We start from the raw sequence: 115,306 nt of genomic DNA on the forward strand, positions 1-115,306 counted from the left end.
CGCAAATCATTACGAAAGGTTAATTTTCTTTAATGCTTCTTTTACTCACAATTTTGTGAGTATTCTCTCCTTTCTTTTGAGGAATCTTGAAAGGGAAGGTCGTTAGGTATCTTTGTTGCTTTCCTTTATTGTATTAATGTCCCTTCCTAGTTTGTGGGAGTGATATCTTTCTCTTCTATTGAGGGATCCGTGAAAGGGAATAATGATAGGTACCCTAGATGCTATATTTCTTATATTAATGTTTCCCTGAGTTTGGAAGTAATGCTTTATCTCCTTGCAAAGATTTTAGAATTTGACTCTCTAGGTCACCCACGGGGATTTATGAGAGCCAAATTTGGGGTATGATTTTGGTCAAATTAATAAAATTGAAGGTACCCGTAGGATCCTTTGTTTCCAATTAGATTTTCCCAAAGTTTTGTTTCATTATAAACTCGAGTTGGTGGCAAATTAGTGACCATCACTAGTGAGGTTGAGAACTACCCTTTTAACCAAGTTTTCGATTTGGGTTTTCATGGGAAGATTTTAGGATATCCTTTGAAATCCAAATTGGCTCTAATTTGTGATAATTATTTCTTTTGCATGAATAGGTTAATATATCTTTAGTCACTAATTTGTGAGAAGGAATTATTGATCATTGGAGGAAGAATAAAGTAAAAGGTGAGGATATACTTAACTTTATATTACATGTGTAATGATGTCAGTTACTTTCATTATTGATATATTGTATTGCTTTAGTATATCTTGTGGTTATTTTATGTCTTTTATTAAATATGAATTGCTATAATTTATGTTTATTATTACTCGATGTTGCTCCTTGCTTTGAAATCAATTATTGTTGTTATGAAATGGAATGTGATTGTATGAGAGGAGAAATATTATACTCTACCTGTATTTTCTACTAGGGTGGGGCACCCAGCCCTAGTGAATTATATGATTGCACATGTAGTTGGGAATGGGGAATGCCCTTGGGCACGCATAGGATACCAAAGGAGGCGGATGGGACGCATCCATGGTGCCGGCTCTCCCGATACTAATTTACAATTTAGGGCATGTCTAGAAGTGTTTGGTTAGGTGACCTCATGAGTACACACCCTTCGGCGGGGGTATGAAGCGGAACCGTGATGTTAGTGGTGGGTCCGTATGTCAAGCGGGCCCACTACACATAGAGAGGTAGGGTGCATATAATAGATAAGGGCTCATGGACACTCAAGACCGGTGAAATGACCCGTGAGAGGACAGGAGATCATCCGCCAATAGTGGATGACCACGGGTAATGAATGGGGTCCAACAGATGCCCCATTGAGGATTCCATTCAAGGTGGGAAGGATGAACCAACGAGCACTAGGCGGAGGGGAAATATCCGGACCATATGTAGTACGAGACTATATGACTTGCAGGGCCTAAGATTATGCGACACGCGGGATCTTATACCAAGGTGATGTGAGAGAGTGGTGACCTAACCCCAACCAGGCGACAAGACTTACACAACAACCGCGGAGAACCCAACAGACGGCTGAGGCCGTGAGGGAAGAGTGATGAGACCGCCCAAAGAAGACTGGTGTATGACTTAATGCGTGTCTACCACAGAGACTCATGATAGAGTTAGGAGCATAATCATTCACATATCATATCATTGTCATTAATTACATTATTGATATTCATGTATAGTGTGGTGTGGAATCTTGAGAATGAATGTGTGATATGATGTTGAGTTGACTCACGAGCGTTGAACCATTCCTATATGTCTTCTATAGATTATCTGCAGGTTATGAGGACTTCTTCCAAATGGAGGATGCTACGATGTCTCTTGAAGGAGTGACCGAAGAAGAAGTGGCGCATGGAGCTTCATGCAGTATCAAGACGTTCTTTTGGATTGGATTCCATTAGAGAACAAGTTTAGTTTATTTTTCCGCGCGAATAAAACTACCTCTTTTCTTTTCAAAACTCGATGTTATACCTTTTATTTTGAAGTAATGGATGACTGTAACCATTATTTCTATTTTGATAATTTATTACTTGAACTTGATTTATTCTTGTCCATTTAATTATGCTATATCATGTTTTGTATGGATTTATCACTGAACCTAGATCTTGGGTGTATCACCCCGGGGGGGGGGGGGGGGGGGGGGGGGGGGGGGGGGGGGGGGGGGGGGGAAAAAAAAAAAAAAAAATTTTAAAAAAAAAAAAAAAAAAAAAAAGGGGGGGGGGCCAATATCATAATTAATTACTAAAATTGATGCTATCGTTATCTAAGGAATTAAGAAATTTATTTTTAAATACTTATTGCTAGTCGTGACTCGTGATCGATTAAAATTCAAATGAGTAACTGCTCTAGGTGACCAATGAATCATTTAGAAATAGTGAAAGGGACATTCATAGTTGTAAGGTTGATAAATGTATGACTTTCAGTAAAGTTGTGATTATCCTTTTTGTCGTTTTGGATTGCAAAAAGTATATATTCTAACCATTGCGTTCAAATTTCATGAGTGAACCACGATTGAAGGTTGTAAACTGATCAGAGACAAATTCACAAAAGAGAAGAGTAAATGCCGACTGATTCTAGTGATCGAGAGCAGTTACCTTTGAACATCAAGTCAGTTTCTAGAATAACACCATTATGGAGAAGGATTTTTAATGACTGAGTTGAAAATTTTAATATGTAGAGTGGAACAAATGAGTATTACCGTTAATTGTGGTAGGTGAGGGGTATTTAGGATGAAAATTGACTCTGCAAGCTCGTAGGATAGTCTAGTTGGAGCAGAGGAGATCTGACCACCGTTTTGGTTAGTAAGTGGATGATACGAGTATGACATGGGCGACTAACATGCTAAGGCTTGATACGCACAACTAACAATGGCGGGTGTGCTGGTCGAGAAAGATGCTGTCGTAGGTCAATGTATCTCTTATTAGGTGCAGTATTGTAGTTATTGGGATGTGAATTGAAAATCCCTTGACTACTCATCTCCCCGTGGACTAGGGTCAACCCCCTAACCCTTGTGATCTTCAGGCATCCTCCCTGAGGCCAGGGGTTGGACCCCTTGCCTTGATGATCTTCTCCTCCTCTTTTGGAGGTGTGAGGTCAATCTCTTCGCCTCGACGATGATAGTCCCAAGGTCGAATCCCTAGGTTTCCTAAGGTCTAAAGGGCTGATATCAACTCGATTTCTTTATAGATGTGTGACTTGTAAATGGACATCAACCCTTTGATGCGATGTTAGAACACATGTCACACATTCACAACGAAATGAATGGTCTATTTTCTTGTTAGAAATGGAATGGATAAAATTTTAAAGATCTGAAGTCAAGTTTTACATGCTTGGTGAACTTGACTTCAGCTTGATTCCTTTTACTTGGTCTAACCGGTGCCAAGTGGCCCAACCAGTGGTTAGCAAGCGGACCAATGGAGTTGTTGTAAAATGGCACAAAACTGCCGTATACCATTCATATGAAACAATGAGAACCATGCAAGCCTGGTTACTTTGCCTTGCCCATAATAAAAAGAAACATAATTCTTATAATGCGCCACTACAGGAAGTAAGTGTCTGTCAGCTCTTTAACCAAACGCATCGCTGTTAACAAAGTGGAACCCCGAGCCCATCTCTTCCCTTTTTACTCCTCACTCCTCACTCCTCACTCCTCACTCCTCACTCCTCAATCAACAAAAACTAAATTCTCTCTTTGTCCTCAGATCGATAGATTCCCATCCACGAATTCTCGGCTACCGCTTTATTATTTCCTCCCTTGAGCTTTAATATTTTGATTGATTAATTAATTAGTTAATACTCAATTTGGTGCGGCGCTTAGGAAAGCTGACTCGAGATTATTTATAGATAATGAATGATGATTATAGAATTCTGTAACCCTAATTAGTAATTAGTGTTGCACACGTATCTACCGCATCTACATGCGTGCGTATGTGCCATTTCAGTCAAGAATCAAGACTCGACTCGACACTCATTTATTGTAAAATTTATAAAACAAAAACTATGTCAGAAGTCAGAACAAAGACGTTTTGGTTGCCCATGATCTGAGAAATGATAGGATGCTTCGAGAAGTATGTTAACTTTCTACGCCGTTTAACTATCTTCGACGCGTGTCATTTTTGTTTTTCCTATTATGGCTGCTTTCTAAAGCTATTCTCTTTTCTACCCAAAAAAATAAAAAAAAAAAAAAAAATACTAATCTTTTTGTTTTTTTTATCTTCTGAGGTTCTGCCACGCGTAACCCTCTGGAACTTTGTCGGCTACTTTCTAATTCGATGGGTGTGCTTTTCTGACTGTCTCTGAGACGCAGACACGTGCGCTGAATGTTAATCTGTCAGGTATGATGTAAGCCCATCCAAAACGTGGGCCATGAGCCCAATGTAATAGATAAAGCCTTAGTTGGACCACGCGGCCCCAAACTGACCCGACCAAAATTATTTATTTCTAGCGGTCAACTAACATGTCAACCGTTTGGTCCAAAGGGTGATCTCGTCATTTCACACTCAAAAACCCTGGCCTTTCTAGTTGCTAACTTTCTTTCTATAATAAGATATTCATACCTTGCGTGTTGTTCCGTTTTCGAAAATTAAAATTTAAAATCACTAGTTTCTATCAACAAAAAAAAAAAAATTAAAAATCACTACATGAGATGACAGAATGGCGGGGTCCACTGTCTGTGATTGATTGGTTTAGATTAGTCAACTAATTTCGATGCAACGAACCACGATTTCTCGATGATGATTTGATATATGTATACGAGATATCGAGAAGAAGATATGAGATGAGAATGAGATGATGCGATATATCGAAATAGTTATCACAGTGGACGAGGCATCTTTCGACTATGTTTTCCTGGCGTAATGTTGTCAGTTGTCATAGTTGACAGTCTTTTCGGGAGTAATGGTCTTTCTTTCTAAATGGGAAAGTAAAGGTACACGCTATTTAAGACGTTACCTTCTCGGTTCGAGCAAAACTTTACGTGTACATCACCTTCCCACGATCGTCGGATCGGTATATACATATGGATGATCACGTAACCTGGGTGGGGTCTACCTAAGTAAGTCCTGTTCAGTAAGCCGTGCCAGCGAGAGTGCCAGTGCCAGCCGGTCCAGGTACTGACTGTACGAATGTTAGTATCTGGGCCGGTTCCAGAGCTGGACCACGTTACTACTGTACTAGGATCGTTAAGTTAGGTGTGGGCCCTACTAGAAAAACAAAAACAAAAACAAAAAAAAGAAGAAAAAAAAAAGACCATGTACGACAGACGCTAGGGCTAGGTCAGGTTGTTTCCAGAACTCGTACCACTTTTCGATTTTTCTAACAACCCTGTGATTGGTTCCGGACCGAAAACGTGGATCCCACGTCCTTTGTGGGCCACTTTTTAACCCATTAAAGCCCAGGTAGCATATGCCATTACTCACTAGGGCCCATCCCATACTTGATTCTTTCTCTTCCCCCTACTGCCCTCAGTGGTCCATATCACATCACGTACTTTAAAAGCAGGGCCCACCCGAATCCTTGTTCATCTTGACGTCATTTGTTCATTAGAAACAAAAATTAAGTTTTAATTCATGAAAATATAAGAAGGAAACCCCATTAAGTTATGGGGTCAAATGGGAAAGGTGGTCCACAAATTAAATTCTTTTTTTCTTCCCTTGATAGTATATATAATCAATCATGAGTATTTATTATTACTTCACTTATTGGAATGACTTTTACCATTTTCATCTTTTACTCAAATATAGACAACCCATTACATATTTAATACACTAATATAAGTGGGGAATCTCTAATGTCACACTAATGACGATATAGAAATAAAATCATCCACTTGACTTATGTAATCAAATAAAACTGAAAAATAATGATAAAAACATCTACACTCTATATTGGTTGTGTGAATATTTTCACCTACCAAGGTAGATATAATGATGTTAGGTTTGGGGTGTGGTCCATGTAACCAATGTAGGTTTGATGGACATACTTTTTGTCACATGCTAGATTATCATGTACATACAAGTGCCAAATAATGTGCTTTGCTATTACTAGAAAGAAGAAAAAAAACAATATTCTATCAAACTAGATTTCATGGCCTATGTGAGAATATTTGATTCTCATGTATAATTAATGATCACTCTCGTCTGATGCTTTAAAGATTTGGTTTATATCTTTTTAGACTTTTTTTTCTAATGTTGTCAAGATATTTCAACAGCCTTTGAATTTTAACATTCTGCATAAAGTTTTTATGGATGTTAGCAAACCTAAATGGCATATATCAAATCATCATCTTTCGCATGAAATAATAATAAAGAAGTTGATCGTTTTGAGAAAAGTTGACAATATCAGGATGATTTACCAAAAATGTTTTTTACTGTTTTTGATGAACCATTTTACCAAACATGAGCACCTCCAACTTCAAACGCACGTACATATTATAATTTTTAGACTTTTCTATGCACTTCGCATCTTACCATATGAAAATGATATCAAGTCTTGACATCTCTTCTTATATTTGTCATGAGATAAAGAAGCTGTTATCACCCTGTTACAAATACGTGGACATTGAAAATTCAAATAGTGAACTTCAACAATTCCACAAATTAAATTTCTAATTTAAATTTAAACTGCTATTATGGATTTAGTAAAGATGCTTTCTCACTTAGGGTTTAGGGGTATAAAGAGGGTGGGTGGTGCTTTTATTAAAAAGACATTGAGATTGTGTCTCTCTCTTTTTTTTAAAATAAAAATAAAAATTGACGTGCATGTGAGATGTGACGATGTGGAAGTTTATAATAGATAGGGACATTTTTATTTATTTTTAGTAAGAAAAAGATAGAGACGTTACCCAACGCTAGTCTATGGAAAGAAAGGAATATAAAAATTGACATTAATTAATTATTTAATAATTTACGCCAAATTTGTTGGAGACATGTGACCCGAATCCACTAAGTGTTTTGATTTAGAAAAATACAATCAACAGTTTTGGTTTTTTTGGGAGTAAAAATAATTTTTGGAAGTAAAAACATTATTTGTAGGTATTTAGTAAATTTTTTATGTTTACAATATCAAATTCCATAAATATACATTTATAAGCTCTTTCATTTGAATTTAAGTGGCATCTAATTTTTGCTTTGAACCCTACAATTTTTTGCTATCATCATGTATCTTCAAATGTGAACTTTTATATTTATTTATTTTTAATTCCTGTTCAGATCTGTAATTTTAGAAAATATACATTTTTTTGGCTGGAGAAGGATTTTTCAATAATAGATGGTGAACAGATAAATTTTTCGGAAGGGGGTGGTGGTTTCTAGTGAAGGTGGGGAAGTTTATGGCAAAGTGTAGGTAAAAGATGTGTGAAGAGAGAATCCATTCACCCACCTTAAAGGGATGTGGATGAGAGAGTTTAAAAATGATATTTATGTCATTTGACTTTAATAAGGATAATATGGACATTTCGCACACGAGTTACAAAATCTTGGATGAAATACTAGGAGTGTGCAACTTGTAATAACTAAAACGTGCAATCTATAATTTATGGCATTAAAGCGTGCAACCTATAATTTAAGCCCCATTAAAGTGTGTAATCAAGAGTTTAAGCCCCATTAAAGCATACAATCTGTAATTTTCTCTGTTTTTTGAAAGTAGAAATTTTCATAAATCTCAACCTGTGTATCAAAAATGACTTGAAGCAAAACAGTTTTATCAAAAGATTTTCGACTAATTCTTTTGTTTATTGAAGTAAGAAACACCAGAAACTGTTTTTAGATAAAACTATCGAACGGGTTTGCTCTAGCGAATCACGAACCGGTTCGTTGAGTTGTTCCATCTTAATCCAACGATCTGGTCAATCTTTGACCAGATGGGTTGCGAAGACGGACTATTGGATAATCTGACAAATAATTGTGGGCCCTAGACTCTAATTGTTGGTCTTGGACTGAAGTAACCTTACTGGCCCACCTATGAGGCTGATGCCATCAGCAAAGCCCATGATAGGCCATTTCAACGGTCGACGTCACTGTTCATGCTTTGATGCTTTCTCTTTCTTTCCTGAAGCCTCAAGCCTCACAAATTTTAGTATTTGACAAAATTGACAACTGCATCCTCTCTTTGCGTATGCATGTGCGTGTGCATATACTCATATGTCCTCAGAAAAAAAAAGCCCATGAAAGGGCATTCACGTCATTTCAAAAGGATTTTTTTCAGATACCCTTGATGGGATTTTATGCCTTCGATAGTTTGATTGGATATTCACAATCACAACATTATGATTCACTTCATAGATTTTTTTCCCCTTTTTATATGAATGGTTTACATAATTTTTTGGACTAAGTTATGCCAGTCATCGTGACTGGGTCCCACAAGCTCTTTGAGATGAGAAGGGGGAGAGAAAGTGTAGAAGGAACGAAAGATCAACCAAGACTTTCTAGGACTTTAGGCCTCTAACAAAAGATTGTCTCTTCGTGTGCTAAAAATGCATCTAAAATGATTCACGTTTAATTAGTTTCGTTTTCAGACTTTTTTTAAGGTCTTCATAGTGACACATATCACAGGGCAAATTCACTAATTGAAGCCAAGAAAAACCACTAAAAATGAGATAGAATTGGATTTAGCCAGAAATATCAGTTCCAAAAGTCTAATACAGATAAACATGTCATGTTTCTTTCAAATCAGAAAAAAACCAAGGAACTCAGGAATCAGAAACAAATTTTAGGTACCCACTATCTCTTATTGAAAGTGGAAGTCTTGTATCTCCTAATTTTAATGATCTGATAACTTGAAATATCTAAGGAAGAATTTTTTTTTTCTTTTTTCTTTTTCATCCAAACGAACGAGCCCAGATCCTGTCTCTTTCAAAATCTGAATGAAAAATCATTTTCAGGGTCATTGGCATTCTGTGTTTTTTCTTCTTTAAATATATGGGTTTTTCTTTTAAAATCATTAAATATGTTCCATTGCTATTTTGACACGTAATTAAGATGCTTAGAATAGTAATATCTTAGAAAGCGAGAAAGGATTGGAGGAATCTAAGAACCATATATGTGATTGGGTTCAGTGACGTGTGGAAGAACAGATGAGATGAGAAAAGATGGTTCATGATAATCTCGTCACCACCACAATTATAGATTTGATATGAATTTCTCAATTCTCACACAAAAACAAGTCAGAATATATCGTGAAGGATAAGGTTTGATTGATAATTTGATGGGGACAGAAGTTATCTTACAGGTACAGGGTGTTGGGAGAGTTTGTGTGGTTTGTGGGAGTTTGAGATATATCTCTAAGAAAGAGAAAGCCTTTCCCCACTTACTTGCTTTCTAAGGAAAAAAAAAAAAAAGAAAGAATAGAAACATGGATATTATTTATTTATACTCTCTCCCTGTCTTTGTCTCTGTGTTACTGTATTTGTGTGGAAGAGAGAATAAATTTAGTGTGAAGCATGTTGGACCTTTCTCGCACTAGAATGATCTCAACTGTTCATATCAATTTGATCCTACCCATGAACTAGAGAGAGAAAAGGAATCTATATGCTCTGTTTTGTTTTCATTTTGATCTTTACCCTATATGTTCAGTAGCACAAGAAAAAAATGTAGGGTGAAGGAAAATTTGAAAATCTGTTCCAATTGTTATGACCTTTAAATGTTGAGGTTGGCTGAGATATGGCAATTTGATTTTTCTAATTTCTTTGGAAATATTCTTTTAAATAGTCTTCCAGCTTCAATCAAGTTATCTTTCAAAAAGTTCAACTTGAGAAAAGAAAATTGATACTCAAAAGTCTAAGCTCACCTCTGTAATGAACAGTGCCCAAATGTCATATTCAAAAGTCAATTCTTTGTACCAACCATGCTTCCTAACTAAGAATTTCAGACATGCATTTCCATTAATTCTACGAGGACTGAATGATCAAGCAACAGTCTTTAACAGTCTTTCTTCTTTATATTTTTGTAGATATTTTTTAATTTAATTTGAAGATTTATAGAATTTTGCACGTAAAGTAAAATAAAAAATATAATAAATAAATTAAAATACTTTGAAATTAGTAACATAGTATTATAGTTTATATTTAGTCATTGATAATTAATTTTTTTTTTTTTAGGTTAATTTCACTTTCAATCAAATAGGAGGGGGGGGACGAACGCAACAAGCGACGACGAACGGCAAAAGAGAAGGCCGAACGCGAAACGGAACGAAAACGACCGAAAAAACCGATTATTGGTGGAGAATTGTCCTTTTTTTACATGTTTTATTATAAATTTCAATTTCCGATTAACCGCCCGAACCGAACGGACGAACCGATAACATTTAAGAAAAAGAAAACCCCGGAAAACCGGAAATCCGCCGAGCAGAAGACCGGTGGGGCGGACGGACCGGAGAAAACGGACGGCAACGACGGCGGGAGGCGGATTTCGGTTATCCATTCAGGTCAGCCATAAGACGAATTAAAAGGTAAAATCTGGCTGACAAACATGCATCAAGCCCAAGCCCAGGCCCAAGCCCAACCTCATATAGGCTCACAGAGTAAGTGGTAGGTCTTGGGGTAAGTCTGGATGAGTTGGGCAATTCAAAATTCAAAAATGGTATGGCCCCGTATGGGAGAAAAAAGTTGCCCAAAAAAAATAATGTTGTATAGGGATTACATATTTTTCATGAACTTTTTAGTTTCTTTTTTTTTTTAATTATCTAATTTATTTTTTAAAAATTGAACATAAAACCAATTAGTAAGCCAATCAAGGAAAACAAATGCTTGCTTTATATATATGAAATTTTTTCATTTTGTCAATAAGACATTCAGATACAAATATTAATGCGATAATTAATACATATATTTACTGAACCGTTCAAGACTCTTCAGGTCTTGCAATATTCTACTATCCATTAGCCTCTTCTTATCCTCCTTCACTCTTCATGTAAAGAATAAACAATTCGGAAGGTAAACTGAACCAAATCCAAACATTTGATGTATAATAGTCTTACCATTAGTATCAATAGGATCATTTTTATTCTTCTTTTCCATAAAGAAAACCCATTCCACAGAAAATCACCCCAAGCTTCTTTCATAAACTTTTGGAGGAATTCTACCCAAAAAAAAAAAAAAAAAAATTTGGAGGAATTCTTCCTCTTTCCCCTCCAAAAAAACAAGAAAAAAGAAAAAGAAGAAGAAGAAGATCCATATTTTAGTAAAAAGTTTCGTTTTACTTTTGTAATGGTTACCATCAAGTACTTTTCATTGCAACATGCAGAGGGTAAAGGGGAAACAAAGATCTTTCAGCAAGTCATTCACTGGAGTGAATATAGACAATGGAACCTAATTTTAGACGCAACTCCAGTGGGAGCAAATAACTTAAATAACTCAGCAGTTTACACCCCCCCCCCCCCCCCCCCCCCCCAACAACAACAAAAAAAAAAGGAGAAAAAAGTAGCAACCCCAACTGTACCTAAGAATAACTCAATTTTGTGGGTCAACTTTTGCCGCAGCAGAAGCATAACTTACACTGCTGTCTCCCTGGTTTTTGCATTGGCTGGATTGTTCATATCTCAGGAAGTTTATCTTCATCTTTGTTGAACAGTTCTTTAACATCTGATGATTTACCAGTAAGAATCAGAATTAGAAGAGCAAGAAAACACTTCAAAAAAAGAGAAGCATAATTGGCTGGAAGAAGAGAATAAACGGGGCACTTACATGAAGGAACACACTAATAGGGTGGCGACCGCAAATGGTGTTGTTGAACTCTGACAGATACCGTTTGAATGCACCTGGGTTTCCAGTTTCAATAATGTCCATCCCCATCTTGTCTAGAGCTTCAATGGACTTATAGATTGGCCCATGTTTACCGTCATGATATGTGTAACGGAACCTGGCAGAGAATGAAACCAAGTTCCATATAGCATTTCTGAAATTAACTTTACTCTACCTAATATAGAAATCATACATGCCATCAATCAAATAGCGAAAGGGCTCTCAAGATCTGTTTGTTCATTCACTTCTAATTAATATTTATGAACCATAACTGCAGTTAAGCATCACTGTCATTATACTGATAGCCATTAAAATCAAACTGCTTGGGCACCTTCACAGCCACTCAAGGTCTATTATTTGGCATGGGAATAAAAATGCAAGTAAAAAAAATTTCCCAACCTTCCACTCAAATTGTGTCAACATACCAATGCAATACCAAATCTGTGTTTATGGTTATATTATTTAGCCATATATCAAATTTCAGAGAACCTAATTTAGCCAAAATGACCTCATTCCCATATATTCCACACACGTGCTTATGGCACTCAAGACTGTTATGGTGCATTCCCTCTAAAAAGTCCCGCATTATCAGACCTCTGTTTGTCTGATGAGGTAACTACGACTAAGCTGAAAGTTGACATGTGACAGGAGGGGAACTTGCAGTATCAACTGCCAAGGAAATTTAAGCCCCCTCTCCTGGCCATGGGGAATATTTTTGGGCTGCTCAGGTAGCCTATCAAAAAAGGAACTGTTTTGGAAATTGCCCCTTATTATTCTTTATTACTTCATAGAAGCCATCATACAAAAAACTGTGCAGCAAGGAAATCATTTAACTGAGCATAAGATGAGCCAGTTTGTGATGCATACCGGGATCCCCAGTGGCAAAAGTCTGAGGAAACAGAAAAGAAATTTTTTGGGTCATCGATGTATTTGGCTAGCAACTGTCCGTACATAGCTTCGTTTTCTGAATCAAGTGCCCCAACCAAAATGGGTACAATTTTGACATCATACCTGCATGGAAGCATCCGGTCAGTCTTTGGGATGAATAAGTTGGGAAAGAAAAGATTGATCTACAATAAGATTACCCATGAAATACTCTGGCAAGATATGGCAAATGCATCTCCATGCTATGTTCTGCTTCATCTACACGAAGACTCATGATTTCAAATTTCCCCGTGGCCTGTAGCTCTTTGTTGACTGTCAACCATAAAAAATATTAGTTTCATTTCACTCAAGAACCAGTAAGAGGAAACTGAAGAAAAAAGGTATAACCCAAAATAATTAGAATATACAGAATGACTGAATGGAAGATCAAACCAAATCAGATACTTTATCCTTTTCTAATGATTACTTTCTCCTCACACATGCAAGCAAGCATCACACATGCAAGCAAGCATACATCATATTATTCACAATGAAAAGCACGCTACATTGACAGCACGCTTTTGTCAAAGAGACGACCCCCAGCCCATACACCCACAAAACAGACAAAAGAAAAAAGGAATTTTAGTCACAAGAAGTGCATGTGTATGTGTAAATCCACTGGAAAGCCGAAAATCTTTCTAGGAGACAAGTATATTTTGACTGGCAGAAAAACCCATGTATTTCAACTGTGCTCAACAATTTTGGACCAAAATTCTTTTCCTTACAAAATATAGAAAATGACAAAATGTTGCAACTCGATAGAGTTCTTACTTGTAAGAAAGAAGAATGAAATACGTCTTTCTTTTCTCGACAAACTTATAAGGTAAAACTCCTCAAAATAAACAACAGATACCGCCTTATTCAGAGTGAAATATTAATGTAGGCTACCCCAGATAAGTGGCATAAAAGGCTCTTTAAGGGCTGTGCTACACTACAAGGGGAGAAATGTGAAGTAAAAGACAATTACTATGCCCTTACTTGTAGTGAACTCAGTTATTGAATTTAAAAATGATGACCAAAACACATAAGAAATGTAAAAGAGGAAAACAGTCCAATGATCCGCAACAAGTACACCAGTATGGCAGTTGTTATTGATAGAGAAATTTGCAATACCTTCCAAATCAATTGGCAGGTCACCAACAGGAGTCTTGTAAACTGTGGCTCTTGAAAGAGCACATCTTGGAGTGTAATGATGGTGAGATGGCCCAAGAAGGAACACCCGAGAGCTGAAGGAGGATTTTCACAACATATTAGCAATAAAAAACAGAGAAAACAGCATTTCCATCTTCGTTGCATGCATCGGATATCATGGAACAGCACACAAGATGGTTAAACAAATAGAGCTTCACTCTATTGGACCTGCATACTATTTAAATCAATGAGACTGTTAGATCAGAAGCAAGATTTCAATCAGAGCTGTCAAGCCTCTCTTAGGCCCTTCAAGATGAGCAAAGCCTGCTCTCATTATTAGACCTGCATACTCTTTAAATCAATGAGACTGTTAGATCAGAAGCAAGATTTCAATCAGAGCTTTCAAGCCTCTCTTAGGCCCTTCAAGATGAGCAAAGCCTACTCTCATTATTTAAAATCTGTCAAGCATCTTGGTTGCTAAGGCCATGCCTAGGTGATTGGACAGGGATTGACCTAAGCATGGTTCAAAATTCTGGTGGACCTGACTGAGATCTTGCAAAACTTTTCAATCTTGAGAACCTCCAAAGTGAAACAAGGGTGAACTCCCTAGGCATACAAGACATTATGAGATTTGGTTTTCATCAACAGTGCTATAAATTGCAATCCAGTTCACATGGTTCATTTCACCCATTTCATGAATTTCAACAGGAAGAGAAAAAACCCCAGATAACCTTGTTTCATTATTTTTGTTTTTACATATCACCTGTGTTTCTTATGGAACAAGGCATTGGGATTGGGACTACTACTGCACATGCATTGACAATTTGCCTGTTTTAAGAAAGATTTTGATGTAGATAAAGCATAAACTTGGTTTCTTTGTAATAGACAACTTTAATTGGCCTAAACTATGGTAGAACTGTAGAAGGTAGGGACACGGGATTTACTGTCTCATTTTACTTCAGGTTGTTTAAGTCAATATTTCATTGTCTTCTTGTAGGAACAGAACTCTTTCACTTCAGACTGGATAAAATTTTTAATCATATGAGACAGTCACTTATGGAAACCCAATTCTAGGGTCAGGATTTCTTTGACGATTCCCACAAATTAAGGGTTTGCACAGGATAGTCTTCTTTAACCAGCAAATTAATTACCAGATCTAGGTGGGATGGATAATATTGTAAAATCAAGATGGGGATCTAAATATACCAGTTATGGGTAGGATGTGGGTTTAACAAAACTAGATGGGATTGAAGGGGAAAAGGTTTGAGACTTAATAAATTCTTTATGGGCTGTACTTGGGTGTCATAGAGAGGGCTGAGAGTTTTTTTTTTTTTTTTTGGGGGGGGGGGGGGGATGTTGAAGGGTAGGGGAGGGCCTAAGGGGAGTCGTAAGGGCTAGGGGAAGGGATTAGGGCGTCATGAGGGCTTGGGGGAGCTGCTGCCAAAGTGCGGCAGCAAGGGTGGGGGTGGGGTCTAGAGTTGCCCAGGCAGGGGAGGGGCTGGGAAAGAGGTGGGATGGGTTTGAGAGGTGAGGGAAGGGGGTGGGGTACTTACCTGGAGACTGCTGTAAGTTCTTGAAGGAGATGATGGAGACCAGAAGAATGAGTGCTAGATAGAAGAACCAGACAAGGAACCGTAATCCTCAATTCAGATTTAATTTTCATTCAATAACCAGACTTAAGAATTACAAAGAAAGAATAGCTATTTTTAGCCTACCAAAAGACTTTGATCCTAATTGGGTTTCTTTTATAGATTAGGATCCCCTTAGAATTAATCTCAACCATTCAACTAATTAATTAAAGATCTAATGGAATCTCCTTGGAAATAGATTCCACCTAAGACTCAAATACTAAAGGGACTCTTCTTGTAAATAAAGACTACTAAGAGTCTATCTTTAAAGACGAATCCCGGAAGACTCAAGAACTTATCTTTAACTCAAACTAGCCCCCTGACTGACCAAGACTCTTCTGAAAATTTTTCAAAAAAAAAGTTCCAAAATTAGAAACAGCAAATAATTAGGGCTGGATTGACCAAAATTCCCCTCCAAGAGGATTCAGCCAGCCCTAGGTGCGCCATTTTGGAGTGGCCATGGAGTCCACCTCAGGGTTTCGGCCACGGGCAGAATTTTGGTTCACATCAGTCACTCTAACTAATTAGATAGGATAGAATCTCAGTCATTTGGGACACGTGAGGCAACTATTCCTGATGTAGGACAAAACATGAGAAAAATAACAATAAGTCTTATTCAGGTAACCATTCACATGGAAAGTGCCATAGCCCTTATTTTGCCTTGTGTGAATGATACTAGAAGATCTTCTGGAAGCCAAGAGCATATCATGTGTAGATTTTATAGAAGGGTCAATTATGTCTGTCTGGCTGTGGAGGGAGAATTAGGAGTTCAACATCTATTTTAGTGTCCTTCCTTGTTTTGGAACCATACAGTCCCTGCTCCATTCGATCCAAGTTTGACACCAAACCTGGATTACATGGGCATCTGATTTCTGTTTGCTGCTACAGGTTCTAATCACTATTCAAACATCAAATCAGTTCACAGTTTTTGCAGTAGATATATGTTGAACATATTGGTTTTGGTTAATGTTTGGAACCGTGTTCCTAGAATCGTACCCACTTGGTAGGATTAGCCTATATCTTCATATCTATCCATCACCTTTGCACCAAGCTCTGGGAAACCATTCTTCTCAAATTAATTGACATTCAACCAGATATTGACCATGTTTAAATCTTTGATTTGCTGTTGCTAAAATTCATAGATCTGGTTCCAAAACTTGCCACTATGATCCTAGTTGCAATTGATTCTCAAAAAAAAAAAAAAAAAAAAAAAAGAAAGAAAGAAAGAAAGAAAGAAAACAAAGAAAAGAAAAGAAAGGAAAAGGAAAGAAACCACCACACTAGTTCTGGAACCTACAACTCCATCAGATTTGTACAAAATTTCAATTTGGTGGAAAATTTCGACCAAATCAGATGATTTCTTGTGGAACAATCGTGCGTTCTAGTAGTAAACCATGTGCAGATTTGACCATATTATAGAAAGTAGAATGAAGACAAACACACTCGGGATGGGGGGTGTTTTAAAAATCCAAAGGTTTAAAGATGCCAGTGAATGCTCAATTAGGGTTTCCTTGAAGTTTTGGGCCAAATATGGCTTTCCATTTACTAATTTTTGAAAAGTACATGTAGGAGTATGCTTTTATGATGCAACTTATTATATCTTTTAGAGATCAAAATTGGAAAAACATCATAACAAAAGGGTCAAAATCTGAAATATGAGTAATGAATATAATAATCCATTAGATCATTGGAAGAAAATGAAATATGTCCTCCATCATTTATTGCTTATTTTGATGACTTTTATTGGTTGCTTCATTGGTTAAAGCTTTGCGTCCTCTCTCTCATTCACTCCTTGTGTAGAGGATTGAAGATTGTCTAGATCAAACCCCAACTGTCTGACAGTCCTGAAGGGGCAAACATTGAGGGCAGAACCATTGCCATCAAAGACTTGTGGAATATTTTATATTCCAACTATATATACTAACATTCTAAAACAACTTGCTCATTATATTTGTAAAAAGAGAGTACTAGTAAATAGTAATGCAGAACTTGTTTTGTTTGAATTCATTAGTTTAACTAACTTGTGAACCAGTCAGCGGTTCAGGTCATGGAGTAGTCCTTAGCCGTTTATGTTCTCTTATTTTATAAATATATTGTCATAATAGTTGACTGGAATGGATTTGGGACTTCATAACTACCATCCTTAATCTAAGTTTTCTTAATTCAATTTCATGGTCAGATTAGGACACCCAAAGAGGAAGTCAACTCAATAGTCTGCTTTTAGTTTAGAACTTCTGTCCTTTTTCATATTCAATTTTGAGCCGACTTGAGTCTCCATTTTTAAGTCTACACAAAAGAGAAGGTTACATAATGAGGTAGGTTGTTATTCGGTTGTTGAGTGACAATAGTGTTCCACCCCCATCCCCCTACCCCCACAACCCCCCCCCCCCCAAAACAAAAAAAAAAAAAGGAGGAAGAGAGAGAGAGAGAGAGAGAGAGAGAGAGAGAGAGAGAACAGCAGGATGATGGGAAAAAAATAAAGGATAAGTTTTTTGAGTTAATAACGGATTGCCAACTCAGTCCATCGACTGGTTGTTTAAAGTTGAGTTTTATTTTGTTTTAAACTATTTTCCGCATTATAATGTGATAGTGAAGACTAATGGTGATGAAGATACAATGCTTTGGACCAATCCCAAACCATTCGGTTATGATGGACAAAAACCGGTCCAGATTGAGTGTATTTTTAAATCTTATGCCATTTGAGGAAATAGTTAATGTCTTTGAGTTTATTTTGTTCTCCTTATTTTAGAAGTTGGCTATGTAGGATATCTGGTTTCCTAGGGGTTCCTAGTTTTTTTTTTAATCAGTTTCCTAGTTAAGAGACTGAATCTTATTTTTAGAAAGCCCTTCTTTCTCTTTAAATATGATGTAGTTCCCCGTTGGTTTGGACAGATTGAATAAAATGGAATAGTAGAATAAGGTCTGCCACTTTAGTTATGTGTGTGCACTCCTCTACCCCCACCCCTTCTTCCCTTCTTCTTATGTGCACGTCTTCCGCACTGCTGTTCTTATGGTTTCTGTTGTAGTCACACAATTGTGGTGAAGTTCTAACTATATGAACAATCCAAGTCTTCACAAAACTATCTAAAACCTCGTGATCATACAAGACCACTAATTGAAGATATGATGCCAGATTTTTTAATCAGGTAAATTGCTATATCTGTCAATTGAGAAGACATCATGCAGCTTAACAACAATCAATTGTAAATTGCTATATCCATGAATTGAGAAGATATCATGTGGCTTAGCAACAATCAATTGTAAAAGGTAAAGCTTCCTTTGTCTAGAAGAGCATGATACAAGAAAGTCTCCACATGAGAAGAATGCTATGCACCTCAAACATAGGACTCCCAAAGAAACCAAGTCAACAAATAAAAAAATATAAAATAATTCCAACATTATCTCAAAAAATCAAAGTCTAAATATCCCATGAACTATAGGCTGAACCCCATCAAAAACAATCAAATACCCATGAATTCCTGCCACATACACTGAAGTACGCCCTGTTATGCATTCTTATTGCTAAGATCTAGTCTTGGTGACAATGAGACCAGAGAATGGTGAGGCAAGAAATTAGGTTATCTAGGAATAAAGGATTGAGGATAAATATTCAAACAACATTTGAGTTCATTCAGTTCAAGTCATATAATACATAAAGAGTTAAAAGGGGGAAAAAACCAAACTTTAAAAAGCAAAGTCAATGTATGGTGCATCTGAAAGACTCAAAAAGGAAAAACAAAACGTACATGTTTGATGGATCTATGTTGCCAAATGCAAAGGCTGCAGCCCGACCTGAATATGAATAGCCAGCATGGCTGTTGTTTAAAGTGGCACCAAAAGAGCAATCAATCAAAATACTTGAAGTTGGTCATGGAAATTATTCTAAAATTTAATGGTGTAAAATGGGTTGACATAAACTTACGGGGCAATTACACCTCTTACATCTGGAGATTTAGTCAGACCAGTTGCTCTCAGCCAACCATCAAGCTCTTCCCCCAGTTTCATTGCTGATACAAAAGGAAAAATGAGTCAGTAGTAATAACACATAATGAAGTGAAGCCCAAGGAACATGGAATTCTTTACCCTGGTTGTTTTAATTCCTATTATTATATGTTTTCAGGATGTTGCTTAGTCTGCTTGGATGAATTCTCCATTCTAAAGCTTCCTTGTTGAAATACGATGTAGAATACCCCAAGAATTTTAAGACATGTGAACCACTTCAGTAAAAGCAACAGTATACTTCAGAGAATCCCTATAACATGTTAAGCATTGACACTACCTCCCTCACCTCACAAACGCCCCCCCCCCCTCCAAAAAAAAAGGGAAGAAGAAAAAGATGTACTTCAGCTCAAAATCTAGCATCAAGACATTCTACATTATCACTTTTTTTTTTTTTGGGGGGGGGGGAGGGGAAGAAAAAGGCACCAGTCCAAGTGTCAAGTAATCCATGCCTTTCACCTATCTGGTGATTGAATCTAGCATCACATACTCAATGCCATTCATCCAGTTGAAATCCCAGCCCCGCACCATGGGTGGTATTAGCAACGGAAAATGGTTCCTGGTGGATATTTTGTATAGCAATTCGCTACACTGCTAAATTTGGAGAGGTTCCTGTACATCTACATTATCTTTCTGTTAGTTCCATTATGTCGATGCAATACATCTATTCCTGTGGAAGGGCAACATGGATGACTGATGCCCTTAAAACACTTTAGCAATTTCAACTTCCAGTTGTATTTGATGGTGTAATCCTTGTCTCCATCTTGTCTTCATCTTGTTACTTGATTGGAACACTAGTTCTCTTTAACAAGTGCCAGAGGAATAACTAATCTCCAAAAGTAAGCAAGAAATAGGCCTAACTATTTAAGCATTATGATGGTCAGAGCCATCAGAAATGGAGGCATGGTCTGCAAATGAAACAGTATGATATCAATTCCCACTTGTTTCTAGCAGTTTCCACCACAGCTAATCTCTTGAGTTAAATTCTGATACCAGTATAGCATTCACAATCTTAGGGGGTCAGTCAATCAAAGGCAGAAACCACGAGGTACACAGAGAATATTGACAATAACCAAAAGTTATTCTATCCTCTTATATGCACTCTTGTGCGCATCACAAAAACAATCTCATAAGACTCAGTCTATTTTCGGAGCTGAAAAACTCTAGCAAACTCCGAACCAATGAGGCTCCATATATTTATAGGCAAAGGCAAAGAAGGAAGTGCAATTAATTTTTTCAGAATGCAAAATGGAATCTTTAGTTATCGCGATAATATTACAAAAAGTAATTCCAAAAACAGAATCTAAAATTTTCTTTCGAATTTCTAGTCATATTGATTAGGAAAGTTTTTGACGTATCTTTGTTTTAGTTTCATTGCGCTTCTAGACAGTTAAAGCCTCAAAGTTCAAGAAAATTTACACCACATGGAAAATAAAAGAAAACACACGGATCGCAGTTATGTAATCCAAAATTCGCACAAACCCAAGTTACAGAATCCAAGACAATCGTCAACCCCAATATTGTATAGCTTCAAAAATGGCAAAATGCTGAAAACTAAACTCAACTTACCACAGCAAAACAGCTTCAAAAAACTCAAAAGCGAAAATTTTCTCACCTTTGTCCTAAACTTCTACCCATAATTTTCAACTCGGAAAACTTCCCTTGTCAAAACGTAATTACCACTCCTAAATACCTCCCGATAATCGTAACTATACACAAAAGTAAATATCAATATTATTTTCCCACCAAGAAGTCAAACAAAGTTTGCAGAAAAACACAAAAGGGAAGACAGCAAGCAATAGTTTTTACGATCAGACTCTAAACAAACAATGGAAACAAAATCTAAACGAACGCGAAACTATAGATTAAATTTGCAAGCAGATTAAGAAAAGAAGTGAATTTGAAGAACAGAGAAGAATGAAAACAAAATTAAAAGAACTTACGGTCATCAGTGTACCATGATCCAGCGTGAGATGCTCTCCGGATTTTATCCATGTCAATTAGAAACCAGGTCACAACGATTAAAAAAAAAAAAAACTTGCAACACTGAATAACAACACCCCCGTATTTCCTGAACGGAACTGAAGAACTCCCGCAAGAACTCAACTTTAGAGTCGAACTCGAAACTCTAAACTGAAGCAAAGCAGAGAGATGAATGAATGGGGCCCTCTTTGCTTTTATTGCGAGTTTTGGGCTCCACATGTTTTAGTGGGATGTAAGTTTGGGTTTATTGGACCAAACCAGTTCTGGTCTATTCTGAGTAAGAAAATGGTCTGACCGGCTGGGTTTTTCTTTTTGGTAAAACCTTTAAAGTTGTGTAGAGTTAGAAACTTAGAATTGGCAGTGCAAGCCCTTGAGTCATGGCTGGGACCGGGTTGGTTTAGGGTTAAGGTTAGTCCGGCCTTATGTATTTGTACTATTCCAATCTTACGGCCGATGTAATCCAAGCCCGCCCGGCCTCTTCCTTGGCCGTGCAAAACATGTCTTCGCAGGGGGACAGGGTTGTGGGAGGGATAGGAAGAAGATAGGTGAAGGAAGAATACCCTCGCCCCCTAAAGGTGTTTAAATAATTTTACTGCTTTAGGTAATTTTAAATTTTAAATTATAAATTATTTAAATAAGGATAAGAAAATTTAGATAATTTTACTAATCATTTAATAACAAAACTTAACTGTAAATAACTTGTAATTTTTCAAGTAAATGCCATATAATTTTCATTATAATAATGGGTTGTCTCTAGTTCAAGAATTATGGGTACATATAAAAAACTCAAAAAAAAATTTTATTTTCCACTTTCACTAAGATGGGCATAGTCTGCCGTAGAGGACCACTTGGAAGAAGGGACTCAATCAAGAATCCCAATGTATCTCTTAAGAAGTTTTGTAACTCTTGAAGGGGGGGATTTGCAATAACAACTGTGGATTTTAAGCTGCTTCGAATTAAAGGGCAAACCAAGGTATTTGAGGGGAAGGGACCCAATTGAGAGTCCCAATGTATCTCCCCCTCGTAGTTTTATTTGCTACAGCCGCTATTGGCTGCTGCCGACAGTGCTGTTCGCGCCACGTAAGCAAAATATCATCCAACGGTTGAGAATCAAATGGCGAGAGTATTTGTAAAAACAACTGTGAATTTTTGCTGATTATCAAAAAGCTCTGATTGGGAAGAAAAATCAGTAAAGAGGTCCCTAAGGACCATAACATTATTTTTTGAAGCTTCCCCAAAAATGAAAGATTGTTGACAAAAGAAACCAAAGCGATACCGGACTCCTCACAGAAAGAATGATAAGCAAACCAACATTCCATGGCAGCAGTCGAAAGTGTATCCGTGAAGCACCATAACACCAAGTTGAAGAGGATGGGATAGGGGACATCCCTGCCGCAACCTACGGTTGGCATAAAAATAAATAAGAGAATTAATGAACACCTTCAATAGAGACCACAAAGGAAGATCTAATAAAACACAATGAGCGTTCCTCTGAATAAAGGTCAGATGAAAGGTTCAGTCGAAGGAGAAGTTGGAAGAGAAAACTCCACTAGACTAAATCATAGGCCTTCCTGATGTCCACCTTGGCAGCAAAGCTAGCCATCCCTTGATTGAGATGATACCCATGCATTAGTTATTGACATAAGAGGAGGTTCTTTGAAATATTTCTCCCCTCAACAAGAGCTGTTTGATTGGGATCAATTTCTTTTTTTTTTTTTTTTGGAGAAATGGAGCTTTGATTAAATAAAGGGAAAAAAAGAAAGAAAATTACATTCTGAAGAATTTCTTACCATTAGCATCATCCCGAACAAAAGCAGAAAGAGCTAACGGAAGAGCATTTTCATCCATTGTAAAAGGCCGAATTAGACGATCTCTATCCAGATCAGAGAGAGACCTACCAATGGATGGTTCAAGATGCATGTAGATCAGTTGAGAGGTTCCCATGAACTGCTCTTCAAAAAAACCACGCCGCTTCTGATCTAATAATGTTTGGATCAGAAACCCAGGATCAAAGTTGTGTTAGAATTGAAAATGCAAGCCCTTGATTCAAGGCTGGGTTGGCTTAAGAAATAAATTTTTATACCACTTTACCTCAATAATTTTTACTGAGACACTGTAAAATGTAAATATGATATCAATATCACTTGCTAAGGATAAAAGAATTATTAAGTTAAGATCTGTTCCTATTCAATTATCCCCTATTCTTAATTCTTTTCCACACACAAAGGTTTCTCTCCATTTACTTTATTTTTCTTTTATTCAACATTTTAAAGCGCATTATTATTCTTTTTGGCTGGTGGTCTTCTCTTCTCCTCCTCCCATTGTCCTCTCTTGGGTTCAAGACCATTCAAAGCTAATAAAGTTAAATCTGATAAGATCAAGGTCAATTAAGGTGGACTTAAGTTGGGTAGAGACCAACAAGCTTGAATGTGCATTGGGATTTTCAAACCCTAAGTTTGGGATAAGGCAAACGGACGCTAAATTAAATGGTGCATATATTGTGCTTGAGTGTGAGAAAAACTAAGGGTGCAAGTTTGGCCCTGACGGCCCTAACCTATCCTAAGCCCGCCCTAAGCCAAAACAGGGCTTAGACTCAAGATTTTAGCCCTGAGGACAGGTTAGATCCAAAATATTCTGGCACTGACTAGGGCCAAGGGCAAGTTTGGAACTATTCTTTGACCCGCTAGGCTTGTCTCGATCTAATTTTTTATTTTTGGTAAGAGATAAAATATCTAAATAGAGTTATAGAGGAAAAAAAATCAAGATCCATGTAATCGATATAATTTATTAAGAAAACGCATGATTGGATTGATTTACATTTTCAAAGTATTTGAACAATATGACTAACTCCAATAAATTCAACTATATTAGATTGTTTACATATAAAAATCCCTATTTGGTTTCAACCCATAAAAGCAACCATAAGCATCGCCATGAATTAGAAAAATTACATCATTTACATATGAATAGCAATGAAGATTAACATTTGAAGAAAGAAAAAAATTTCAATCTTATTATAAATGAAAGGAGAGCCAAGCAAATGAGACATAATTTTGTGAAAAAAAATAAAAACACAAAACTATTGCCGTAAGTCCCTCATTCTCATTCATAACCAATTCTCTTACCATCTTTATTGCATCTTTATTGGAGACCTAAATAGTTTCAAATTGTATAATTAATTAGTTTTCAGATTGATCAAATTAAATTGCTGTAACGAATGGATACTGGATAACTACATCATTGACAATACTTGCCTCAAGAACAACATAGTGTTAAATGTAGTTTCCTCTTAGAGGGAGCTTTGTCATTCACAAAAATCGAACCCATGACCTTTTCACTGAGAAGTATGGATCTTACCACTATATCAACCTTGCATTGACTTGAATAGAGATTAACGGAAGCGTGGACAGCTGTTTCAAAAAAATTTAAATTAACTTACCCGAACCTAGTGTTGAGCCTGAAGAAAGAAATTCTTAACTAGTAAGACAATGAAGAAGACAAAGAGTTTCAAGACATTGCAAATCTAATGATGTATAGAAAATAAGGTATCATTTTTTCTTGATATGACAGATGTCCAAATACTCATATATTCGTTAGAAATAAATAAATAAATAAATAAATATAAGAAATACAAAACATTAACATTTTATACAGTATCTAATTTATGAAATCTAAAACCACACAAATATGCAAACCTTAATGATTGCAATGTAAGGCTTCTGATCTACATTCTCTTTTTTTTTTTGGTAGAAAGATCTACATTCTCAAGTGTCAAAAATATTGGATCTTTCCTAAATGATCACAACAACCAAATAGATTATTTAATGAAAAGTTGACAAAACTAGCTAAACAAAATATAATTTATTATAAATAAATTAAATTAAATAGATGACAAAAAAAAATTTTATTTCAAAATTTCCTTCTTCGCCATCTTTTAATACTTTTTTTTTTCTTTCTTTTTCGGTTACAATCTTTTAATACTTCTATATTTGTTAAAATGATAGCCCGAAAACAAAGAATAACTTTACAAAAAAAAAAAAAAAACTAATGTATCCGTCAATAATATTTTATCTTAAATACATAAAATCCGGGATTTCTCTTAGCCGTGGCATAATTTTAATTATGTTTGGTGTGGATGAATGGTCCCCAAACTTGCGCTGTTTTGGGTGCAATTGTCTCCGGATTCCCCCCCCCAAAAAAACACCGCACCATCCCTTTTACGACGGATATTCTGATTCATGAATCCGAGATTTGATTAGGGGATTTATTTCAATGGTTTTATGGCTAAAAAAAATTAATGTATAAAGTATTATTGACGGATACATTAGTTTCCCTAATTGTTCTCTTCTTCTACTCTCTTTCTTCTAATTCTTTTAATTAATTTCTTCATATACTGCTATTATTTTTCAAATATTCTAATAGAGAAAAAAGAAAACAAAATCGTTGACGGAAATATAGAATTTAAGAAAAGATTTTATTTTTATTTTTTAGGGGAATTAGTAGCTGAAATGTCAAAAATATCCAATAAAAAAAGATTAAAAAAAAAAAGTTAAGACAATAGAAATTTAAAGGTATTTCAATGAGGAAGAAGGATAGAAAAAGATTTGCTACAAAAAATGAGTACATGTTTTTAATATTATAATAATAATAATAATAATAATAATAATAATAATAATAATAATAATAATAATATTATTATTATTATTATTATTATATGAAATTTTGTATTGGAGGACTTGGATAATTATTCAAGTTATTAAAAATAAATAATCTAATTTAGTTCATATTGCTATGAAATTAGAAATAAAAATTTACTTAATATTTTCTTTTTAAAATTAGTTTGATTTCAATTGCCTCCAGTATATCAAACTTATTCTTCAAAAAAATTTAAACTCAAAATCATTGTATTAAAATGTAATTAAATGCATAGAAGAATGAGATACAATAACCACAAACATTTCAATTATCTGTGCGATTGTATGATTATTTATTATCTTCAATCATGTATAACGCATTGCTAAATAAAAAAGGAAAATTTTAAGAGAGGTTCCAAGACAAATGACAAAAATTACATACATGCAAAAAATATATCAAATTGGCATAACTCCCTAAAATGTCACTTAAATTTTCACAACAGTACACTTTTTTTAGTAAATTCCGTTAAGCCATTGTCAAATAATTTTATAGTTTTCATATTACTCTCATTCTCTTATAACTTTACAATGTTGTCTTTAAAAAAATTGAATATTAAATTTCATCTTATTTTTTTCTCCATGAATTCCTGATCTTCTTCCTCAATTTGTAATTTTATACTATAAGGTATAGAATAATATAACTATCTACAAAAAAAAAAGAATAATATAACTAAGGGTATATTTTTCATTTCTTATAACTAATTAAGATTTATGATGGAAAAGGGGGTAATTGCCAATTTGAATGGCTTTGGGGTATCTACGCTTTTTGCCAACGATCTTGGGGCATCCCTAAAAAGTTTTCAACAAAAGACATGCATAATGTATGAACAAAATAGTTCTAAATCACCAAGAAGAAATAAAAAAGAAATGAAATACTCTTAAAATGCCTCCATGATTTGTATTTTAATAAACATTACAATTTCAAACATGTCTTTGTGTTCACCTAATTTACATGTGTTCAGTACTTTACATTATATAGTTCGAAATATTATTTGCTTTCATAATACATCCAAGAACCTTATAACTAATGATCACCTACAAGGATTACTTGGAATGTATTATTTGGTTGATGTACTTTATGTGACAATGTGCGCATAATTCCTTAAATATTTCATTATCAAATGGTTTGCCATGATTTGTGAGTAGAACTTTAGGCAAACCAAATCTAATTATCACATTGTTTTGAAATAAATTTTCCATATGATTAGTTGTTATGGTCGCTAAAGTCTTTGCTTCTATCCACTTGGCAAAATAATAATTACTCTCACAACAAATTTCCTCCCTCCTGAAGCTACTATAAATAGTCCAAAGATATCCATTTCCCACATAGCAAAAGGTATTGGGCTGAGAATAAAAGTTAATTGATCAGCAGGCTGTCTTTGGTTGGAGCGTGAATCTGACATTAATGACATTGTTTTACATACTCCATTGCATCATGTTGCATTCGTGGCCAATAAAATCGTTGCTTTATAATTTATAAGCTATAGCTCTTCCTCCTATATGACTCCCACAAATTCATTTGTGAACCTCTGTCAATGCATATTGAACAGTGGACCAATATTGTGGTGAAACTGTGCTTCTTGGCTCCTTGGTTCGTTCATTGATTCAATCTTGGTTCTTGAGACCAAAGCAAAGGTGAAAGTGAACGGCCTTTGAGGATGGGAAGCCACCTCCAATGATTAAATTAGTACAAGTAGGGGAACCAGATACTCCACCTTAAATGTTCAAAGGAATGGTGAAGAGAATGTTATTCAAGAGTAAATGCATGAGAGTAATAGCTTGAGAACTCAAGTTATCTTGGCCTCTACTTGTGTGTCCTTCGGTTATTCATGCAGTTGGACTGTACCTAAGAAAGTGGCTGATTTATCGTGGCCCTACGATCAGGATGGCCTTAGTGAACGGCGGAGATGGTCTCTTGACAAGGCTTGCACAATCAGATGATATGCATGGTTCCCAAGACAGCTGGAAATCTCTTGGGCAAATCAAGAGATTAACGTTAAACTGATCTTGATGTGACCCCATCCCACAGTTGGGGGGACAAAACGGTTGTATGCAGTACTCGAGGCAGACTTGGAGAGAATGAGAAGCTTCTGGCCTATCCAAGCGCATTTAATGAAACTCAGTGCATTCAATGCTGAATTAAATGTTAGGGTTGGACATATGGGCAAGGATGCGCCAAATCTTCCGTCAACGCTATTCTACCGAAAAGCCATATGATGATACTATGCGCCATTGCGATGTGTGATTCCTGACTTCTCGGCTGACATCTGCTTGGAGAAGCATCATGACAAAGACCCATCAGTAGGTCTTCCTTGGACCAAGCTCAAACCATTGACTCAATTCAAGTGGTCGGTTCCAGTTTAGGGATTTGGACCGTAATGTCTATAAGAACTAGTACTGACTGTTATTTTGTAAATAATCCATTTTTTAGAACAACAAATTTTACTGATCTTCATCTGCAATGGGAATGGAGAAGCTTGAGCATTCGTTAGACACATGGGTTCATTCTTTAGTTTTGTAAACTTTGTTATCACACATGGGTTTATGTTTCTTCTATCTCGGTGTTTGGTAAGAAATGGCAATCAAATTCTCCACGGGTTCTTTCTTTCAATCATTTTGTTCTTTTACGTTCAGTCTTTTATCTAGGTGTCTGGTAGTATTCCATTTTTAGTGCACTCGCCTGATTAGATGCGCCGAGCTCATATCTGGGTTGGTTTTGATTTGGTTTAACCGGTTTTGGATCGATTTCTTGGCTGAAAATGTTAAATTTGAATGTCGAGTTGAATTTTGGATTGGTTTTGGTATCTTGAAAAGATACAGTTGGTTTGGTTACGGATGTAAATAATGGGAAAATCGTGTTTGTAACTTTGTACATGAATTACAAATTTTATTTCATTTTTTTAAACAAGCTTGAGATATGGTTCAATAAGTAAGCTTACGTTTTCGGGGGCGTGAGTTTGGGTTTAGTGAATCGACCAAACCAGCTCTGTCACTCTGAGTATGAAAATGGCCCGAACCAGCTGGTTTTTTTTCAACCCCGAAGTTGTGTTAGAATTGAAAATACAAACCCTTGATTCAAGGCTCGGTTGGATTAAGGGCAATTTTCACATAAGAAGAGTCTAAGGGGCAATTTTCCTACCCAGACTTACCTTAACAAATTTTGTTGAGAAGTTGTTTTGATGCCTTTGACTTAGACTACAACAATGATCCACTGACCATTGCGCTAAGGGTTGCTCCGACATTAAACGTAAAATAGTAACCAGAGCACAATATTAGTACTTAATGGAAAGATCGGTTACAAAACTGAAATTGAATAAGCAAAAACTTAAAAAGTACATAAAAAAAAATTGTCTCAATCTCTCTCTCTATATAAAACTCACAAAAGATTACAAAGGAGCACATTGGTGTGTTACAATAAATCACAGATCCGTATATGGTTACAAGAATAAATTACAAATGCAATCTTCTACCTAAATGGGTGAAAATCTAAAGGAAACTCGGAGCAGATGCAGAAACCAACAAAAAGAAGTTTCTTTCTGCTTCCTCATATGGTCCACGCCAGACAAATATCTCACTCCCCAGATTAAAACTTATTTGACAGATAATTGGCTTCTCGGGCTTAAAAGCCTTAAATACAAAAAAGCATTCCAAAAACTACAACCTTCTTCTCTTGCTTGTTTCTAATGACACATCAAGAATGGACCTACGTAGCATAAGCATAACATACCTGAATGGAAAACAACAAAAACGCATATCCTTAGAAGCAGACTTTGATTAAAGTCAACATTGAAGTTAACTCCAGATACAGCAAAAAAAATAACTAGAATCACTGACAACAATCACCCAGAAAAAGAATATACTGTTCTTAGGAAAAAAAAAAATCAATTCCTGCAGCTTTAATAAAAAACTGTTGGGTACCAAATGCATAGTGATATCTGTTGGGAAAAATACAGAAAGACAGTTCATTCTTTTCCCGCCTGTGTAAAAGATCGACAGAGAAAAAGTACAAAAAAGGTATTCGTGAATAGACTACTCATTATTATCACAAAATGGATCCCAGGGTTGTTTTCCATAAAACTATGATTTTAATAAATGAACTTGAAGTTGAACACATGTGATAGACTACAACTGAGAGAGGGACCTATGTCTTCCCACATGTTTCATCTTTGACTAGTAGCAACATTCACCTTTTTCCACAGTGCTTTGGTGTTTGAGCCCACTTAGTATCTCTAATCAGTCTAAACTGAAATCCTCCTCAATAAATCCAAGAGTTCACGTTGCTTTGGCAGTCAATCCCTCTTGGGAAGAAAGAAAGGTTGATGTGGCATTAAGTTTCCTGGTTGGTATATATTTGAAACATTTGGGACGAATGGAAATAACAGAATGTATAGATGATTGCATACATCTATTCAAGGAGATTCAGCCCTGTGACAACCGTAGGTGGACTCTCATGCTGGAACATTGTTTCTGGTAAGAAAGATGCTGAGTTGGTGACAGTCACTTTGTTCAGTTTAAGTATGATATAATCAGTTCCAGTATGAACTGAATTCATCATTAAACAAAAACAAAAACAAAAAAAGGGGTGAAATATAAGGAAGTCTTAAGATGTTTGTCTCTATTGTATAATGAATTAGTTTAGTCAGTAGTGGTTCTTAAGTTAGTCTACTCTGCGCATTTTAATCCCTATCCTACTGGTACTTTTGACTCTTGGTAGAATTCTTAAGATGAATCTACTTAAGTCTCTGGTTTTGTCACAGTCCTCTCATGTTTCTCATGTTTGAGTGTGTAAGTTACTTGCAAGAAATATTTTCTTTTCAACTTTTCTATTACTGGAAAACTAATATAATGAAGAATATGATAAAAAGCAAAGAGCACCAGAATGGACTACAGAAAACAAAAACTAAACTCAAGCCCGAAGGCCCAAAGGCTGAATGTAAACTATTTTCTTTTTATTTTTTCTGTTTCTTTTTCATGAGAGCAGGAGCTCGACTAAAAAAATCATCTGAGGGGGTTGACCTTTTGTTGTTCAAGAGCATTTCCAGTGATCCCAGAGAGGAGGGGAAGGGGTCTATGTGTCAGAAGGGCCCCTGGGCTCCCAAGATATTGCAGAAAAGGAACTAAGGCAAGGCAAGGCACAAGGGGAGGGGAAGGGTCAAGCCTAGGAGAGGAGACTAGGCCAGAGATTAAGAGGGATCCACCAATTTCCATCATTAGTGCTTCACAGAAAGGACAAAGAATTATATCGTCCACGAAGTTTCTTAATTTCTAGGCTAAAGCAGAAAGTTTAAGAAACTTCAAGGCCAAATAAGCATTTACAAAATGATTCATAGAAGATACACATATCTTATTTAGCATTCATTTTGAGGCTGTGAAAGTTACCATCTTCTCAATCAAATATGGACCGAAATCTGATCAAAGCAGTTATATTATGTTTTAAAGCAATATACATTACCGATATCCCTAGAGAAATTAAAATGAAGATGAAGGTACGCACTGATCCTTTTAGGAACCAACAGTTCTTGTAAACAGAAGGAGGAGTTAAACAAACCTATCAGCATGGCATGCTCTTGATGACTCTGTCACTTGTGTTAAATCAAAGAAGAAGAAAGACGAGTGGTAAATGTCATTTTAATCAACGTAGTTGGTTTCTAGTATCTATTTTCATTAACTATCTTGGAGGAGTTAAGGAATATTAGTAACTTTGAGTTCTGCTCTTTTGGTTCTGTAAACAAATAGACATTTCATCAATCAAATAACTGAATGGGCCACAACAAATGTGCCATCCATCAGAACTAAATCAACCATGGTATTCTGGTTGACAATGCATGTTTAAAAGGTCCAGAAAAAAACTTTTAGGTTATGGGGTCTCAACTGCATCCACTCTATAACAGACATACATTGACCAATTACTATCCAATTTCATTGCAGACTCTGGAATTTGAACCCAATATAGGAAATATATTCAGGTCAGAGTTTTCATTTACCCATGGCAAATGATATCCCATTCATCATGGGCAGAGAGGGTTCCAGAAGGGTATTTTGGAAAGATACTGAAACCCTAATAGGAGTTTGTGAACTTCATGATATAGTTGAACAGTTATCTATGGGTGGACGACAACTTTCTGCTACAACATATAATCTAAATTATTTTACTTTTCAGTTGCATCACTAATACGTAATAGTTAGGTGAGAGAGAAGGCTGAAGGAGAAAGGTACCATCTATGATAGAACAAGTGGAAAGACATTCATCACTAACTGTTCTTGGATAATTGGGTTATCTTTGGACTTTGGTTAGGTCCTTGTTTCTGCTAATAGTACTGGTTGAATAAAGGTCGACTACCCATACTCCACAAAGGATTTGAACCACATATGCTGTGCCTTGATATTGGTAGCATAAGTGTCAACCATCCAAATTCCTCAAAGGATTGAAATCAGATGGGCTGCACATTCATGTGACCATAGAGATGAAGCTTTATGTGCTTTCTAGATACCAATGATAAGCTTAAAGTCAGAAGCAGTAGGAAGGAGGTGGCACCAGGGAATCAACACTTCCAGTGCCATGGTTCAGTCTCTGGGTTTTTCTTGTAAAGATGCAGAGACCAAATTTTGCAAGTATTCATTAGATCTATAAGTTGTAATGTTGCAGAAATTGTCTTTCATGCTTCATTAGAGTTCTTGGTGGTGCACCTAAAACCTTGTAGTATTTAAAGAGTAAGAAATCAGAGAATCTAAAGAAATAAAAATGCATAACAAAAACAAAATCAGTATTATTAAAAAAGAAATGTCAACTGTTCTTTGTGGTGGCAGAATAATGCATCCAAATGTCCAGCAATACTTCAAACAGGAAACCTTAGGTTACTAGATCTGTACTGATAATCCAATAAATTAAAAGTTATTGCTGGTTTAAGTCACCTCAAATTTTAGTGCATTCTTTTCTAATCCATTTTATTAGCCAGTAATATTTTTTGACGTAATTGTTTTCATTTATCTTTATATTGGGATTATGATCACAGAATCTACATTACCAATTACAGTTATCCACAAGCTAAATCCCAACTGGTTGTACTGATCCTTTTGAATACCAAAACTGTTGGAATACATAATCCTCATCCTTCCCCTAACAAACTTCAGATGAAAACAAGTACAAATAAAAATTTTGAAATCGTCACAAGTTGTCAGCAACAATGTCACAAATTTTAAGATTGTGGTACTCAGACAACATAAAGCCTTCTACTAAAAAATAAATTTATTGAAATTGACCAATCTAGAGTGCAGAGATTACCTATTTCATTCACTTTGCATCCATATGACAATGAAGCAGCAAAACTGAATCCACACTGCACTAAAGAATGCTGGCTCAGATCTGATCCAGCTAACATAAAGAATTCAGACATGCTCCAAAACATGATGAAGTTTTGGAACTCGTCTTCTAAATAATGGTTCCAGCCTGAATGATGGAACACCTCTCTGCCACCTTTTGGCATCATACATCTCATTCCATGCCTGCACTATCTCATCAATTTTGAAACCCAATCCTGCAATTATTGTCCAGACAGTTCAAATCAGTTATAGAAGGAAGAGAGAGAGAGACAATCAGATCTGGAATAATTTTCATCAGTTGGCAGTCATATTTACCTTCTAGCAAAGTTTCATTGGAGCAATGGTTCTTTATCATTATGGTAATGTCAGTTGGAGAAGCTCCAGCAAGTTCAAATTTTTCAAGAGCAACCTCTAGACATCCCACCCAGACGGGCAGGTCTAATTTAAATTCCACAATAGACCTTTCATACAACATAGTGCCCCATAAAATATTTATTTGAGATCTCATATTTGCAGCTTTCTCTGCAGCTTCCTCCGCTGATACATCTGCATATAGCCCATCGAACCCCATTTTTTGCAACTGTACTCCAACCTTATCTGGTTCACAAAGTTCAATAAGGCGCTTCTTCTCCATTTCTTCCCACATCTGCATTCCCTTCTCCATGTTGTCTTCAGCACGGTCAAAAAGCTCTAGAACCTCTGCAGATGGCCCCGACTCCAAATCAACTTTTCTCCCTATAGCATAATACCAAGAAAGTTTTGCTTGCTCATACTGCTGCTGCGCAAGGGCAAGAAGGCCTTCATAGAAGTCAGGTTTTACTTGTAGGGCCTCTTCATATCTCTTTCCTGCTTTCACATATTCTTTTTGTGCCCATTCATATGCTGCCGTAACCCGTTCAAGTATGGATTCTCTTGAAGCATCTTCAGCAAAGAAAACCCTTTTCCTTGCCTTGGACATGTGAACGTTTCCCCAGTTGAACAGGGCAAGCGCTGCCATTTCTTGAAACTTCTCTGCTGCAATATCAAAAAGGCCTTGAGCTTCTTCACTCGCAATGGTGTCCTCCATAGCTTCTGAGTAAAGCTTCATCCCAAGTTCGTGAAGATCTAAATATGCATCCGAATCGAACCCAACATGGTTTTTGAACAAACGAGCAAATTGGACGATCCATTCATCGATACAAGTTGACCCAGTTTCCATTTCTCCATTCCCATTCTCAGAAGTTCTATTTCGGTACTTCATGGGCTTTTCCTCCTCTTTACCATTTTCCACTACCTCAAATAAGGGCTCCTGCTCGGGATTAATCTCTACAATGTACAATCTCAGAGAATCCTGTGAATCAGCTGATGCTTCAGCCCATCTCAGCTCTTCAGTCTTTGTGATTGTAACTAAGTCACCTTCTTGATCTCTATATTTGATGAGAACTCCCTTTGAGCTTGGGAAACGATCTCGAATTGTTTCTCTTAGCTGCATAATGTTACATTGAACTGGTAGACGGGCCCACCTTATATCCTCCCCGAACACCAATTTCACCGTTCTTGTGGCTTCTTCCTTGATAGTACTAATATTTTCTTCCACAACCAACTTATCTTCAGCTTTCTTTATATCTTCAGTGTTCTTCTCCTCAGCGTTATCATCAGTTCTCTTCTCCACGGTGTTATCATCCGTTCTCTTCTCGTTTTTGTGGCTCTTTTTCTTCTTCTTCTCTTTAACTACTTTGCATCGAGGTGAAGCTAAAGGAGGTTCAAAATATTCTGGAGCCAAAATGATCTCTTTATCATCCACCTGGACACCCTTCTCCTCAATTGCCCTCTTCAACCCTTCTTCAAGCTCTAACGCCGTGAGATTTTTTGGCTCTGAACTAAGAACCATATTAACATCCCTCAGGGCCAATTCAAGTCGATTGATAGCCTCATAGCACCTCGCTCTCTTCAGGAGAGCTTTACTGTATTTGGGAGCCACTTCAAGAGCCAAATTGCATTCTCTGATGGCGCTGGGGTAATCAGCCAGACCCATCTGCATGTAGCAAGCGGCCATGTTACTGTGGATGTGGGGTACATCTATGTGGTTTCTGGGCAGCAATTTGAGGGCTTTCTCATACTTTAAGATTGCTCCTTCATAATCCCTCTTCTGAAATAGCTTGCTCCCTTCCTCCTTCAGCTCCTGAGACATGGTGATGAAGACAAGCGTGTCCTCGTCGTAGGCTTTCGTGCCATGTTCTCCCGGTTTAGTCTTTGTATTTACAGCCCCAGATTTCCCTTGTGCCTGTGTCGTCTTCTTGCCCGCTGTAGCCTTCCCCATCGTTAATCTGGAAATGGGAACACTAGTTTTCTTCCAATCAAAGACCTTGTAATACAATCAGGCCCGCACAGAACCAAAGAAGATCGGTCACTACTCAATGGAGAGTCGCGGCCGAGCTTCTCCACAATACTACCAATTTCAGAACCACAAAATCCCCAGTAACTCTCCCAGCCCAATTCTCAACAATTACACTGAAGAGAAAAGAAATTCAGAGACTACAAATTCCAAATGAAAAACAAAAATACCTATTCGAGAAGAAAATATGTGCTTTCGCTTCCGAAACAAAATATAATACTTCAATTCTATTGGCAGTACGCACAAAACGTGATCAGATAACTTATCTTCAAGGCTAATTCTCCTTTGGCAACAAGCGAATTGCATAAAGCCCAGGTGAGACAACCTTCACGAAACGTTATTCTCATCAGCAATGACAGCTTTATTCACGGAATAGAACAGAAACCTCAGCTTAGCGAAAACGCCACCAACAAAGCTGCAAAATCTAGTCCTTCAAAATTAATTTCTTAATTTATTGTAAGAAAATCTCGGCCGGGCCCCTCCGTTTCCGTGAACTCGAAGTAACTTGTGGGAACGTTTCAGAAAGTTTTTTAGGGGAGAAAAAAAAAAGAGAGGAGTAACGATGTGCAGTTACGACTTCTTATGATTGTCTTTTTTTTTGTTTTTTCACCTCTGCAATGGCCATTGGGGTAAATGTGATCAGATCGAAAATGCTCCTCTCTCACGCCGTACTCTTCCGAGAGACGGCGAGAGAGAGAGACTCAATTTGGGTTTCTGCTCTGGTTCTGCCTTTTCTACTTACTCCCAGACATCTGGAGCTACTTGTTAAACGCACCAACTCACACGGGGTCGATTTTTGTCTGAAAGCGTTCTCTCATCTTTGCCACGTAAGCATATGTCTTATCTTATTAACTGCCGTAACGGAAGTTACGGAACCCAATACCAACTGTGGACATACTTGAATGACAAAATTACCCTCAGCTTCATATAAATGGTAAACCCAAATCTTGGAACTTCGGCAGTGGGCCCACTTATGTCAGGAATATTCTTTTTAAACGGGGCGTGATCGATTTAATGTTATCGTGATCATGGGATCCAGATACCTTTTATGAGGAGGTGAGTTTTTGTTGTTGCTTTATTCTCTACGAAATGGCCTACGAACGAACGACGTGGGCCCACCAACTTAGTAAGATACGTTTACGTAATTTCGAAGTATTTAAATTTTAAAGTCCCTAACCTGAATGGTTTTTATGGAAAACAGAAACGTAGTTGAAACGTCATCACCATCTGTCATTCCGCTGATTTGGACCGGTTGGTTAGTTGGTAAGCCGGTGAACGTATTAGCAAAATAAATAAATAAATAAGAGGACGGCTGGCCGGCTGACAGCGAGATTTGTATGTCACATGACTCACATGTCATGTGTTAGAACGATTCTGAATTCACATATCAGTTTAACTTTAACCCAGGAACCAACAATAACAATTTATGGGTAATTTTCATCTGGACCCCTGAGGTTTGGTCCATGTCACTTTTAGTCCAGTTTAAGTTTACTTTTGCATATGGCTCCCCTGTGATTTTAAGAAATGATTAAATAAGGACAACCTTAACAGAAAACGTTAGTTTAATAAATTTTGTGACCAAAATACCCTTGTGTCCTTTGAATTTTTTATTTATTATTATTTTAGTTTTAATCTACTAAAATAGATACTAAATTAAATAATAAATAAATAATAAATCAAAAGCTTACGAAAACAACATAGTTTGAAAACAAAACAAATAGTTGCTCTGCAAGTTCAAAATGGAAGGAAGAAGACGAACAGTCTACTTCAAATCCATCATTTGAGCCGATTATTCCTCTCCGTATCTCCTTCTCCAATTTCAGTTTTTTGCACCCTGTTTTCGTCTTGCAACTAAGAATTTATGGACGGCGACACCAGCAAGGACTGAAACAACGGCAGGGATAGCACCGAGCTACTTGGTTTTGTGATCTGATTCTCCACTTCGCTTAGGGCTTTAAGCTTCACCTCACCACCACTCGATTTCAGGCAACTGAAGGAAGGATCAGCCCAAGCTTCCACGTTAATAAACTATGATTCTCTTCCATAGATCCACCTGAAGCCGATGAAGAAGAAAATACATAACCCTGTAAATCCCCAACACAGAGATGTTTGCAGACACATAGAGAGATGAAGCTTCAATCTGGGTTTTTGCTCTTAGAGTTTCTCTCAGATGCAGCTGGAGAACGTCAGCAGAAATTCTTGCATTTTTTGGCTCCCAATCGATTCTACGGTGGATGGAAGCAGCAGCAGCAACTCGGCTCTCGTGCCTGCTTTGACTGGTGCTGGTTTGGCTATTCTGATTATCTCATGTTTATTGGGTTTATATGTCTGGTGGCATTGGTTTAGGAAAGGTAAGCCTGTTGGGTGTGATGTGGAGAAGCTGGGAGCGAAACCAAGATTGCATCGCAATAATTTCTCTGTTTGGTTAAAGATCACTGATCTTGAGAAGGCAACTAATTATTTTTCAGAGAAGAATTTGATTGGGGAATCTGGATGTGGAGTTGTGTATAGAGGGACCTTATCAGATGGTACTCCTATTGCTGTGAAGAAAATCACAGAATCAGATTTTCAAGGGGATGCAGAGTTCTGTAATGAAGTTGAGCTCATCAGTAATCTGAAGCACATGAATCTAGTCCCCTCAGAGGCTGTTGTGTAACAGAAGAGGAAGATGGTTATGAAAGAAGCCGACAGAGGTACTTGGTTTATGAGTTCATGCCAAATGGGAACCTTGAAGATGTTACATTCTATCAATGAGCTATCAACTAATGTTATTTATAACTACTATGCATTTGTGGGTCAAAGTTGCTTTGGAGCTTAAAGGACTGGATCCGGAAGGGTTGTCCATCTACAAGTGGTTGGAGTGAAGATGAATTTGCATATAGGAGTTGCCATGGAGAATTTAGGAGTGTTGTAGTTGCTGAATTTAAATGTTTCAAAAGTTTTTTTTTTCTTCTTCTTTTTCTTCTGTTTTGTGCTTTTATTGTTTTCCTTTTCCAAAGTGTTTTTGTTTTAGTGTTGGCACAATGTGGTTGGTTTGTAATATCATGAATTGCATTAGGCATTAAGTTGGTAAACCAAGGAGAGTTGCTGATAGAGAATCATACATCAAACCAATGTTGATGGACTTCTTCCTTTTGTTGTGTTCATTCCCATGAATTTAGAAATCCTATTTCAATTTGGTTCCTTTATTATTCCAGTTTCCTGACTAGTTTAACATAGCTAATCAATTCAATGTTGGTTTATCCTTTACTTTTTCATCTTAAGTTAGTTTTTGTCATCTTAAGTTAGTTTTTGTGAAGTTGAGTTAATATTATGATTTGTTAGTCCTTTTATGAAGAACAGAGAAGGGTAGTAAAGAATTATCCACCTTCAAGTTGGTTTCAGTTTTATCTGTTTCTTCTCTGTTTGTTAGGTTTTTCACCTCATCTTGTGTTAGAATATTAAGCTTCTTTCAATCAGTGTTCACTGCTGCAAATCAGAGGTAAAAAATGCTTCAGTATAATGATATTTTTAAAAGATAAAATTTAAAATATATACCCCAGTTCAAGGAAGTGTTACTTGGTTTATGTTAACACTATAATCTGTACTTGCTGTTTTGTTCTATTCTGGGCTGAACTAATCTAATCTAAGGTCTAATTGTAAGTGATTCTAAGGAGAAGATAACCTTGCTGTAATTGGGTTCCTAACAGAGTATCATAATGTAAATCTGAAATTATGAGCATTTATAGTTTACCTATGAAGCAAGAGCTGAAAAGAATCCCTTTGAAAATTATGAAGCACCTCTAGGTGTTGGTTTATTTCCTTCACTGTTCCTGTTTCAGTCCTTTGTGATGTAAAATCTAAATTCATAATTGAATCAGAAGAATCTTGGTGGATTTAAACCACCATCCTCTTGAAACATACTTAAGTTCCAAGTGCTCTATCAATTGAGCTAAAGATTCATTGCTTTAGACTTAACCCGCCATTAATTTGTTAAGAAATAGATCAAGAGGAGCCACAATTTCTTTTCTGCTGCAAAATTTCAGCATGATCAAGAGGTCCATCAATGCAACGTGATGAGTGACCAAGAGGCAATGGCCTGTCCGGAATCGAAGGTACCTCGATGTCTCCTTCCAACATCCTTAATGCATCCAAGATTTTAGGCCTTAGAGCCACCATGACATGAGCACACAGAATCCCAATTATAACAAATATTTCCATGGTTTCCTTTGGGATGCTGTTTGCATCATCCACATCTTTCAGTAGTGAAGCATCCAATGTTCTTTAATCTGTCCTGATTTCACTAGTGTCCATGCCCAGTCTATGATCAAGAATGACCTTGGTGAGTCTGAGGATGACAAATCTAGTGCTTTCCTGCCACACATTATCTCCAAAAAACCACACCAAAGCTATAAACATCACTCTCTCTGTCAACTGCCCATAAGAGCAACCCGGCGCCAAGTAGCCATGTGTGCCAGCAACCCTGGTGGTGAGGTGAGACGCCCTTCACTGCTGCTGGCCAGCCCAAAATCTGCAACTCTTCCCTCATGCTTCATCTAATAGTATATTAGTAGGCTGAATGTCTCTGTGATAAATTGCAGGTTTCACTCCATAGTGAAGATAAGCAAGCCCCTTAGCCACATCCAAGATTATATTCCTCCTCTGAGGCCAACTAGAGGTTGTTGGTTCATCATTTTACCGAACAGATGATCTTCAAGGTTCCCATTTGGCATGAATACATAAACCAAGTACCTCTGCGGCCTCTTTCATAATCATCTTCCTCTTCTGTTACACAGCAACCTCTGAGGGGACTAGATTCATGTGCTTCAAATTACTAATGAGCTCAACTTCATACAGAACTCTGCATCCCCTTGAAAATCTGATTCTGTGATTTTCTTCACAGCAACAGGAGTACCATCTGATAAGGTCCCTCTAACACAACCCACATCCACCTTCCCCAATCAAACTCTCTGAAAAATAATTAGTGCCTTCTCAAGATCAGTGATCTTAACCAAACAGAGAAATTATGCGATGCAATCTTGGTTTCGCTCCCAGCTCCCACATCACACCCAACAGGCACCCCAAACCAATGCCACCAGACATATAAACCCAATAAACATGAGATAATCAGAATAGCCAAACCAGCACCAGTCAAAGCAGGCACGAGAGCCGAGTTGCTGCTGCTACTTCCATCCACCGTAGAATCGATTGGGAGCCAAAAAATGCAAGAATTTCTGTTGACGTTCTCCAGCTACATCTGAGAGAAACTCTAAGAGCAAAAACCCAGATTGAAGCTTCATCTCTCTATGTGTCTGCAAACCTCTCTGTGTTGGAGATTTACAGGGTTATGTATTTTCTTCATCGGCTCAGGTGGATCTGTGGAAGAGAATCATAGTTTATTAACGTGGAAGCTTGGGCTGATCCTTCCTTCAGTTGCCTGAAATCGAGTGGTGGTGAGGTGAAGCTTAAAGCCCTAAGCGAAGTGGAGAATCAGATCACAGAACCAAGAAGCTCGGTGCTATCCCTGTCATTGTTTCAGTCCTTGCTGGTGTCGCCGTCCATAAATTCTTAGTTGCAAGACGAAAACAGGGTGCAAAAAACTGAAATTGGAGAAGGAGATACGGAGAGGAATAATCGGCTCAAGTGATGGATTTGAAGCAACTGTTCGTCTTCTTCCTTCCAATTGTGAACTTGCAGAGCAACTATTTGTTTTGTTTTCAAACTCTGTTGTTTTTGCGTTGGAATAGTTTCGTAAGCTTTTGATTTATTGATTATTTATTATTTAATTTAGTATCTATTTTAGTAGATTAAAACTAAAATAATTTTTTAAAAAATCCAAAGGACACAAGGGCATTTTCGTCACAAAATTTATTAAACTAACAGTTTCTGTTAAGGTTGTCCTTATTTAATCATTTCTTAAAACCACAGGGGAGCCATATGCAAAAGTAAACTTAAACTGGACTAAAAGTGACATGGACCAAACCTCAGGGGGTTCAGATGAAAATTACCCATATATTAACAATAAAAAGTGAAGTGGAACATTCCACCGTGATCTAAAAAGGAGAGAAGCGAAAGGGCTCGTTGACTAAAAAGTCAGTAAAAACAATGGTGTATCTAAAAATAAAATTAAAGTGCACAAAAGTGAAATCATTAATAAGTTTATAAATTTTAAAAACAAAACTATGACTGTCCATTCAAGAGATAAGTTAAGACCCTAGAGAACAAGGATCACGGGTAAACCATCCAAATAAATTTGGATGTTTGAGAAACCCAAAGATTAGTTGAAAATGTAGTCCATTTTTAATAAAGCACTATAAGCATAACAGAGCTTCCAAAACCATTCTTGCATTGGGCAACAATAAAACCTTCTTAGGTATCCCAAAGAATGCATCAGAGACCTCTATTGTGAGTGTTGCAATCCCATGCTCCATCGACATAAAGTTGAACATAATCCCCTTCCTCCAAAGGAACGAATATATTAAGATTGTGAAAGATTATTACATGTAATTCAAGAGGTTATAAGTGGTGTTATAAATATCTGCACAAAGAGAAGCAAAAATGGTTAATGGTGTAAAGAACCAAAACATCAATACCACCAAATAAAGCTTTATTTATAATATACCATATGCACCAATATAAAGCACTCCAAATTTGATTTATTCTATTTAGTCATCACATTCCTTAAATTTTACTTGAATAAAATCCCACACAATGATAAAAATGTGAGCCACAAAATTATGCCGTATCAAGCCTTAAAGACGAAAGTTCCCAACATATTTTTGCATGTGAGCAAAAAGAAACTAAAACATGACAAACTATTTATGTACAAACACTATAAATTATGCAAATTAAGAAAAGAGATATTTGTCTGGCAAAAAGAGAGCTACCTACTGCAATTCTTTCATGATAAGTTCTCCAAATAAAATTCTTTATTTTTTAAAGGGTGGGGATATGCCAAATTTTATTCTAACAAGTAGAAGAAGAAGATGAGGATGCAATATTACCTTGATGATTACCTTGCTATTAAGGGCCAAGGGGAGAACAACATGCTCGCTTAATATTTTCCCCATAACACAATAGAGGTGGGGGTCACGTAAAAGTCACCTTTGTTTGCTTATGATTTATTTTATTAATATTTATAGGTGATATCATCGTAGGGTTGGTCAATCGGGAATGATCAACACTTTTTTAGTGAAGAGGCCATGGATTTGACTCACGATGATGGTATGTCTAGTGTGACTAATGTCTCTATCCCCTCTATAAATAAGCGCCCTTATACTAAATATATTTATAAATAGACTCTACCACTATTTTGAGATGGGGAAGCATCACAAACTACATTGTTTTTCCTTAACACAAAGGTGATTAGACTCGTGCTAAACTTGGTGATGGGAAAGAGTTAGAAGAGCACATCATTCTTCTATAACATGGAGGTGATTCGGACTCGTATTGAACTTGTTTCTTATTATCCCAGTGAACACCTATAGTCGAAGACTTGCCAAGCAAACCCTCCCCAATGGGTTTGCAAGAAACTGCATTTCTAAATGGGAGAGAATTTTATAATTTATAGCAAACTTACTTATCTTTCAAATTTACAATATTTTGTCTCAAATAAACTAGAAAACTTTACAAAAAAGTTTTTGTTGGGTAGAAAGTTAGAAACATTAAAAGATAACATATTTCTCCATCCGTTTACGAAAAAAAAAATAATAATAAAACATATTCCTCCATCCAACCATTTTGGTGCGTGAAATGAATCGTTAAAATAATAATAATGCTTATACATGACATCCTTTCATCCACATGAAGATGAATTTTTCAACTTAACCATCGAAGGGTTGCTTACTTAGTCATGATTAGCACCTCTTAGCGAAGAGGTTGTGAGTTCGATGCTCCTTATGGTATAAGTAATATAGTCCCTATGTAAAGCTAACTAACTTATGAAAAAAAAAATTCAACTCACATAATTGATTCTTAACATATGAATATACGACCATTCTTAAAGCAAGAGTTTTATTTTTTTAGCAAATTGCATCGGCACCCCAAAATGGAGGCCTTAAAGCACTTACACCCCACTTTATGTTTAAAAAGCACATAGACCCAAAAATTGATTTTTTTATTAGATACATTTGTCCAATTTATCACTAAAAATTGTCAAATACTGTTTATTATAGGAATATTTTTAAAAATAAACGATAATTTAACTATTTTCAGTGATAAATTTGACAAATATATCCAATAAAAATTCAATTTTAGGGTCCCTATGCTTTTTAAACATAAAGTGAGATGTCGTGCTTTAAAGCCTCCACCTTTGGGGTGCCACTGCAATTTGCTCTTTTTTTTTTTAATAAAAAAAAGAATAAGGCATTGCTTTGAGATTGAGCAAATCTGTAATTCAATTGAGTCAAAAGACTCAAAATCCTCCACTCATACATAGAGGAAAATTTTCAATCTATATAGATGTAAGCTTGACACTCTATCCAATCTAAACAAAAGATTTTATTTTTAAGAAAATTCCAAGAATGTAGGGATTTGAATATTTTATCTTCTTTCTTAGATTTTGTGTTTTAGAAAATCTCGACTCATTGGAGTAATGAGGTTAAGTGATGATGTATCATTTATTAAACTTTCAGAGTTTCCAATCTAATGTATTTTTAAAATTTTCAAAATGCCATCCATTACCCTCAAAGTTTCTAAAGCGCCATTAGGCTTTCATAAAAAAGACTTAAAAGAGAAAGATGATGGTAGTGTGAAGAACAAACATGGTGTGTTTTTAATTTTTTTCTCTCTTACTAGAAAATTTAACAAGATTAAATATGCTTTTAAATTTTTTTAAAATTAACTATATTAGGCACAAAAAGACATGTAGTGTAATAAATTCCAAGAAATATAAGCATAATAGTATACAAATCTAAAATGTATATAATGTAATTTGCTTGATGGTGATAGATTTAAACTTACAAACTAAATCAAATTTTTTTTTTTAAAATGTCAACATAGGATTGCTCGGTTAGTAAGACAAACACCTCTTCCTCTTAGTGAAGAGGTCTTGAATTCGACGCTTGTTGACAGCATAACCCTATCTCTTATATATAAAAATCTCTCATGTACAAAAAAATAATAAGAAAATCGTATAATTTGTTTGATGGTAAATGAAAAATCACATAATGAGTATATATACTTTATTTTTAATTTTAAATCTTTGGTACTATTCTATAAAACTACCTCATAGCTCCCTAAGTTATTTGCTCTTTTAATCTTTTAGTCTTGATTAAATTAAAAGACCCTAACAGCTTGTTGGCCATGCAAAGATTCAGATTCTGTTGTACCAAGCCCTGGCTGACAGCTCTAGGAGAACCACATTTTGAAGATGCAGTTTCATTCATCAAACCCATCGTTGGTTCAGACCACAACCATATCTAAAGCCCTTTCTTTTTTAAGCAATATGGTTAACTGGGCGGAACCAGAATTCAATATGGGGGGCCCGAAGAATGGAAGTCCATAACCACCGGAGGTGGTGGTCTAGTGGTCCCAAGCTCACTCCCAAATGGTTTGGTAAACCTCATGTCCCAGGTTCGAATCCCCTTTGTTCCTCTGTTTCTTGCATTGGACAATTGTATGCTCTTTGGCCTGGGCATGAGTGTTACCGACTTCTGTGGACTATACTAGGCCTCCGGTGGGGCTCGACTGACGGGGCTAGTGCTTGCGCTGGTAGTGCACAGGGCTAATGCTTGCATAGGTCGCTCGATAAAAAGTCCGAACATTGCGTAGCGGGGTCCTTATAAGACCTATTTCATATATATTTTGTGGGGCCCACACATATTTGATAAAAATAGGTAAATTATTGATAATGATATTTTTTTCAACAATATATAGGTAAATTAAAGCATCCGTTAAAAAAAAAACACATGGCTTCAACCCTAAAAAATCAAATGCAAACCATTTTTTTATTTTTTTTATTTTTATTTTTATTAAGGTAAGAGATGCAAACCAATGGTACTTGGTTACCTTACTAACTATACACATTTTATTTACAATATAAAATTAAATAAAGAATAACAAAAAAAAAATGAAACAAAGAGAAACAATAAATAAATTGAGAAAGAAAAGAGTACCTAATTGTGGGGAAGATTTTTTTCTCAAAATTTTCTTTAAGCCACGCTTATAAAAAGGAAAGAATAAATGGGAAAAAAGAAAGAGAAGAGAATAAGTAGGAAAAAAAAAAGGAGATATGAGAGAATAAATAGAGATTGAAGAGTAACTTTCAAATTATAAATGACATTTTGAATATCTAATAATATTTTTTTCATAAATTTCCTTTAATCCATGTTTATAGGAAGACGTGAGAGGGAAGAGTGGGGAAAATAATTAAGAATTGAGCAGTTAGTTTTAACTAGAGATGACTTTTATACCCATTATTTTACATTTAAAAATTGTTCTCAATATTTGGAGGTGGGGTGGGCAGATAATGACATTTCACATGTGAGAAGAGAAAAAGGTGGAAAAATGAAGGAAATTAGTATAATAAATCCTATATTAAAGGAATTAATAAAAAAAATTGAAAAACCCAGGGGGCCATGGCCACCCGGCCCCTTAGTGGGTCCGCCCCTGATGGTTAACGAGTCGGGATCAGCGGCCCTAATTGGGATGTGCTCCTTGAATGCTTCACGATCACGAATACAAGGGGGCCTACAGGGTATCATTGTGGGTCTCACTTTTTTTTTAAAATTATTTTTTATTTGTAGGTCCTACTTGATTTTGTAGTTGAAAAGCATAAGGGGAGATGATTTGGATTCAACGTTAGCCTGGCATGTCGCATTCAGCAGCCCAATTACGTGTCTAATCCACCAAAGTTGCCAATGAATCTTGGTAAAATGACGTAATTAGCTGTTTTTAGGTTTTTCTCTATACAAGTAGCCATTCAATGTTTCACTTAATAAAACTAACAAAAACTAGTTTTTAATTACAAAACTAGCTAAAATAGTGACTTTTCATCTCTTTGGACAATTTTACTCCTAAAATTGACCACACCAACATAGGGACGAAAATGTCCAAAGGGTATGAGAAAATATTAATTTTTCTCTTTTAGACAAAATAGTAATTTACCCATTTGATGTGGTTAGTTTTAAGGGTAAATAATGTCCAAAAGATATGAAAAATCACTATTTTTATTAGTTTAGTAAATATAAATATAGTTTTAGATAGTTTTGTTAAGTGAAATATTGAATCATTATTTTTGACAACCAGCCAATTATATAATTTTTCCATGAATCTTCACTCATTGGAAAAAATATACATTAGGCAATTTTCGATCCAGAATTAAAGCCCTCCCACAAGGAACAGGTTTTTTTTATTCCTATGGACCGTGTTGAAGAATTAAAGTATTGGTATCGAGTATTGTATCGATTAAGTGATTTTAAGAGACGTATCGTCCTGTATTGAGTATTGTATCGGTCTGGATAATGTATTTCAGTGTAACTCAATGAAGAAACATATCGAGATATATCATATCGGTTGGGTCAAACATGGATACGTATCGACTAGTATCGTATGATGTAGTGGGATACTTTAAACCTTGACCGTGTCAATGCTATATCTTAAGATATTGAAAGGGCATTGATGGAGGAAGAACTATTGTGGGCCCAAAAGGCAAAAGTTAATTGGTTGAAGCATGCGGATTAGAATTAGCGTTACTTCCACTCTACAAGTTCAGGTTTTGAGCCTCAAACAAAAATCTATAGGTTGAAGAAGCACTTAGGTGAGTGGACCTCCACTGAACAAGAAGTTAACTCTATAACTTTACTGGGCCTTTTACATCAGAGCCCATGGATCTTACAGCTCATGAGTTTGTGATTAATCAAATGGACCCTATGTTCCCAGAGGAACTAAACGAAAATTTGTGTTAAGAGCCCACTATAGAGGAGGTTCAAAAGATTATGTTATCAATGGCACCAGCCCAGGCCCACATGGGCTCTCTCATATTCTTCCAAAAGAATTGGGCTTCAGTGTCTGCTGATGTTTTTCATTTTGTGTTGGGACTTCTTTAAAACAGATTCCATCAAATGAGAGGAACAAATATAAGGGTTTGTTTGATACTCATCAACAAATGGTTTATTACGATAAAACTAAAAAGATAATCAAAAGAAATATAATAGAAAAAATTAGTACAAGATGAAGGTAATTTTTCAAAAATATATTATATTGTGTATATGAGCGGAACCAGGTTTCAATATTTGGGGCCAAATAATGTGTAAAGGATAAGTCTTTGAATTTAAATAAATCGCAACTTGCTCTATCTTCTATTGATCTTATCTCCATCCATCCGATCAAGAAGAGTTTTGAGTTATAGTTAAAGTATTAACAAGTTGTAGAGTTTGATTGTAAACAAGTTGTAGTTCAAACTCAAATATTTGAATTGTAATTCATATAATATTAATATACATCTCCCACTCTCTAATCTGAGTGTAGAAGAATTTTCTCTCAAACGAAATTATAACTTAATGGAAGTTTAGATTGGGAAAGCACCAATGTTTTTTTGCACACATATTGTATGAGTTCTTATAAGACCCATTGGAGTCCCACCTATGAATTGTTTTATTATATTAAGCCCACATATATTTTGTAGGGCCCACACATATTTAACAATAATAGGTAAATTATTGATAATGATATTTTTTTTAACAAGATATATGTAAATTAAAGCATAGTACAAGGAAAATATATATAGATATGATTTCAACCCTAAATTTTTTTTCTTTAAGTGAGAGAGTAGTTAGTTACCTATAGACATTTTATTCACAATATAAAATCAAATAACAAATATTGTAGAAAAAAATAACAAAAAAAAAAAAAAGAGAAAAAGATAAACATTAAATAAAAAAAGAGAATAATAAATAGGAAGAAAGAAAAGAAGATAATAAATTGAAAGAAAAGAGGAGAGAGGAGATATGAGATAATAAATAGGGAATTGAGGAGTTAGTTTCTAATTATAAATGACATTTAAAAAGAGTTGAGAATAAACAGGAAGAAAAGATGTGAGAGAGAAGAGGGGAGATAAATAGGGATTGAAGAGTTAGTTTTCAACTAAGAATGTGTCCTTAGCATGGAAGTATAGATTGATGTTTGTGATAAAAGGAGCATAGATGGAAATGTGAATTGTCTAAATTGCACATTGAGATTTCAGTTAGAAATTATGCCTTCTAGTATCATATTTTTTTTAGAATTATGTAATTTATAATCAATATTATTTATAACATTTATAATATTTATTGATTTGAAAAAAAAAAAAAGATAGAAAATCATTTGGTAAAATTGTTTAGTTTAGTTTGAGGTAATTTTTGAAACATTAATTGAAATTTATAAAACTTAAGTGGTAGAATATTTAAGTGAAATAATTTATAGGGGATATTTATGAAATTTTGACCTTCTAAGTATTTAAACATTAAAAATTATTTTTGATGATTTTTTTTTTAGTAGAAAGGTGCTTTTTATATATATGGATATGGATATTACATATCTTAAGTTGTACCTAAGACCTCTCCGCCGAGAAGAGGTTACTAACCATCCTACTACTCCTCTATTGACTTTTTTTTTAATGATTTTTTGAAGAGAAACATTATCAAACTAGGATTGGTATTTTACTATTTTATTCTGTTTCTCGCACGGAAAGACATTAAAGCCATGTTGAGTTGAGTCGGTAGCAAGTCTCTGTTTTTTATCTCTCGAAGAAAACTAGAAAACCCATTCGAGATTGAAACTTTCGAGTCCGTTGAGGTTTGGTTGGTTAACTTGCCTGATTTCCCGTTGTTCTGATTTGGGTTCCTTGGGTTCTTCAGTTGCCCTTTGATCACTGTGGTTTTAGTGTTTTACTTTCCATCACAAAGATTTCGTGTCACTCAAGTTTCCTTCCAAAACTGACAGAACCCAATCTTTTTAACAGAGGTAGTCGTAACTCGTAATCACTCTTCTTACTCCAACCTTCCGATCATTGCGATTCAAACTCTTTCATGGAGGCAGAACCTTCGGCTTCGTCCAATAATGCTACTATGGCAAAACTGAAGTTAGCAGGTGCTTGGACGGGTGTTTTGGAAGTCCAACTTGACCAGTGGACGGTACCCATGTTGAGAGAAGAGGTCGCCAAGCGATCGGGTTGCGTTCCAGAATCGATCAAATTGATTTGCGCTGGTAAGGTCTTGAAAGATGGTGAAGGGAATGAGAAACTCTGCGACTTGGGCATGAAAAACAATGCCAAGATTCTCTCCACCAAGACTCTCTCAGGTGAGGCTTCCGGTGATCGTGGTAAGTCTGCGAAGGAAGAATTGTTGGCCGAGGAGGAAAAGTCTAATCGACTTGAGCGAATCATGTGAGTTATTGATCAATTTGGTTTTCGTTTCGCTAAATATCTTTCCTTTACTTGTCACTTTGAAGCTTAGTCTTGATGGTTGCTTATTTCTAGTGTTTCTCCTCCTCCTTTACATTCTGTTGTTCGTAGACTCTGTGGGAACCCTTTGTTTTGGGTAGATTGAAAAAGTTTCTGGGTAAACACTCTGTAGGAAATTTGTTCCTTCGTCAATAAAATTACTTATTACCGAAAAATTAGAACTTCTCAGTGATCTAGTCTCTTTTCATGAGAACAGTGAGTTCCATAATAGGAACTCTAGGGAACACCTCATTACCAACTTTGTGAATACAACCAAACTATTGGCAGTTGGAGAAAATCCGTCTGTGTATGAGGAAAGATGGTGGGGGTGGCCTTATAGCTGTACTTGTAGGATGCATGCCTCCACCCATCTCAACAGGGAATTGCATCCATGTACTGAGTTTCGGTCACATTGGAAGAACAAATGTCCTTCTGAAATTTTTTGGTTAATTTGGCCAGACACTGGGCTGTCTAACTTCATCTCCTACCCAATGTTGAGGCCAATGCCTTCACACTGTACTATACCAATCTATTGAACTATTTCTTGGAAGTCTTGTTATGTATATTTGATGCTCCTTGAACTAAAATCCTACTGAACTTATTTTGTTTGAGCGTATTGTAAAACCTATCATGTTCTCTAGTTGTGTTCTTATAACTACTGGGTCTCACCATTTAGTTTACAGGGCTGCTGCAGATTCCTTGGCCAAAAGGAATCTGGATGGTTCATTACCATTGGATGACTTCAACATTGAACTAGAAGACCAGAGTGGGCAGAAAGTGAATTTGGGATCTGAGAATGATCAGCGGTATGGATTTGCAAATAGATATTATGAATAATGCATTTTAAATCAAGAGGAATTCCAATAATCTATTATCTTATTATTATTAATTTTTTTTAATTATCATCTGACAGGGGACTGATGATGGGTATGATGCTTCATACAAATGCCAAACAACTCATAAAAAAACAAAAGTACAAAGATGCATTGGATGTGCTTGCCATAGGAGAGGTTGGACGTTAATTACTGCAATTTTGTATTTGTTTTTCACTTGTATATGTAATGCTATGATTTCACTACATATTTGCTTTTGACGTAGTATGCATATCAAGATCATTCCAATTCTTATGATCTTCATAAGAACAGGTAGATTACTCCTGTTTTTTCATTATGAAACTGGGGTCTTAAAGTCTATGTTTCTTCCATGTGGATGTGCAGCCTTTCGAGAATTAGTCCTTAGTTAAAAAGCATGTGGGTAGATCCGCTGGAACTAGGACGCCCTATTGATTGGACTATAAATGAGCAGCAAGGACTTTTGTGCATACAAATGTAATTCATTATTGCTACTTGTTGTGGTTCACTCATTGCTTTTTGCTTGGGATTTGTTGGATGTTGCTGATATCTTTTTTGTAAGTTTGGGATTGAAATCCAGACAATAATGTCATAATTTGCTGCAACACAATCTTTTTGGCTAACTTGAATTGCAGTGATTTTTCCATTGGTCCACTTAAAATATTAATTATTTGGTAGGTTTTGCCCTATTGCTCCGCACCACTTGGGCTGTTGTCTTGTTAGTGGATCATACTTTGTTAGTTGGATTAACTCATAGAAGACATTGCACTTCACACTCTCTTAGTATTTCTGCATGAAGGATGCTAGGTGGCAGACAGTTTCTAGAGCCGTTGATGAATCCCATCAGGTCTTTGATTTAGAGCTTTGGGAGAAGTGGCGTTTTCCATAGGAGATAGTTGTTGGGTGCTAGCTTGAGTGCGAAGTGTTGGTTGAGACTAGGGCCAGACACAGATGGAAGATTGCAGGAGGTAGCAGGGGAGAAAAGATCAGAAGAAGATGACATGTTTAGGGAGTCTTTGCATTGTGGTTGACTGATACCTTGTAAAGTTTAAAGATAAATAGGTTATTTTCAAGACATCTCACGCACCCTAACTCTTGGGTTGATGTTTTCATTTATATAGATTTCGTAACAATTACAAAGAGATAAGGTGAATACAATTTGAATTTCAACTTGGGAGTCGTTCGTGAGTTGGTTAGGGTTTGTAAGATAGAGTTTGGCATGGGTTACACTTCTTCAACGATAAGGTTGGTTACATATAACAAACTGGGAGTTTTGAATTTTGAAATCCCTAACACTTTTAACATTTTCTCATGAAATGGTGGACAATCAACACCAAATTAGATACTTCTTCTGTTGAGAAAGTTGGCAATCATTGAGGCCCCTTTGTTTAGATTGGATTCTAGGGTAGTCCGGGTATATTTACTGGACATTCCTATCCCAACTCAATTGGATGGTTCAAGCACAAGGAGAGAGGAAGAGTGAGAAGAGACAGAGGGAAGAGAGGGTTGGGAAAGAAGATATTCAACAGGAGAGAGCAGGTTTGGTGTGGGAAGAGGAATAATTCCGTTATCTCCAGGAAATCTCAACAATGCTGTGGATTTCTGTTGAAGAGACCGCCACTGCAAATGCAGTTAAAGAAGAACAACTAGTGCTGCAGAGTTTGGTGTGTTTGATTCAAGTCAGGCCTTCAATGCAAGGCCTTAATTGTACTTCCTCTGCTTGACTGCTCACTTGATTAGATCGTATCCTTAAACTCTCTGTGGATTCAAGGTATTATTAATGAGCAAGGGAAATGGAGTGAGGTTCAAGTCAATGCACTGCAAGTCTTGCCATAATTTCTCCTTATCTCATGGTGTTTGTAATTAGGGTAATAAGAAGGTTGCAGAAAGATGTATATATGTCAGCTTCAAACTCTCTCTTCTTATACCCAAGCTGTTGATGGACTCCCAAGAAACAGACTTATTGTTGTTACTTGGGGTTTAGATTCTTCTTTGTTAGCTCCTCTTAGGAACTGTTTGAGTGGCCTCCCCTCTCCCTGCTGTTTCTCCTTACTGCTTCCTATTGTTCTCCCTTTCGGGGTGTTCATAATATATTTTTATACACTCCAAAAGAGAAACCATATATTATCCCTCTTGTAATTCTCAATTCCCCCCCCCCCCCTCCTTTGCTTTCATTCCTTAGATGGCTTCATTGGGATTCTCTGACAGGATATATATGGTTTCTGGGATTCTCAGTGTTGTAAGTAGCTTGTTTTGGTGGGCATCTGGAGTTTGGTTGCTGAATTACTGGCATTTTAGAAGGTAAAAATCCAACACCATCGGTAGCTCTGTCTCTCCATACACTACTGAAGGTAACCCAGAAGTTGCTCACCATCTCCGAGGAGACATGGGAGGAGGGTTGTCTGTCCAGAGCAAGAAGAGAAGTACAATTAGAGTTTATGGCTGTTGCGCAATTCCCCTGAACTTTCCTGCTAGAGTCCCAAAAATTATTACAAACCCTGACTCATATGAGCTTGTCTGCTTAATCTCCATCCTCAGGCTTTCAAAAAACCCATGTTATTCTATTTATTGGGTAAAATATGACAACATTCCCACCCCAGAAAACTCAACCTAAACAAGTTGTTGTAGAGTTCTGGCAGGCACTTCCTTTTCTGTGAAAATATTCTAAACTATCTCATGGTTTATCTAATTATGTTTAATTTCTCACTTCTAGGAGGCTTTTTCACTCTGTGATCCAAAGGTGATTGAGGTAAGATGAATGGCCCTCCTTTTAACAAATGTCTTGAATGGCAGTGCTTATACCATGTCTTATTGGTTGCTTTCTGTTCTGCTTTCAGATGATTGATAATGTCCCAATACTCCAAATAGATACTGTGTGGTGTTATTTCATGCTCAGAGACATCTCATGGCTCTCAATGGCGGGAGTTCGCCTTGCAAAAGCTAAAGAAGGACTTGAACGTGCTCATGGGAAGGACTCCAGCCGTGTTAGGCATCTTCAGAAAGGTTATCATCCAGAGATTGCTCTGTGAGTATTTCCCCGGTTGCTTACTGATTTCTTTCTCATCTAGCCTTGTGTCATCTGTGATTGCTGTTTGGAATTATTATTATTATTTATTATTATTTTTTGTATTCTTTTAGGTATCTAAGACTAGAGCTCTTAGAAGGTGTGGTTGCTTATCACAGTAACCAGTTTGAGAAATCTCGAAAGGCATTGACATCGGCACAAGCTAAATACCTTCAGGTTTCTTGTTCTTCATTGACTACATATTAGGTTTGAGTTGCTAGAGATGCCTTATTTATGTCTCAAATGTACTTTCAGAAATTGTTCATATCTGGTCAAGAGAGAGCATGTATAGCAAGTGGCCATTTTCATTGCTTTCATCACTGTTTGGTTCTTCTTTTGTTTTTTGGTTTTTCCAAGAAGAAGATTAATCAATTATGGACATGATGTGGATTTGGAATCCGTAATTCAGTGCCCTCTTTCCAGGGAAAGGTGGAATGCCAAGGGGCCTCCTGATTAAATATCCTAACCATCTATATCTCTAGAAAACGTGAGGTTTAGTCAGTAGATATGTATTTATTGTCTTCATGGAATGATTTTCTATCTAGGTGAAGCAAGTGTTTTCTTCATGTTTGTATCTAACACTAGTTAGGAACTTAGGAGATCCTAATCGGCTTCCCTTGGTCTTTCTAGTTCTATTTCCATCTTTCTACACTAACCCCATAAGTATGTTGAATTCTTTCATAGATTTGGGGGAAATAGTTAATTTGAGTTTTTCCTTCACCCTTTACTCCAATTCCTGCTTCTATTTTCAGCTTCAGGTACCAGATGAAGCTTTGTCATTTCTATTGAGCATGGGGTTTAAAGAACGTGAATCAAAAAGAGCATTGAGAATGACTAATCAAGATATTCAGCTTGCTGTTGATTTTATTGATGGGGAGAGGACAAAAAAGGAACAAAGGCGAACGGAAAATATTCAGCGCCAGGAGGAAATCATGTAGGGCCACATAAACATGTGCTATAAACAAAAGTATTTAATTAATATATTTGGTCAATATAACTTGAAGGATTTACAGGGAACAGAAGCGGTATGGAATGACACCTTCAAAGAAAGCCGTGGATCTGCAGATGTTGAAGGAATTGGTCTCCCTGGGGTAAAAATGCTTATCCTCATTTAGATTAGATCATTAAAAGCACATCTATCAAGGAAAATTATTTCTATCTAGCATAGGAAGGAGGGTAGGAAACTGTGAAGAATTCGAGGGAAAGCATGATATTAATTGTTATTGCTGTGATCACTAAGTCATGTATTTGGCAGATTTATGAAGGACTTGGCTGCTGAAGCCCTTAGAAGAAACGAGAATGACTTCAACAAGGCCTTGGATGAATTGACAAATCCAGAAACAAAGTCTATCATAGAGGTTTTTGCACTCTTTTATTATCATTCGGCTGCAGACCCTTTTTGGATTCTAATGACTACAATTCTCCAATCCTTTTTCATAAAAAAATTGTTTTTCCCTTTCATTGCAGCACTATATTGAGTCAAAGAAGAATAAAAGGCAGAGACAAAGAGTTGCTGCTACTATCGAAGAACTTGTTGCTATGGGCTTTGAAAGGTCAAGAGGTACCGCAATACATATTTTAGCTGTTTCAGTTCATCTATTGATCGGCAACTCAATCTACATTCTTTCCTGTTCAAAGGCATTTTTCTGTTACGAAAAGCTTCACACTAGGTTTTCTTCTTGCAGTGGTTGAAGCCGTGCGGGCTTTTGGTACAAAAGAGTTGGCACTGAATCAACTAATGGAAGAACCTGGATCAGCTCCCTGTGTCACAAATAATGATGTTATAGCTTCTGCTTCTCCATTAAATGATGACGTGGGTTCATCTAGCTTGAACAGTGAAGATTCCGCTGATGATCCATCTAGCTTGAACAGTGAAGATGCCGTTGAAAATCCATCATACGTTGACGAGCAAGATAGAGATGTGGAAATGGAAGATACACTGGTGAAAGAATTGACTGGAGATGCCTTAGCAGATTATGATATCGACACTACAAAAGAAGGAGAAGCCATAAATGAGTACCTGGCTCTGCTGACTTCTGTGGGCAAGCAGTGAGAGTTTCCATCTATTTATTACTACTTTGGATTTGTCAAAACATGCAATCATACTAATGTAAATAGAATATGCTTTCAACTTCACCTCGGATCCTGGATAGATGCAACTTTATTGTCAAATTTTCTATTCTCTACATTATAAAAAGAGAAGAGAAACTTTAGTGTCGAATAATTTGGTTGGTTGGTTGGAACGTAGAGGATTTGCCTCAAAATCAATGCAAATAGGTGTTTTTGGTAGATTTCATTTCCCCCCAGGTTATCTGTATAAATTTATCACGTCCTTTTGAATTTCCATTCTTGGCTTATGTAATGATAATTCAAAATCGTTGTTTTAATCATCATTAATCATGATGGATTTAATTAATTTTGCATAAAAAACCCTTTTCCTGTTAAACATCTATAGTGTGTGAGGAAAAAAATTTCCCCCAACTTCTCAGTTACTTCTGTTCTTCCATGAAGCTGCTTCTGTTACAATGCACATTCTTTCTGAGAGGTTCTATTTGAAAGTTTGAGGTACACAAGTTATTAAGATCTCTTTCCATGTTTGGTGTATATATATATATTTCAGATGAAAATTTGAAGTGAAAATTTTCAAGCTGCAGTGAAAGGGAATCTTTTGAACGCATTTTTTTTTCTTGTCCAAACCTTTGAACACAGCTTAAGATGGGCAAGAGAGGGTACCATGCAATGTATTTTGCTTTTTGGGGGTAAGGGTGGGTGAAGTTTGTGTGGTGGTATTGTATCATTCCTATATCCTAATTCTCTCCATAGCCAATGTAGATAGGTAGGTGAGAATGAATCCCAATAACAGTTTCCACTAATGTGAAAAGAGATTTTTCTTCCCTGCGATCAACTTTTCCAGTGTTACCTGAAGGTAACGTTTCTTGTTTTCAAAATGCCTCCTTATTTGAAAGGTTTCGATATAGGTATTTGGATATTCTTATCCTCTAGTAACAATATTGTAAGCTTGTAGTTGATTTATCAATATAAAGAAATTTGACAAAGAAGATTTGGTTGTAACTAAATTCAGGTGACCTCAAAAGGGAGGAGCAGGGATTGCTATGAAAGGTGCAGCAGGTAACCCTCTTCAAGTCAATCCCCTTATGGTTTAGTTCCATTCTAGAGGGAAAAGCGTTGGCTGTTAGAAGTGGACTGTATAGAGGCTTTTGCAGAAGATTATGTATCAAATGTGAAGGGAGCTGTGTAAAACTAAACCTCGAGAAATGGGTAGAAAATGAGGAAAGGAAAGTCATAACAGTTGGTGAAGATGATGCAAGGGAGCAGCTATATCTCCATTAATATTAGCACCCATTGTCTAGGACATTAGAGTAATTGGAGAGAAATTTTTTGGGTTTCTTGGTAATGTATGTGCACAGACAATGCAACATTGCAGCAGATTACCTAGCTAAGAGCCGGAGTATTTGGTCGTGTTTCTCTTCAAGGTTGTTAGAACTTTGAATAAGAAAGATCTTTCTAATCATTCGCAGATTAGTGTCTTTAAGATCCTAAAATAATGTTTGGTTGAAGAACCCTTCTCATATGACCCCGTGAAAAGCTTTGTTTGTTCTTTCTCTATATATATGGGATACAAAATGACTCTTTCTATCACACTTGCTTAGGGATTAAATTTGGAGGGAAAGCAACTCAAGCCTGACCATTTTCAACCCTACAATATGTGGCACGTCAAAAGACTCAAAACTGCTTTAAACGAAAAATTTTCCTCTGGAAGCTTGTCCTTGACAGGGGTCCTCATCCATATGTTGTTCGTTTTTGATGATTGGGCTTTTCAGTATAACAATCAGTTTCTCATTGATGCTATAATCTGCTCTGTTCCCAAATTTTTTATTTTTATTTTTATGGTAAGATTAATATCAATGTAGCATTGGGTGCTAGGAGAAATGGTATTTTTCTCTCTTGGGAAATCGATTAGCAACTTGAAACAGTTGCGCATCATCGGCAAAGTCCTCTAAGCATCTCCAGTGAAGCGATCAAGCATGGTTGCAGGTAGGGGAAGAGGCAGACCTCGCGGTTCCTTCAAGAAAAAGCGAGGCGGCCACCAGGGGCATCTTCCCAAACTCATCCTGAACAGATTTCCGTCTTCTTCCGTCAAGAAACGTGGGAGACCCAGAAAGTATAAGATCGAAAACGACGACCATCAACGCCTCTTACCAGCTATTCAGAGTGGCGGTGGCGGTGGTGGTGGCGCCACCTCCACAGCGAAGAAACCTAAGAAAATCCCCCAAAACAACCGTCACGAACACCTCTCACCACTCACTCCTCTTCTCGCCTCTGCAATTACCACCGCCCACAATTTCCTTGTCCAGAACGATCTCCATCTTCATCCTTCCCAGACCCTAACCCTAGAATCCCTGATATCATCCTCTGCCGTCTCTCTCACCAAATTCAATTCTCTTTACGAAACCCTAGTCCCTCCCGAAACCGTGAGAAACCTTAACCCTCTCTCTTCCTTATCCTCGTCTTCCTGCTGGTTCCAGCGGTTTCTTTGCGTTGCCTCCGACGATTCTGATCCCCGTTGGATCGAAGCCTTCGGAATGTCCAAACCCTCCTTCATTCTCCTCCTTGAAACCCTGACTCGTTCGCTGGAAGACTCTATCTCCACTTGCCCTGCCGATTACACACTTGGAGCTGCTCTTTTCCGCTTCGCTCATGCCGTTTCCTTCAAGTCCGTTGGGAGACGATTTGGGCTTGATTCCGCTTCTGCTTGCCGTGCTTTCTATACGGTCTGCAAGGCAGTTAACGATCAGATGTCGCATTTATTTGATTTCCCCACGGATTTGGGGAGGATCATTGAGCATTTTAGTTTGATTTCACTCCCTAATTGTTGTGGCATTCTAGGTTTAAGCAGATTTTCTATCGACGGAGGAGCATTAGGGGAAAAAGATGGGGCTTTAATCGCTCAGGGTTTGGTGGATGCGGAAGGGAGGTTCTTGGATGTCTCCGCTGGTTGGCCAAGTTACATGAGCCCAGATACAATACTCCGCAAGACGAAGCTTTTTCAACGAGTCGAGGAATCCAAGGAGTTGTTGAATGGACCTGCTCATGAGTTTTGTGATGGCAAGTCAGTACCTCAGTATATTCTGGGAGATTCCTGTTTTCCTCTTCTTCCATGGCTTCTTACACCTTTTCCAGAATCAAACATTGATGATGAGCTCAGTTCCTCACAACAAGGATTTAATTCTCTTCATAGCAGGGAAGTAGAAATGGTCGATAAGGCATTTGGGAGGGTTAAGGGACGGTGGAAGCTTCTCTCTATGACATGGAAAGAAGAGAGCATGGAATTCTTGCCATTTGTGATTGTTACTGCTTGTCTGCTGCATAATTTTCTGATAAAATGTAAAGAATCACTGCCGGATGAATGTGAAGACAGGCCGAAGGAAGAAAGGTTTCCTGTGTTTGATGGGTTGGGGAATGAGAATGAGAGTGGGGAGAGGATCAGAGATGTGCTTGCTTCTCACCTGATTCTGATGACAAAGAGCAGATGATGAAGTTTCATTTTGCACTGGCAGAAGCAGTTGAGTTACCATTCCCCCCCTCCTCATCCCCCTTCTGCTCTCACTCTCTCTCTCTCTGTCTGTTGATAATTTGAATGAATTCTGTTGCATGTAGAGATGTGGTGGAAGGGGTGGTTTTGATTTCTTCATTCTGCTACTGTTCTCAGCACACCTGAATTCCACCTTTGTGTAAAGTCTAGGGGAAATGAAACTCCATTTTTGCTCAAAGTCCACGAAAAAAAGGGACTCCTTTTAAAGGTCTGTTTGTTATTTCACCATGTTTTGGGTGGACAACTGAGTTATTTCATATCTTCTCCATGTATCAGGAATTAAACTGGGAAACAGACCAATTAAATAAGTGAAAATAGCAGCTTTGGTTGGATTAGCTTCTGTCCTAATTCATATGCTACTAATAAATTCGTTTTCAAATCCTTCAGAAGTCAAATTAGGGTATACATAGTCTCATCATCATCCACTCAGAACCGCTTACTGAAAATGACAGTTTATCTCCTTGGAAAAAAATATGTTACTCCCAAAGGGTGAAGAAGAAAAAATGAGTCATACATCTTTAAGAGTTGGGATCATCTCAAGTGATCAAGTAAGACAGACTTGGCCTAGCAGGTCTAAGAAAATATGCACATCATTGGCAGAAAAGGCACCTCTGGTTAGGAGTCTTGGATCGGCTCCAGAGAATAATGTGCTCTTCTTGACCCAAAAAACAGAATAATAATGATGCTTTTGAACTACCCAGTAGGAGTATGGTTTACATAACATCTACTCAATTTTTTATTTTATTTTTTTCCTTAAATATTAACAGGTGAGCCCCACCAATATTTGTGGTTTATACAGATGGGGAGGTGGTTGGAACTCTAGGTTTAGTTGAGCCCCACCAATATTTGTGGTTTATACTGATGGGATGATTGAACTCTAGGTTTAGTTGAGCCCCACCAATATTTGTGGTTTATACTGATGGGATGATTGAACTCTAAGCTTAGTTGCTTCGCTAGAATACCCAGCCTATCCTCGTTTGGCAAAGAAAGAAGAGGAAAAATCCAATGTCATGAGAGAAGAATTCAATCCCTACCAAAGAAAGAAGAGGAAAAGAAAAAGAAAAGAGGAATTCAATGGCAATTGGGCAACAGATCTAAGAAATTATAGAAAGTGAAGGTCCATTGAAAACAAAAATGAAAACAGGAATATTTCACATTGGGCAACAGATCTAGATAAGAGCCTGGGCATATGCCATCTGTGTTAACGAATTTCCCATTCCATGATGCAAGGAATAGGAAGTTCTAGTCTTCCATTAATACGGAATATACTTCAAAACCATAGGGAAAATACCATGCAATTGAACATAAAGCCTTAAGTTGTTGCATGAAAATGTGTTATTTATTTATTTATATTTTCTTCATATTATTTTTAAAAAGTTTTGTTGAGGGGTTGGAATAGGAAACAAGCATACAAAGAGACTCTAACCCAGGAATGGAAATGGGTAAAAAATGGCCATTCTTAAAGACAACAATAAGAATGAGAGTAGGTTCAGATGAGACTTGCTGTAAAATTGAAGGGAAAAATGCAGCTTGACACGTCTCCTAAGCAGAAATCTATTTTTTTTATTAGAAAGATTAAAACTTTATTCACGGGGCAAAGCCGAGGGAGGTGAAACAAGGTTTGCCAACCAGGGAGTGGATATGGGCCATACAGTCAATGCCCATAAGTAACTGGGCCCTTCAGGCTAGGTAGTCCGCTACAAAGTTGACATCCCTAGGAATAAAAGAGAAATTATTAAAAGAGAATTTGGATTGTAAATGGAGGATATTAGGGATAATTGGTTCAAGAACTGTGGGTCTTGGTTGTGACAGATGATAAACAAGGTCAATCACTTCCTTGCAGTCCACAAAAACTTTGTCCAAATCTTCTCCCAATCCACATAGCAACGCTGTGCGCATGGCTAAAGCTTCACCTATAGACTTAAGAGTGTCAGATGGGCTCTTTCAGATACTGTTGTGAGATCCTCCCTTGATGGTCTCTTATGACGAGGCCCAAACCCATTAAAGAATTTTCCTTCATGTGTGGTGCATCAGTATTGATTTTAAAGAATCCTTGAGGTGGTTTCTCCCAAATGAGTGGGTCCCTTCTATGTTGTAGAGGAGAGGATGTGTTCATATTGGTTCCATCAAGTGGGCTATCATTTGGTTGATTGGGCTCTGGGTTTTCCAGAAATCATCGTGGGCTGCCTGCGCCTTTTGGGCTACTTCAAGAGGTGACAAATTCTGACTTCTAAAGGTCTGGTTGTACGGGCAAGCTATATGAACCAACAAATGAATGCACATAAGCTTAGAAACGTTGTTGTTCTTCCTTCCCACTAGGTACTGCAGTTTGAAGATTTTCTAACCATTTGTCAAATTGAGGAGCTGGATTTGTTGGAGGAACATGGTTTAAAGTGTTAGGGAACCACACCGCCCTTGCAAAAGAGCAATCCAGCAGATGGGCAACATCTTCATCCTTGTTACAACCTCTACAACATGAAGATTCCATTGGTACCTTCCCCTTATTTAAACCAACCGCAATAGATGGACCACTAGCACAAGCTCTCCACAAGAAGAGTCGAATTTTAGGTAAAGCACATATGCTCCATTTACCTTTCCAAACCTGCTTCTTTACTAGCCGGCATTGGGGAATTTGGGACGAAGACACTGCTTGCGATAAATTCTGCTGTTGTGCATCAGTTAGAGCATGGTATGTTGATTTCATCGAGCATAGGCCATTCTTTGCTGCTCTTCAAATTTGTGTGTCCTCTCTAGGAAAGAGGCTGAGGTTTATACTTCTTATTCCTTCAGCAACCATGGGATGAAAATAAGCAGTAAGCCTATCTTCTCGCCATCTTTTGTTTTCTGGGCCGAGGGTGTTGAATTCTGCCCTCTAGGAGGCTTGGCACCCATTTATCAGAGCATGTTTGCACTTTATTGCCATTCTCCACCTTCCAAATTAGATGCTCCGCTATAATTTTCCCCCCTTCACATATGCTTCTCCATGCCCACAAAGGCTGCTGTCCAAGAGAGAATTCAAGAAATTTTTATGTGGAAAGTAGACTGCCTTTGTAAACTTAGCCCATAAATTTTATGGATGTTGCCATAATCAGTATGCCACCTTCGTTAGGAGAGCTAAATTCTGTCTTTTTGAGTCCCTAAAGCCAAGACCACCCTGCTCTTTAGATAAACACAATCTATCCCAAGATACCCAATGTATCTTTGATTTATCTTCTTCCTCTCCCCAGAAGGAAGATGCTGAACTTTTCCTCATCTCTACATGCACAGTGGAAGGGATTTTAAAATGAGAGGCCATGAACTGAGGTAAAGCTAAAGCCACAAATTTAAGCAATGTCTCATTCCTACTGAGGATAGTAATTTGAATTTCCAACTCTCCATCTTAGATTGGACTTGTTCCTTTAAATATGAGAAGGTTTTGGTCTTGGAGCCGTCGATTTCCGGAGGTAGGCCTAGATATTTCATTGGTTCTTTCTTGTAAGAAACCTTTAGCATTCTTGAAAACCACCTCTTGAATTTGCTTGGTGTGTTTGGACTAAAAACAATACTAGATTTATTAAGATTGATGCTTTGGCCACTGCTTCTATAATAGGTCTGCAAACTTTCTCTGAAGTTGTACACAACTTCCACCTTCACTTTCGAAAATAATAATGTATCATCCGCAAATCGGAGGTGTGAGATTGGAGGAGCTCCATTTTTAACCTTGATCCCTTCGATTCTGCCAGCATCCTCTTCAAGTTGGTTTAAGGCACTTAGACCTTGTGCACATAGAATAAAGATTGCTGGAGAAAGTAGGTCTCCTTGCCGAAGACATCTAGTGGGAATGATGGGCCTGGTAATGTTGCCATTGACTAGGAGTTTATAAGATATAGATGAAATGCTACTCATAACCATAGAGACCCAGTGAGAATCAAAATCCATATTTAATAATATGGCTTTAATATAAGACATTCTAAACTGTTGTAAGCCTTCTTCATATCTAATTTGAGTCCCAGAAATTTCTTCTTGCCTTTCTTGCGCTTTTTTACATAATGAAAGAGCTCATGTGCCATTAAGATGTTATCTGATATCAATTTGGAAGGTATGAAGGTTGACGGAGCTAGGTTGATAATATTAGGGAGTAATGCTTGAAGTCGACCTACAATGATCTTGGAAGCCACCTTGATTGCAACTCCACCCAAACTAATTGGACGGAATTTGTCTACCGAATCTAGGTGAGGAGTTTTTGGTAGCAAACAGATATAAGATGTATTCAATTTTGGATCAATGAACCTTGAAACAAAATACTCATTAATGAAATTTGTTGGATCAACATGAATACAGTTTCATAATGTTTGAAAAAAGAGGGGGGGGGGGGACCCCATCAGGGCTAGGGGCCTTCAGAGGCAAAGTACTTTTTATCTCCTCCAGTGTAGGCATTTCAAGCAATTCAGTAGGCATATCAAGCAATCCAGTATTCATCTCCGAAGTCATGATAGGCTGAATGGAAATAAGGACCTTATCAAGGGCAGATGGGTCAATTGGTTCAGATTTGAAAGCAGTGGTAATGATGGGTGAGGGTCTTAGAAATTGTTTTCGGATCATTTACCCATATTCCTTTAGCATTCCGAATTCTTCAGGATCTTATTCATCTGTCTTCTTTGCAGTGTTGTAGCATGAAAAAAATGTTGTATTGTTGTCACCTTCCCTCAACCAAGAGATATGGACTTCTACAACCATATAAGTTCTTCCTCGGCTAATTCTTCCGTAAGGAGAATTTCTAGAATATTCAATTTGACTTGAGAGTATTCTCCTCCATTTTGCTGTTGCAAAACTTGTAGTTCAGATGATAACTTTTCAATGTTCTTCTGTACTTTGCCAAAAGTGTTTTTGTTCTATGATTTGAAAACACCTTGAATTTCTTGCATTTTTTGATGTATTTGGGTTGCTGCAGAAATTGAGAATTTTTTTCACCATACTTTTTGGGCAATGAGCTTTGCATCTGGATGTCAGAGCAATGCTCTTTCAAATCTAAATGGCCTTGTACCTTTGGTAATCCCACCTTTGAAGTCTAGGATTATTGGAGTATGGTCAGATCTAGTGGCTATTTTGACAAATACATTCACTTCGGGGTAATCCATTCTCCATTGTAAATTGCACAGAGCTCTGTCTAGTCATATACGAATGGTGTCTCTTCTAGTTCGGTGATTTGACCAAGTGTATGTTGAGCCTTTGAAGCCCAAGTCAAGTAGACCACAACAATTCATCATGGCCTTGAATCTGCTACAATCATGGGAATATTATGCATTACCCCCAGTTTTCTCTTTCCACCCTAAATGAACATTAAAATCTCCTAAACACACTCATGTTCAATCCTTGAATTCTCCAATGTGTTCAAGTTGCTCCCACTACACTATGTGATGCTCTGATTTAATGTGGTCACCATAAATAAAGCTAGCATAAAAATGCATATCACCCTGAGTAGATATTGTGGTATCTTTCACATGATCGTCACTCATAAGGATGTCCACCTATAAATGTGATTTCCAGAACAAAAAGAAGCCTCCTGTAGTATCTCTAGGAGGAAAATGGTATGAGGAATTCATGCCAAAAGATCGACCCCACTGCTGGACTTTTTCTGGAGTATTCTTGGTTTTCATTAAGAAAAGGTGATCCGGTTTTTCCAACCAAATGATTCATTTCAGGACACACTTGGTGCTTGGGTTGCCAAAGTCTGTATTCCAACTCAATAGTTTTGCTGCTGTCAGTGGAGTTGGGGAGGGGATTGCTCCACGGGCTTGTCCATTAAAAATGCTTTTGTGAGTTTTAATGCTTCTGTGAGCCATGGTCCATCCGTCCATGGGAATGGCCTGATGGTTTGGACTTAAATTTGCAGCTGAAGCAGAAAATCCATTCGTAAGGTTGAAATGTGTGATCAGGTGAAGAAGTGAGACCACACCCCTTACTAAGTATTGAAGGGCCATTCCACTGCAAATATCCATCCTTCCCTCCTATTTTTATTCCTTTTCTATCAACATCGTGCAGCCATAGCTGAATTGTGAGTTGTTACCCCCAAAGTCTTTTGTCTTCACTCCTAAACTTGGTCTCCAAGGAAAACTTACATCTAACAAACCAGAAAAAAGAAAAAAAATCCCACGAGCAGAGCAAAGATGGATTGTTTATTTTAATTCTTTGACCCGTGAAGAAACACACACCCAGAGATCCTCAACCAGCACAGCTTTAAGACCACAAAACAGACGATAAGAGGAAAAAGACAGAAGAAGAGTCAGGCCATTTGCCGAGCGCAGACACTACCCAACAGGCGAAAAATCAGACAGTACCTTTGCCTTGCCCCCCAAGGAAAAATCACAGATTCATCATCGCTAAACGTGGAAACAGAATCCAACGTGCTAGTTTTACTATTTATTACTTGTTTTTCTCTGATTCTTTACTTCTGCAAAGTTTTTCAAAATTAGTGCAGCAATTTTCATTCCCAGTACTACCTGCCTCCACTTATTTAACTTCCCCACATTAGACACTAAGAACTAGGAAGAAATTGAGGCTGCCAATTTCTTGGAAGAGTCAGCGAAGTCGAATAGATGGAGAATGGGATGATGCAGCAATGGCGTTTCAAGGCTAACGAGGAGTTGATCACGGCTTCTGATATCACAGTGAGAGGGATGCTCAACAAGCTTATGGGAGCCTTGAATGTAACAGACTCTAGACCCATGATCCATCTCGGCCGTGGAGACCCTTCTAATTCTCCTTGCTTTCGAACGCCTAAGGTAGCTGAAGACGCCATTGTTGATGCTGTTCGTTCTGCTAGGTTCAATGGTTATGCTCCAACTACTGGTATTCTTCCTGCTAGAAGGTAAAAACCCATTCCACCCCATGAGTTCTCCTTTTGTACCATTCTTTTGGGTTACTCTTGGAAGCGGAAACTTGACTAATAAACTCTACAATTTGGGTTCAGTTTCCCTGGTTATGTTCTTGCATTTCCCATCCCTATATGATTTTCTTGGTTACTCTGTTCCTTACCTGAGTTTGAAGGCTGAACATTGATGAGTTTGAACAGGGCCATTGCTGAATATCTGTCAACTAATCTTCCCTACGTGTTGACTCCCGATGATGTGAACCTCACAAATGGTTGTGCACAAGCCATTGAGATTGTAATCTCCGTGCTTGCTCAGCCAGGGGCAAACATCTTGCTTCCAAGACCTGGGTACACCTACTATGAAGGTCGTGCTGCATTCAGCCATCTTGAGGTCCGCCATTTTGATCTACTACCAGACAGGTGTTGGGAGATCGATCTTGAAGCTGTTGAAGCTCTTGCAGATGAAAAAACTGTAGCCATGGTTATCGTCAACCCTGGAAATCCGTGTGGGAATGTCTTCACTTACCAACACTTGCAGAAGGTCCATGAAATTAAGTAGAACCAGCTCCGTTTGTTTTTGCTAGCGGTTACTTAATGTGTTTTCGAAGGCATTAACAACTACTCTTTATGTTATTAGGTTGCTGAGACTGCAAGAAGGCTTGGGATTATGGTGATTGCAGATGAAGTTTATGAACACCTCACTTTTGGAAGTAACGCATTTGTGCCGATGGGTGTTTTTGCCCAGGTTGTTCCAGTCCTTACACTTGGATCCATATCCAAGAGATGGGTTGTTCCTGGATGGAGGCTTGGTTGGCTTGTTACGAATGATCCCAATGGAATTCTTAAGGAAACTAAGGTGTCTTTCTCTTCCCTATCCACCTCTCTTATTCTGTTTCTCTGTGTCAAGTTTCAGTCCTACAGCCGTGCCACATGGTAAAGGTACCACTTCTTTAACTGTCTAATAAGTCAAGAACTCTCATTGTGGCTGTGCTCTGGCTGTCAGCCTCATCCACATTGTATATGCCACAAATGTAATGGGCTTGCCACCCCGCCCTTGATGTGAAGAGAGGGAGAAAAAAGAACTAAAATTTCCCTGGTCTTACAGAAATCCTTTGATTAGTGTTTTTTTTTAATTATTTGTCCTTTATTGCATGCCATAATGTCTTGATTAGATTTCTTGAAGTTATTGTTTTAGGTACTTTGGTTCAATTATAAATAAAAAAAAGTGATAGAACATAATGGTTTTTCCAAAGAATTAAAATAGATTGGATGAAGTGGAAAGGTGCGTCTAGGTCTCGTGTGATTAACGTATTCCTTTAAAACTTGAGGTGATAAGCTACGAGAAAGTCGTTTAAGATGGCATGACCACCTTCAACGAAGGCTTTATAAATGCCGCTGTACGGAGAAGTGATATAATTTAAATTGAAGGAATTAGAAGAGTTAGGGACAAACTTAAGATAACCTTAAGAGAAGTGGTGAGATAAGATATGCATAGGTTAGGCCTTGTAATTAATATGACCTTAAATTGGAAGACAAGAACCGATGTAGCTGATCCCATTTAGTTGGGACATGACTTCTTGTTGTGCCAGTCTCTTTACTCTACTTAGCCTTAGGGTGTCAGTGGTTGCACTAGCCATCTGTATTTCTCTGTTTAAAGCATAGATGCAGGGCAGGGAAACCCTTCAGTCAAGAGATTCAAGATTCATTAGGTGTAATTTCTATCTACAAATTTTTCAGTAGTTTTGGACACAATAGATTTTGTTTTGGGGCAAGAGATCAGAAAAGTTTTCTTTTCATGGCTGGAAGACAATAAAACTGATTGTCTTTTTAATAGAATTTTCTTGTCATCCGCATGGAGCAAGTAGCATGTATAATCATTTTCTTTGTCCCCCTCCCCCAAATTTTCTGTTTTCATACATTCATTCTCCATTTTCTAACTGATGTAATAAGGGAAGTGAATTGTTTGTTATGCTAATATTTAATTCGATTGTGCTTTCAACAACTCCTTAGATAAATGTACATGATATATAGTCCTCCCTCCCCCCTCTCTGTTTTCTTCATAGGGGAGCTTATTAATTGGCATGGGCTAAGGCTAACGTTACTGTTTCTTCCTTGTAGATTGTCGAAAGCATTAATGGCTGTCTCAATATCTTCTCTGACCCTGCAACTTTCATTCAGGTTCCCATTTTATTTATTTTTGGTTTTGAAGCACACATGCACAGATAAACAATAGCTGTTATCTTTCCAATTTCTGCGTTCACATGGTGTTTTTTCTTAGTTTATAATTACATACTTCACTTCTGGATCAGTATCTGGGGACTCAAATCCAAAAACAACCTGACCTGGCTGACCCCAATTAACAGTTGAGAAAAGAAAAATTCAAGTAAAGGAAAGTCAACCCCATAATAATCCATGTAAGCCTGTAACCAATTGCACTCTGTGAAGTTTATTATGTAGATGGTAGATAGTGTTGTATTAGCCTTGAAAATCCTCGACTAATTGTCGCCAAGAACCTCTAACATATAGGTTGGGATATAACGTCAGATAGTACTAAATCTGCCAGTTAAATTTCAATGTTCAAAATTCTCTTTATAGTAGAATAGGAAAGGAATGCATCTATAGTCCGTCTTGATTCTTGGAAATCACAGAAAGAGTGGATCCAGGTTTCAGTTGGCCTCAGTGGGTAAGCTTGGGTTAATGCAAAGTAATTATAATAAAGGTGATGTGAGTATATATTTTTCTTTTTTGATCTAGCATGTGTTATTTTAAAATAGTATTCTAAATTAATCTGGCTCTGAGAAGAATCAACCTGCAAACTGTAGTTCACAGTAGGCTTCTTATTTAATAGATGAAGATGTTAAATTGAAACTAAATCATCCAAGATTCACTTTTGTTATGAACTTGAGAAAGATGCTATCTACTTCTTTCATTGCTTTTGTGTTTCCTTACAGTTTGTTCAATGTCTCAGGGGGCAATTCCTCATATCCTTGAGAAGACAAAGAAGGATTTCCATGAGAACATCACTAATATACTAAAGGAAGCCGCAGACATATGTTATGAGAGATTAAAAGATATTGGTTGTCTCACTTGTCCATCTAAGCCAGAAGGATCTATGTTTGTAATGGTAAGTATGTAGGTTAATCATGGAGGTTTTTGGGTACACTTGAAATAAACTGTTGGTAGATTATTCTATTTTAATATCTTGCAATGTAGGTAAAATTAAATCAATCACTCCTGGAAGATATTATTGACGATATTGACTTTTGCTTGAAGTTGGTCAAAGAAGAATCTGTGATTATTCTGCCAGGTAAAGAAAAGTATATAAGATTTCCTGATCATTAGGTTTAAAATACATATCTTGTTTTAGTGGTTGGATTTGCAAGGATTGAGGGGAGGTTTCTTTGATGCCTCTGATTATTAACTTAGCTGTCTGCTGCAGGCTACTCAGTGGGACTGAAAAATTGGCTCCGTATCACTTTTGCTATTGAGCCATCTGATCTTGAAGAAGCTTTAGGGAGGATTGAATCTTTCTGCAAAAGGCATGCCAAGCAACAGTAGTGAACTTCAAACATTTGTAACTCAATAAATCTCATTGTTGTAAACATGTCGTTTACAACCCATTCTCTCTTTTCTATGGCTCTTATCAGTTTTATGTTTGTAAGAATAAGATTTGCTTGGACATTTGATTGATGGTCAAAGCAGTTCTCAACTTGTGTCTTTCAATGTATTGTATCTAAAGTCTATCAAATAGTTGTTTGGCGAGGAGCCACAAAGAGGAGCCCCATATTCAACGAATTCCAACCCTAAATGTAATCCTCTGTCATCAATTTAAATATTTAATACTGCACTAACAAGTTTGAGGGTATAAGTTAAAATTGCTCAACTATGAGAGATTTGAAGACTATCTTTATAGTTGGTATACTTCAAAAGTGTAGTCCACCCAGGAAAAGATTATACACACGTGGATCTTAGTGAATAATTTTCTATTACAAGTGACTGCCAATTCACGATTGTATCTCTTTTTGTTTTTGCAAAATTAAATTTTGAGTTGTTTTATATAGGACAGTTCTCTAATTTTTGTTCCTGGATTCTTTTGGAGCATTTTAATAATTATCAAGATAAATTAAAAGGGCATTAGATATGGGAATTAGGTGGACTTGGATTGGAATTATGAGAGGGCATTATCCCCCAGATGTGGGAACTTAGGTGGATTTGGATTGGACTGGCATATTGAAAAAATTCATACAAAACTCAGTGAGGAAACGTAGTTGTAACTATGGAGTGCCTGCTTGGCAAACAAAGGGTCATTTTTTTTTTTTTTTTTTAAAAAATTGCATTAACGAAAAATCAATGAATGAAATGCATGATTCACTGTGGATTGCATGCTTGCATGCACAGTGGTCATCGACAACACCTTCCAATTCAATGGTGAAAGTGAAATGCATAACTGTAAGTGCCGTTTGGAACTCAAAAACCCACGAATGCTTCTTGTTTTATTTATCTTTTGGCCACCAGACTCACCACTAGCACTACCAGTCTACCACTACCCACTAAAATCAGGCCGCTTGTCTGTAATTTCTTGTACTATTTCAGTACTATTTCTACCTAGAGAGCGTTTAAGTCCTCAGTCTTGGGATTCCTACCACAAAAACCAGTATCTGTTTCCTTGAAGCAGAGTAGTTCATGGAAGGTGGGTCTAAGCAGTGGCGATTCGCCAAGAAGGATCTTGCCTCTGCTTCAGATGTCACCATAAGAGGGATGCTTATAAAGCTCAACGACGCTATTGATGCCAACGACACGAGACCCACAATCCATCTCGGACATGGCGATCCTTCTCCTTATCCTTCTTTTCGTGTCACCCCAGTTGCTGAAGACGCCGTTGTTGATGCTCTTCGTTCTTCCAAGTTCAATGGTTATTCTTCCGCCGTCGGTATTCTTCCAGCTAGAAGGTCAGACCCATTTCATAGAAACTCCAGAGAGATTCTTCTTCTTCTTCTTTTTCTTTTTCTTTCCTTTTCCTTAGAAACTCCAATCGATGCCCTAAATTTGGGTGCCATGAATAAGTATAGAGTAGTTCCTCTGTTTTTTCGACTTACACACTCTCGCACCCTACAGTAACTGACAGGCAGCAGCTATGACCCATGGGAGGATAAAAGTCCTGTTCTCCTATATAACAGTTGGGAAGAACCCTGACTTACCCTTGTTACCCATCACTTCCCTCCAGTATTTCTCCATGAATCTCCAACTTGGCAAATAAGAGCTTATGATTGAATCAAAAGCAGTATCATGTGCTTATCAAAGAACAAATTTTTGTTTATTTGAATGGTTAATCATTTTGGATGTGGAACAGGGCAGTAGCTGAATACTTGTCAAGTAATCTTCCATACAAGTTGTCTCCAGATGATGTGAACCTCACAAACGGTTGCAAACAAGCCATTGAGGTGATTCTATCGGTGGTGTATAAGCCTGGTGCCAATATCTTGCTTCCACGACCTGGTTTCCCTTCCTATGAAGCTATTGCTCCTTCCAAACATCTCGAATTCCGACACTATGATCTTCTTCCAGACAGGGGTTGGGAGATCGATCTTGACGCTGTCGAAGCTGTTGCGGATGATAACACCGTTGCCATGGTTATCATCAACCCTGGAAATCCCTGTGGGAATGTCTTCTCTTACCAACTCTTGCAGAAGGTCAAAACACAGTAAAACCATCTCTCTTTCTCTGCTGTTTGCTGTAGAAAATTGTACGTACATGAAGCCACTAACCTCTAATTCCAAATTGTATTTTAGGTTGCTGAAACTGCAAGACGGCTTGGAATAATGGTAATTGCGGATGAAGTTTACGGACGTATTGCTTTTGGTTCCAACCCATTTGTGCCCATGGGTACATTTGGATCCATAGCTCCTGTCATTACACTTGGGTCCATTTCCAAGAGATGGATGGTTCCCGGATGGAGATTGGGCTGGCTTGTCACAACTGATCCCAGTGGGATTCTTAAAGAAACCAAGGTTAATTCCAACTGTGTGTGTGTGTTTCTATTATGCAGGGTCTTTATTTGCTAGAGTCTAACATTAATTTCCATTTCTTTTTGTTAGATTGTGGACAGCATCACTACCTCTCTCAATGTCTGCTGCGACCCTGCAACTTTCATTCAGGTTTTAATTTACTATAATAGTTTGAAGCACGTACCTATATGCATGGAATTGGTAGATGTATTAATCTTTCTACCATCAGTCACCATTCAGCAGTAGGATTTAAACTTTGTAGTTCAATTAAAGACTAAGCACAGCTAAAAATATTCAGCAGCAAAAACTAACACTCTAGCATGGAAAAGTATTTAAAGTAAAGGAAGCCGATGCTTTAAAGTCTGTTCCAAGATTTAACTGAAGACTAAGCACAGGTAAAAATATTCAGCAGCAAAAACTAACACTCTAGCAGGGAAAGATATTTCAATTAAAGGATGCCAGTGCTTTAAAGTCTACACCATGACAGTCCCATGGTATTCATCAAGGACCAGTATTTGGGAGTATACTACATAGATTAGAGGTCTTCTAAATGGTAGCTACAGGTAGAATGTAGAGCAGCAGTAAACTTACACACCTAACCTTGAGGGTTCAGTCTTTCATAACTTCACAGGGTAGATTAGGGGTAAAATCAGGAAAATATATATAAAGAACTTATGTTAATGGATGAAATTTTTTTAGTGCACTAATCTGCATTTATTTGATTCAATGAATTTATCCCCCTTAAAACCACCTGCCCGAAGAAGGAAGAAAAACAACAACAACAACAACAACAACATAAAGGAAAAGCCAGGCTTGGCCTGTAATAACACAAGTAAGGTTGGTGCTAAGATGTGCTTCTGTAGATAAGCTGAACCAAACGAGGCCCAATGCAAAACTGATAATAACAAAATTAGGATAAATTATCTCCCCTGTACTTTTTGCCCTATTAAAACTTCCTTTCTCTTGACTTTCCATTATCAATTCCGTATCCCCTAAAGTTTATAAACAAGTACAAGCAAAGAGGAAGGAACATGTTGATAGGGGATGTTGTCATGTAACCATCTGTTTTAAATCATAACATCATTTTGAACAAATTGTATGGATTTTAAATGGAGCATTTGAAATTCACTGCAGTATATTGGACTTGATAAAGATGCCATCCACTTTTCTTCATTGCTTCTGTGTTTCCTAACTTGTCCTAGGGGTCAATTCCTAAGATTCTTGAGCATACGAAGGAGGATTTCTTTGAGAATATCATTAATATATTAAGGCAAGCTTCGGACAGTTGCTATGAGACATTAAAGACCATTGATTGCCTGACTTGTCCACATAAACCAGAGGGATCTATGTTTTTAATGGTAAGAGCATAGGACATCTTGAGTTTTCTTTGCTTAAGATAAATGGGTTGGTGAAAAAAAAACTTCTTGATAATTATCTTTTTAATGCAGGTAAAGTTAAAATTATGGCTTCTAGAAGATATAGTTGATGATATTGACTTTTGCTGCAAGTTAGCCAAAGAAGAATCTGTGGTTGTTCTACCAGGTGAGTAGAGTAGTTGCCTTTTCTGGAATTGGTTTCAACTACATAAGTAAGCCACTATTAATTTTGAGGAAGTTCTTTAATTAAGGTCCCCAACAACCACCCCCACCCTCATCAGTAAAATGGAATTAAAATAATTAAGGTTTAACAGAAACTGACAGCTCTGATCATATATTTTTGCTGGAAACAATTTCAATAAATCAGTTTTAGCAAATAATCAAATGCATGTCTATCTGTAGCACTGTCTAATAAATGTAAACTTATCAGAGACTCTTGCTACACGTATTCACTGTCCTCCTATGAATGAAATCTTGTTATGGCAAAGTTCTATTCCTTATTTCTCCTTTACAGTTTTGTGCCAATTAGGGGGAAAATTTCATTCTGATGACCTTTCTTTTTCTGTTCCAATTCTTTTCTTTGTTTTGATGATCCACAATGATGTTAAACTTCCTGGTCTTCCACAAGCCAGTGATGGACAGTGGTCACCATTCCTTCCACTTTCAGCATAGGTCTCTCTTTCAGAAAATGCTTTGATTTTCTGAAGTAGCTTTATTAGGGAAGAGTTTTATTGTAAGCAGATGTTAACTGCCTAGAAATTGGCAACCAGCATTTGTAGAAGCATTCATACTTCAAATATCTTGCGTATCCTAATAGATCCATATGCTTAGAAATGAGTGTCCAATATATGTTGAATCATTCATTCCTCAAATCTATTGTGGAATGCCATAGAAATCTTTAAATTTTACTGAGTCAACCATTTTTGATGTTCTGAGAAACAACAATGCTAAATCAAATCTTAAAGAAGTATAGTATGGAGAGACTGTTTTAAAACTTCAAAGTGGACAAAAGTTCAATTTAATTTGGAATTCAATTTGTTTGGGCTTTGGCTGTATCAATCTTCCATGAGATATAGATGAATGGAACGGTACTCTTGGTACTCATAGGAAAACAAGTAACTCGTTGCTCCTTCCCCTGCAACTACTTCTTGGTGAACTACAGAATCTCATGATAGTAGTGCCCTAATGCCTCTCCCAAATCCAGATTCTTCTTGCATTAAATCTATTGTGTTCAAAGCTTTTTCATTAAAGTTGACTCGGCAATGATGTTTGCAAACTATTGATTGGTGTTGCAAGTTTCCTATCAAGATCCTTCTTTTATGTGAGTAGTGATAAGAGCTTAAAAGTCATTAATGGCAATGTTTCATGTTGTGCTATTGATGACCTTAGTTGCAATTTCCTGCAGGCATCACAGTGGGATTGAAAAATTGGCTTCGCATGACTTTTGCTGTTGAGCCATCTTCTCTTGAAGACGGCTTGGTGAGAATAAAATCATTTTGCCAAAGGCATGCCAAGAAACAGTAAGGAATCACAATCGTTTGTTCCTGTGTCAATATCATGGTGATCGTCAACATGACAGTTGAATCCCATGCTCTACTTTGTTTCTTGTGCTTATTGTATGCTTATTAATTGTCCAACCATGGTTGGATTGCTCAAACTCATATGTATGGGTAGTAAAGCCCAAAGTAATATGTATTAAGTAAAATATAGCCAAGACCATTAGGTCTAGGAACATAATAAAATCTCCCAACTAAGGGGTTCCTGGTGAGATTGGGGCTTGAAGTATAAAATCATAATAGGAATTCTGATCAAATTTGTATCATTTCTTATTTTTCTTCCTATGTGGTTCTGGTCTCTTTAATCCTTCTTTCGGGATAACGATACGGTCGGATCACTTACATTATCGCGGGTGTTGTGCCACGATTTAGTCCCACATTGGTTGATCTAGTGATAATTCAGCAGTCCACCATTTAATAATATCAGGTGTTTGGTTTCTGAACTTTTCAATGTTAACATCCTCAGAAAATGACTTGGAAAGAAAATGTGACCAGATTTGGATATGCCTACACACACAATTTGTGAAATGACAACTCTACTTCCACAAAATGGTGAGAATCTCACCTTATGGATGTTTTCTATTTTGTCCATGCTGTCACAAGGTAATGCTATGAGAGATTGAGAACCCTCTATCAGGATTAAAAAAAAGAGAAAAGAAAAGAAGAGAAAATGATCAAGCTGATGCTGATGATTGAGTTCTCTTCTTCTTCTTCTTCTTCTTTGTAGTTCAAACTCAAGCTTTACAGAAAACCAAGAATGTTAATCTCTCAGCCCATTATGTGTTTGGAGACTCTACATTCGGCCCAGGAAATAACACTAGAACCACAGAGCACCCACCCGGAATGGACCAAGCAAGAGCAACTGGGCAGCCCGATGGCCGGACGACAGATTCACGGAATTAAGAAGGATAAGCTCGAATAAAAAAAACAAACCACCGAACAGCCATCATCGATTGATCACCCAACCGATCAAGAAGAGAGGAGAAAGACCAAGGAGAGGATGAAACAGCACAGCTCCAAGAACGAGTGCTCCACACGGACCGTTTGGTTGAATTGAATTTTTTGAATGCAGCTTCTTACCTGGGAATCAAATAGGATGTGCCCCGCATATCTGGATAACTCACTTAGCTTGGATGATTTTAAGCTAACCGGAGTTAGTTGTGCATCTGCTATGACCCACAGGTGTGGTTGCATGAAATCACATCCAAAAGTTTTATCAAAAGAAAAAAAGGAAAAATAAATAGTTACTTTCAAAAGTTATCATCTTAATTAATTTTGTTGTAGCACTCTTTTCCCCTCTTGACCAAAATCTGATCCCACATGCTATTTTTCAGCCACCCTTTATAGAGGAAATTAAGATACCCTGTTCTCTTTGGATCCTATAAAGCACTATGGATGGATGGGTTTAATGCTTTTTTTTTATCAAAAGAATTGGGACCTTATTAACAATGACTTATTTCCTTTATTAATAATTTCTTCCTCAACCTAGAACTACCTTTTGGTACAAATCATACCTTGATTTGCTTCATCTCAAACGTTGAAACCTCAAAAAAAGTGTCAAAACTTCAAACCTATTAGTCTCTGCAATGTTACCTACAAACTCCTAACAAAAATTATGACTAGAAGACTGAAAGCTTGGTTGCAAAGTCTCATCTCTCCATGTCAAGGTGCTTTCGTTCTTAATAGATAAATCTCAGACAACATAATGATTGCACATGAGATTCTCCATTTTATAAGCACAACAAGAGCAACAAATGGATATATAGTTCTAAAATTGGATATGTCCAAGGCCTATTATAGGGTCTTGAATGGGATGTTATAACTAATTTGTTTTGAATGTGGGGTTTTGATAACCATTAGTGTAATCTTGTTAAAACTCTAATATCTTCAGCCTCCTACTTTATGAAACTTAATGGCTGCCCCTACCATTGGTTCACCGAATTTTGGAGACCAGGGATGCCCCCTAAGCCCATATCTCTTCTTTATTATCATGGAAGTCTTATCAAGGTTGTTCACTATTACAGGGACCTCAACCTATTCAAAAGCAACAAAATAGCCAGAAATGCTTTGGAAGTATCTCATCTATTCTTTGCAGATGATTACCTTTCTTTTTTGCAAAGCGACAAAGAAAGATGTACTAGCCCTTCAAGCTACCATTGACATTTTTTTTGATATCACAGTACAACAAATTAACTTTGAAAAAAAATGGTATTTTTTTCTCTAGAAATGTGGACCAGGTCAACAAAGGAGCAATTCTATCTGTGTTAGGCATTTAGAAAATGAAAAAGAATACAACCTACCTAGGAACTCAGCTGTTCTCTGGAAGAACCAAAACAAAAAACTCTGAACTCCTCATTGCTAGACTAGGAACCCAAAATGGTTACTTGGAAAGCCTCGTCTTTATCATATGCAGGAAAGGAAGTAGTCATGAAATTTGTCCTACAATCTCAATCCATTTATCTAATGCAGTGTTTTCTTTCCCAAAAGTTGTGTGCAGGACATTGGATATAACCTATCAACGATTTTGGTTGGGGCAAACCCAAAACTAAACAATTGACACTCATCTCTTGGGAGTGGTGCTGTAAACCTAAACAACAAGGATGACTAGGTTTCAAAAGAATGGAGTAGATTAATTGTGCCTTGCTACTTAAACAAGGATGAAGACTTTTTGTCACGACCCCAATTCTCACAGGCTTAGTGGGGCCCACATCATGTACATTCCACTAGGGCACGTGACAGCTCCTCTTCGTTAACACCTCTTTATAATCAATAAAACAAAATGCTAGACAAAACATTCTCAAAAACAAACAACCTGGTTGACAGTTTGACCCATAAACATATATATGTACACAGTCTAAAGTCCCGTTATACTTACATTTGACCTTTCAACAGTGTCTAGATCAATACATACCGTCTCAAAGAAATATACACATTCACTGTCCATTTATACAAACATCTTCTCTCTCCTCTTCCTTTCCTCTCTCCTCCCTACGGTTTTCCTTTCTCTTCTCTTGTTTTTTTTTTCTTTTTCTCCACTTTCTCTCTTCTCATTCTCTCTCTTCTCTTCTCTTCTTAATATTCTTTAATGGCTTCTTTCTTCTTCAATTTCTTAAACACTCCACTTATTTTCTCTCTCCTTAACTCTTCTTCTCTGTTCTCTCAACTCAACTCACCTCACGGACAAGTAACAAATCCCATTAATCTTCCAACTCTACCCTCTTTCTCATTTAATGGCCTTATTATTCATTCTTCATTCTTTCTCTCTCCTTCCTGTATACATTCTGCAACCGCAACTGCAAGTACTTTCCTTTCTCTTTCCTTGCTCTTTCCTCCTCTACTTCCTCTCTCTTCTCTACGTTATTCCCTCTGATTTTTTTGCCTTCTCTTCCCTTCCACGTACAGGTAAAATTCTTTCTCCTCTTCTGTAACTTCGTTATTCTTCACTCCACACTTCTCTCTCAACTAACCTTCCTCTGTTTCCACGCATACTGCCTCTCCTTTTCTGCATCTGATTTCTCAATCTTATCCTAAATGCCACCTCCTCCTCTAATCTCTCTTAAGTCGGTCCTCTTAACCCTTTTCTTCACTTTTCTATTTTGTCTTCTTCCCTCTACTTTCCTCTTTGTCTTGTTCATTTATTACATTATGTACAACATGATATGCATATGGATCAACACATTGTTGCTTTATAAAATGCCACATCCACTTCTTTCTCTCTCTCATTAAATTGACCACTCTCTCATGTCCCACATATATAGATAATATATATTTATATATATCTTTTTAATGGGATTCTTTATTGGCTTGTGGGCCCGTTCTTTTACTTACATGGGGCCCATTGGGGTGTGAATATTCATACCTTCGGGTTCGGAAATTTATGCTAATCATTTCCTCGCTTTCAGTTGCGCTATTCTGTTGTGGGACTCATGGCGATGTCCGACCGTGCGCAGGCACATTCCCCCACAATAATAAAATAACAATAGAAAAGATGCGGGGCATTACACTTTTCAACAACCCGAACTCTCTATGAAGAGGAATTTTGAAAGCAAGATACTTCTCCAACTCATCTATCTTTGATCCAAGAGTGAAAAACAAAAATGGATCATGGATATGGAAAAATATTACCACCATCCTTCCCACTCTATAAACAATGGTATAAAGGAAAATTGGTGATGGGAGAGACACATACTTTTAGTTTGATCCTTGGGCACGAACAACAATAGACCATATAGTAGGCGAACAAAATTTCTTACTTTGGCAAAGGCAAGCTACGGTGTGAGAAGTACACAACAACTACAGCCAAAGAAGCAGGGAACTGAACAATCAGAACAATTTTAACCCACTAATTTCTTCTCTATCTTAGCTAATTCTTTCAATTAACCCCTCCCCAACACATGACTCATGATTATCTCTATCATCAAAAACAAAGGAATTTTTTGCAAAATTAGCAGAAATTGTGTTGTCAAATACAAATAATCATGACTCATTGCCAACATTCTCCCTTTGGTGGAAGTTTCATTGGAAGCTACCAATACATCCAAAGCTAAAAATATTCTTTTGGTGTCTCTTAAATGCATGATTACCAACAAAGCTGACTCTTTCCAAATGGATAGAAACAAATCCGATATGTGAATTATTCAACAAGGAAGAATTAACTTGGTATATTTTCATCTCGTGCGACTGGACAAAGAGAATTTGGGTACAGGAGCTTTGAGACTAAGAACGGAATTCATTAGAAGTACCTCTCTTCTAAACTTATGCAACTCCTTTCTAATTGAATATCATTTTGAAAAACATATTAAAGTCTAATTTTTCTCTAATTTCATAATTACATGTTATTTTATTTGGTTAGCAAGGAATGCAAAAATATATAATAATAAAAATCCAAATCCCTCTCACATAATTGATAATGTAAATAGATGGATTTAGGGACTTAAAAATTGTTACCAAAAATCCTGAATGGACAACTAATAAAATAACATCTCAGACTATATGTTTTAAATGCTTTCATTCAAGCAATAACTTTGGATACTGACCAATGCTAATGTGTGCAGGTATTTCTGATGAAATAAATGTAGATAAATAGAATGTAGGGATGTTGTGGGATGAAATGATCAAAGATGTACAAAAATGATGGCCACATCAGGACAACTTTTAAATAATTATTAGAAACCACTTGGGTGGTGATACAAAGAGCACCAAAAAAGGATGTCCAACTATACTACATTTGGTGTAATTATATAGTTCTTTAGGTTGTAAGTGTGGTTTTTCCTTTTCATAAAGTTAGCTCTTACAAAAAAAAAAAAAAAAAAGGTGTGATTATATAGTGGGAGAAATCCTCATCACAGGCAAAGAAACCAACTACTCAATTATCTCCCACTATTTTCCCTATTTTGACGATGATGATACCAATAACATCAAAATTAGAAATTTATAACTTAAAACAGAATGCTGTTAAAAACTAACTTCTTAGCTTTTCAGATAATATAGGGCTATATTACAATGAGACTATGTCTCGTACTGGATGTAGTCACCATATAATTTTTATAAAATTTTATCTATACCATAAAAAAAATCTTAATTAAATCATAAAAAAATATTAATTAATTTATAAGTCTGGTAACTCAACTATCAATAAAATTTTGCTAAGATTCTGATCTGCAACACATTTGATACGTAGCACTTGTCTCACATTTTGTCCTTATTATTGTTATTATTTTTCGGTAAAAGAACTCAGACAAACTTGGCTAAGACATGTAATCCCACACGACACCTGCTGCCGTGCTGCATGAAACCACTTTTGTTCCATTGTTCTCCCTTTACAGATATTTACTTTGCTGTATTTGATGATTTTTTTCAAGAATCTTTTTCCACTAGAAGGTAATTTAGCCGGGACAGAATCGCAGATACCCAATCGCGTTGCGTTGAATACTTGAATATTTGTTTTTCCTATGGGCGGTATTTGGTGATTTGTTGTTGGATCCCTCCCCTCTCGTCTCTCTCTTTCCTTTTTTATTTTTCTTCACTCCTGAAAATCCTATTTACAACAACCGGCCTGTGTTTCATTGAGAAAGTAGGTAGAGCGGAGGAGATGGAGAATAAGTCGAAGCTATGGCGTTTCAAGGGAACGAAGGATGAGAACTCTGTTTCGGAGACCAGCATCAGAAGCGTGCTTGGCAAGCTCCATGGAGCTACTGATCCAACCAGTACAAGGCCCCCACTCTTCCTCGGCCATGGCGATCCTTCTGCTTTTCCTTGCTTTCGCACCACTCCTGTAGCTGAAGACTCCATATTCGATGCTGTTCGCTCTGCAAAGTTCAACGGTTATTCTCCCTCCAATGGTGTTTTACCCGCTAGAAGGTGAGAAACCCACTTCATTTCCAGCTCATAAGAGACCTACTGAGTGTTCTTCCCTTCTCCCGCTGTATTACTTGAGAGCCCAAGGTCGTGAAATTCCTATCCTCCTACTTCCCCTGTTTTTCCTTTTTCTAAATGATGATTGTTTTATTATTGTGTGGAATAGGGCAATAGCTGAATACTTATCAAGAAATCTCCCATACAAGTTATCACCCGATGATGTAAATCTCACCAGTGGTTGCTTGCAAGCGATCGAAGTGGTTCTCACGGCCCTGTCTGAGCAACCCGGTGCCAATATCTTGTTTCCAAGACCAGGCTTCCCTGCCTATGAAGCTCATGCCACTGCCAAACATCTCGAATTCCGACATTTCGATCTTCTCCCTGAAAAGGGTTGGGAGATCGATCTTGATTCTGTCGAAGCTCTTGCTGATGAGAACACTGTTGCCATGGTTATCATCAACCCTGGAAATCCCTGTGGAACTGTTTACTCTCACCAACACTTGCAGGAGGTCAAAACACAGTAGAACCATCTTCCTCTATCTGGGTTTCGAGAGTATATGTATTTTTGTCACTAACATCTAATTTTATGTTGTATCATAGACAGCTGAGACTGCAAGGAGGCTTGGGATAATGGTTATTGCAGATGAAGTTTATGAACGTATCACTTTTGGGAGTAACCCTTTTGTGGCCATGGGCACTTTTGGATCGATTGTTCCTGTCATTACACTTGGGTCCATTTCCAAGACATGGGTGGTACCTGGATGGAGATTGGGTTGGCTTGTCATAACTGACCCCAATGGTGTCCTTCAAGAAACGAAGGTTCTGAGTCTCTCTCTGCAATATGTTGTTGAAATGGATGATTTGAGTTTTAGTATTGTGTATAGGAGCAGATTATTCATGATGTTCATTTTCAAGAGACTAACTGAACTTTTAAATTTTGTTCTTAGATTCTCAACAGCATTCGTGGCTGTTTCAACATCAGTTCCGACCCTGCAACTTTCATTCAGGTTTTCCACTTTTCTTGATTTGAGGTTCATATGTGCATAGCTGAAAACAACTTAGCCATATATTGCATAGACGTAAACCTATTTGCTTCATTTAACTTGACGAGGATGCCATCTACTTCCTCATCATCATCACTGTGATACCTAACAACTTGTTAAACATAACAGGGGGCAATTCCTAAAATCATTGAGGATACACCAGAGGATTTCTATGAGAATATCCTCAATATATTAAAGCACACTTCAGAAATTTGCTATGAGAGGTTAAAGGAGATTGATTTCCTTACTTGTCCACATAAACCAGAGGGATCCATGTTTGTGATGGTAAGAACACAGAACAAGTCGGGGCTTTCTTTGCTTGATTAATGGTTGGTGTAAAATGCTCCTTGCTTGACACCTATATTCTTAACGCAGGTAAAGTTAAATCTATCACTCCTAGAAGGTATTTTTGATGATATTGACTTTTGCTACAAGTTGGCCAAAGAAGAAAATGTGGTTTTTCTACCAGGTGAGGAAATCAGCAACTATTTGTTCTTAGGAACTTTCATAAAGTTTCCCTCCCCCCTAAGAAAACACTGTTGGCTTGCACATACATTGCATTTGAAGGGTCTGCATTCTTGACTTACAAAATCTACAAGAAAAACAGTATGGACAACCATTAGTTCCTGTAAAGGAAGTTGTTAGATTTGAAAAGGATTATGATTGCGTTCAAGTTCCTTCTTTTAGGTGATTGGTGGTAAAGTTTTAAAAATATCAGTAGTGATTTTTTTCTCCCTTCCCTACTGATCACTGTCGAATTCTGTTTGCTGCAGGCGTTACAGTGGGTTTGAAAAATTGGCTCCGCATAACTTTTGCTATTGACCCATCTTCTCTTGAAGATGCCCTAGAGAGGGTAAAATCCTTTTACCAAAGGCATGCCAAGAAACAGTAATGAATCTTGTTTGTTCCTCAATCTCATGGTGATGGTCAACTCAACATGCTGTTGACAATGCCATGCTCCCGGCTTATTGCTGTTGTTGTTTGTTTACTTATTATCCAATAATCAACAGAAAATGTTGTCATTTGGTCAAACACTTTATATTCATCTCAATAAAAGTTTATGTATTAAGATTTCAATAAACTAATGCTTGGACTGGTCATAAACATATGGCTGCAACCAATGCAAACAAGATTGATGTAGCTCATACCCATTAAATTCTATTACCCCTATGTTATCCATCTAGAAGTAAGGGTTTCATACCTTACAAGAAAAAGGAGAAAAGAAGGGCAATAAATCGTATTTGGATGCATTCTTGAAATAAATTGTGCTCATAATCGCATTCGGGAAGAAATCTGATTGGCTTTCATTTTATCATTTTAGAAAGCATTCAGTATTTTCACAAATTCTCTCCACACGGCCAACTTAAATTTCCCATTTCTTCAATCGATAGAAATTAGACAGTCTCAAATCAGCTACACTTACCAAAAGGTAAATGTATGCCTGAGAACCCAACCACATTTTCACTTATTAGTGCGTGCAGATGATCCAAGTTCTGAATTTATGGGATCTTAGAGACTTTACAACACGGTTTACACCCATCCCCCAAGTATTTGGACTTACCTTAGCCAACCGTGAAGGGAAAGGCATGGCCATTAACCAACCTTTACCATTCTGCTGCCACTTCTAATCCAAATTCTGACTTCCAAACTTGTACATTTACAACAAAGATCTAATTCAATCTAAAAGCTTGGCGAAGCAGGGTGTTTGACATTTTTTTAACCTATTGATCCTTGAGTAATTCAGATCCTCTACCCTCAGTACTTCCAGACCTCCAAAAATCTCTTCTGACAGCCAACCTGACCTAGACCACCTGGGCCTATCTATGTGTGAGAAGAAAATTTTAGGGGGACAGGAGTACTGGGGGTAGAGGATCTGGACTCATCATTGAGATGGCCATACTAGTTTTAAAATCAAATTAGTATCCACAGCTTACTTGTATGACAAAATGATATCCCGAGAAGCCAAGACCGCTCTCCTATCATGCCTCTTAACAATGCAAATGCTGCTCAATGCCTACATTGTTCTACCCTGTTTTAGAAGCGATCAACCTACAGGTAAATTTCAAAGCTATTCAAGCCAAAGAAAGGATAAATCCTACATAAAAAAAAACTGTTGGTAATTCCATCAGGATGCTTATTTAATGAAACAATTAATCCCTCAATAAATAACGATGACATCACTTGTTTCGTTCTTCTGGATTATGCATCCGTATGTTTTATCTCCATTGTCATGACAGTACATCCCAAAACTTCCAAGTCTATGTTTCAGATCAAAGCACATTAACTCATTTTAGGAATCATCATGAATGAGGACACTTGCTTCTAAAGGTGCAATTCAAATCCCCCTCGTTTTGTAAACGGCATAAGCCAATAAGAGAGGAATTGGCAGACAATATCCAGGGAAATGAAGAAATGAGTTCATTTCATATGCTACCCCCAGAGCTCTACAAAGCTGTACAAAAGAGAAAAACCCAGTAAAAGTGAAAATTATGTCCAAGAAATTGTAGTGGATATTATGAGAAAATAAAAATAAACCATGTTTAAAAGGAGAGGATCATAATGAGAGAAATGGTCCAGTTCTGATTTATGATAGTCAACAAAGAGGGAACTTCAAGAGGAAGGTTAATTGAAATAACAATTGATGTGGAAAATTAGTAAGTTGATGTGTGCAGAGTACATAATGCAGTACTGCAGAGAAGGAAAGATCAATAGTTCAATGGACCTATAAAGTAGCCCTTACAAATAACAAATAAACCCAACTCCTTCACTGCTTTTGTGTAGTCTAAAGAAACAAAGACAAAAGTGATAAACAAACGCATATGCAAGAAGGTTGATGGTGTACGAAGAACATGACAATGTTGTTTCATCTCACTGTTCACATGAACAGTGTCACAGCTTCAAATTTTACCCTGGTGATAATGTTACTAGGAGATTTTGTGGGGCCCCACACCAGATCATGAGTAAACTTTTCTACAAGATTTGATTTTGTCTATCCATGGGGATATTGGAGATTAATTAGTTTCTACTTTTATTAGGTTACTAGTTTCTAAAACATAGGTTTTTCTACCTAAATGCTGCATCAATTTATTTCTCAGAGTCTATCCTCGAAGTTAAGTTTCTATTTTCGTGTACTCGGCGACCAAAAACTAAAGCTCTGTAAATGTTTGCTATAGGCTGTAAAAGCCTCCATACAATTTATGGAGTTGAATGACATTGCTTTTGAGCCGTTTTCTTTGTCAAACTTGAGTGACAATAAAGGCTGAGAAACCAGGGTGGGGAGGGCCAAAACCTCTAGGGCTGAAGAAGCTTCACTAAGAGAGTCTAATCCACCTATCCATTTACTTTCTATCTCGACTTACTTCTTCTTCTAATTGAATTAAGCTTGCACTCATAGTTGGGGATCACTGCAAGGTCCCATCAGAGGCTGTTCTTGATCATCTCCTTCTGTCAAACTACTGTGTTGCGGCTGCTGCTGTTTCTCCACTTGAATAGGGCTAGCTGTTGACTGACACTTGATTGTTTGCTTCATCACCAGCTCCACTGAAGTCCATCTTCCATCCCACACCCTGCTGGGTTTTGAAACACATCATTCAACCATCTATTCCCTTCATTAAATCCACCCTCTCCACCCATCAATGAGCAGATTTACTCTATAAACCTAGACCATCTATTTCCATTCCATCTTCATATCTTCCATTCAACCCATCAAAATTTCACTAATCTTTCTACATAGCCTCAGATCAATAGCCTTCCATTTGGTCCTATTTTGGTTGCATTTCCCACTGGGTACTTTGGCCTGCAGAACCATGGTTTTCAATTAGGAATATCTTTTGCTTGCATTCCAAAGTAGTTGAAATTTTAGTGCATGTTCTTCATCCCACAAATTAGACACATTCAGAATTTGGTGCCATTCTGCAGGCTGTTTTGGTTCCTATTCTCTAAGTTATGAATTTTGATTTTGTTGCTTTTCTGATGTGCAATTGCAACATGTTATCAATCCTACTGTGTAGTGGTTCTTTTTTTTTTTTTTTTTGGATGAATGAATAATTAAATAAACCGAAGAAAAGATACAACAAGAAACAACCTTCAAACAGGAGACTGGAAAGAGGAATTGGACCCAGGAAACAACAATAAGTTTGTTCCTTGGGGAGTTATCAACAAGTGGATGGGGAATAGAAGAAATCCTAGCAGAAACATCAACACAGATGGCCTTCCAAATCATGTCAATAGAACGGGATTTGGAGGTCCATCTTCTAAGATTGCGCTCCCACCATAGATGATGAACAACAATCCTTGCATAAGCAAGTTGTTCCATGTTGATGGTCTTCGATGAGAACGGAGGGGTTTTCCTATAGCTGAACCTATTCGACTCAGACAGTCTTTATTCCAGAACTCAAGCGGGAGACTAGGGAGATTTTCCACAGGGGAAGGGTACTGAAGTCAACCTTGTGGAGGGGCAACGAGGGAGTCCAAGGTTTGACAAACTCAGGAGATTTGCCGATGAACCATAGTGAGCCTTCAAGAGCACGAGACTTACAAGCCGGGGAAGCAAAATTGAAAAGGAAAGTTCCAAAGTCAAGGAGTTGAGTATCCATGATACGAGTAGCTTTCCACTGTTTGGCAAGGGAAGATTTGAGAATACTAATGGGTGAGACGGGGCCAATGAATTGGCCAAGGATGGCATGTTGCCATTGTAGTATTCCGGCGGCAGTAGAGGAAGCAGGGGCAATGAGCAAGGGGGTTAGAGTTCGCAGGGTTGGGGGGAAGAAAGATAGGTCTAATGTCGGAGCAGAAGAAACAGAGGGGGGGGGGAAGAAAGAGTTCCATGGTTTGGTGTTTGCAGTAGTAGGAAGTGGGGGAGATACAGGGGAGGGGGTAGACACAAGGTTGACAATGGTGGCTGGAGATGGAGGAAATTCAGAGGGGTTAGGAGAGGGAGAGTTTCGGGAGGTAGAGGGCGGTAATCTCAGAGGGCAAACCATAGGAGATTGGCGGGGAAGTCCTTACCGGCAGCTAATGAGGGTCATCGCTTTCTTTCAAACCATCCAGTCACTTGTTTTTCGGGGGAAGGTCAGTGTTGAAATTTAAGTTTCACTGTGTAGTGGTTCTTAGTTGAACCTCCTCCACATTAAAGCTAAGGGCCAGGTTGTTGCTCTGGAAGATGAGTCCAAACAATTGACTAGGTCAGCCCCTAAAACAAAATTCACGGGTTTTACCATGTCACATGATATTTTACAAAAGATGAGGAAAAGTAAATATCGTCAGAGATACAAATAGCAGCGGATTGCACAGTGAACATTACAAAATTATAGTTTATTGAATGTCCAAAAAAAATAAAATGTTAACAGCCATTTAGTATGTCATAGTAGGCTAGTTATAAGTATTTTGTTATTTATAATCAGTATAAGTATAATTGAGGATCTACTGAAGTGTTAGTATTAAAATATGCAATGGGTATATGACCTTTTCACAACTCTCACTAACAGGATACGCTCATCTGGCCAGTTTGAATCTGGAAGGAAGATATCTACATTCTAAGAGTCATTTTCACCTTCCTATAGATTTTTGATATGCATACCAAAGTCTAATAAGGGTGATAACATAATAAAGAATGAATAAAGAACCCAAACACAAAAGTTAAAAAGAAAAAGGTATAAGCAGAAGTGGTAATTGAATATTTACCTTCCAATGTTTCCAATAAATACTCAGGCAAAACAATATGAACAGTTTCCTGATGAAACGCTCACCACATAAAACCTTTGATCCTTTACTGACCAGGTAGCCAGTTGAAGATCTCTGACTCTTGCCTAGGTAGCCAGTTGAAGATCTCTGGCTCTTGTTAATGTAATCATCTTCTTTCTTCCCTGACAATGAAAAGAAGTAAATTCGATATACTGCTCTTTCAGCAACCAAAGCACACATAACGAAGACTGCGGGGAAGACTACAAAACAAAGGTGGGGTAAGACAACCACCATAACATCAGGATGTCCAATGTAAGCTCGTTCAGCCCTCTCATGGGGTACACTCACAGCCCAACCCTTTGTTGTTATGTATCCTCTACCCCCACCTTCAGTGAAAACTTGTCCACTACCCCAAGGGAAGAATATCAGGTAGAACAAGTAAATCAACATGCCAAACCACAACACAGGAACCCTGCAGAATTCTGTAAGAACCCATAATGCACCACCAATGAAGCTTTTCTTAACAATGAAATTGTTATATGTGTACTGCTTCCCAGAAAATATGAGAAGTGCTTTTGGAATAAGTAGGATGGAGAAGAGGAACAAAAGAATAGACCAAAGAATTGGGTAATACAAGCTAGCCCACTGACAGCCCATAACCAGAAACTCCATCCATGTCCAATTAAGCTTTGCAGTTAGGCCGTTAATTGAAAAAGGTCTTAATTCAGATAGTGTTGATCTTCCCAGGATGTCAGTTGCCTCTATTTGCAGCCAGAATCTATCAGGCAATGGATCGTCAAAGGCTCTCCAATTCAATGGGACAGTGTAGAGATCTCCCCTAGTGTAATTTTCTTGCTTTCTCATTGGTGTCTCCACGATCATATCAAGATGTCCAGGCCTCGAGTCATAGATTCTTGCCACAACTGATACAGTTGGCAGAACTGAGAATATCAAAGCTCTGACATTTTCATAAAAAGACGGATCACTAATACAACCATAATCATGGGGAGATGATGCCATTAGCATTAAGCGTGAATCTAGTGGAAATGTAGGTAATATTATAGTTTTCTTATCTCCCATCTTAAAGTCAATATCAACAAATGAAACATGACCTGAATCAATGGCCAAAACACGCATGGCCCTACTCTTCCTCCAGTCACCCATCTCCCATTCCCAGAACTCATTGAGCGAAGGAGATTCATCAGAACAACTTTGCTGACCTACAGTACTTCCTTTAGGTGCTTCATGGATATTCAGTTGGAAATATTTCTCCAACGATAAGAAACGATGACCTGACAAATGATGCCGCTTCAAATTCTTACCAAACTTTGTATGCAGGTGCCCACATAGGTAGGCTGATAATGCATGCTTGAAGAAAATATCTTTCAAACTCTTCCCAGTATCTGTCAATGCTGAGAATGAAAGTGGAAAATGTCCAAACAAGATCTTTGTTACCTGTTCTGCTGACTGAGAATTCCACTGTGAAAGTTCAACATCTATATCGGCTAGTAGTTCTTCTGTTGGATGGCCAAAAAGATTAGTTGGCCCACGTAAACCTATGGCCATTGTACTGTCAATCCCGACAAAAAGATGCTTCCGACCACCGCTCTGGATGTCACAGGACAAGGTGAGCTAAATAAACTATACAATTCTACAAATATTAAAGAACTAAAAATCTGAGGACATAAAGAGCCAAAACTCCAACTTGTTCATGGTTGACTAAACTCGTTAGATTGAAGAGTTACTTGAGCAAAGTTTTCAACGGACTTTCCAAACCACCATATAAGAGCCTTGGCCCCAAAGCCCAAATATCTGACACCTGGCACCTTAGATGTGACCCAGAATTCATGCAAAGGTAAACCTAAACTTTCCTCTTTACATGTTAAATTTAAGCTTAATTAGAGTTGGCCAGGTGGCAAAACAGTGTGTTAAATCCGGATCTACCAAGAAGATGTACTAATACATGGACTATAAAGAGGATGCATGCCTATACACAGGAATGTAGATGATTGACTATGAATTAAAATTTGACATCTGCCCAAACCTAATTCAGGACCAACCACAGTCTATTGAATGGTAACAACTGCTGCATTAGGCTCCTGCATTGGCACTAGGTAGATCAGCTAGAACCTTTTTCCTGTATGTACCAAATGTGAATAGAACAAACCAGTTTCAATAGTTTAAGAATTACAATTAGGGGACTGAACTTCGAGTAGTCCCAAAGCATTGCGGCAAATGGCAACTTCCAGTGCACTCATCTTCCCAAGATGGTATGCATAAAATTGGGTAACAACGTCACTTAACACAAATTCTTTGACCAAACAAAATTCATATTTTCCTATTTTTCTACTTGAATAGCAGCTAATCTTCAAAAAATGAATAGAAACTTTAATCTGCAAGGTTCTCAATATAAATGAACTACACAGAAATTCTGATACAAGTTAAGAGATCAACTCACCTGTACAGTGACACTGTTAACTCTGCTATTTCTTTGTAATTCTCCACTGATGCTATAGTTAGAAAAGAAATCAAATGAACCACCAACTACTGGCACACCAAAATTATCATGGTTTCCTCTCAAATCATAAAAGACATTCTTCTCAAGTCCACTTCTTTTAACTACTTTGTCCATAATTTTGTGGTATTCAATCCACTCCGCTTCATTTTGTTTCATTGTTAACAGATCTTCACTTTTGCCATCTGGTCAGAGAAATAGGAAGGGTAAAAATGAAGATTGAGCAATTGAATCTTGAAAAAACGGATATTCAGAACTTCATACCATGAATGAATACAAATAACAAGGAAATTTATGAATGTCAAGAATGAAGCATGCAGACATTTGCATGACAAGTATTTATTTCTATTCTGTGGTGGAAAAATGACTGTGAACCTTTGCTGTCCATTATTATCCCACCTAGTGCAGTAACCCAAGTTGCAAAAAGAAAATAAAGATTTAAGAGAAGTGCAAACCTAAGATGTTGGGTACAAGGAGACAAGTGAAGCCCAGGCTTTCAACGTTACACAAACCACTTGCATTAGCATTGTCTAAAATTTAAATATGCCAACCCAAGAGCTTTTGGTGATTGTTTCGGGGTGTCAATAATAAGCAATAGTTAAGTATTAGGAAATCTCTTATATCCTAAATAGGAAAGGTATACACAATCTATTAGCAAACCAGAGTCGGTACTCTGTCTTCTAACACAGGGAGAAACTATCCATCGTTTACCCAGAGGCACAATCTGACCTGAAAATTCAGTGAACCATCCTCAGTTATTGCAAAGAACCATATACCAGATTATCCTACTTTGCTGGGTTTCGGTCGTAGAGACTTAGTTATGCTGAGAATTTCAAAAGAAAAACTCTAGATCACTACCTAGTGATAGAAAACTCAAAGCCAAAATACTGAAAATTTACCGTAAGAAAACGCCAATTTCCCTTGTTATGAACAAAACCAGAAAGCATCTCATATGTCTTTAATCCAAACTATGACAATTTAAAAATGTTGCCATATAGGAAGAGAAGAAATACAGAACCCACAAATTTTCCATCCGTGAGTCGTGACTACAAGAACAAACAAATTGCCTAAATTGCCAAATCCAACAATCAGAAGCAAACATAGCTGCTTAATAAATAAATAAAATTGACCAAAATTAAGAGAGAGAGACTGAGAGAGAGAACGCTATGAACAGAGATAAATACCTGTGAGATCACCAGTGATGAGAACAAGCGATGGGTTTATCATAGCAAGAGCAGGTCCAACCAGCTTCTCAAAATCAAGAGCTCTGTCAGGATGCAAAACACTGAAATGGAGATCAGAGAGCTGAACCACCCATATTACGGAATCTGGGTCATCTTTCACATCTATGAATGCCCTTGAATTGAGTTTTCCTCCTCCAATGCTTTCATAAGTATGAACGGAATCACAGTTAATTACACAGGGAACCGAGAAGCAGAGGAGCAGGAGCAGGAGAAACCCCATTTTCGACTTCCCACTGTACCTCATCGACTATTCATGTTTTTTTGGTAAAATCGACTATTCATGTTTAATCGTCTCTTAAAATCGACGTAGAAGGCTTTATGCTAAGAGTTTTTTTTTCTTCCCCGAGTTTTGTTAAAATCTTCAGCTATGCATAAATGTCTGCCTAGATCACCATAGCGTAGCGTAGGCCAAGCCCTACTACACTGCCAATTTCCTAATAGTCTGATTAAATTCGCTGCAGTACATATCTCTCTATTTTGCATAGCAGTGCGCCACAGGCACATCGATCAACCACAAATTTTAGGTGAGGAAACCCTTGAGTGAAACCCATTTAACCTATACCTAATTTTGCAAACCCAAGAACCCTAGATTGGACTTGGAGTAGGACACAACATGTCATTGGGAGAGGATAATGATGAAAAGGTCAATGTTAACGTCTTTGGTGGTGGATTTTTATCCTGTCAAATTCTATAGAAATGGATAATCCATATCCTTATGATGAACGTGATTAAAATTAGATCTTCGGGTTTGGGGTTAGATTTGGAAGAGATTTTTTTTTTTAATCTCAACTCTTAAATCTAACTTTAAACACATGTCATTTATCTATAAGGAAATGAATGGTCCATTTTTATGTCAGAATTAGACAAGATAAAAACTAAACACCACTACTGATTGAATCTTCTGTGTTTGTTGACACCAAAAGAGTTCTCATCATCCAAAGAAATTCAGGTATGATTTTGGAAATGGTGTTTGAGTAAGAATTTAAAAAATAAGTTTCTTTCCTTCTTTGAAGATTAAGGTGAAAGACAGGATATAAGATAAACACCACTACTGATTGATTCTTCAGTGTATGGTGACACCAAAAGAGTTCTCATCATCCAAAAAAATTCGGCTATGATTTTAAAAATTGAAAAATGAGGTTCTTTCCTTCTCTGAAGATTAAGGTGAAATCATGGCATTTGATCCCATTTGCCAAAAGAGATTTTGTGAAAGTGAACAAAAATTATAGAGAAAGATCTGCATGGTAAAGGATCTACACAACCATCGATTTAGTATTTTTCTAATGTCTTTGGTTCTTGGTTGAGAGATTTTAGTGTCATATTGGTTACGTGAACAAATCCTTCAAGGGAAAAAATCACGAGCAAGAGAGAAAACTAAAAATCACGTACAAGAGAGAAAACTCCACTATAGATAAAAAATTATACAAGAGGAAAGATTCTTTGGGATAAATTACATGTGGAGGGAGAGACATCTTTTTATAGGCTCTCTCCATCCCACCTTCTCCCAAATCTACTCGATGTGAGATTAAAACTCTCAACAAACTCCCACTTCTTTTCGATGTGGAACTAAGACTTTCAATAATTTATACACCATTTTTTATCTTGCCACCACCATGCTATCTACGTCTCTGTCAAGCCATACAAAGATCTGCACCATATGAACTTGCCAGTGTTGATTGCCTTTGTCAATGCATCTGCTAGGTTCTCTTTCATGTGGATTTTTTTGTATACCCTTCCGTTTTCCACCACTTCATGAACAAAATGATATTGTATTTCTATGTGTTTTGTTTTGGAATGAAAAGCTGGATTTCTTGCAATGTGCAAGGATTATCACAATATAAGAAAATCTTCTCTTGTTTGTGCCAAAGTTCTTCCATGAATTTTTTTAATTAGATTGTTTCTTTCCAAGCTTGTGTAGCTGCCATATACTCAACTCTGTTGTAGACAGTGCTATAAATGTTTGTAGTTTAGATACCTAGCTCACAGTTCCTCCTGCAATTGTAAATACACATAGCCAGTAGTGGATCTCCTTTTATCAAAATCACCTGCAAAATCAGAATCAACATATACTCTGACAGTAAATTTAGATCCTCCATAACATAGAGCAGCATTCGAGGTTCCTTTAACATATCTTAGGATCCTCTTCATAGTAATCTAATGCTCTTGTCTTGGATTCGCCATGTGCCTACTAACCACTCCCACTTTATGTGTAATGTTCGGTCTTTTAATCGTTTTAATAATCCACCATTGGCTTTTTTTTCTTTTTTTAGGTACAAAGACGGGGTTAAACAATCCAAAGGAACAAACAAAAAACTTAACTTAAACAAGACTCTCTATCCACCATGAGAATTCCTTCTAACCCAGTTGGAGGATCTGGGAAGAAAGCCCATGGGTCTAAGGGACAAAAATGACCACAATTTACTGTGGTCTAAGGGACAAAAATGATCATGGTCATTTTAATGTTATTCACTGTGTTCATTTTAAAGTAATGTTTTATGACGTTGGGCCTAACTTTTTAACTGCTTACTTAAGTAGGAAAAATTCCAAAATGACCACAGTTTACTTTTTGCAAAATTCTAAGTTGCCCACTTTTAACTTTTCTGTTAATTTAAAATTAAAATGATCATTTTGCCCATAATGTGTTGGTAAATATAATATCTTTTATATTTTATGTATTTTAAGTTTTTGAATTTACAAAAAGAAGCCCCTGACTCTTACTCCGATTTTAAACCTTATTCCAATACCTTAAGTTGGAGGTTTGGATGTTTTTAGATCTTTCCATTTTGCAATATGCTACAACTCAATTAGAAGATCATTCAATTTTTATGAGGGAGGGGGATCTCACTTAGTTTTCCGAGTGTCTGTGTTATCACCTTTCCTTATTTTTTGCCCTAGCAAAAATGTGAAGCATAATCTGTAAATCGTTAAAGCTAGATTGAATTCGGCATTGACTTGTATAATTAAAATTGATCTATAAATAAGTTTATCCATTCACAAATTAGAACCTGACCCAAATTTTTATGGTCTTGTTCCACACTCGTGAATGATTTGAATTATATTTGGCATGTTCAACACTTTACAAAATGACACAAAAATGAAGGAACACTAAACAATTTTTGACGAGATGAACTAGTATATTGTACTTGATACTCATGATCATTTAGTTATTAGTGAATCCATAGTCCCCATTATATCTTGGATCAATGGACCTTCTCTAGTAATATTCTTGAACGATGAATAAGATGTTAATGTGTAATATTTATTTAATAAAATGGTACCAATAAAATGTTAAGCTCAAACAAAAACAATTTGGGGAAAAGACAAGTGTTTTCGCCTGATTATTCGATTGTTACAAGTGATGTCTGCATCAGAACCAAGCCAGTACCCAAGCGAGTACCCAACTGGAACACAACAGTTCATCTTCTGCCTGGGTAGGTTGTCTGAAGTAAATCTATGCCCAGAAAGCTGTCTCCATCTTGTTATACACCTGGACTTCATTGCAGATACGAACTTTGTCTATCTACATGGGTGGAAGCACGCATGCCCAACAAACTCCCCATGCCTTTCTTGATCCGACCAACCCTCACTGGCGATTTCAGACAAGCCTTTCTTCAATTTTTAGAGCATGAACGCAAGCATGTTTGCTTAATTGCCAGAAACACGTTGTATTTTTATGGCTTTTTCTGGGTTTCTCTCCTGCCAACCACAATTATAAAATGGGGGTGTTTCTTTGCATTAGCCTCCAAATTCCCAGCTTGTTCAAACCTAGTTAAGAGTGGTTGGCTATTACAGTCTCCTTGTTCTTGCTGGGTTCTGGAGATTGGGTTTTGCTTAACAAATCAAGCGGAGAGGAAAGAATGGAGAACGGGCTGAACAAATGGCATTTCAAGGCGAGGAAGGATCTGACTGGTGGTTCGGATGTCACCGTTAGAGGGATGGTCCACAAGCTCTTTGGTGCTATTGACCCCAACGACACTAGACCCACAGTCTCCCTTGGCCATGGGGATCCTTCTGTCTTTCCTTGCTTTCGGACCACTCCGGCAGCTGAAGACGCCATTGTTGAATCTGTTCTTTCTGCTAAGTTCAATTGTTATGCTCCCACCGTTGGTGTTCTTCCCGCCAGGAGGTAATTATATATTAGTTTTGTTGGTTTACTCACAGTTACATAACACCACTACCATGGTCCCACTTGTCACCTCTCCATTAGGAGCCACTAACACTTTTCCCACCATATAATAGAAGTAAAACTCACATGAAATTCAACAAAAATTTCACATTCTATTCATTTTAAGAATACTTAAAAGGGTAAATGCTATCCTTCTTGGGTGACAATCCACACTCCATATTTTAAGAAACATGAAAAAACACCACGGAGTAAACAATCCACACTCCATAAAATCCTTACAGTTTTATTTAAATATTGATTTCCTTGATTTGGTAGGTAGTGGATAGAATTTAGATCCTCTCCACCCAACCTACTTGTGCCTCTATCCTCTGACATTCAACAGACTCTGTACTAAGCCTAATGTGAGTGTAGGAGGATGGGAGGAGAATGGGCTTGGTGGAGAGGATAACCCACCAATGAGAGGATGAAATTCCAATCCCGCTGTTGCATCTTTTTTCCCCCCCAAAAAAAAAAAAAATGAATGTTTTATCATTGGATTGGAACAGGGCAATTGCTGAGTACTTATCAAGTAGTCTTCCGTACAAGTTATCTCCTGATGATGTGAACATCACCATTGGTTGCCAGCAAGCTATCGAGGTTGTTATATCAATCCTGTCTCAGCCTGGTGCCAACATCTTACTTCCGAAGCCAGGATATCCCGCCTATGAATCCCGTGCTGCTTTCAGTAACGTCGAATTTAGACATTTTGATCTCCTGCCAGAGAGCGGTTGGGAAGTTGATCTTGATGCTGTGGAAGCTCTTGCAGATGAAAACACGGTGGCCATGCTTATCATCAACCCTGGGAACCCCTGCGGGAATGTCTTATCTTACCAACACTTGCAGAAGGTCAAAACAGAGTAGAAATATCTTTCTCTATTTGGGTTGTCAAATCTATTTATTTCAAAGTCATTAACATTTGATTCTCTGCTGTTATCTTTAGATTGCTGAGACTGCAAACAGGCTTGGGATAATGGTTATTGCTGATGAAGTTTACGAACGTATTGCTTTTGGGAATAAACCATTTGTGCCCATGGGTACCTTTGCAACGACCGTTCCTGTTATTACAGTTGGGTCCATTTCCAAGAGATGGGCAGTGCCTGGATGGAGATTGGGTTGGCTCGTCACCAATGATCCCAATGGCGTCCTCAAAAAAACCAAGGTTAAAACTCTCTCCCTCCCCTCTTTCTCCAAACAGCTCTGTTCCATAGGGCAGGGGTGCCAGGTTTCAACCTTCACAGGGTGTTGAGACAGTTTATTGTCTTCTTTAGCTTTCCATCTTTTGTGGAGCTGTATCTCTTCAATTTTCAATGTAGAATGCATTCAATCTGGACAGCTATCTTGACTTCCTTGTTTCTTCTTTATAGATTGTGGAGAGCATTCATGGCTGTCTCAACATCTGCGCTGAGCCTGCAACTTTCATTCAGGTTTTTCTCATTGCTTGATCTGAGGAACATATCCATGTATGCTAGTTGTAATCCTTTGACATTAACAACTTGCAAGTATGACCATGAAGTTAGATTCCAAGAACATTACCTGAATAAGCATAGGAGTACGCATGGAGTACTAAGTACAAGAAGAGACGAGTACACTTATACTTTCGCAGCATTTTAGCATTAAATGCAATATAATATGAAGCTACAACTTTGGTCCATACCAAATTCGTTAGTCTAACCTTCAGAAATTAAAATTTTATTACTTAACATGATCTGGATAAGGATACTAAGGGAAAAATAGTATCTGTACTAATTATTTTAGATCATGAGTTGAAACTCCCTAAATTACTTGAGCTGGGTCTATGTATTTGATCTTCCCCCTTGCTCTTCCAAACCTAATATATAAAAAACAAGAAGAATAAGCAGTCCTTGCCAGTACTTTGACTGCACAATGCTAACACCTTTTGTTGTTCATTAACACCTTCAAGCCCTTCTAATCATGCTCCTAGAATTAGAATGTAAAGAAATGCCAAACTTATGAACGAATCTCAAGAGTTCAAACTTTTACTGCTAGAGAAGAAAATCAGAAAGTATAACTAAAAGAACTCAAGTTGATGAATCTGAATTGTGCCACACCAACATAATAGTAATATTTGGCTGTGTGGACTTGTGCTTAGATTTTACCTTCTGTAGATAAGGTTAGCCCAAAAAAATGTGAAATGCAAATGTGATGATAATAGAGTTATTAATAATTGTTATGTATTTTATCTTTTCTTTTCGTATGAATTACAATTCTCAATCTGGAGAAACTCGAGGGTATGTGGCTTCTTGTTTGATATGTGAATTATTTGACTTTTAACCAATACATTTAAAATTGACATCAGTATATTGAAGTTGACAAGATACCACCTACCTTTACCATTGCTGTTGTGTTACCTAACAAGTTATTCATTATAACAGGGGGCGATTCCTAAAATTATTGAGAATACAAAAGAAGATTTCTTTGAGAATATCCTCAATATATTAAGGCATGCTTCAGAGATTTGTTATGAGGGATTAAAGGATATTGATTGCCTTACTTGTCCACATAAACCAGAGGGATCTATGTTTGTGATGGTAATAATACTGACCAAGTTATGAGTTTTTTTTTGCTTGAAATAAAAGGATTGTAAAAATACTTCTTGCTTAACATTTTGTGCTGCAGGTAAAATTAGATCTATCATGTCTGGAAGATATAGCTGATGATATTGACTTTTGCTATAAGCTGGTCAAAGAAGAAAAGGTGGTTCTTCTACCAGGTCAGGTTTCTGCCTCTCTATAATTGGTTTCAAATATACATGTAGGAAACTGCTTATTTTTAAAAGTTTCTTTTATAAAATGTTTCTCTCCCCCTTCCATAACACTGCAATTGATCTGCATTCTTTATTTGTTAAATAGCTACTAGTTCTTTAGCACTTTTTCTTTTTATTTAAATTTTGTAGTCGTCTGTGTTAACTCTTCTCCTGACTATTACTTGTTAGACGCTGAATTTCATTGGGATGACTTAAAATTTACCTCTTTTCTTTACTACTATGACTTCATGATGCTGTAGAAGCTTCCTCGTGATTTTCCCTATACTGAATTGTGTTCTCTAAAAGTATGGGAGTAGCCAGTGAAAATCATTGCTTTCCAGTTTCCAGTAAACATGAATCTGTGTCAGAGAATCATTTGATTCTCCACAGTAGCTTCATAGTGAATTTTATTTATGTGGAGATCCTAGTGCTAAGAAATTGGTAAATCAACATTCACAATTCAATACTCTTGTGAATTACCCTATTAATCAATTACTGTTTTATAGCTTAAAGCAGTACAATAAACAATGCTTTTGGTTTTATAATTGAATTGGTTTGGGTTATGACTGCATCAACCTTACATTAACAATATTGCTATTTGAATGTAAGTCCTTTCAGGTCCCTTGTTTTGGGTGATTGGTGGTAGAGTTGAAATAAGAGTGTGTTTTGCGTTGCCATTGATGACTTTGAACGCTATTTGCTGCAGGTGTTACTGTGGGATTGAAAAATTGGCTCCGCATTACTTTTGCTGCCGAGCCAACTTCTCTTGAAGATGGCCTAGAGAGGGTAAAATCATTTTGCAAAAGGCATGCCAAGAAGCAGTAACAAACAACAATCATGGTGATCATCAATAAGACGTTGTATCCCATGCTCCATATTATTACTAGTATCATCTGCGATCATTGTCCAGTGATCAACGCATGTTTTCATTTTATCAAAGTTTTCCACATTCGATTCAATAGAGATTATAGTACTAAGATTTCATGGTGATCGTCAACGTGACATTGAATCCCATGCTTCATCTTATTACCGTTGTATGCTAATTATCCAATGATCAACAAAAAATGTTGTCATTTAATCGGAACTGTTCCGTGTTTCATAAAGTTATCAGTATTGTGTCAAGATTTCTCAGTCTCAGATTTGAGTATAAGATCCACTGATCAAATATGTATAAATTTCTACCTAGACTCCATACTGTATCGTAGGCGTTGCAGGGTTATCAATTATCATCACCCAAAGAACTTTGGCAATGGTTCTGCAAACGGTGTTTGAGCAGCAATTCGAAGACCGATGTACCTTTCTTCTCTGTAGATAAAGGGAAATCAAGTCGTTTGATCCCATTTGGATCTCTCTCTGCCTTAGGAGATTCCATAGAAGATGAACAATAGAGACGGAAAAAGATAAATACAAATAAAACCCAGAAAATTGTAGACTTTTCCCATTGAAATTGAAGACAAAGATTCATAAACAAAAGCAAAATAGAATTAGAAAGATTCAGTTCTCTGGCCAGCAAAAAGAACATTTTTTGCAAACCAATATGACAAAAAGCATGCCAATGAGTTTCATTTATGCAATTGCAGAAAACACAACTACATTAGATTTATTTTATTTAGGCTCTTTTTGGTATCAATTCTCATTCTCTATTCTAAGGTTTTTTTCATTATTTTAAATTGTTTGGCATCTATTATCAGTATTTTTTAAATAGAAAATCTTCCCAAACCTAATGACTTTTGTCAATTATGAATTATGGTGAGAATTTCATTCTTTCTTTTTTTAAAAATTTTTTTTAAAATTTTTTTTTTTTATAAGGAAAAAAAAAAAAAAAAAAATTTTTTTTAAAAAAAATATATTTTTTTTTTTTTTTTTTTTTTTTTTTTTTTTTTTTAAAAATTTTTTTTTTTTTTTTTTTTTTTTTTTTTTTTTTTTTTTTTTTTTAAATTTTAAAAAAATTATTTAATTTTTTTTTTTTTTTTTTTTATATTTTTTTTTTTTTTTTTTTTTTTTTTTATTTTATATAAAAAAATAAAAAAAAATAAAAAATTTTTTTTTTTTTTTTTTTTTTGTTTGAAAGAAAAAAAAAAAAAAAAAAAAAGTTAATTTAAATCTGGGATGCAGTTTAAAGGGCTTCAAATGCTGCCAAAATCTAATTTCATTTGGATCAAAGAGATAGAATTACAAGAAAGTTTAGAGGCAACTATCTTAGTTGAAAAAAAATTATATTTTTCACAAAGGGGTGAGATCAAGAATCATTTGAAGGATTGTGTGTAATTTTGAGAATTTTAGTTATGAAATAGGCAGGGAGAAAGGAAGAAAGCTTATCCAAATTCCAGGTGCCATTGTTTGTAGAAGGACCATGATGAAGGACCATGAAATGCCAAATTTAGGGATGGAGGGGATCCAAGGGTCCTCCCAAAAGAAAGAGAAGTCCCCCTTATTCACTATTTTAAGGTTGTTTTCTTTTAAGAGAATGAGAGTTTTGACAATTCAATATTCTAGATTCTAGATCCTTTCTTTTTCTAGATTAGGGGTTGAATGAGAAAGAAGTAGTGAATGAAAAAGAAGTAGGGTAGTATGGAATTGTATAGGCTCCTATTTTATTTGTTTGATTTATTTTGTTTTTTACATTTTCCATTACATCCTCCGTGGTTTTTTTTGGTACAAGGGTGCTTTTTATATATATGTGGGGATGGGGATGTTACATATACCATCAATGATAATTGAACTCACGATATCTTCCCTAAAAGGTGTTGATTTTACCAATTGAGTAGCCTAGCAGTGAGATATTGTTTTTTTTTATCAAGTGAACCAACCCTTGAGATTTGTGAAGAACAAGTTTTGTTTGATCCAAATTTTTCTCGATTATTCCACTAGTTCAAGATAAGTTTTGACATCGTCAAGAGGATGAAGGGGGATGAGCAGCATCATATTGGTAGTAGGGATAGAAGATAGAGAGGATGTAGTGGTGATGAAGAAAACAAAGTTAGATTTAGAACATTGATACACATAATGGCTTTGATTGAGAGAGGGAGGTCAAATGATCAATAAAGATGTTAATGTGTATTATTAACCTATTATTATTAGTATTAAAATGACAATCTCAAATGGAAACAATCTTAAGAGAAGAAAACATTTTTTTGCTTGATTATTATGTATTAGGTTGTTGTGTCCAACCAATATTTATTTATTATTATTATTATTTTTTGGGGGGGGGGGGGCCCGGGGCGCCCGCCCCCCCCCCCCCCCCCCCCCGGATGAGTCTGGATCCTCTAACGGCGTGCGAACCCAAGACCCCCTTGGGTAAATCCCCCCACAATCTTCCAAATTCCCTTTTCGATTGTGCTCTTATACTTTTCGATCATACATTTGGGAGGGAATCTATCATTTATGGCATATATTTTTGATAATTAAAGGTGAAAAAGGATGTGGGGGATCTTCTTCATTTTTTTCCCATTTTTTCTGGGGGATGTTTGAGGTATATTCAGGCTAGCCAATGCGCACCTCAACTGCCTCACTGGGGGAGCTTTTATATAATTATGCCCTAGGCTCCTAAGTGGATTCGAATTCTGACCTCCTATATGGAAGTGTTGGTCTTTTATCAATTAAGCAACCCTTCGAAGTTGATTTTGTAATTTTTTAAAGCAAATTTTGACACACTTTTCTCAACTGAAATAACATTATTGGCTTAGTTGATAAATATTTTTAGTTGTTAATCACCGCCAAATTGAACAACATGGGAATGGGAATGAAATGGGAGTGGGATTTCTAATATCCTACTTTCCAAAATTGTTTCAGTCCTAAGTATTAAATGCGTAGGACCATCATGAGGAATTTCGGACGGTCGGATCCGAAATTCTGGTCTAGATTTCAATCTCGACTATTGGATATCAATGGTTGAGATCAAAATCTCAACCAAGATTTTGATCCGACGGCTAAGATTGTTTCGCATGACAATTCTGCTGAAGGAAGTCACTTCCAAATTAATGTACTTTTGTTATATGTTGGTGGACTTGCTTGTAGGACGTTAGCATGTGAAAATTCACATGTGTAGTGTTTGACGATGGTAGCCATGAGTTATGAATGATGCGAGTGAAGTTGACATAAGAAGGGCATGACGTGTATGAGTATTATGATCACCGTGAGCTGAGCCCAACATTGAGAATGGACATTAACATTCACCACAAACTAATATTACTCCAAACCATGTGAGATATGTCAATTTCGACTTGGAGATATCTTGGATTTAACACGGGAAACAGAGATAAGTGGCAAGCAGATGAAATTTCACAAGGCTTTTCAAAAAACATTATTTTTTAAAGGAAGGAAATAATCGAAGTCTCCTATGGCAGACTTCTCATTCAATATCTGGCACTCAATTTAAAAGGCAATTGTCTCGGTTCTTAAATTTCTTAATTTATAGGTTTTAAGTGTCATTCTTTTGTATATGGTCTCATGAAGAATCTATAATTTGTTTTTTGGGTATGATAGTAGGACTTTGCTATCTTTCTGGAAGTCCAAGAATTGTATGATTAGTTATAGGGGATGTCTGAATAAATAATGAAACATTACATACAAACTTGAAACATCAGATTGTGTTAAATCCCAATGTCTTAGGACTCGACTTCAGTGTATTCCGCAATTAATGTGCAACATTGTGCTTCGAACGGTTGAGATCTTGATCTCGACCTTTCGCTAAAGGTGATGTGCATTAACCATGCAGCACCCCAGCAAAATCCAATGTCTTAAGATAAAAATTAAAAAGTCAAATTTTTTTTTGGGATATATAAGTCAATATTTTGGAATTTATAGATTCAGATAATGAAATAGTTTTTTGGATGAATCTGGAGATTTCATTCTACAGATTTAAGTAACCAAATATTTTTTTAGGATAAATCCAGAGATTTTATGCTACATATTTAAGTTAATCAAATATTTTATATCTCATGACTTCATATATTTGAGATATCTGAATATTTCAAATCTCCAGATTCGAGTTACCAAATAGGCCCTTACCCAACGGATAGAGGATCCCAACGTCCAACTCATATCTAACTAGATCACAACAATTCATTTTTTTAGCCGAAGTTTTAGGTTGTCTAAAGTAAATCTATTTTATATAAAAAATTATCACCATTATTTTTTTTTTTTTTGTTTGGGAAACAAAGCTATCACCATCGTTGGATGCATCATACATGCCACAAGAATTTCATTAAATTCCAATGGCACAAAACATAATGTCCTTATATAATTAAGTGAAAAAACTAATTTTTCTTTAAATTGAATCGTACCATATTGCCGGACAACTCAAGCTTAGTAAAATTTACGTGACATGTATGGGTACCATCATGTCAGACCCACTACCTAGCAAGATCCCGTTTTAAGAAGCAAACAGCCCATGTAGGTTAGTTCAAATCGCATCATTTAAAGCTTTTTGTATCGGCGAACACGTGAACTTTATCTTATTCACGTACTCTTCTCAAGGTGGAAGCAGGCAACGTTTGCACCGTGCATGCACATTGATCAAGAACTGAACATGTACACTTGGTAATTTTATCGTTTCCGTTGCTTTTGTCTTCTGCGAACTAAAACGTCCAAAATTATCAAGTGAGGTGTAGCTTTAAAATGAAAAACGATCCTCAGTGCAGCCTCACAATTTGACATGTGGCATATTCTTAATAAACGATTCAGATTAGAAGGCAAAGTTTTAAGTGAAACTAACCATCTTATGACCCGTTTTTTGTACCCGGTCCAAATATGGTTGATATTTTTTTTTTTACATTTTTCTCCCATCGTCATTCCTCTCATTCCGTTTCATCATGACCATCTCCCTCAAGTTACTATGGAGTCAAGGGAGAACCTCCATTTTCCTGTGGTTGCCGCAGTGCGCGATTGCTGTTGCACCTTCTTTAGTTTCTTTGTTATTTGGCATCATCGAGTCGTGACTGTAGTTTCGACGCCTGGGAACAGTTGACGAGTAAAGACGCTCAACGATTCCATCTCTTCGATCTTTCAATTCGATTATGTGATTAAAGAAGCAATAACGATTGTCGTATCTATCGAAGTCCAGACATCCACACCTGGATCCCTTAAGATGGATCTAAAAGCATTATAATCCATTATATGGCAACCTTTTAATCAACACTCAAGAGGGTTTCCGATCTACAAATGTCACCTCACGATATCGATTTTGTATGCAAAATTTATTGAAAAGTACCAAATCAGACCTACAATTACTAACCATTTATAAATTACTCTCTATCTTATCAACATCAAACCTAACCATGAATTACAGGTCACGAGAAACACAAACAGAAACATCCTCTGCATCTCTTTTTCATCGTCAACCACCGATGACGAAAACCAGAGGTAGATCTAGCCGTAAAACAATCACTCTAAAAGATGACGCTAATAATCACCGAAACAATCCAAATTAGAGAAATGCATCACCGTTTGAAAAGTATCAGGCATCAAGGGGGAAAATCACGGACGAAGCAAAAAATCCAGTAGAAAAATGGACACAATCCCTAGTGACCATATTTAGAACTGGGAAAATGGTTTTTTTTTTTTTTTTTTTTGTTAAAACGGGTCATAAGATTGGTCATTTTAACTCAAAACTCCGCCGTCAAATCTGACCCGTATTTTAAGTATATATCACGTGTCAAATTGTGGTGCTGTACTCTGCTGCTGAGGATTTTTTTCCTTTTAAAATTTTCAAGTTTTTCTAAAATCTATTTAAAAACAGTTGGCTATTACAATTTACAGCCTCCTTGATTATCGGTGCTGAAGATTGGTTTTGGTTTAACAAATCAACAGCGGAGAGGGGAGAGGAGAGGAGAGGATGGAAAACGGACTCAAAACAATGGCATTTCAAGTCGAGGAAGGATCTGACCTCTGCTTCGGATGTCACCGTTAGAGGGATGCTCAACAAGCTCCATGGAGCTATAGATGCCAACGACACTAGACCCACAATCTTCCTTGGCCATGGAGATCCTTCTGTTTTTCGTTGCTTTCGAACGACACAGGCGGCTGAAGATGCCGTCGTTGATTCTGTTCGTTCTGCTAAGTTCAACTGCTATGCTCCCACCGTCGGAGTTCTTCCTGCCAGGAGGTAAACGATAGTCTTCTTGTTGGTTACACAGAGCTGTTTTTTACAAGCCCACTGGCACTCTTATTGCATCTTTTAAGAGAAAAAGAAAAAGAAAAAGAAAAAAAAAAAAATGATCAAACATTAATGTTGGGTTGGAACTTGGAACAGGGCCATTGCTGAATACTTATCAAGTAATCTCCCATACAAGTTATCCCCCGATGATGTGAATCTCACCAGTGGTTGCTCGCAAGCTATCGAGGTTATTCTATCAGTCCTGTCCAAGCCTGGTGCCAACATCTTACTTCCAAGGCCAGGATTCCCTGCTTATGAATCTCGTGCTGCTTTCAGCAACCTCGAATTTAGACATTTTGACCTCCTGCCCGAAAAGGGTTGGGAGGTTGATCTTGATGCTCTCGAAGCTCTTACAGACGATAACACGGTTGCCGTGGTTATCATCAACCCTGGAAACCCCTGCGGGAATGTCTACTCTTACCAACACTTGCAGAAGGTCAAAACAGAGTAGAAATATCTTTCTTTCTCTCTCTGGGTTATCAAATATATGTATTTGAAATCGTTATCATCTAATATTTCTACACTGTCTCTCTTTAGGTTGCTGAGACTGCAAGCAGGCTTGGGATAATGGTTATTTCTGATGAAGTTTACGAACGTATTGCTTTCGGGAATAAACCATTTGTGCCTATGGGTACCTTTGGAACGATAGCTCCTGTCATTACACTTGGGTCCATTTCAAAGAGATGGGTGGTGCCTGGATGGAGATTGGGTTGGCTCGTCATTAATGATCCCAATGGCATTCTTAAAGAAACCAAGGTTACAACTCTTTCTCTTTTGTAATTCCAAGTCCAACCCTATATATTCTAATATAAGTTCATTAGTCCCTGACCCTAATTCAGGGCCAAGAATTACTGTCCTTAACACTAAGCCCGACAGGGCCAAACCAAGTTCATTCTAGCCTTGATTGGCCATATATTTGGCCCTGTCCCTAGCCTGATTGACCCTAATTGGATTGGCTATATCCTTGTCCATGTTCCTAATTCATAGAGATCAAAAATCAATGTCAAAATTATGGTTAGGATTATGGTTAGAATCAGGGTTGGGGTCAGGGCAAAAAATTAGAGATGGGTTTAGACAAGCCCGGCGGGCCAAAGAGTAATCTCAGGCCCGCCCTTGGCCTTAGTTAGTACCAGAATATTTTGATTCTAACCAATCCTCATGACCAAAATCTTGAGCCTAAGCCCTATTTGAGCTCGGGGAGCTTAGGGGGAGTGTCAGGGCCAAACTTGCACCCCTACAGCCCCCAACCATCTGTGCCTATGGGTGCCAGTTTTCAACCATCACCGGTGTTGAAACAGTTTATATTGTCTTCTTTAGCTGTACGTCTTTGTTATGTACTAAGTTCAACTATCCTGCATAAGACAGCATATCATCACTGTCCTCGGCAGTAACTATGAATGATGAAACGCTTATGTTCTACATGCCTATCGTTTCATCTATTTTGTTATAAACACAAAGCACTTCTTCAAAATATAAAAGATAAATTTAGTGGGGTTTTGTCTATTCAATTTTCTATGTAGAACAAATTCATTCTAGACAGGTTAATTTCTTGACTTCCTTGTTTCTTCTTTTATAGATTGTGGAGAGCATTCATGGCTGTCTCAATATCTGTTCCGACCCTGCAACTTTCATTCAGGTTTATCTCATTGCTTGTTCAGGGGAACATATCCACATATGATAGTTGTAATATTTCTGACATTAACAACTTGCAAGTATGACAATGTGCTTAAGATTCCAAGAACTTTACCATAAAGATTATTTTAACCAAGGCATTTGAAATTGACATCAATATACTGAACTCGACAAGATACCATCTACCTAGCTTTACCACCACTGGCTGTGTTTTTTTTTTTTTTTTGGTAGGGACCACTGGCTGTGTTACCTAACAAGTTATATATTCATCATAACAGGGGGCGATTCCTAAAATTATTGAGGATACAAAAGAAGATTTCTTTGAGAATATCCTCAATATATTAAGGCATGCTTCAGAGATTTGTTATGAGGGATTAAAGGACATTGATTGCCTAACTTGTCCACATAAACCAGAGGGATCTATGTTTGTGATGGTAAGAACACTGACCAAGTTATGAGGGTTTTTTGGGCTGGAAATAAATGGATGGTAAAAATAATTCTTCATAACATTTTGTACTGCAGGTAAAATTAGATCTATCAGTTCTGGAAAATATGGCTGATGATATTGACTTTTGCTACAAGCTGGTCAAAGAAGAAAATGTGGTTTTCCTACCAGGTGAGTTTTCTGCCTTTCTATAATTGGTTTCAAACGCACAAGTAGGCAACTGCGTACTTTCAAAAGCTTCTTCTATAAAATGCCCCCCCCCCCCCCCCTTCCTTCCTTCATGGTTTCCATAATTTCTGACAGTAAAAATGTTCGCTTGCATTAACACTGAAATTGAAAAGTCTGGATCCTTTATTTGTTAAATTGCTATTAGTTCTTTAGCACGTTTTCTTTTTGTCGGTTTTATAGTTGTCTCTATTAACTCTTCTCCTGACTAGTTGAAATCGAGAGCCGCTTGACCCTTCTGTAGATGGTATAGAGGCTCTGATCCGTGTTGATCACGCCTCCGTTAACCTATCAGCTCCTCCTTCGTTGACGAACAAAGCCTTGGATCGCGCTGACTCCTCTCTGCCACACTTGACGGCCGCTTCTCCCTCTTCTCCTAGCGATATTGCCCCTCTCTCCAAATCCCCCTGTTTATCCACCCTCAAAGCCTCTCCCTTTCCCTCTATGGCTGCCCATCTATAAATTCGACCCAAGCCCATATCTCTTGGCCCATTTTCTATTTGGGGCCCCCTTCCTTATTCTCATCCCAATTCCTTCTTGCTTGGCCCATCGTCCTCCTTTGATCGTGGCTCTCCCCCTAGCCCAACTCTCAACCCCTCTTTCCACACTTTTGAAGCCCAGACCTTAGTCTCTTCAGACGACACATTTCCAAACCTCTGATTTGTGAATTAACCCCAATTGATCGAGCCCGCTCCTGACTCTCCACTCTCCTCTCCTATGCATGATTTTGATCGTGTTGAGAATAGAAGGAGTAATCGTCCTATCAAAAGGCACAACCCATTCGGTGATGATTTCCTAGTTGATCTCAATTCCTCCAAGAGAAAGAAGAAAAATAAAAAGAAAAAGAAAATTTCTGCAAAATAGTTTCTTTTGGCCTCTGTTCGGCCCATTTTCATTGGGTCCCATTTAGGTTTATTCTTGCTCTTTAGCTTTGCAAATTTTTGGGCTTGATGTATTTACGTCCGTTTTTTTAATTTTATTTTATTTATTATTATTTATTAATCCAAAAAAAAAAACACTCCTATTGTATGTAATCTTACATCCCAATATACTGGTCTCTTTCAAATAGATCAGAAACACATCTCAAAGAATTCAAATGAGAGACAATTAGGGAAAAGATGAAAAATCATCATTATCACAGCCTAATAAAAATAGCTATCTAAATGAATCGTTTGAAAAAGGTTGTGAGTTAAGAGTTTAAATAAGAGTGTGTTTTATGTTAGCCATTGATGACTTTGAACGCTACTTGCTGCAGGTGTCACTGTGGGATTGAAAAATTGGCTCCGCGTAACTTTTGCTGTCGAGCCAACTTCTCTTGACGATGGCCTAGAGAGGGTGAAATCATTTTGCAGAAGGCATGCCAAGAAGAAGTAACAAACTGCAATTATGGTGATCATCAACAAGACGTTGGATCCCATGCTTCATTTTATTACTAATGGTATTTGCATGCTTATTGTCCAATAATCAACAGGAAATGCTCAGAACTGTTCTGTATTTCATAAATTTATCGGTACTGTACGTATTAAGCCTTCTTGATTTCAAATTTTAGGATAAGATTTACTGATCCATTTAAACATGTCGAAACAAGATATTATTGAGACATTATACTTATCTTGACCAACGGACAAGGAATTAGGTAGGTAATGATCCACTGATTTAAGAATTGGGTAATACAAGCTAGCCCACTGACAGTCCATAACCAGAATCTCCATCCATGTCCAATTAAGTAGATCAGCTCTAACCCTTTTCAGCTTAGGTTGTGTTAAGAACCTTTTTCCTGTATGTACCAAATGTGAATAGCACAAACCAGTTTCAATAGTTTAAGAATTACAAGTAGGGTACTGAACTTTGAGTAGTCCCAAAGCACTGCCAGTGCACTCATCTTCCCAAGATGGTATGCATAAAATTGAGTAACAATGTAACTTAACACAAATTCTTTGACCAAACAAAATTGATGTTTTCCTATTTTTCTACTTGGATAGAAGCTAATCTTCAAAAAATGAATAGAAACTTTAATCTGCAAGGTTCTCATTATAAATGAACTACACAGAAATTCTGATACAAGATAATATTTCATTCGAAATATTTTAAGAGATCAACTCACCTGTACATTGACACTTTTAACTCTGCTATTTCTTCGTAATTCTCCACTGATGCTATAGCTAGAAAAGAAATCAAATGAACCACCAACTACTGGCGCACCAAAATTATCATGGTTTCCTCTCAAATCATAAAAGACATTCTTCTCAAGTCCACTTCTTTTAACTACTCTGTCCATAACCTTGTGGTATTCAATCCACTCCTCTTGATTTTGTTTCATTGTTAACACTTCACTTATTTTGTCATCTGGTCAGAGAAATAGGAAGGGTAAAACCGCAGATTGAGCATTGAAATCTTGAAAAAACGAAGATTGAGCATTGAATCTTGAAAAAACGGAGATTGAGCACTCTTCTCCACTTCATTGAATCTGCATGCTTCATACCATGAATGAATACGAATAACAAGGAAGTTTATGAATGTCAAGAATGAAGCATGCAGACATTTGCAATGACAAGTATTTATTTCTATTATGTGGTGGAAAAAATAACATGAACCTTAACCCGAGGGGTGGCTCAGTTGGCAAAAGACCAACGCTTTCCACATAGGAGCTCAGAGTTCGAATCCCCTTGCGGCCAGGGGCGAAGCCTCGCCTATATTAATTATCTAAAAGCTCCCGTAGTCGTGGTGCAGCGCAAACTATCCCAGATGAACCTTGGATCCAAAAAGTAAAGCTCAAGCTTTCAACCTTTCACAAATCACATGCATATAGGTTAGCATTGTCTAAAATTCAAATATGCCAACCAACCCAAGAGCTTATTGGTGATTGTTTCGGGGTGTCAATAATAAGCAACAGTTAAGTATTAGGAAACCTCTTATATCCTATATAGGAAAGGTAGACAAAAACTCTAGATCACTCCCCAGTGATAGAAAACTCAAAGCAAAATACTGAAAATTTACCGTAAGAAAACACCAATTTCCCTTGTTATGAACAAAACTAGAAAGCATCTCATTGTATCTTTAATATAAACTATGACGGATCGACAATTTAAAATTGTTGCCATATAGGAAGATAAGAAATACAGAACCCGCTAATTTTCCCCGTGACTATAAGAACAGACAAATTGCCTCTAAATTGCCAAATCCAACAATCAGAAGCAAACATAGCTGCTGCTTAATAAATAAATAAAATTGACCAAAATTAAGAGAGAGAGAGAGAGAGAGAGAGAGAGAGAATGCTAGGAACAGAGATAAATACCTGTTAGATCACCAGTCACCAGTGATGAGAACTAGCGAAGGGTTTATCATGGCAAGAGCAGATCCAACCAACTTCTCAAAATCAAGAGCTCTGTCTGGATGTAAAACACTGAAATGGAGATGTATATGAAGATTTTCTTGACATGAAGTTTCCTACTTTATTAGCAGACCTTAGAACATGAGAAAATATACCAGAAAATAAGATGTCAAGGAAAACCGACTTCTTGTTTCTTTTTTATCAACATTGAGTATTGGATTTTAATATTAAACCAATCACACATATTTTTAAGGGTAAATATCACTTACCACCCCTCTTAGCTGGACAAATATCACTTAGACCCCCTCTTTCTTGGATAATATCACTTACCTCCCCTCTTATCTAGCAAATATATCAAACACCTCCCCTCTGTTAACTTTCTTAGTTAAATTTAATTTTTATCGTTAAATATTTTTCTAAAACCCCAAATACCCTTGGCTGAAAATATTTTTTTAATTTACACCCTAAATTACCTTAATCACCCTAGCAGCTAAAATACTAAATTATCCTCAATTAAAATAATTGTTAAAAATCAAAATATCATATTTAAAACCCAAATTATCTTTAATTATTAAAACCCCAACATATCTTTTTATTTTTATTTTTTATTTTTATTTTATTTTATCAAACAATTAAAAAACAAGAACTGCTTGATTCAAAATGCAATTTCAATACTGAATTATCAGAAGGGTACGTTAGGCTGTTAATAATTAAAGATAATTTAAATTTTAACTATTTGTTTTGGATTTTAACAATAATTTTAATTGAGGGTAATTTAGTATTTTAACTGCTAGGGTGATTACGATAATTTAGGGTTTAAACTAAAAAAAAATATTTTTAGCCAAGAGTAGTTTGGGATTTTAGAAAATATTTTGATACATTTGCTAGGTAAGAGGGGAGGTAAGTGATATTATCCAAGTAAGAAGGGGTATAAGTGCTATTTGTCCAGCTAAGAGGGGAGGTAAGTGATATTTACCCTATTTTTAATGTTTTGCCTTGAAGAAAGAAAGGAAAGTGATTCGATTCAAACTAGACAGCATTGGAGAAAGAACATTCAAAGAAAATATGATGGATGGATATTCCACCAAACAGTTGATGCCTCATCCAATTGAGTCAACCGAATTTCCTACTTTATTAGGAGACCTTAGGGCCTGTTTGGTTGTGTGAATCCAAGGATTTAAATCCCTAGATTCATGAATCAGTTTTTTGAACAAACTACTTAAATACCTAATCAGTCCTTGTTCTCCAAATATACCGGAAAATAAAAGATGCCAAGGAAAACTAACTTCTTGTTTCCCTTTTTTTTAATCAACATTGAGTATAGGATTCCACCATTAAACCAATCACATACTTAGTGTTTTGCCTCGAGGAGAGAAAGGAAATTGACGATCCAAACTATACAACATTGGAGAAAGAAAATTAAAAGGAAAATGCTGCCAATCTTGCGTTCACAACCACACCTTGCACAAAGGGATTTAAAGTAAATTTCCTCAGAAAAAATTTCATCAAATGCAATTCTAGTTGCACAATTCTTCCACACTAACATTTTAATTTTAGGGAAAGTTAGGGCATTCCATATTTTCTTCTAGTAAGAATCTTTCATCAAGGAATAGGAAAACTGATTATCTAAAGTGTCACACCCCACCCGCCGGTCTCGGTTACCCGTCCGACAACCCGTGGGAGTGATCCGTCATAGGATCCACGGTCTTACCCATCAATAATAATAAATGCAAGTAAAGATAATCATGAATAATAATAAGTTCAATAATTAAATAAAAGGATTACAAGAGTCCATATACTCCAATAAAACAATCAAGGAAAGAAATAAATGATCAAAAGAATAATGAGTTCAGCGGAAGCAATAAAAAAGAATTAAATGATCTTCTTTCCAGTTTCTTTCTCTAAAGCTAGAAAATGTTTCTATTTCTTTTCAAAGAAAATGGGTCTTCCAATTCTTCTCCATACGATGGGCAAATTGCTTGGCCACTTGTCTCCTCTGCTCATCAATGGGTGCTATAAGCGCATTCCATGCACTCCAAGAAGCTCTCGCACAGGCTATCTCCATTTCCCACTACCGGTGCCACATCCTCTTCATACGAGAAGGCTTCTTCATGGGAAACCAATCCATATTCCGACATAAATCCTCCATCTGTACATGTAATATAACATAGAAAAATAAAGGAATGAGTCATGATGAAATCGAGTAAGAACAACAATTTTTCTCATCCATATGTCAACACCATCATAAATAAATATATGATATGTATGGAATGCGAAAGTATGAATACTGCTAAGATCTAACTGTGCAAGTCACTAACAGTTGACATGCTTTAAAATATACACCAGCCCTTCTTTGGGTAGGTCTAGTCATTTTGATTCGGCAAGGACTGGCTACCTCTGTAGGGATCCTGGGAAAAAGGATAAGTCCACACCTGGCTCTCAAACCATGGCTGGGGTTAAGTCAACACTCTCTCACCACGACCATTGGAATGAGTACTGGCGCATGTCGAGGTTTCTAATCCAATGTAAGTCATAATGGTAATATACTACATGAAGTCCAGATACAGGAGAAGCTTTGGATCACCTTTCAGCACGTCTCCACTGCCGCCTAACCACAAAAAACAACAATCCCGAATATAATATTTGTAAAATAAACGAGGGTTGCTATTTATAAAAGTCTGGGGGCAAAATAGGGCAAAACCCCACAATCAGGACCAGGCGGTCGCTTGGTTTAATCAACCGTCATTAGCAACCGCCCCCTAGTATATTGCTATACAAGGGTGCTTTGTTTAGGGGGTTGAAGTCCAAGTACAACCTAACCCAAATGAACACATGGGAGAGGTCTTACCTTCATTCCGGACATCTCCAGACATCACTTGCCTTCTAGAGGTCCAACTACCAAGCAAGGTAGGCTCTTCAAGAGAATCAAGATCCATGGATTTAGGGTATGGATCATGGACTTTTATCCGGACTCCACAAATTTACCCTGCTAGATCTTCGAGTTCTAGAACCTGCAATACGGATCCCGGTTAGAAATACAGGAGTTGTTACATCAAGAAGAAGACCAATTGTTGGAAATAAATTACACATATTTTTCAGAAAGTGGTACATGCACTTAACAGATTAGTAATGAATCGATAAGATGTTAATGTGCAATATTTCTTTTAATGAACTTGGAATAAATTAAACGCATGATTCATCATTATTCTACAAAGTGTTTGGTGGCAGTTCCCTCTCCCGTTTTTTTACAAATTTCTTGT

General features: G+C 37.1%; 10 protein-coding genes and 1 pseudogene across 11 annotated transcripts; 7 read left to right on the forward strand and 4 right to left on the reverse strand.

Annotated features, from left to right (window-relative positions):
• Positions 1-11,372: 11,372 nt before the first annotated feature.
• Positions 11,373-21,535, reverse strand: LOC149025274 (uncharacterized). Its single transcript, XM_089145500.1, has 8 exons — positions 21,346-21,535; positions 19,326-19,410; positions 19,150-19,218; positions 13,758-13,870; positions 12,806-12,917; positions 12,588-12,731; positions 11,664-11,838; positions 11,373-11,561 (listed from the first exon to the last, which is right to left on the reverse strand). The coding sequence occupies exons 1-8, from the start codon at positions 21,395-21,397 to the stop codon at positions 11,430-11,432; spliced, it is 882 nt and encodes a 293-aa protein (XP_089001626.1). The 5' UTR covers positions 21,398-21,535; the 3' UTR covers positions 11,373-11,429.
• Positions 21,536-29,046: 7,511 nt separating this feature from the next.
• Positions 29,047-36,198, reverse strand: LOC149025275 (protein PHOX1-like). Its single transcript, XM_089145501.1, has 3 exons — positions 33,715-36,198; positions 33,362-33,614; positions 29,047-29,806 (listed from the first exon to the last, which is right to left on the reverse strand). The coding sequence occupies exons 1-2, from the start codon at positions 35,696-35,698 to the stop codon at positions 33,466-33,468; spliced, it is 2,133 nt and encodes a 710-aa protein (XP_089001627.1). The 5' UTR covers positions 35,699-36,198; the 3' UTR covers positions 29,047-29,806; positions 33,362-33,465.
• Positions 36,199-39,757: 3,559 nt separating this feature from the next.
• LOC149025276 (putative receptor-like protein kinase At1g11050 pseudogene) lies at positions 39,758-45,147 on the reverse strand (annotated as a pseudogene).
• Positions 45,148-49,440: 4,293 nt separating this feature from the next.
• NUB1 (ubiquitin-associated (UBA)/TS-N domain-containing protein) lies at positions 49,441-56,439 on the forward strand. Its single transcript, XM_089145502.1, has 11 exons — positions 49,441-50,114; positions 50,855-50,977; positions 51,085-51,181; positions 53,736-53,771; positions 53,860-54,047; positions 54,161-54,263; positions 54,839-55,020; positions 55,100-55,177; positions 55,342-55,444; positions 55,554-55,647; positions 55,772-56,439. The coding sequence occupies exons 1-11, from the start codon at positions 49,759-49,761 to the stop codon at positions 56,137-56,139; spliced, it is 1,728 nt and encodes a 575-aa protein (XP_089001628.1). The 5' UTR covers positions 49,441-49,758; the 3' UTR covers positions 56,140-56,439.
• A 1,331-nt stretch (positions 56,440-57,770) lies between these two features.
• Positions 57,771-60,287, forward strand: LOC149025278 (LOW protein: nuclease-like protein). Its single transcript, XM_089145503.1, has one exon. It carries the CDS (start codon positions 58,133-58,135, stop codon positions 59,639-59,641), a length of 1,509 nt encoding a protein of 502 aa, XP_089001629.1. The 5' UTR covers positions 57,771-58,132; the 3' UTR covers positions 59,642-60,287.
• A 5,666-nt stretch (positions 60,288-65,953) lies between these two features.
• On the forward strand, positions 65,954-70,392 carry LOC149025279 (tyrosine aminotransferase-like). Of its 2 annotated transcripts, none has more exons than XM_089145505.1 (7): positions 65,954-66,547; positions 66,752-67,091; positions 67,188-67,406; positions 68,669-68,728; positions 69,519-69,674; positions 69,824-69,857; positions 69,990-70,392. In XM_089145505.1, the coding sequence occupies exons 1-7, from the start codon at positions 66,276-66,278 to the stop codon at positions 70,106-70,108; spliced, it is 1,200 nt and encodes a 399-aa protein (XP_089001631.1). In that variant the 5' UTR covers positions 65,954-66,275; the 3' UTR covers positions 70,109-70,392. The 2 variants fall into 2 exon arrangements, with proteins under 2 accessions (XP_089001631.1, XP_089001630.1); XM_089145504.1 differs by having other exon boundaries at positions 65,962-66,547; positions 69,764-69,857.
• A 523-nt stretch (positions 70,393-70,915) lies between these two features.
• LOC149025280 (nicotianamine aminotransferase 1-like) lies at positions 70,916-76,092 on the forward strand. The gene is made up of 7 exons (XM_089145508.1): positions 70,916-71,499; positions 71,901-72,240; positions 72,340-72,558; positions 72,646-72,705; positions 73,758-73,913; positions 74,004-74,097; positions 75,337-76,092. Exons 1-7 carry the CDS (start codon positions 71,234-71,236, stop codon positions 75,453-75,455), a joined length of 1,254 nt encoding a protein of 417 aa, XP_089001634.1. The 5' UTR covers positions 70,916-71,233; the 3' UTR covers positions 75,456-76,092.
• Positions 76,093-81,346: 5,254 nt separating this feature from the next.
• Positions 81,347-83,968, forward strand: LOC149025281 (nicotianamine aminotransferase 1-like). The gene is made up of 7 exons (XM_089145507.1): positions 81,347-81,847; positions 82,011-82,353; positions 82,445-82,663; positions 82,792-82,851; positions 83,017-83,172; positions 83,263-83,356; positions 83,661-83,968. Exons 1-7 carry the CDS (start codon positions 81,579-81,581, stop codon positions 83,777-83,779), a joined length of 1,260 nt encoding a protein of 419 aa, XP_089001633.1. The 5' UTR covers positions 81,347-81,578; the 3' UTR covers positions 83,780-83,968.
• A 1,064-nt stretch (positions 83,969-85,032) lies between these two features.
• On the reverse strand, positions 85,033-92,847 carry LOC149025282 (putative metallophosphoesterase At3g03305). Its single transcript, XM_089145506.1, has 4 exons — positions 92,269-92,847; positions 91,028-91,269; positions 88,570-90,177; positions 85,033-85,339 (listed from the first exon to the last, which is right to left on the reverse strand). Exons 1-4 carry the CDS (start codon positions 92,570-92,572, stop codon positions 85,223-85,225), a joined length of 2,271 nt encoding a protein of 756 aa, XP_089001632.1. The 5' UTR covers positions 92,573-92,847; the 3' UTR covers positions 85,033-85,222.
• Positions 92,848-96,038: 3,191 nt separating this feature from the next.
• LOC149025283 (tyrosine aminotransferase-like) lies at positions 96,039-100,296 on the forward strand. Its single transcript, XM_089143105.1, has 7 exons — positions 96,039-96,454; positions 97,000-97,339; positions 97,434-97,652; positions 97,858-97,917; positions 98,887-99,042; positions 99,131-99,224; positions 99,964-100,296. Exons 1-7 carry the CDS (start codon positions 96,186-96,188, stop codon positions 100,080-100,082), a joined length of 1,257 nt encoding a protein of 418 aa, XP_088999231.1. The 5' UTR covers positions 96,039-96,185; the 3' UTR covers positions 100,083-100,296.
• A 5,780-nt stretch (positions 100,297-106,076) lies between these two features.
• On the forward strand, positions 106,077-110,308 carry LOC149025284 (nicotianamine aminotransferase 1-like). Its single transcript, XM_089145509.1, has 7 exons — positions 106,077-106,362; positions 106,510-106,849; positions 106,951-107,169; positions 107,990-108,049; positions 108,324-108,479; positions 108,568-108,661; positions 109,971-110,308. The coding sequence occupies exons 1-7, from the start codon at positions 106,172-106,174 to the stop codon at positions 110,087-110,089; spliced, it is 1,179 nt and encodes a 392-aa protein (XP_089001635.1). The 5' UTR covers positions 106,077-106,171; the 3' UTR covers positions 110,090-110,308.
• Positions 110,309-115,306: the final 4,998 nt, after the last annotated feature.

Source organism: Hakea prostrata, chromosome 2 (genome assembly GCF_041222555.1).
Source record: "Hakea prostrata isolate BN-2017 chromosome 2, UWA_Hpros_2, whole genome shotgun sequence".
In the NCBI taxonomy this organism is placed as follows: Eukaryota; Viridiplantae; Streptophyta; class Magnoliopsida; order Proteales; family Proteaceae; genus Hakea; species Hakea prostrata.

Coding starts and splice junctions, on each gene's coding strand:
- LOC149025274 (XM_089145500.1), bottom strand. CDS start 21,397: ATGGATAAAATCCGGAGAGCATCTCACGCTGGATCATGGTACACTGAT. Junction 19,219..19,325: donor GTAAGAGGTGTAATTGCCCC/GTAAGTTTATGT, acceptor TTTAAACAACAG/CCATGCTGGCTATTCATATT. Junction 11,839..12,587: donor TTTTGCCACTGGGGATCCCG/GTATGCATCACA, acceptor ATTCTCTGCCAG/GTTCCGTTACACATATCATG.
- LOC149025275 (XM_089145501.1), bottom strand. CDS start 35,698: ATGGGGAAGGCTACAGCGGGCAAGAAGACGACACAGGCACAAGGGAAA. Junction 33,615..33,714: donor CAATGAAACTTTGCTAGAAG/GTAAATATGACT, acceptor CAATAATTGCAG/GATTGGGTTTCAAAATTGAT.
- NUB1 (XM_089145502.1), top strand. CDS start 49,759: ATGGAGGCAGAACCTTCGGCTTCGTCCAATAATGCTACTATGGCAAAA. Junction 54,048..54,160: donor TATCATCCAGAGATTGCTCT/GTGAGTATTTCC, acceptor GTATTCTTTTAG/GTATCTAAGACTAGAGCTCT. Junction 55,445..55,553: donor AAACAAAGTCTATCATAGAG/GTTTTTGCACTC, acceptor CTTTCATTGCAG/CACTATATTGAGTCAAAGAA.
- LOC149025278 (XM_089145503.1), top strand. CDS start 58,133: ATGGTTGCAGGTAGGGGAAGAGGCAGACCTCGCGGTTCCTTCAAGAAA.
- LOC149025279 (XM_089145504.1), top strand. CDS start 66,276: ATGGAGAATGGGATGATGCAGCAATGGCGTTTCAAGGCTAACGAGGAG. Junction 67,092..67,187: donor CTTACCAACACTTGCAGAAG/GTCCATGAAATT, acceptor TTATGTTATTAG/GTTGCTGAGACTGCAAGAAG. Junction 67,407..68,668: donor GAATTCTTAAGGAAACTAAG/GTGTCTTTCTCT, acceptor TCTTCCTTGTAG/ATTGTCGAAAGCATTAATGG.
- LOC149025280 (XM_089145508.1), top strand. CDS start 71,234: ATGGAAGGTGGGTCTAAGCAGTGGCGATTCGCCAAGAAGGATCTTGCC. Junction 72,241..72,339: donor CTTACCAACTCTTGCAGAAG/GTCAAAACACAG, acceptor ATTGTATTTTAG/GTTGCTGAAACTGCAAGACG. Junction 72,706..73,757: donor ACCCTGCAACTTTCATTCAG/GTTTTAATTTAC, acceptor AACTTGTCCTAG/GGGTCAATTCCTAAGATTCT.
- LOC149025281 (XM_089145507.1), top strand. CDS start 81,579: ATGGAGAATAAGTCGAAGCTATGGCGTTTCAAGGGAACGAAGGATGAG. Junction 82,354..82,444: donor CTCACCAACACTTGCAGGAG/GTCAAAACACAG, acceptor GTTGTATCATAG/ACAGCTGAGACTGCAAGGAG. Junction 82,852..83,016: donor ACCCTGCAACTTTCATTCAG/GTTTTCCACTTT, acceptor TAAACATAACAG/GGGGCAATTCCTAAAATCAT.
- LOC149025282 (XM_089145506.1), bottom strand. CDS start 92,572: ATGAGGTACAGTGGGAAGTCGAAAATGGGGTTTCTCCTGCTCCTGCTC. Junction 91,270..92,268: donor CATCACTGGTGATCTCACAG/GTATTTATCTCT, acceptor TTCTCTGACCAG/ATGGCAAAAGTGAAGATCTG. Junction 85,340..88,569: donor TTTATTGGAAACATTGGAAG/GTAAATATTCAA, acceptor TCTTTTGTACAG/CTTTGTAGAGCTCTGGGGGT.
- LOC149025283 (XM_089143105.1), top strand. CDS start 96,186: ATGGAGAACGGGCTGAACAAATGGCATTTCAAGGCGAGGAAGGATCTG. Junction 97,918..98,886: donor AGCCTGCAACTTTCATTCAG/GTTTTTCTCATT, acceptor TCATTATAACAG/GGGGCGATTCCTAAAATTAT. Junction 99,225..99,963: donor AAAGGTGGTTCTTCTACCAG/GTCAGGTTTCTG, acceptor TATTTGCTGCAG/GTGTTACTGTGGGATTGAAA.
- LOC149025284 (XM_089145509.1), top strand. CDS start 106,172: ATGCTCAACAAGCTCCATGGAGCTATAGATGCCAACGACACTAGACCC. Junction 106,363..106,509: donor GGAGTTCTTCCTGCCAGGAG/GTAAACGATAGT, acceptor AACTTGGAACAG/GGCCATTGCTGAATACTTAT. Junction 108,050..108,323: donor ACCCTGCAACTTTCATTCAG/GTTTATCTCATT, acceptor TCATCATAACAG/GGGGCGATTCCTAAAATTAT.